This window comes from Thermobia domestica, chromosome 8 (genome assembly GCF_964235325.1).
Source record: "Thermobia domestica chromosome 8, izTheDome1.hap1.1, whole genome shotgun sequence".
In the NCBI taxonomy this organism is placed as follows: Eukaryota; Metazoa; Arthropoda; class Insecta; order Zygentoma; family Lepismatidae; genus Thermobia; species Thermobia domestica.
This window is the reverse complement of record NC_137461.1, coordinates 134,040,735-134,146,255: the sequence shown is the minus strand read 5'-3', so window position 1 is coordinate 134,146,255 and position 105,521 is coordinate 134,040,735. Positions and strand designations below refer to the sequence as shown.

Genomic DNA, 105,521 nt, shown 5'->3' with positions numbered 1-105,521 from the left:
AGTACAGAATACACTTTGGTATCTGTAGACGTATCCCATATTTAAAGATCATCAAGAGTCCGATGTAATTAATCCGGCTATCCACCGACTATTGATTCAATGCATATGCTGATTAGTAACTTTATCAGGTATTTTCGTAAAGACTTCCGAAATAAACATCTTTGCAAATTAAAATACATTACAATGAAAACACGGAAGCTAAAATACGAGCAGCCGTATTACAAAATTCATTAGCATGATTATCCACATTCACTTAATGCAGGACAGGAAACTACGATAAAACCGAAGCTAGTGGAAACGAAAACGGAAAAAGATTGAAACTAAGTATGCATCGAAACTGAATTTACCATTAGTGTGTTGATCCAACTGCATTTTGGAGATGACGTACCAACAAGATATTCCACTGACGTTTATTGCACATTATTAGGGAGAAACAAAGATAAGTTTCTAAGTTTCAAGTTGGTAACTAAAATCTAAGAACTCAAGCACACCTGATATCGTTTTAGAATTTTCATTTTAATTGTTTATAAAATTTCATTCTTCGAAATTTCCTGACTTTTCCCGCTCTTCTACGTTTCTCCCTGTACATAGTCACAGGTATTTTAATTTTCAATCTAAAACACAGTAACATGGTAGAATACAAAAAGTTCTTTTATTACAATTATTCTTCTATTACAATTAACGCTTCACAATACAGAAGCTGTCAAAATATTGCTTTGACGAAAACGACTATACTAACATCAAACGACGAAAACATTACAAGATTCCTCCATTAAATTATTTGAAAATAGTGTTAGAACACTTGTTAAAACTCTTAAAACACAAGAACACAGGTAATTAAATAGTTCTGTTCGATTTGTATATTATACAATATCAGAAATAATTGCTTAAATGCAACGTTCACTTTTTTCACTAATTAAATCACTTCTTGTAAATGAAAATTCATTTAAAAATCTTTCATACACACTGACGTAAAACCTACTCTATCAGAACTTTTATGTACAACCGGAAAGAAAACTTTTGTTTTGTAGCACAAATACTTAAAAATCTTCGTGTTCAATGCTTTCACGATTATAAATTGTACTGAAGAAGACAAAACTTTTGCTTCTTTATGATTATAATTTGCTCAAACTGTACAAAAAAGGATATCTAATCCTATATTATTTTATTTATTCAAATTCTTTATTCGATTCTGTTCGTTCTAAGAGGTCACTTCTTCAGTTGCACCATCGAATTCCAACTTTACGTCACCGGCAAGTCCTTCAACATCCACTTCTGATTCTGAGGCATTCAACATATTCAACGTTACTTCCGCCGACTTCCCCATCATCGTTTGCTGAGTTGTCGCCGTGGTTGCGGCAGTGATTGCTGTCCTCACAGGAAGCCCAGCATCTTCGAAGGCCTTCTTCTTCAAAGTGGTTCTTATCTGAGATCTTAAGAAAAAACGAAGTTAGTATCACTATAGGAAAGCCAATATTTATATAAGAACTGGGTTATGATAAGAACTTTTATACTACTTTCAATACTAGTAGTTATGAAACAGAAAATGTTTTTATATTTTTCAACGTATATATATATATATATATATATAGAGAGAGAGAGAGAGAGAGAGACTCTAAAGTATTAATTCAGAGAAGTACAGAGGCAATGACTAAAATCAACTTGAGAAATTAGGTTATGGTACAATAGTTTATGTTAAAATACAACAACATTTTAATTAATTGCTATGTGATTACTTAATTTTATTCACACCCGTTTCCCCTCTAAAGCTACCTCCATCATAGATAGGTTTTATATAAATTAATTTTTACTTTGTAATATAAAAATCATCTAGCACACTTTTCTTGATATGATCAACCTTACAGTGTCAATGTATTTATTCCAGTGAAAATATTTTCGAAAGACGTTGCTACTTTCATATTCGGAAAAAGTAGTTTTACTCTTTTTTAAAAAAAATGATGGGATAAATTAAAAAAAACAAACCTATCTTGTATTTCTTTTCTTTGTGGGTTTGGGGCACAGTGACTCAGTGGTGGAGTGTTTACTTCTGGTGCGTGAAGTCCCTGGTTCGATCCCCGATCAAATAAGTTTGTGATGGGCAATATCGTGTCCGTGGGGGTTTCTTGTGGTACTCCCGTTTTCTTCCACAATCTCATTCTACCAATCCTTCTATCATCATTAATTTACCTTAATCATCCGTAACCTTTAGCCTAACCCGCATAATCGTAGGACGTTAAACTGAAAGAGTTCATTTCATTTTCATTTTCTTTATAGGTTCATTTTCCTCTATATTTCATACCTCTTGGGGACTCCTGAACACTTTTTTTTTTTTTTTTTTTTTCAATTTGGGTACAATATTTGACATCTTGTACTATTTTCTTCCTTGTCCTGTAAAAGAGAAACAGTACCAAATACTCGAAAAAAAAAAAAAAACATTTTATATTTTTAACACTTTAAAGCGGTATTGTGTAAATCCATTGGTACGAAGATTGAGGTAGTTTCAGCAGATAATATTGTTCTTGGTTAATAATATGAACACTTTTCACAAAAAAACTCTCTGAATGATTCTTTCACGGTTATTTAATATTTGTCTGTTTTAATTATATACAAATTTCTTCTTGTAATAAACTGAAAATAATATACTTTATTTCAATTTTCGTTTCAGAAACAGTCAATGAGCAATCTGAAAACATTCAAATGTGTGCAGATTATTGTTGCGAGATGTGTTTTTTGCGTAACATAAAATCACAAAAAATTAACTTGTGTGATTATGTACATTCTGGAAATAGATTGGGGACCTTTAGATCACCAATGGACAAGTATAATAAACTAAATAAAAGCCACTAAAAAAAACTTAAATTTTATTATCTCAATGTACACTCATGTCCAAAATTATTGTCGCATGTCTATAAATATGTTGTTGTAGGAACAGAACTTGATAACGAATTCGCCCGGTATTTCTTATAATGTTAGTATGTCTATAATCGGCAAAGACATGCAGGGCCGGATCCAGGATATGACCAAGGGAGGGGCTAAACCATATTTTGCCATTTTGTCCAGTGTAAAGCAGGATTTAAGCCCACTTTATCCAGTGTATACCTGAGCGTCAAGGAAAGGGGGGCTATAGCCCCCCTGGATCCGCCAGTGAAGACATGTATGTGGCAAATTTAACGTCAAAAGAGCAGTAAAACGAAAATTAAACTTTCTTGTCCATTTTGCAACATTTTATTTTACTCATTGTAATTTTCGTACTTATATTTCTTTTCCTATGAAATTTACCACAAATATACATTACTTGATTATACATATGGTATCAGTATTAAAAGTACCCTGCAAAATCATTATCAAATTATATTCTTACAAGGAGACAGTTATAGATATGCAACAATCATTTTGGACATGAATGTACATATTCACATAGGTTAAATTTTAGTTATTTTATATTACTCGAGAAGCATAGTTATCACAAACATCTGGCAACACTGATCTACACACGTATTTGAATGCCTTCAATTCCCTTATTAACAACTTCTCAGACAAAAATTCAAGAAAATATTATTTTCAGTGTATTACAAGAAGAAATTTGTACATAATTATAACAAATAAATACTGAAACGACATGAGCGACAAAGAATAATTTAGATGAAAAATATTAAAAACGAACCAAATTATCCGATGAAACAGCCTCAATATTTTTAGTGGAATGTCACAATACCAACCTTAAACTGTTAAAAATTTAAAGTGTGCTTTCGGAATACTTGGGGCCTTTTCTCTCTTAAAGGACAAGAAAAGAAGAAAGAAAAAGCACAAAATGACAAATTAGTGTGTTCCAGCTTACAAAAATATGCTGGCGTTCAAGACAGTCGAGAGGGTTTAAATACGGAAGGAAATGAACTTATAACGAAAAAAAGTATTGAGTACGAGCTTTAGTTTTTTATATTAAAATGTACCTGTAACATATAATTAAAGAGCAGAAGTTATGGCAAAATGCCATAAATGCCATATTTTGCAGTTTTTAAGAAAACTCTCTGATAAATGCCATTTCTTAAATTAATTGCCGTATTTGCCATTTCCTGACTGCTTCTTTTAAATTGTTCCTTGCAACAGGAAATGCATATCATGTTGTTAACTGATAGAGCAGAACGCATTGTCACTCAGTGAGATAGAGAATTTAAGGTTTCTAGCTGGTTCGCCCCAGGGGCTGAATCACCGTATTATTGACCAACTGAGTCCCATAAATTACTGGAAAGAATGAAAGGTGGCAGATGTTGCGATGAAAAATTATTTTTTCAGTTAAAGGAATTCAGTCTTGTTTGTTTCTTGGTGCTGTTCTGTGAGTTACTGTTTCTCTCTCATTATGCCAAAGTTTTAGATGGTCAGAGCACAGTTGATGTGGGTTTGGATCCCATTGTTGTTGCGTGCTTTTAATATGCTCTTCTCACATCGGTAATGTTAAAAGGTCGTTTTCGCGTCTCAAAGGAATCTTAACAGACAGGCGACATAATCTTACGGTGGAAAATAAAATAAATAATAATAAAAATTCTTGTTATTTCATGCAACAAGAAGTGAACTATGTGCTGTGCAGCAGGACTGCTTTCCCAAGAACCAAGGTCGGCTTAACTTTGCTCATTTTTTAGACGTTTCTTTTTCATAGACGCATACATAAGCTTATTTCTGTTAAGCTTTTCTTGCTGTAGTGTTGTGTTACAAAAACTATTAATATTTATATACTATGTACTTTAAAAAAAAAAAAAAATAATGCGTCCTATTTTCCCATAATTCCAAGATCATGAATGAAATTAGTGATAATTATTTTATTCACCTTTATTTTGCTATTAATTTTAATAATTTGCGTAGTTACTAGAGATCAACTTAAAAAATAAAAGTCTTAAAAGTAAAACGAATATGCTCATTTCTGCGGCATAAAGTGTCATTTTTTAGAGCAATTTAGAGGAATTTATTTGGCCATTTTGCCTGCCACTTTTGGTGTTTTATTTTGCCATAACTTCCAGTCTTTATTAATAATTAAACAGAGAAAACTTGTTTTTCTTGGGGCAGCAGCCACTTTGAAAAATATTTCCGATAAATACATACATTGACACTGTAAAGTTAGTTATATATTTTGAGTTTAACGTCCCGCTCAGCAGTAAGGCTATATGAGACGCAGAACTACTGATTAACGTGAAATCCGAACCACATGAGCTCCCGCCGGGAATCAAACCCAGATCTCCAACGCCAAAGGCGTATACGCTAACCGCTTAGCCACGAAGGAGCTCAATTTATATATTTTACTTTCCCTGGCATATACATTATGATCCATAACTACGTTCTTTTTATTTCATTGTAAGTTATATCGGTATTTATTAAAAATCGAATGTTAAACGAAAATTCTATTCTCAATGCTAAAGACGTGATAACAATGAGCGCGCATAAGTTCATTTGAGGAGCCTTTGATTCAATTTCAGCAAAATTTATTCTTACTTTACATTGTCTATTCTATCTTAAATGCGTAATATTGCCTATTCTTTGTATCTCCTTCAAAGTCAGTACTTCACGGGCAAACTACATAGATTTCTTCTTGGGAGAAACGTTTCTCAGTTCTAAGAAATTTTAAAATTCAGAAAGTAACTTACGTTCATGTTAAGGTGAAACTCTACCCCGATACACTGTAACAATGTTACCGCGGGAAATGTTAGCAACTTGCTAAAACTATCAAGAACAGACTAAAGACGAACTAAGCTGCTTAAAAATGAAAATATACCAAGTGAATTTGATCTGTATACTCTTTCCTAGTTTAAATATGCCCCAATTACATCCTTGATCGAAGAATATTGTTCTAGCTCTTTTCCCTTTCTTTCTAAAAGTGCTATACAATCAATAAATAACTTGGAAATTTAGGAACATACTTCGTAACGAAAAAATACCATGTGACATGCAATCGCAATTCCTTGTGGCAGACAACCAAAAGATATTAAATTAAAATATATTTAATAATTTATATATTAATATTAGCTACAATTTTTTTTCCTTGGCTGTTGTCAGTGAAGTGCTGAAAACTTTGGACTGTTCAATCAACTTACTTACTTAGAAGTACGTGAAAATAATTTCGTTCTTCTTTCTGTAAAATGTGTTCTCTAAAAACATGGATCAAATATTTCTAGATTATTCGAATACTATTTATCATTTTTAAGTTCAGTTACTGCATATCACCGAATTTTCACGATCATTATTTCGAATTAGATTCTAGTGCCTATTTTTTGAATTATTTTACTATATTGCATGAACATCCGATCTCATTAGTAATCGTATATCAGAATATTTTAAGTTCACCAAGGAAAGGATAATTAAAGTCCGCGGTCACCCGAATTGGCGTGTGATATCAGCCAATAAACTCGCAGTGTCCTGTTATTAAATCTTCAGGGAGGAATCTAATCATTCACAATTGTCCACAAATACGAACAAAATTAATTATCAGTTATTCGTAATTGATTTTGTTCGTATTTGTGGACAATTATGAACGATTAGATTCCTCCCTGAAGATTTTGCAACAGCACACTGCGAGCTTATTGGTTGATGTCACACGCCGATTCGGGTGACGTGTACTATAAATAGTTTGCTGATAGATGCTATCAAATGCATAATTCAAATAAGAATAGTCCTACCCTGTCCTTCAATTCTTTGTGTTCATTCATACCGGTTTAGTGTTCTCAAATATTCTAAATTTAGAAATTTTTAAACGCATCGAAGAAAGTGTCAGAGAACATTGAAACCGTATGAGTAGATCACAAAAAATCGATATTAATGGTGAAACTGTTTTTAGATAATTAAATAGGTTTAAAAAAACAAATCAATAAAATCGAACCATTAGAGCTCCATTTCAGAGAAAAGAAAATAATTCTCCATTTAAACCAATGGTCTAAAAACTAAAAGATGACGTAAGTATCCAATATCCTTAATAATTTTCTTTCAGTATACAGTCTAACAGAAAAATTACAAATAGTTCAAGGCAAACTGATTCGCACAACGAAACGCTATAATGAATGAAAGATATGTCCTGCACATTCAAACATCACGGCACAAGAAAGAGTTTGATGCTAATTCGAATAGTCTTTGTTACCTGTAATCTATAAACAAGGAAAATTTTCATCCGACCCTCTTTATGCCACACTTTTTTTTTTTTTTTTTTTTTTTTTTTTAATGTTAAGAGTTCCATGCATTATAATCAAGATGGCGTACCATCTTTACAGAAAGTCTACGAGATATCTTAACATGGGCCACTTACACAGTCCTCCCTTTGATGTGTTCACTTATTTTATTAAGATCATCTCCAAATCTTTTCACTGCTTGACGAAGCATCTCAATTTCTTCATCCGTCCATTTACCCCTAACAAAGAAATAAGAGTGTGAAATCCATTCTATAACTGATGATTGTTTAGAAGGAAAACACATATCAACTAAACTTACTAGTATCTGCTTAATAAAATAAATAAAAAAATATATAAAAAAAACTAATATCGATACGAGCATGCACCGAAGTTACTCATCTTCTAACAAATAAAAATAAAAAAAAAATAAACATTCAAGCTATACGAAACTGCAAAATCATATTTGGCAAAGAAAATGAATAATGTCAGAACCTTGTTGACTAAATTTGACTTTTGTTTGAATGAGGAAATCATATTCATGAAATCCAGAATGAATAAATTCCAAATATGAAATATCGGATTCCAGTTTTAAAATGTTTTTAACATTATTATTTGTACCATATATAGAGAAAATAATGCATTTTTAAATTACAATTCCTTAAATTCAGTTTCTTAAATGCCATACACTAAAATTCATTTGATTTAAAATGAAGCACGCTGTTTTGTATAATTTATATCAATTTCACAAGATTTAACGCAGTTTATCTGGTCCAAGCAACTAACAGAAGTTCTGCTCCAGTATTTGTGCTGTTTCTTTAGGCGAAATCAAGGTTAGGAAGCTCAAATTTAACAGTGATTTATGACTGTTATACCTTCTAATTCTAATCCTCATTTGAAGTATTACTGATGGAATGAAAAAGAAGTGATACACAGGTATAATAGATTAAAGCGCGACGTCACATAAACTAACCTCTTTCTTATGCCGGAGATTAGAATGCTCAAGAGTTACATCACGCATAATTAACCTAATTATTTCTATTTTAGCGATTTATCCTGAATTTTGCTCTTTCATGATTTTTCGAATGCAATTATATACATTAACTGTAACAAAAGCAACTCTCTCTCCCTCGACAAGGATACCATCTTGGAATGCAGTCACATGGTACTGAAATAAAATGAAATGAAGTTTTACGTCCCACGATATGCTGGCTACGCTTAAGGAGACGGTGATGATGAGAAATGAAGAAAATAGTGGAATGAAGAAAGTGGGAGGAAACGGGAAAACCCACGCACTACATGGTAGTGTTAGAAGATGGGAAGTAGAAAATTTTAAATGGAAGAAGGTAAAACTAATGGGACAGGCTGTTCAGAAAAAGTACGAAGACGGATAAAGAGTAATAAAGGAATAAAGAAATATCATTTTCTAATTAAGGAAAAAATAATTTTAGCCAATCTTTATTGTAAGTATATACACTATTTACAGCATAACTGATCAAATCTCAACATTTACTCCCTTATGCCTCAAAATAGCGTTTAATAGCAATTTTTGTTTTTAGCAATTGTTTTCTCTCCTTTTTCTCCTTCTCCCAGAAAATTTGACTAAGTTCAAAGCTCAACATTGATGGGTCATTACTCAGGATTCAAAGATCTGTACACCATAATATTCCATGTGTAGGCTAGGATGGTATTGAGTAAAGAAGTTTGGAGCCATGGATTTTACTTTTTTTTACACTTAAATTGTTTGTGATCAAGACTGGGGAGTGAGTAGCCCCAAGTTTGATTGTTCTAGCGACAAAATTGGTAGGTGTTGTGAAACGATGCGACAGCATGTGTATCCCAAATACCTAAGACAAACAGTACGAGAAAGTTTGACATGTTAAGGGTGGGAGCTCTTGAAATGGGGGTATTATATAGTGCTAGTAGGCTTGATGTGTACGTCAGGCACGAGAAGTTCATTCTCAGTTCCGACACTCAACTCAAGAAAGATTACTATATGAAAATAGAGAAAGATCAGATAGTTCGGCCGAGCAATTATCGTTTAGGGACTGTGGAGTATATCCCGTGCTCGTTGGCTGTCAAGTCAAGAAAATATCGCAAACGAATCGAAGCCAGAAGAAATGCTGAAGTGATCAGGGAGCCTCCTGAACAGGTTGGAGTATATATATATATATAAGGCCATTTGTGTGCCCATTGCAATATTCTTGATTTAAAGATAGTGGTAATTTGAAATATGAAGTTGTTTATGGTTAGGATAAACTGAGATAATCAGATTATGAATTTAATCCTCGGATTTTGAGATTCGGAGCATGTAATTATGAATTCTTCAAGGGTAAATTAAATATTGGTATGTAAAATGAAGTTACATTTACGGAAACTGGGATGGCATACGCTAGTAAAAAATTTTGTGCTCAAGCACATGATGAATAGGGAGTGTATTTTCTTTAAGGTGCAAAGAGAGAGACTTCCCTGCATTGCTGGATTTGCTTATTTTCGGGAGAAGGTATAATTTAGGAGTTTTGTGTATTTTTGGTGTAAGACGCAATACTGTGGTTTGGAAATTACCTCGAGGACCACGGTTGGCTAGGTACAACTGGATTTTAGTACGGAAATCATGGTTATGGTACATCTCATATGGTCTTATTATTTGCAGTTAGGAACTCGCTGTGGAACCTCGAACTAATAATTCATTACCATTGTGATGTAGCCCTTGTCTATAGTGCGGATGATATTGAAAGGGGCACAGTGTAGTAGTGCCGAGATTGATCTGCATTCGATAAACAACGTTATGGTGCATTTCAAGAGTATTTGGAGAATGGAGGTCAGTAATTCGTTTGGATATAAAGAATATACATATATTTCTAGGAATATATATATTTCCTCGAATGTTAGGAAGAGGATATAAAGGAAAGTGAGAGGAATTTCAAGGTAGTGGATTGGACTCTCCATGTGAAGAAAATCATTAGATTTACCTCGTTGGTTAAACTAGTAGTATCCAGCATAGATTGCGGGAAAAGGAAAGGAAATTAAATATCTACGGACTACGACATAATTGGTGGAATGAGAATGTCACGATCTTGTCCACCATAAACTGACAGCTCGGGATTGAACTAAAGACTCGTTGCGCCAGGGATGAGCGAACTACCACTACGCCACGGTGCACCAGGCAAAGAAAAGGAGTTAGTGAAAATTTAATTAGATTGATTGTGCAAAAGGCGGAGAAGGTTAAGCCGTAAGATAACTTTCTTTCCGATTGAGGTAAGAGAGCTACAAGAGGGACCAAGAATGGATTAAGGTTGTTTGTTTCATTTTTGTAAAGTAGTGTCATCGCGAACGGTGAGCCTTTCTTCTTTCTTTCTCTCTGTTTTCTTAAACTTATATTTTTATTTTATCGTTTATTATAGGTTAGATGCAATGCTGTAAGCAGACGAAATGAAACGAAGAGAGGTAAACTACTACTTATCAGTGGTCGACTTCCAGGATAGTGGAGACAAAGTCGGGAAGTTTGGATAGGTGTTTATTGCGGAGTTCTAATAAGAGATGAGAAGCTTCCAAATACAAGCGATGTAAGCTGACAATAAAGAATGGTGGGAACGGAGAGTTTTCAGAAGGAAATGGACTTTGTTAAAATGAGATAGGTGGGTATGTAGAGTTAATGCTGTAAACTGACCGGCAGTGAATCTGCATAGTGGGTAGACGGCAGCAGGACTACTACTGAGGGAAAACCGGAAAGTCAAGCCTAATCGGTTTTGTATGAATACAGAAGGCTGTACGAAACGTACCCTGCTGGTGAATCAGCCGTTGGATGAAGTTGCATAGTTAGCTCCCCGAGTTTGTTGAAAGCTGCTCCCGCTGCTGTAAAAATCTCCCCGACCTGAAAAAAAAAAAAAAAAAAAAAAAAAAAAAGCAATATTTAAATTCAAAAACTAAGAAATTTAATCAACTACTGAACTTGGTATCTGAACAATGTTTCCACTCAAATCATATTTTTGCAACCCACCTATACAAGCAAAATTACTAGCAATTAATTATGTTTTGAGAACAGAAAAAGAAATTTTAATATAAGTGCAAGTCTCTTACTTAATCTATTAGAGGTATTTGGTGAGTACTTCAAATTATATGCCTGTAGCCTAACTCCCTCCATAAAAATTGTTGCAAGAGTACTGCAGGATTCTGAAACATGAATTTTTGGATACCGCACACACTAGTTCCTACATAAAGTCTTGACTCGACTACGGCAGGACCCATAGTTTTGGAGCTATGGACCTTCAAATTTCATTTTTTCATGTTTTCGGCAGCCTATAACTCCGAAAGGAAGCATTTGTGAACCCAGGATGGTCTATACTTTTTGTCTTATCTTGGTGTCAGGAATCACCTCCCAAACGTTGTCGGTGGTTTTGAAACACCCTGTATATATATATATATATATATACAGGGTGTTTCAAAACCACCGACAACGTTTGGGAGGTGATTCCTGACACCAAGATAAGACAAAAAGTATAGACCATCCTGGGTTCACAAATGCTTCCTTTCGGAGTTATAGGCTGCCGAAAACATGAAAATATATATATATATATATAGTCCTATCTCCATCGTTGCATTGCTTTCATCCAACTTTTACAATGTTATCAAATTATAAAAATCTTATGACATGCTCAAAATTATAAAAGCCGCTAGTGATAAAAGCAACAGCTAGAAACTTCTACTTGAAATGTTAATTTTTGTTAATAAAGCTGTATAATTGTTTGTTCATATTTGTTTTATTTGTATCAAGATCTGAATCTTTAATGCGTGAAAAAGAACGGTTTAAATATGTTCTTTATAATTTAAGATACTGATTTATACTATACGTGTAATTTATATCGTTTCTTTGATTAAGTAAGTATGTGGATAAAGCTGACTGCTGAATTTTCTTCCTTATAATTGCTCATATACTCTCTAATTCTAGTTTTTATATTGCGTTTTATAACGCCTATATACGTGCTTTACATTCACATCTGACTTTATAAACACCAGAGTAAGTTTCTCGGTCATTAAGATAAAAAAAACACCAAAGTTAAGTTTCTTGGTCACTAAGATATTGCAATTATTTTCGTCGTTAATCGTAGGTTTTAAACCAATGTAAAGCTATATCTGATTTTTTTTTTTTTTTTTTTTTTTTTTTTTTTTTTTTTTTTTTTAGGTGTGTACGAAAGAATTGGAAACTGAGGAATTGCGGCGATCCGCTTCTGACATGAGTGACATTTCAATCTATTGGTGTCATGTCCACCTACTTTACCCAATTTTAGCATATGCAAAGTATCATCATACGTCAGGATCTCAGCTTTCAAATCATCATCTGCAAGTTTAAATTTGCACGCTCTAATAAAGAAATAAATCCATACGTTGGATTTTGTGTGATAAGAATGCGTTGATTTTCTTTTTGTGAATGTACGAACTGCTGAATTTGGTTTCTCATAGAACATAGACACAAACTTATTTACCTCAATGTTGTTTAATTCTTCCAAGAGAAATTGTAATTAATTATAACCCTTATGTAACAAGATTCAGTCACTAGCGTAACGAAAATATCTTAGTGTATTTTAGTTCTTCCTTGAGAGACTTATTAGTTTTCGCTTTCCAAAAACGATTGAATTACAGATAGTTCATTATTTGGAAACGACGTGAAATGTGTGTGTACATTTGAAAACTGGATAAGAATCGTAAGGTAACGGTACAAGAATCTGCACATAAGTTAAGTCATGTTTTCAGTTAAGAATGCATTATCCAAGAAATTCTGAAATACTTTACAAAGGTCACATATTCGAAACTATGTTAAGTTATTATACTTCAAGAGTTCAAGTTCGAAGTTGTTATTTGCTGCTGCTGTTTTAAGACAGTTTTAGAAAATTTAAGTCCGCCACTGCCGATGCCAAGTCAGGTGACAGAGAAGGATCGAGATTTAATAACTGGACAGGAAAGTACAAGATATTCGAAGCAAATATTCGTTACAATGACTTGAAAGCAGGAGAACTCACTTCAGTTTATCTTTCTTACATAACATAATTCATAGCGAAATAGATTCGGAAGATTCGTTATCAGAAATCAAACTTCACATCCCACATGGTGGCACAGACCCCATAATGGCATATTCCATCTCTCAGGGCATAGCAAAAGACTAATGCATTGGATATATATAGCATATCAAAAAAATGTGTTTATTGTATAACAAAATGTAACTAGAGCTCCAGAGACAAACATTTTTAGTTATAAACAAAATTTTATTCTAAATAAATGAGCTGTATATCGTGCTATATGTATTTTAAAGTATAAAACATGTATTTTGCTAACGTATTATTTTACAGTGTATTATCATACTACGATGGAAATCTGTAATTGGGCATTTGCCTGTTGTTTTCCGAAATAAATAAGCTTGAAGCATGCTTTTTTTCAGCTTTGGTAAGGAAAATAAAACTGGAGAGGGTTTAGCTGAAATGTAGCTCCTCAAAGATACCCAACAATTTGCATCTATGAGATTTTCATCAACTTGATAACTACGTATCTATGGATCTAGCTAAAAACACTGACAACTGAATTTAATCCACACATAGACATCATAGGCATGAATCATGTCTCCAAGTTATGACTGAATTGGTGCATTCACAACGTAATTACGGTCTGTTTAAAGTAGGATCCATCAGGGTTGGCTGGTTTAAACCAGCTGGTTTTTAAAAAAAACTGGTTTAAACCAAAAAACGAAACATGTTCGTAAAAGTATAAGTGTTCGTAAAATCTTGATGAACACACATTTGTGGGTTATCACATATATTATTCGTATTATATTCAGATCTAAATTCCGCATTCATTACTCGAAGAGATTATACTACAAAAACACCTTTTTTTATAAGTTTATGAAAGTTTTTTTTGTGATTTTTATAGTTTATTATTATTGTTATGCAATTGCAATCAAAGAAAAACTCTAAACATTATTTCATTTTAATAATGTTTACTGTTGATAAAATACATCGAAATGCCGTACTTCTGGGGGAGGGTCGTACAAACCCCACGAGAGGTATTTATTAAAATCGGAAGTATCTTTGGTACCGGTATCTATGTGTATAAATGGGTTAGAGCCAAAGTGGACAAACAATTCTTATCTTTATTCACTTTTCTTAATGATATGCAAATTAAGTCGTCGTATTTCTTTAACTTGTACTAATAAAAGTCGTAGTGAACTAATTGGACTGAAATAGTTCTGTACTCTGCACTATTTTGAAATTGTCCATATAATTCTGTATAATGATTTCACTTGTGCAACTGTTTATCTTTTTGTCCTTTTGAAATGACTCTTGACAGTTATGTTAACAAGTATGTAAAGATTGGTAGAACGAATTTTTTATCAGGAGTCCTCCGTGAGTGAGTCGGCAGACATATCTCATTTATGGCCAATTGGTTCCTGTTTCGAGTTCCAATGGAGAACAATTTCTCTCGGATGTAAGCCGAGAAGCGGTTTGGATTCCGCTTTACGCTTATGTGACCCTTTCCTGCATAATCCGATTGTTGCATAATAACACCAAGGCAAAACAAACTTATTTCTGTCCATATGTGATACAAATACATAGAGCAAATTATTTAAACCCAAAAAACCATGTTTAAACCAATTTTTTTTTTTTTTTTTTTTTTTTTTTTTTTAGTAAAAACCATGGCTTTTGCCAACCCTGGGATCCATGAGTAACTCAATGATTTTTTTTTCGAACTTTTAAAAGTTTATATATACCGAAGTACGCTTAAACGGATAATTAGTAATATTCTGAATCAACATCAAAAGCTGTTCAAGTGGGCAAAAAAGAAACGATTTTCATGTTTACTACAGCTCTCAAAAGCTATGGGTAAATTTAGCGTTTTCGCATATTCATTTGAAATTTTGCACATAACCATCAGAGACAACACAGAGCTTCATAAATATTGAAAATGGTCAAATTGAGGCCCCTGATACTTCGAAATGGAATGAGAGGAATGTATAAATAATCAAAATATATAGGGATCTTACTTGTGACACCTGTATTAGTGTTCAAAAACATAGCCAAACTATATGAGTTTCTCGACTTAATAGTCTGTAAGGAAGCCATATTCAACTGAAATCTTTGAGTTTTACGTCCCACGATAATACCGATTAGGCTAAAGGAGACGGTGATGATGAGTAATAAATGAAATGGTGGAATGAAGTGAGAGGAAACGGGAGAACCCCGAGGAAACCCACGCACACGCTGTTTGCCCACCACAAAGTTCACTTGGCGGGGGCTGGGATCGAACCCTGAACCTCAAGCAACAGAGTTAAACGCTCTACCACTGAGCCACCGCGGACCCCTTGTTCAACTGAATCCCTTTGCAAATGTAGTGTGTTAAATCATGATCCCACTCTCCAAAAATTGTTCGACAATAAGGCACGTGAACGCAATATTTCCACTACGTTCGTTTACAAGCATACCATCGGTGCTGGTTTACTTTTGACGTACCACATTTTGGAAGATGTACAGAAAAAATCAATACTTGCATGAAAAGACAAATTCATAAAGCACGAAGTGATACACATGTGGAGCGTACTAGAATGAAATCATCCAAGTGTTATGCAACTCGTATCATTGCCAATACCCACTTGCTTTCACCATCCTCACTTACCCGTCTACCTACCGTCGCTGACGCGCCTGCTCCCTTCCAACGCACCCGCGCAAGTTCCCAAGCTTCACCCTGCCCTCACTCGGTTACTTGACGTTCGTTTTTTTTTTTTTTTTTAAGTGGCTACCTAGCACATATTGATTTGTGCATTTTGCACGGTAGTTTTTATACCATACATCAGGACTTCATATATATAAGTATAGTAAGAGACCTGTAATTTTTCGACAATTCTGATGGCCCCCTTGAATTTTATTTATTCTAATTAAGTTATTTTCATGTCACCTAAAGCAAATCATTTAGAAGAAAATATGAAACAAATTATGGAAATAATAACAATTTTTCAACAGTTCTTTCTAGTAGTGAGCGAAATTTTGATGGTTACCTAGTTTAGGAAGATCATACATGAATTCATAAGTTATGCCTCTTTCATCATGAAATAGACTCCTAGTGTCTTATAAACTGTTTCTTATGGGAATAATTGCATTTGTGGGTTAACATTTACTTTAGGAGAGCTTAACCGTTACGGATGTAAATAAAGCGTACGAATATATGCATGAAAACATGCGCAAAAAGTAAACCAGCACCAAAATTTGTTCTTTATAAATGTCTTTCCATGCAAAGTATTACATTTTATCTGTAAATTTTTAAAATGTGGTGCCAAAAGTAAACCAACATCATACCATCTTAACGTGGAATCTGAAGGCAAGGTCATAGGAGACAAGTCCCCCTATTTATCTAGTTGTAATCAAGAGAGAAAACAACGTGCCCTGAGAGGCCTAACCCGCCTTCACTCGCTCAGCAATACTAAATGAATTAAATATTAAACTTTGGTACCCGTACAGCAAAGGAATCAACCTACCTACTAACCTATATTGGGGGACCTGTGTTCTACAATCTTCCCGAATCGGCTCTTAGCGGGAATAAAACCCACTCACTAGCATCGAAGGTTCCTACGCTAACGAAACTTACCTGTACAAGGGAAAAGTGTTCTGGGGATATGAAGTTGATCGGCTCCTGCCATTATATCATTAAATGTTGCTCTGGCAAATAAAAATAATTGTATATTACGGAAACCTCTTAAGAAATTTTGGTGCAGTTTTTCTATACGGATCCACAGATTGTAAAATCTACGGGAATTTTTTAATATACCAATTTTATATCGAGAACAGAATCTAACGAACCCCTGCGGGGCTTCTAACCCATTACTACTTCTACTACCCCTACCCATACTCCTATTACTACTTATACTAGGGATCCGTATAGTAAAACTGCACGAAATTTTCTAACAGTGTATTATTCTAAAAATAAAAATATACTAACCTTACTAGCCGAATTCATTTTTTTGGTTAATTTCTCTCTCTTTAAGAACCAATGATCTCTGACACACTCTGCTTCTCATAAATTTTCAAAGCATATCGTGGCATAACTAATTTCCACTAATAAATTAAAGTACATTTGTTTCGAACGCCGCTTCGAAAACAGCTTATCTTCTTTCTTTTTTAAAAACTTTGTAGTGTAAAATTTTTTTTTACATTCTTCTTCTTCTATTACTATGCTTAAACAAATGTAGCCATATGTAGGTAAAAGAAGGAAAGTTAGCTTAGAAATCACTACATATAGTTTGCTTATAATTTGCGAATAGCAACGTAGTAGATTAACCTTTACACGACGAAGTTGGTCGTTTTCGACCAATAGCGATTTTGGCTGAAAATACGGTTTGGTCCTTTTCGACCAAAAGAATTATTCAGACCAATAACTAATGTAGCACTGGCTATCCTGCATCAAACCTTCCGCTGCTAGCATCTGTGTGTTCTAAAACGATCAAAGAAACACGTGACTGAAATATGGTTCACCAGTTGTAACCCAAACAAACCATAAAATTGGTTACTTTTCCTCCCTTTTTTTTTTTTTTTTTTCATTTCTTCACGTTGACTTTTGTGACCGCTTGTTTATCAATTATTTCTGCTGACACGAGGAGATTGTTTCTCTTGTGAGGAACTCAGCTTACACTTCGAGGTGTTTATTACCAATGATGTTGATGAGATAAGGGAAAATGTGTGTGCGTGAATGCGTTTGTGTGTGTGTGAGAGTGTTTCTGTCCAGACAGTCCACCACTCTATCCCTTTGTGTGTTTCATGGTATCATACATTGCGTTATAACTCTCCTATTTGAGCTTTTTCGTCCGGTTTTTTTTTTTGTTTTTCAAGTCAAGAGGCATTGTAGAAGACCTTACGTATGGTTTCACACCTTCCTGCGTCGAGACATAGGAGGTGATGACGTCATAATTCTCAAATATATATATATTTTCTTTTATTAAGCCTATGTTCATTATTTTTTGGCGGGCTTATTTTTGCACGTAGAAGATTGAAATTTTGCACAAACATTCACTCCACCGAGTAGTATTTAACAGATTTTTTTTTAGATTTCTGCGTTAAAACAGGGGGGGATCCAGAGAGGGAAAAAGTTGAAAAAAGGGATATTTTTATCAAAAAATCCTTTTCTTCGGGATTTTTCCGTCTTAGATACATGGTGGAGACATGTGAATGGTACTGCCTGAAAGGCAGTTCTATTCTGAAGAAAACGATGTGCAAACCATGATTCTAGGGTAATTAGGGATGTCTCAGGGAATTTTCAAAAATATCCCTCTGTATACGGGAATATGGTACATTGTCAGTATATATATATTTTTGGCAGGCTTACTTTTGCACCTAGAAGATTGAAATTGTGTATAAACATTCAGTCCACCTAGTAGTATTTATCAGATTTTTTTTCAGATCTCTGCGTTAAAACAGGGGGGTCCAGAGGGGCTAAAAGTTGAAAAAAGGGATATTTAGACCAAAAAAATCCCTTTCTTCGGGATTTTCCCGCCTTAGGTACATGATGGAGACACGTGAGTCGTACCGTCTGAAAGGCAGTTCTATTCTGAAGAGAATGATGGGCGAAACATGACCCTAGGGTAATTAGGGATGTGTCAGGGAATTTTTATCAAAATATACTTCTGTATAGGGGAATATGGGACGTTGTCGGTATATATAATTTTTTGCGGGCCTATTTTTGCACCTAGAAGATTGAAATTGTGCACAAACATTCAGTCCACCGAGTAGTATTTAACAGAATTTTTTTCAGATTTCTGCGTTAAAACAGGGGGGAGCCAGAGGGGCTAAAATTTGAAAAAAGGGATATTTACACCAAAAAATTCCTTTTATCGGGATTTTCCCGCCTTAGATACATGATGGAGACATGTGAATGGTACCGCCTGAAAGGCAGTTCTATTCTGAAGAGAATGATTGGCAGATTGTAGTTCTAGGGTAAATAGAGATGTCTCAGGAAATTTTTTACCTGAGATCATGGTGTTTTGCGGTAATTTGGGGCATTGTGGGAATTCTTGATAAAATTTCTCCCGCCCTTAGTATTCAAGATATAAATTTGAAATTTAGCACACACATTCAGTATACCAAGTACTATTTACCAGATTTTTTTTGAGATCTCTACGTTCACACAGGGCCGTTCCAGAGGGGCCCAAAGTGTGGAAAAAAATTCCCCCCCTACGAAATTTTATATTTAAAATCATTTTCCCCTCTCCTGGTATATGATACGAGCATGCAAGTGGTACCATTTGAAAGCCAGCTCCATTCTGAAGAGAATGAGGTATGAACCATGATCCTAGGATAAATAGGGGTGAAGATATGGATTTGTTTGTAAACTCTTACGAAAACGCTTTAAATGGCGCCGTATAAAAGGGGCTGCGGCATTTAAATCCCTCCGTCGTTTAAAGGTTAAAGAGGCAATTATACCGTCTGTAATGATTAAAACACAAATTTCATATTGCGTTGAAGCAAACTGTTATGGAAAGAGATCTATAGTGATAAATATCCTGTATATTCTGCACAAGATCACTCTTAATAGTTCTTTTAGACATTTCCGTTGTATTATTATTATTATTGTTTAAGATATACTTGCACCAAGATATAAGTTTAGAAACTTGCTTCGGAGAGGGAGATTAGGGAGGCTTACAGCATACATGTACGATTTATTTCAGTAAAATTGGTTTAACGCAAATTCACAAAACTTATTCGAGAATGTATACTATGTGCAATGATAAACAAACATTTTATTTCTCCCCGGTGCTTTGTCAAATACGATCTACAGAGGGAAATTATTTGCATCACTGTAAACACATTTGATACTCGTCTTACACTTCTTGATCTTACTTAATAGTTCCGTGCGTTCGATAATGAAAAAAACTTGGATTCATGGAATCTATGTGCATTAAAACAAGAACAATTGAATGAAGGTGTGCAGTTCTCAGACTGTAAAATAATAATTGAAATTATAATCTATCGAAAAAATTCCTGCATGTCACTGTCACATTTTTTAAATTAAAAATGTGTATGTTACAAGAGTCGTACACAATTAGCCTACTATTTTGATTTTCATGTTCCGAGAATGTATTGTTATTAGCATGGTAGTGTATTATAATAAGATTAGTTAGGCACATCTTTTCCCCACTAATGTGAAATCATCAGTGTATATTGTTCCATTGTTATCACTCAATATAATGCATCATAACTTTATTCATATTTATCCAAAAATTTTTAAATATTTGTTTCCCTCATGTTACATGAGAATATACAGGGTGTTTCAAAAAACACCCACAACGTTTGAGAAGTGACTATTGACACCAAGATAATATAAGAAGTATAGAACAACCTGGGTGCAAAGATGCTTCCTTGCGGAGTTATGGGATACCGAAAACATAAAAAAATGAATTTTGAAGGTCCATGGCTCCAAAACTATGGGACCCACCACAATCTGGTCAATATTTCACTTAAGAACTAGTATGTAGCCTAATCAAATATACAAGTTTCAGAATACTGTGGTAATTCCGCTTCAATTTTTATAGACGTAGTTGGTGAGTACTTCAAGTTCAAACCTCCCTTTATAAAAATTGTTAACTGAGTATGTTGGGGTTCTAAAACATGGATTTTCGGATAGGGCACGTACTAGTTCCTAAGTGAAGTCTTGACCTAACTACGGTAGGTCCCATAGTTTTGGAGCTACGGACCTTCAGAGTTATTTTTTTTTTTATGTTTTTAGCAGTCTATAACTCCGAAAGGAAGTATTTGTGCACCCAGGTTGGTCTGTACTTTTTTGTCTTATCTTGGTATCAGGAATCACCTCCCAAACGTTGTCGGTGTTGTTTTGAAACACCCTGTATATTCAAAATATCCTTCTAAGGACACTAAAGAATCTCCATGCAGTACAAAACATAAAACATTGTCTCATCCGCCATATTCTCCAAATATCTCTCACTTTAGCTATTATCGGTTTCTCTACCTGCACCATTTATTTCTAAGGAAAATCTTTCTTTTTGATTAGGTGCTACATTGTGTAATTTACGACTTCATCACAACATATACTACAAACTTTCTTCATGCGTTCCATTTTTGTCTCAACGACACTAAAGTATATGTCTAATTGCAGCTAAATTATACTTCATCTACAAAGGTTTAATATAAAGTATAACTGAAAGGATATAATTATACAATAAGAATAAACCAAATGTATATATATATATATATATATATATATATATATATATATATATATATATATATATATATATATATATAATGACCTTCAGAATGGACACAACGTCGCACTTTTTGGACAAACTGTGTATTTTCTCAACTTTAATAATCATGCAAAATAATTATTTTATTCACGGAAAAGGAGAAGTTACTTTTCTTGCTTCGCTCTGAACGCTTCCGAGCTGGTGAGAAACTCTGTTCTTTTTTTGCCTGCAGGTGTTCCTCAGACTTATTGTCACCGTCAATAATACAAAGGAATCATTCTTTCTGAACCAAACGCTTATCTCATTAGCAAAGTGCTTCGGAACAGCAAACTTTTTTCTTTTCTTGAGTGAAATTACCAACTCATGATTTTCAATACTGAGACTATTTTGTATATATTCTTCATATCAATAATTATTACCGCTTGGAAATCTTTTTAGAGACGAAATTGTTACATTGCAAGCAGGTGCACGTTGAACGTTGCATTCCCACGCACTAACGTTTTGTTAATGCTGTATGAATTGCAGACAGAATCGTTAATCTCCACAATTGCCAATGTGCATTCGTGTTTACTAAAACATATCGAACTATGATATGAAAAATCCATCAATTATGGACTGAATTCTTAAAGTTAATCTGCAACACTTATTTAATTGCAATCTCCAGTTTTTTGCTCCCACGAAACGAAAACACTTTTGTCAGAACTATTAAATAAACCACAACTATGTTTGTATCATGTATGGATATAAACTTTTGTATTTCCCTTATTAAATTTTAAAATACACTGCCAACCAGAGATATGCCAACTGGGATTTTCCCAGGAGTTGGCAGAAGCGAGGTGTCGGCGCTGGGTATTGATAGAATCAGGAAGGAAAAGTACACGACAGACAAACTTACTTATGTGCTAGTATGTGATGGTTATGAAGAAGTATTAAGTATTTTGTGGAATCATAATTACAGCATCAACTGGAAAAGTGAACGAAGTGTTGTTCAAGTAATTACGGCATTTTATAAAGTGCATCGGTTTTGGAGTTGCAGAGCCTCGTCGGAAATAAGCGTTCTCTCCAACTCCCACACTCATTGCCCCTATTTTGCAATGAAAGCCCAACTTCAACGTGAATAGTGATTTAGTAAATTGTTTTGTGTGTTATATCCTTTCGGTTCCTACATATATATACGTCCTTTCGGTTCCTACATTCCACAAAATACGTCTATTCAATAAATAGGAATTCGCCCAAGGTAATATTCTCTTTTTTTATTTATGTGTGTGCGAATGCTTATTGATCGTCAGCTTGCCAGTCGTATATACGCAAGTTTGTGTACAAAAGTGAGTATGATTAAACCTGAGTTTCCGAACCAGTGAGGCTACATATGTCATATCGCTTATTTTATTTTATTACTGTCAATTTGCGCTTGGACAGGACAAGAGTTCTGACCCAGGCTGTTATCAACTGTTTCTTCAGGGAATATTCTGGAAGCCAGTGCGCAAGGGAGTCGGTAGGTAGCAATATATATATATATATATATATATATATATATATATATATATATATATATATATATATATATATATATATACAGGGTGGTAGGTAACTTCACCGAAAAACTTTCGGAGGCGATTCCTTATATGAAATGGAAGAAAAAAGCTCTTATAAAGATGGGTTGAAAAACGTCTCCTTTCAGAGTTATGAAACGCCGAAAATTCTAAAAATTCACGTTTCAAAACACCCTGATTTAGAAACTATAGGACCTATCCCAAGCGGTTTAAGGAGTTACACAGGAACTAGTATGCGCTCTATCTAAATATCTATGTTTTACCATCCTCCGTTATCCGCGAAATGAACTGTAAAAAGGAAGTTGAAGTGTAGGAGCAAGGTCCGTCGACCCTACTGTTCCTTCCCTCTTTTAAGGTCGCGTCATAACGGTGACGTGCATTTTCTCACGGTGCAATCTCGCACGGTGCTCATTATCAAGCAATTTCACACGGTCCTGTTTATCGCATTAATCAGTCAGCAGGTGTGGTGCATTTTCACACGGTCCATCTGCAATCACGTGATTCACCCTGAAACTTCTTTCACTACAAGGGGAGGGGGGACAGAACAACTATGAACTAAGTAAGAACAGAGAAAGAGCAAATACAAGTTAAATACGAACAATTGCAATTAATATTAGAGAAGGAGAGCTTAGAAAATGTTTCACTTTCACAAAAAGAATAATGAAGAAAGTAAGCAGAAATTAAAATAAAGAACAAGATAGAACAAAGAAATCAGCAAATAAAAACAATAGTAAAGAAGAAGAGAAAAATAGCATATACAATAAGAAATTGAAATAAATGAAAAAATAACAGAAACTATCGGAAATTGATATTAATACATAAAGAACAGCAAATGAAAATAAGAACAAATAAAGAATAATCAAAAATTAAAATAATTAGGGACAGAAGAGAATAATCACATATTAAAATAAATAAAGAATAAAATAAGCAGCACATCAGAGAATTCAGACAGGTAGTTCAACAATCGAAGAAAAATGTGCCCGCCCTAGAGCATAGAAAAACGTTGTGATTTGTAAAACACACAATATTAGCTCCATACTCCAAGGCGGTTCTAAGAAGAACCTTGTCATCTTGTTATTTTCCGAGCGAACAGCACGTCGTTAAGATGGAACCTTCTACTTTTGTACGTCGTCAACCCATTTTTACAGTTCATAGCCCATTATCTTAGCTTTTGGAGATAGCTCAAGCTTCTCAAGCAATTTTTAAGGTCTGCGCCATTTTCTAGCTTCTCCAGGACTAATTGCAATCGTTCGTCAAGACGGATGTAAGTGAATTTTCTACGCTTCTCCGAATTGCAGTCTAAGCCCTGTCTCGCGAAAGCATGAAAACTACCTGTCGCATCTGCTTTTAATACACTCACAAGCTCAAAGATATGTGGTGTACTCTTAGATATGGTGCGATTTAACTTACTGTGCCAACCCTCCACTGGGTTGTTTGTTCTGTGCCTTTGACCGTTGCAGTTCCATATTTCTCTTGGAACATTTGGATTATCCATCCATTGTTCAATGAAATAATCGTTGAACATTTCGATTTTCTGGCCAGATGGACAGTCCTCCATGGCGGTGAGCCAACCTTCATCGATCCTGCTTGTTGGTATTAATGCCAATGCGAACATGATGGCGTACATCTTCATTGTAGAGGTATTCTTCGACGAGACCTATACTCTGAATCTTCCGCCAGATACTCTGGTTGAAATGGTAATGGCAGCCGGAAACCTGTGAATTGGGAAACACTGCACGCAACGCATTGATTGCAGCAAGTTCAAAATCTATTTTTAACACTCGAGGTTCGTTCTGGCCAGACCACGTTTTAAGAAATGTAAACAGTTGTTCGTATGTTCGTTCTGTTTTATCTGGCAACAATGCATACAAGACCGGTAAAACCAGTGTCTTATCATGTGTGCTTCCTATGTCTGCATGTATGGTGTATAACTGGGAAAAATACTTACAGGAACTCTTGAACATTCCGTCAAAAAACCATTGTTCGCTTTCCTTCAGTGCTGGTTTCAAACCCTCGTAACCAAAACACAGAATTCGTCCGTCTCCTTCCAGTGCGTCGTACTGTAAAAACGAGGTACCATCTTCAAACCGAATCATATAATCGGGAAAGCAGATATTTCTAGGAGTCGGTGCACCTTGATGTATGCCGAGTGATTTCCTTCTAACACCATTTAAACCCCCTTTCTTCTGATCATACGATGGTATGGAGGTTACTAGGTCCAGACCTTGATTAATTGGAACAGCCATTTCTTCTTTGAAGATAACAGACACTGGTGTAAGGATCTCGTCTCTTGCTCTCTTCTTGCAATTTGAAAGTCGCTTTCGTATCTCGCAAACTGCAACATCAGGTACACACTGATGATCTCTTTCCACAACTGCTATTTTATCTTCTGTCTTGGGCAGATTGAGCCTGCCATGGCAATTTACCTTCTGTCTGTTGATGCATAGCTAAAATAATAATAATAAAAAAACATCAGCTTCTGAAATAAACAATTGAAATGTGTTTTCGCATATACGTACACACACATAAAAAAGCGTTTGCTCGGTTACAAATGTACAAAATAAATTATTATTTATAAGTATCTTTTGTTTAAAAAATGAAACATAAAAACATGCGAATTTGTGTTATTACTTCCTTTTACGCAATTATATATGTGTAGATATTTGTTTAGGCAAAATATCACATGAAAGAAAGTTAATTTTTAAACACAGTAAAGCTCCGATTATCCGCGAGTACTTTTTTTAAGCCCTGCTGCAGCCGCCTACTATTATTTTTCATAAGTACTCGAGTCGCTGCGGGATGACAATCCGTACGCAGATATGTATTGTATGTTCTAATACATAAAAATAAATTGCATTGTAAAAATCAATATTTCCAATTTTCTGCTGTATTGTACATATTTTAAAAGTTTTATTATGTCTTGTTCGTACAATAAAACAGTGTTTATGCTGAAATATTTTTGGGTTATCGGAGATTTTCGCCATCTCTGGTGCCCTTGCTACCAAATTCCGCGGATAATTGGGGCTTTACTATATTAGAAGTACTAAAACAACGTGAAAAAATATTTATGCTTTAGAGAAGCAAGTATACTGTCCTCAGATAAAGATTAAAAGTAATACAGGTACTGTTCTTGTAATTCTGATAAAGATTAAAAGTTACGAAATTTTCAAAATACCATCATACATGTAAGATATCATAAAGTAAGATATCATACATTATTGCATATTTGCGAGTGCCTTAGACGATCGGTGCCCAGTTTATGAAAACAACCACTAAGAAAACTAAGAATGTATTAAATCCACAATATAAGCCAACCTACTTCATTAAAAGAAACTAACATGTATTACGAGAACATGTCATGTCTAGACATCGGATTTTTATGCACTTAAAATTTATGAAATATGCATACAACTTCAGGGACTTCTTTTTAGAATTTACTTTTATAATAGTTATAGGTTACATACTCTTAACGTTTTAAAACACACACAAATAATGGAATTAAGTTATGTGAGAACACGATCTCTGGTTTTCTTGACATTTGTATTTTACAGTGGATTCAATTAACACGAAATAATACGAGTTGAGTTGATTTTGAGTTTAACGTTCCGTTCAGCATCGAGTCTATATGAGACGTGGGCCTACTTATTAACGTGGAATCCGAACCACATGAGCTCCCGCCGGGACGAAATAATACGAGTCTACACGTTTCCATTGTACAAATAATAATAATAATAATAATAATAATAATAATAATAATAATAATAATAATAATAATAATAATAATAATAATAATAATAATAATAATAATAATAATAATCGTTTTCAAGGGTTTACTCTTCCCGCAATTAGCCTTACAGTGTATCACAAGATGCTTCTCTTCATTTTTTGGTATCCGTTTATGACATTTGTAGCCAGAAAATGAACTATTAACATCAATAGATGTTACTATACAATATTTACGCAGAGGAGCAAGTGTAGTATATATATATTCTGGCAAATTGAAATTTAACCCTCGGAGATATTTTCCCATGGCTTCAATTATTTTTAGTTGGAGTTTCTCCCAATAAGATCCGTCATTTTTTTCAAGGAGTGCCCGAATTTACCAGAAAATGACCGGAGCTCGTGTCGAACTTCACCAACTAGAGCTAAGCATTCACTGAGTAGCAATACTCGTATCTCTTGTTTCTGAATTGATGTCGACACGATATTACAATGTCATTATTATTATCAGATTTCTCTTAACGTTTTGGTAATTGTGGGCATTTCTGCTCTGGTGATCGGTTTCTAACATTATTGGTCGTCTATAAATTAGGAATTCTTCCATCTTCTCATGCAAAAAGCCCTTCCGTTGCATAGGCATGTAAATGTATTGAAAATATAAACTAAAACTGGATTTATTCCATGTTGTAAGCATACATCTGAAATAAAAACTTATAAAATGTGCTGAATATGCTCTTGAGTACTAATATATGCTCTAACCTTTGAAATATGCATTTATATGCACTACAAAGCTTCAAATTCGGACTATATTATTATTTCTAGAAACCCCTACCAAATTTAACAGAGATGCATACGAGCAAACAATGCATTTGCATAAAAATCCGATGTCTAGTCATATTATATGAAGCCTTCGCGCCCCCCCCCCAAAAAAAAGAAAAGAAATTAAGAACATAAAAAAAGGAAACATGAATTTCTACAGAAAATCTTAATTCTATTAATACGATACTTGCCCATACTCTATGATCCCTGTTTTCTCTCTGCATGTAGTACTGGAAACCTGCATGAACTAAGAGACGATTACCTCTGCTAGTTGTTATAAACTCCATTTCTACGTTGAATCACTATGTTCACCCAACAACGAAAACACTAAAATTAAGGAATTAGACATCAAGGGCGATTCTTTTATACCCTATGTATCCCCCACCCTCCAATGACATGATTCACAGGTGTACTATGGCCATACGCACCTGCAGAGATAACTAAGCAGTAACAGGAAAAGAATAATCACAAAATAAAAGTTTATTTAACTCATCTTTCTATTTTTAAACAATGGGTTCTGACTTCATTAACAAAGTGCTTATTTTATTCTCTGCTGTGGAGAATAGAAACCAGTAACACATTTTAGTCTGTTTTCGCAAGATTATTTGTTTTTCTGAATTTTTATTTTCATGTACTTTAATTTGCTATTATTTTCGTTATTAGTTTTATTTTATTTTTGTAATTATTTTCCTCTTCTTTATTATAACGTATGTTTGTTATTTTTTCTTTTTTCTAGCTTCTCTAGTATTAATTGCAATTGTTCATATTTAACTTGTATTTGCTCTTTCTCTGTTCTTACTTAGTTCATACTTGTTCTGTCCTCCCTCCCCTTGTAGTGAAAGGAGTTTCAGGGTGAATCACGTGATTGCAGATGGACCGTGTGAAAATGCACCACACCTGCTGACTGATTAATGCGATAACCAGGACCGTGTGAAATTGCTCGATAATGAGCACCGTGCGAGATTGCACCGAGTGAAAATGCACGGAATCGTCATAACTACCCTTCTTTGAAAACCGGAGATGTAGTAAAATCGTGACGTCACCGCGGGAGCAGAAACAGCTTTCGCCCCAGGTCCTTCTCATTCACCCATGATTGTTAGTTTGATTTTTGCAGGAGAGCGAATGATTCTTGTACTGAGAAAAATTAATTACTGTAGTGTTCATGTTAGCTTATAAGCATGTCGAATTATACGATAAGTACTTGTTGCAATCATAGAAGAAATATTAAGGATTCCGAAGTTATTTATCAGGTGTTTCCCTCGGATCCTCTGTGGAAAGTTTGGCAAGACAAATGTTATCGGAAAGACACCCACGCCAGCGTCTATTCCGATCATTTTATTCCCGAAGCTTATAAACGTGATTTAAAACGTGAGTTTCTAAATGTTTCACTTAAGAATAAGTTTAAACCGATGTTGTGCCTTCACTGAACTTATCAGTGTCATACGGAACCGTGTTCCTGTAAATAATGAAAGAAATAAGTGTACGAAAGCTAGGTGTTTAGAGTAAAAACAAATCAGGCATTTGGGTACAGTCAGATGAAATAGCTATTATGACCGGAACAAAAAATAACTCTTTGTGTTCCGTTTGTTGTGTGGAGAGGTGAGAGGCATGAACTAAAGGAATAGCTTTCCTTTTTGCGTGAAGAGAACGAGAAACTAAAATTAAATCTTTAAGTCTTACGTCGCACGGTTATGCCGGCTGGTCTAGAGGATACGGTGATGATGAGAAATGAATGAAATAGTGGAATAAAGAAAGTGGGTGGAAACAGGAGAACCCCGAGAAAACCCACGCACACGGTGTTTGCCCACTACAAAGTTCACTTGGCGCGCAGGGATCGAACCAAGGACGCATGCACCAGAGGTGAACGCTCTACCATTGAGCCACCGCGGCCCAACGAAAAACTAAACTCTGTCAGTATGTACAAAGCCAAAATAATAGTCTATATTTACAAGCGAAGTTAAAAGAATTGGAAAGCAAATATAATAAAGAATTAATTTCAAAGACCGGTTCTAAAATATAATATTGTGATCGTTTCAATAGAGTGGTTAATAACCGGTGGTGGATATATTACGAAGAAGGTTTATACAGGGCCAAGTAAATATGCTAATAAATGGCAAGAAAAAACTAAGATGGACTGATTAAGATATTATTCGTGCATTAACACAACGCGCCACAGTGATAAATTATACAATCATCTGCGGTTACATGTTCTAATCCGCGTACCCAATGTGTCGACACTTCGACATTGCATGCAAAAATAACCATTTTATCCTGGTATTCTTACACCAGTTCTGAAAATTTTGACGGAGCAAGGGCGCTGCTTAAAGAGTGTGAAGAAATTTTCAGTGCTTATATTTGATGAAATGAATGTTAATGGCGCGTGTCCTACGACGAACAGGTTTACTTAATTTTGGAATGGCACAGAAATGTCCAGGTGGCAATGATTCGAGACTAGATAGATGTGTGGAAATAGTCAATGTATGAAGATTCCGATAAGACTATGAGTAAAAGCTTGAACTTCGAAATCATATCGAAAGTTGAAGTCTTAGGATTAAACATAGTTGCAATTCTTTCCAAGTTGAATGGTGGCCATGTGAGGCTATGTTGTGGTCTCATTTTACCTTCTTCCCGGTGGATGGAAGCAACAAAAAATAAGATGCATTTTGAAAATAAAAAAAGTCGAAAATAAAAGAATGTAATTGGCCGACCATTTGATGTCCTAAGAAAGACACTTCTATGTTGAAACTATTCGAAAAGGCTAGGACATTCTTCAGAATTCGGTTTTTGAATAGAAAAACACGGGAACTTTGGAAGAAGGATGCTTTTAAGATAGTGAATGCAAAGATATTCTTCAAGTGCTGCACAATCCTAAAGTAAGTACGTATTGTATCTGTATGTAGTCTATTTTTATCGCATTTTAAAATTTGTTTTCTTTTGCAAATCGCTATGGCGGAACATTGGCTTAGCCTACGATATTTGTCCCTGCTTCACCGCGGTGACGTCACACTACAGCTGGAGAAAGTGGCTTCGCAGAACAGTGAGTTATGAAGGGACCTGTAAAAGCGCGGAACAGTAGAGTCGACGGACCTTGTGTAGGAGTACACCTTTAAGTACTAACGGTACGTTGGTTTCACTGGTGCCGGTGAATTCTGAAACATGGATATTTAGACAGAACGCGTAATAGTTCCTGTGTAGTTCCTTAAACCGCTTGAGATAGACCCTAAGTTTCTAAGCTAGGCCGTTTTGATACTTGATTTTTCGAATATTCGGCGTTTTATAACTCTGAAAGGAGACGTTCTTAGACCCATGTTTATTAGAAATTTTTTCTTCCATTTCATATAAGGAATCAGCTCCCAAAGTTTTTCGGTGGAGTTAGATAACACTGGTCATTGACTATGATAATGCAAACTGTATTACAATCATAATTTAAGGTCGATAAAATTAGGATTGCAATCTTTCCGTGAATTCTGTAGAGTTTTCCACAACAATAATTAAAATTTGTAGGATTGAGATTATAGTGTAGAATTATGTACCATGTGATAATAGAACATACACTGATAAAATAAGGATAATTTGAAGTACTCTCAAAAAGGTTTAAAAGTCAACAATAAACATAGAATATCATTCCTTAGGAAACATCCTTCCTCTATTAGATATAGATTATATATTGAATTTAGGCAATTGCTATTGTTCTGAATATTGATAAGGATGTACATGAGATAAATTTTTGTTAATCATAAAAGTACTGGAAGCTCACCAGATTCGACAAAGATAAAGAGTACTTTAAGTATGTAAAATATGAAGAAATATAGAAATATAAGGTTATATCTATCGTATTATGTGAAAAATATTAGCCAATATGATTTTTTAAAGTAGATAGTTCGCATTTAACATGACATTATACAATAAAATTCAAATTTCTATTCTCTTAAGATGTTTGATTCAACAGGTATTTTCATGCTTTACTTCTAATCATCGTAATTATAGGTTAACATCTTCCATCGGGAAATTTTCAAACATTTTGAGATATCGTCATTGTTCATGTCGTCGCTTGTTGGTGTTCACACTAATCGAATACATAACAAAAGAAAATCATTGCAACTTCGGAAAAGCCTCACGGTTACATCATTGTGCTGTAACTAATGTATGTGGTGAAAAAGAATTGAGTCATCAATATCAGCAGTAAAGGCTGTATCAACACCTTATGCGTAGAAGAAATTAAATGTGGCGTCTCTTTCGGACAAAGTTTAACTGTTTAAGCTGCTAGTACTGTGTCATATTCGCCATTGGGATCAGATATTTATTTCAGTGAGAAGTCGATTGCTAGACATTTTTGCTCGAAACTTATAAGCCAGTTAACAGAAGCCTCCTACATTTCTTCAAATGAGCCAAAACGTTATCCACGGCAGTGTTTGTTCATGAGTCTAAAAATATAGGACCTTATGCAGAGTCGTTCTGACGCGTGATTAGTGTCATATTAGAGTTCGATTAACATATGTTTCCTGCCTTAATCTGGCCTTCAGTATGATGGCAATCATATATCAAAACGACTCTGCATAAGACCTAAAATAGTCAAGAGGGGTAAAGCACTACTGTACAGAGCATTTGGAGGGTGTACTTCACTACTCAATTCTCCTCCCGGAGAACGCATTACACTACACGTACACTTGTTTTCGTCTCATCACATTTCCTCCATAAACCTCTACCAGTTCTTGATGAATTTCTACCTGCTTCTTTCCCTTGGCACACAAAAATTGAATGACATACGCACCTCCACTTTTACGTAATGTTCCAGTACTTGTTCCACATTTCGACTGGCCTAGTCACAGGAAGAAGCACGTCATGTAGTGATAGCTGTCAGGCTTTTTGAACATCGATATATACTACTTACAAAAATTATAAATACACACATGCAGAACTCTGGATAGTACAGCTAAATTCACCTTTATTCTTAGTTCTTCTTTGTAATATTTCACTTCATAATATTTTACATCATGTAAAAACATATTACAAGACTAGTCGCTTTGAGAAAAAGACCCTACGGGAGAAAAATATCCCAAAAGAGGTTTCTTTTGAAGAAATTTATCGAATTATCGCCAACTTTCCTTTCAACGTGTATGAAGCTCGCATGGGTATTGTGTCTGTGTCATTTTATACTTTGGGTCTCTTTCAATGACCATTTACGACAACACAACGCAAAATTAGTGTTTTAGTTTGAGATAATATGCATTCCTTTTTATATATTTTGTGTTGCGCTGCGCCCTGCAAATTTAACATTAACATTATTCCTTTAGGACATCAAGAACCAGCTAATCCTGTTTCTTTGAAAAATATTATTTTTAAAAAATTAATAAATTTCCTATCCAACCATTATAGCCAGTGACGGAACTGTACACCCAGTAGGGAAATTGCACTCTCGGATCTTGGCAACTCTGTCGCTCACATGTCAGATGTCACTTGTCTTGTCAGGGTATGTCACATTTGTTTCGCGATGGAGGAGGCGGGCGAAAGTGCACAAATGATCAGAGAAGTTTCTCCAGAAGAGGAAAGTATTCAACGTGAAAGAAGAGGTGGTGGATTAGCTATTTGTGACCCAACACACACTGTCCATCGATTTATTGCGCTAATTTTTATGTGCCTTCTTGGATTTGGTGAGTGCAAAGTTGATTAAGTGAGTCATAGATGACTTCATCAATTTGTTTTGATACGCCTCATAGGGTTTACTTTTCTATAAACAAACACGCACGTGACAAAGATAATGGTAGCTTTAAAAATACATCAAGTTCTGAGTGAGAAACAATGTATATACAGTACATAAATTATGATGCTTTAATGCAATATTGAGTAATTGTGGTATAAACTGATAATCGTCATCATTTAAAGTAATTGATTATATATAATCGTAAGTGCACAGCAAATACTGTGCAGTTCTCAAATCCGTTTCGTCAGAGGAGATTATGCATATTTAGGCGGTATTAGGCTACAACGTTAAGATTTTATAGGTAATAAATTGAAATTTGTATAAAAAGAAAAAGTGTGTGAATTTAAAGGACTTCCTGTTTTTTTTTTTTTCCCTACAAACAAATATGTAGATACAAAAGATGGTAGTATAGGCTAATGGAAAAAATAGTATGTAAACAGCTGTAGTCGAATAACTGCAAATTAATTATTGGCAAGCAATAACCTATCAAAGGTGCTAAAGTAATTGTAATTGGCGCGGTTCTGGAATACCGGCCAGCATCCCCACCAATTCGTCATGAAGAAGGTAATTAATCTGGCTACTAACCCGCCACTTCACTCGCTATCGCTCGCTTGGCATTACTATGTGAATTGAGTATTGAGCTTTCATAAAGAAAGAAACCAGCTCATTGTAATAACAAGTAGAGGTCGTGTCTGTGCCTTTGGCACAACCTGCACTCTCTCATGGATCACGAAATAAGGCTCTTTTGCAAGCATACCTTGTACAATAATAAAGTTGTTGATAGAATTAAGAGTTTTTAGAGCAGAAGGGGGGGGGGGGAATGAACTAATAAGCAATAAATAATGATGAGGTGAACACGTTTACAGGTTGTCAATGTGTAAGGTTAGAAGTAAGGATATATAATGAGTTTGAATTATGGAAAACGCCTTTATACTATTACGCTTCTCTCCGCTCGGGAAAGACAAAGGATATAGTATACATGAAGCTGCATCTGTTCCCGAAGGAGCAGGACGCTCATACTTTTAGGGATTATTCATTGAGTATGTACTAGGGTGGATTGATTTAAATCAGTCTGATTTAAATCACTTGATTTTTTAAATAAAAATCGTTGATTTAAATCGAATTCCGAAATAAATTAATTTAAAGTGAAAATAAGTAAAATCCCGTTTCTGTTCTGTTATTTCGATTATGAAAGGTAATAATCATAATACAATGAGACTCAAATGTACAGTATAGTATGAAAACAAGTGTCATGCAGAGGATTAGGGAAAATCCCGTCTTGAACAGGTAATGGAGCAATCCTGCTTTCTTCTTTTCGTAACATTGGGTTTGGGTTTTAAAATCGTTAACTATTCCAACGGGGAAATCACCATCGTTATTTAAGACGAAAATTATTTTTTGTGCGTGTCTGTTTGTTTGTTCCCAGATAATAGGGTGTATTTAGAGGGGCCCTATTCCCCTCCATTTTTTTTTTTTTTTTTTTTTTTGTTAGTTTTATAACTTTGGGCGAAATTTATGTATTTCATGCCGCAAGCTAGTTCTGAGTTTTTAAAAATAGGCCCCTGCCAAATATCGGTAACGTTTGTGAAAAAAAAAAGTGTTATTTTGATAAACGTTGCTGTACTTTTTCCTTAATGCTTAACCTTTTAAATTATATCACCTATTTTTAGGTGATAGGGTAGCATCTTCATTATTCGATTAAAAAAGTACCAGTAAGGCTTTTTGCTTCGTTTTCTACAAGACTGGAGGCATTTTAGAACACGTTACATATGCTTTCACACCTTTCTGCGTTAAGGCATAGTGTGTGATGACTTCATAAATTTAAAAAGATATTTTTTGTTATGCGTATTATTATTACTTTTTGGCGGGTTACATTTTGCATTCAGAAGACTGAAATTTTGCACTCTCGTGCAGTGCACCCCTTAATAATTTTCAGATGTTTTCAGATCTCTGCGTGGAAACAGCGGGGTCCAGAGAGGCAAAAATGTTTTAAAAAAGGATATTGTTAACAAAAAATTGCTTTTTTCGTGATTTTCACGTCTCAGATGGAGATATATGAATGGTACCGTTTGAAAGGCTGTTCTATTCTGAAGAAAATGATGTACGTACTATGCTTCTTGGCTAAATAGGGGTGTCTCAGGAAACTGCTACCTGAGATCTTGTTTTATACGGGAATCTGAGGTATTTGGGGAATATTTTTCGCGGGCTTACTTTTGCATAACAAGATTGAAATTTTGCACATTTATTCAGTGCACCCCTCAGTATTTTTCTGATTTGTTTCAGATCTCTGCCTTAAAACAGGGGGAGGGGTCCACAGAGGTAAAAATTTTTAAAAAAAAAAGAAGATATTCTTAACAGAAAATCCTTTTTTCCGTTATTTACCCACCCCAGATACACGATGGAGACATTTAGAGGGTATCGTTTGAAAATTTGTTTTATTCTGAAGAGAATCAGGTACAAATCATGATCCTAGGATAAATAGGGATGTCTGAGGAAATTTTTATATTACATCTGGGGCATTGTGGGAATGTTCTTAGCTCATTGTTAAATAGTTTCCTCACCCTTACTACTCAAGATAGAAGCTTGAAATTTTGTACACACATTTAGTACACCCCTTAGTATTTCCCAGTTGATTTTGAGATCTGTGCGTTAACACAGGGGAATCCAGAGGGGATCAAAATTTTTTAAAAGAAAAGTAAAAAAATAACGATTATTCTCAAAATTTCTCGCTTCAGGGACATGATAGGGAAATGTGAATGTTAGCGTTTCAAAAGCTATTCTATTCTAAAGAGAGTGATGTATATAACATGATCCTAGGATAAATAGGGATGATGCTGTAGCTGCTTGACTGGAAGTCTATAATTTACCTTTAAAAAGAGCCATAATTTAAAAAGTTTAAGAAACATTGTTTGAGGATGATATAGATTAACGATTGGGAATAATTCAAAATTCAACGCCAATATTTTCACTTCAATTGCATAATTAGCATTTAATACTAATTCCTGATTCTTTTTCTTCAGTTCGCAACTTGTATTACACGAGGAGAAAGATTTGATTTAAATCAAAAAAATCGATTTAAATAAAAAAAAAATCATTTTTTTCCACCCTGGTATGTACGAACTTACAAAGGGGGTAACAAAGTGACTTTTATTTACTTATCGACTGATACGAAAATGAAAAAAGAACGTACCCGTAATTTGTATCTGCATGTGTAGTGCCCTTGTACTTTATCTATGACTATGTGTGTGTGTGTGGAGGGGGGGGGGGAACTTAACGCATATCGCATGTCTTGTGCACATGGATACTTATTACTATTGCACTACGTAAAAAATTCTACATGGTATTTCATGTAGAAGTGGTAGTAAAACACAGAAGAAACGCAGTTCAGGGGGTTCTCATGTATATTATTACCATGACAAAATTTCAAGAACTACGTACTTAACGAGCAACCATCGATTGCGACCAATATGTAGAGGGTCTAGTAACATTGATGGTAATCTATCCAGTTGATCCCAGGATATGGACAATCAAAAGTTCTCTACGTCATTACAGATATTAGAATAAGTAGTTTCTATGGGAGTGATGATGGATATCATCCTTTTTTAATAAAATAGCCTCAGTGCTGTTGAGATAAGCGGATTAATATAATGACGAGGATGCAAACTAGTGATCTGTTCGTCAAATACAACGCTAACATGAAGCTAAATGACTTCCTGCTCGAGAATGGTCCCTGGTTCGATCTCCGGCCAAGTATTTGTAAGTTTGTGGTGGACATTCATTTCATCATTAATAATCCGTCTCCCTTAACCAAGAGGCCATAAATGTGGGACATTAAACTGAAAGATTTCATTGCAAAGATTGTTAAATTTACATCATTTAATTTGAGGTAAAGTTCTTATTTATGCCTAGGTTTTGTAAAAGTCGTCTTATTAAGGAGTTTGATTTGCCATGTACTCTGTGATGCTGCTATTTCTTTTTCACTTCCTTAATTGATTGATACGTGCTCTAAGCAATAACAGATTTTTATCAACTAGACTTTGTTAAGTCTGTTCCACCAACTATTACAGAATTTGAGTTTGATTACGAATGGCACATAAATCCTGCATGTTGTTTAATTAGAGTATATTTAGAAAATTCATAGCATTTATAGAAGAACCACCAAGAGTGAGTCTATTTCAGCTCGCAGCGGCAAGGCTTAGGCACCGAGTGAAAAAGACATCTAAAATGATCACACTCACCTACCTACATAAACAGACGGGAGCACATAACCTTGGCCAGTGATAGGCAAACTGCGGGCCAGACGCGTCCCCTCTGAAAGTTCTACCTGACTCACGACATGATTCCTAATCTGACGCATGAAAGCACTGGCTCCCACTGTAGTTTGAAGTAAATAATATTGAACAGAGTAAATTGTTATTTCTTTTTTAGTTCCCCCCCCTGAAAAAGTTTACCTAGCACTATTGCATTGTTTTTATTTCAAAAGAAAAAGCATTTCAACATCTTTCGTCGATTTTATCTTGGAAGAAAATTATTTAACAAAAAAAAAAAAAAAAAATCATAGTTGGCTGCTAATGCTTATAAGCGCGAAAAGTACAGACAAGAAGGAGGAAAGATATGACCACGGTCTTTTATCAGTAGATACCATCCCGGGATTTGGTTGATGGAACAGGGAAAACTATTGAAAAAGCCCAGACGCGATGTCGGGCCTAATTTTCGAACCCAGGATCTTCCGAATGCTAAATCAATGCTCTACCACTGAGCCAAGCCTCTCAGTGTAACTCAATTCTTTCTTTAAATGCAAATAAAAAGTTTTTGCTATTTACTTACCTGATTGACTGATTAAAGTAGCATCTAGTTGATATCTTTATTAGTAATAGAGACCATTCCGAAATGGATGAACGAAAGCAAAACTGACGCGGAACACGATAAGGCACTGAAAATTCGAAATAAGACACACACCAAGGGCGAAAGAATAATTAATCACATAAAACACGAGCAGATAATCAGTCACACGCCCACGCAAATAATAGTAATATTCTGATGCCAACGTATAAATGTGTCTTTATGAAATTTGTGAACAAGACGGAATAGACAGCTCTTTCTCAGCTCATTTGTCAGATCTAATTGTAACGTGAGAGACAGCGAGCTTGGAATTGTGCGAGAAATCCACCTCTTTTCAATACTGTTGCCAGCAACACTATAAACATACTAATCCTAGAATCAAAAAGCATACGATATTGTACTAAACTAAAAATGAGTGTGTTTCATTGTATTGAAATCCATTCAAATAAATTCTAGCAGTTCTCCAAATTATCCAGTAGTAAAGCTAATTTTATTTAAAATGTATGTTCATAAGTTTCACATAATTTCCATGTAGTGATGTCTTGTAAAGGGGCGAAATGAAATGGAACGAAGAATGCGGCGGGACGACCACTTCAACCAAAATATAGTTCAAGGGATTGAGGAATGGTTAGCGGACTCAGTATTGTTTCCAAAGGTCCGCTGCTTCATAATTGTTCTTACGTCTTCATCTTCTCCTCTTCCAAAGGGAGTTCGTTTCCAAGCAAATGATAACGGATGACAGCTAAGCGAGCAATCGTGTGCTGTGACTCTTAATTGTTGGAAGCTGTGGAATAGTCGACGTACATATCGTTTAAAAAAAATAAATCGGTTAACGCGTGGCGCAGCTTTCGATTGGAAAGGCTTAGTGCTGGGATTTGAGTGTTAGAATCCCAGTTGGAGCCGCTATTATGGCTAATGTTGTCTATAGTTTCACTGCGCGAATGCAGGTATGATTACTTGTCCATATGCTAAAGTAACCAATTGACGGACCAGCGTTCTGGGAGGCCACTTCGTGCATGTTCAAATCAATATGCAAAATGTGATGTGCAGAATCAGGGTTTTTATTGAAGAGAGAAAAACAAGGTTTTTTTGGTTTAAATGATTTACTCTATGTATTTATATTAGATATGGACAGAAATTAGTTTGTTTCGCCTTGGTGTTACTATGCAACAAGGTTATGCTGGAAGGTGTCACATAAGCTTAAAGCGGAATCCAAACCGCTTCTCGACTTACACCCAAGAGAAATTGTCCATTTGGACACGAAACCGGGACTAATTGGTCACAGGTGCGATTGCCAACTCACGAAGGACTCCTGATAAAAATACGTTGTACTGATCTTTACATAGGCCTACTTGTTAATATAATTGTCAAGAGTTATTTCAGAAGGTCAAAAATATAAACAGTTACACAAGTAAAAACATTATACCAGAATTAAATATAAATCCGGAAGCTCCCGCCTTAGCCATTGGGAAAATCCTGTTATTACTTTAAATGTATTTGTATGTAAAATGTTGAGGTCAACGTATCATAATCACTACACTAAAACTGAGGTATTAAATTACAAATTTGGTATGTAGATATCATTCAGTAAATTTAAAACAAAGTCAAATCCAAGTTGATATTGGAAGCTACGTAGGCAGTTTGATAAATTTAGCCAATTTCTATCAATATGTTTAAGCAACCTTGGCTTCTTTCTAAAACAACAGACATTCATTCAAGTAGAAACATACAATTTGGTTTCATTTCGTATGTTTAGGCTTAACAACCTTATAAAATACCAAGGTTATCACGGAAAAGACTTTCGCTTAAAGGGATTCCTCGAATCGCTACTTGGTTTACACTTGAAAGATGGGTTGTGGTTCGACCGAGAATTGAACACGGGGCCGCTTGATTAAAAGGTGAAAAGTAGATAAACGTAATGGGGATGGTTTGATATGTGGAAACGTCAGCATGAAGTTCACACGATTTAAAGCATTTTTCGTTTTTTTTTACCAGGTTTTTTTGCTAGCCAAGCCTGTGCAGAATCTACAGATCTTAACCTCTTCGGCAATATCTCACACGGTCAAAGGACGATTTCCCTTTATCAGATTCACCACCCTAACAACAACTGCATTCCGATCAAATTGTGGCCTTCGAGAACGCTGGTCACTTTTCACTGATGTCCTATAATTTTTGAATCGGTTGAACCACTTTTTAATTTGTGTTATCGCTATAGCATCGTCTGCAAACGCCTGCTGAATCTTACGAATCGACTTACTTTGATAATCACCAAGCTTTTGACAAAATTTGATTCAGTATCTTTGCTCAATTCGTTCATTCATTGTGGGAGAAATAAAAAAAAAGAAAAAAAAGATTCGACGAATACGTATAACAGAATATTACTCGACGCCCAGCAGCCAGTGCCTACCACACTCGAACGCGGAAAAAAAAAATCAAACATGCGAATTAAACTGTCTCCTTCCACTGGGCACAGTAGTACGACCCTAGCATCACTGCTATACGCGGGAAAATTCAAGGTCGGATACTTTTTGACAGGGCTGGTAGACCACTACTCATTAAAATGAAGAAAAAAAATTAAGAGTTCTTTTCAAACATTTTTCCAGAAGTGGTCCCTTTGCCCTTGAAATGGCATCTAAATTATGACGAGAATAGTTCTGTTATAGGATTAATAGTAGTAAGTTGTTATATATATATATATATATATATATATATATATCAGAAGTCATGAAAACTTGGTTGAAACCAAAATTTGTTACTTCCTTGCATCTATTTCAAATCTAGGAAAAGATCATCACGGTTAGGAAAATTCACCTTCGGTTGAGAATGGACCACTTTGGTCAGTTGCGAAGTTGACCGACTACAGAAACATTCAGAGTTTAGTTATGTAGGTCAATCACATAATATCTTAACTAACGAGGAAGCTTAAACACTTACATTTAAGTTCTTTACTACAAATAATTCCTTAATCAAAGAAATGAGTCTCGATACGTCATATTTTGTTGAGTTGTATTTGGTCTAGGAATTAATTCGTGCGGTTGGTACGCACACATTGAAGCTGTAGTACAAACACAAAATACATAAATACCTTAAGAAAAATATTGTCCATCGCTAGCCACCACTTTCACCCATCTGTCAGGCAATGTACGGATTCCGTGGCGAAAGAAGTCCTCATCCTTGGAAGCGATCCAGCCAGAGACCCATGTTTCGATATCTTCTGAAGAAGTAAACCGCTGTCCAATCAAATCGTTGTTCATGCAATCGAACAAGTAGTAGTCCGAAGGAGCAACGTCTGGTGAATACGGCGGGTGGGGTAAAACTTCCCATCCGACATTTTCTAAATAGGTTTTGACCGGTTTTGCGACATGTGGGCGAACGTTATCATGTTGAACAATAAGTTTATCATGTCTGTTCTCCCATTCTGGTCGTGTTCTGGCCAGAGCTTGCTTCAAACGCATTAATTGTCGTCGATAACGTTCTCCATTCATAGTTTCACCCGGTTGCAGCAGCTCATAGTACACCACACCTTTCATATCCCACCATATGCACAGCATAACCTTTGCACAGTGAATATCTCGTTTTGGTTGTGATGGACCATCGCCACCATGATAGACCATCGCATCACCTGGTTTCACCTAGGCCTTTTTTCGTTTAGGGTTCTCGTAATGGATCCACTTCTCATCAACCGTAATAATTCGATGCAGAAACCCCTTTCTGCTCTGTCGTTGAAGCAGCAATTCGCAAATGGTTTTTCGTCTTTCAACGTCTCTGTCTTTCAATTCATGTGGAACCCAATGTGACATCTTTTGAATCATTCCCATGGCTTTCAAGCGTTTGGAGACTGTTGTTTGATCAACGCCTAATGCTGCTGCAAGTTGTTCCTGCGTTTGACACGAATCCTGCTCGAGCAATGCTGTCAATTCTTCGTCTTGAAATTTTTTTGGCTGTCCAGCTCGCTCTTGGTCTGCCAAGCCGATATCACCACTTCTAAACCGTGCAAACCACTTCTGACACATTCGCTCAGCTAGAGCATGGTCACCATACACTTCCACCAAAATACGATGACTTTCAGTCGCACTTTTCTGCATGTTAAAGTAATGCAGCAGGACACCCCGCAAAAACACTTTATCAGGCACAAATTGCGCCATGTTCACTTAACTACAAACTGGTGTTGTTGACGCTTTAATCCACTGCCCTATACTACGAACGATACGCGATGACAGGGGTTTGCAACACATGTGTGGATACACGGAACTGTGGGACGCTCCGTTCGTTGCGCCATCTCTTGTCCACCCGCACGAATTAATTCCTAGACCAAATAAAATTAAGTCGTCGTCTTGTATTAACATAGCAAAGAAAATAACCTTTCCCAGTGATGAGTACAAAACATCAAATTTGACTAGCACCATGGCTGTAACAATTTTAAGTTCAGAACGCCGAGAGACCTGAGCGAGCACCAGTTTGGATTGTAATCTAATGTTAATATCGCTTATTGTAATTATGTTTTCTCGTTTTTATTTCCAAACATTTTTAATGGTTTTAGATTCAGTAATTTCATATTCAAAGCAAATATACCCTATCTACCCCATATTATAAATAATTACTACACATTATGTGAGCTACGAATGGGTATATAGCATTAATCGTAGCAATCAAAAAGAAAAATCATAGCCTTTGAGCTTTTGAGCCTCATATGTATTTAAATTGATTTGACTTAATAATTACAAACATATTTCCTTGAGTTTGTTACCATATTAATACATGTCCATCGTTAGTGATCTTTCAGCCAGCACCATACACAAGTAAAGGTACTATATACCAAATCAAAACCTCGTTAAAATGGAAGTGAATCCGCGAATGATGTGACTCGAGTACAAATGCTCAGGTGGGCTAAGCGCTAATTTCATTTCATGAACTTTGAGACTACTTTCTATGAAATTACAAGTTGGTACTAACCACTAATAAGATAATATTTAAAAAAAAAATACTCAGTGTAAGTAATTTTTTTAATGAATATTGAATATGCATCGTATAGCAATTTCAATTATAAGTTAACTTATGACAAAACCATGGTCCGCAGAAAGTTAAAGGATTGGTTTTGTTTACTAGATATTTAATATGATTTCATTGTTACTGTAAAGACTTGCACGCAGTTGATAATAGATTGATCTAAACACGGTTGTTATTTTTGTGTGCATTTGAAATTAACTAAGTGTATTTCGTATTTTTACAATTTCTTAAAGTGTTGTAATGTATGATTTTTTTTTTTTCAAGGTTCCTATTTCTGTTATGACAATCCAGGAGCGCTACAGGACAATTTTAAAAATGATATGGATATTACGACCGCCCAATTTGCAAATTTGTATTCATATTATTCGTGGCCAAATGTCGTAGTGTGTTTTATCGGGGGATTTTTAATTGACAGGTAAGAATGTCTTCTCTCTAGATGAGGGTAAATGTTTGACTTATCGCATTGTTCAATAGGTGAATGGGTGTTCAATAGCAAAACATAAACTTTTCTTTTTTAAATTTTCAAACAACCTGCTTTTCACCGAAACCGTTTTCGGTTTTTCCAAAACCGGTTCTTTTTCCCCCAAAGTTGGTTCTATTTCTGACCAGAATAATGTTTCGTTGTTCTCCGGAAATCATATTCCGTTTCGACAGAAATAACTTTATGTGTTTTCCAATTTTCACCGAAACCATTTTCGGTGAAAAACCGAACCGGTTTTTGCAGAAAACCGAAATGTCAGTTTTTCTAGAAACCGGTTTCCGGTTTTTATAAAAACTGGTTTTGCCCATTATTATTATTATTATTATTATTATTATTATTATTATTATTATTATTATTATTATTATTATTATTATTATTAATATTATTATTATTATTATTATTATTATTATTATTATTATTATTATTATTATTATTATTATTATATCCTGCGTCATCGGATTCTTTCCTGTAAATTTCTAATCATTGTTTTAGTTTTCGTATAAAATACAGTTTTACACTTAATATTGAGCAGCTAAATTTCAGTTGTTAATCTATTGATTGTCGCTGTAATTTTAACAGTCCACTGAGTATTTTATAAAAGAACTATTTGTTCGGATTAATCTTTTGTGCGGAATTCCGCAGTTGTCTTTTAATTTTAGTGCAGAAATGCTAAAATCACAATTGGAGATGTAAAGGAAAGAATCTGGCGACGCAGGTTAAATAAATAATAAAAAAAAAGTGCCGAACATGATCCCCGTTCTTGTGCAAATAACAGGCACAAGGCAAGTCACGTTTCTTATGGATATGTGTCTTTAGCTTCAATCAGTAGATAATTAACTGTATTTTCTGTAGTCACGTTCAGCATGGTTGCAATTGGTTAAGTATCGAGTAAACACTAAGATACATAGTTTAAGCAGAATTACAAATTTGAAAATTGTGCTTATAATAAATTTGATATATGCCTTTAGAGTCATGCTCATTTACGCACACACACAGTAGAAACTTCACTTATTATTTATTATGTTACTTTTGTTTCTTACCTACAGTATAGTAGTAGTCATTCGTAGTTGTATTTCCTAATAGCTGATTAGTTCGTCTATTGTTTTGTGATGTTTCTATACAGTGGATGCCTGCGGTTTCCTTAAAAACGTTAAATATAATGGATTGTCCGAAATACAGGGGAAGAATTTTCTAACATTGTACTTCCTTTGTTATTTTATTATTGTCCATATGCAACATTATATTGGTAGATCAGTACATATTGTTCTATACTGTATAAAATAATGTATACTTACTGGATTGTGCCTGGAAACAGGATGATGTTGGAAACCATACCAGAAAAGAATGTTCGTTTATTATGCAATAATAAACAATAGCAGTTCAGTTTACATTTGAAGTGTTTATATATGTATACACAATTACGAATATACACTCAAATTAAATTATAGCATGATAAAACGTATGGAATACATGCTTCAATATAACTAAAGTGTTCACTTATTTGTTCCGTAATACAGAGTAAACTTCCCAGTATTTCGCTACATACATAATCTTTAACGAGGATTAATGAGGCCTAATGAATGTTGTATATTGAAATCTTCACATGCTTATTGTTTCAATATCAGTGAACATTTCAAATATATATGCAAAGTAACGTATTTTTAGAGTAAACAATTTCCCTTTCTATGTAAAGGATAATCCAGACGATTGACTCTTTCATAATGAATGATGTTTGTACAGAGCATCCCCACAGTCTTTAGCTATTGTGAAACTGTTATCTCTGTTTTTCAGGCCTATGTAGATGAGTGTTATTTCCTCCACTGATCTTGATGTAACTTTCCTTCTTAAATCATCCAATATGGATTCTGACTGCAGTTCATTGTTTCCAAATCGGTAGTGATTCGTGATTATGGAGTTATATATAATTATACAAAACCTGTAGAAAGAAATTTCGTTTAAAAAAGAAAAGTCACTGTGCACTGAAATTACGATGTGATATAGCTATTTGAATGGTGTTCATTCTAGCTTTGGAACTGTGCTCCTCCCTTAAATAAAAGTAAAGTCTAATCAAAGCAAATTGCTTTTTAATATTTAAAAAAAAAATAAATAAATAAAAAATTCAGTTTCGACAATACACATTATCTGATGCAAATTTTTTTTTCCTGTCTTTTCTTCCTCTACTTCAAACTTACATCCTAAACTTAGGCACTTTCTTCTTCTTTTTGTACTACACTTCTAATCGTCACTTACACGAAAGAGGAAATACATATTTTAAAGATTTTGTCCATTCTTTAGGATAAATATTGTAATGAGATCGGTAAAATACGTGGTTTTGATTTTTTTAATGAATATATTTCATTTTTTTGCAGAGTATTTGGAATAAGACTCGGAACCACAATTTTTGCAGCCATTGTAGTAGTAGGACAAATTGTGTTTGCTCTTGGAGGAATTTTTAATGCATTTTGGCTAATGGAGGCTGGACGATTTATATTTGGGTAAGTTTGAGTTGAACTTGGTGGTGCATATAATTGAAATGCTATATTGCTATTTTACGTATGAGCGGCTCCTTGTAATCAAATAATTATCCTCACATCACTACTCCTGGTATCTGCGTAGGAAAAAAAAAAAAAAAGGTTTCAACATAACAGGATTCGTGTTTAGATTTTCGAATGAGTATTGCAGAAAAAGGGATTAAAATTAAAACAAGGAATTCGTCCCATGTATAGAGAATTCCACTGAAGTAGATTCCTCTGTGTATTTCATATTTATATTTTATGATATCGTAATGTTACCAGGCTTCAGTTTTCTCATGCTTACTGTTGACAGCATATCCCTTATATTTCGAAAATAAATCCAGAATTACGATCCAACCCTAGGCTAATTTACCTCACTTGAAGTCAAATCCTCAATTCCTGGTTTGTATAGAAGCTAATTTCGTAAGTAACATCTCTGTATTGTTAATTTTTGTTTCGTAAATGTCATGTGAATTACTGTATTTTAAATTTTGCCGTAATGCAGAAATCGGATGATCTTTTTCCTTTACATATGTTGTTTTAATCTTATTGGTGCATTTCATTTTGTGATATCTGTGTATGTTTTCTTACAGGCGCACGAAACTTGATTGCATTGATTTGCAAACTCTCGGTGAAATAACACAGAATTCTTAAGTGATGTGACGGCCGTATTTAACCCTTAACGCACCAAGCCTAAATCGTCAACGTTGTTTACCAAGCTGGGGTCTTCTAGGGACCCCAAGTATTATTTTAATTTCTCAACTTATTTTTTTGCACTTTTTTAACGAACGAATGCAAAAGGATGCAGGACACTCGTGCACTTTTGCACATTGATCGAATTATGTAGCAGATATTCCAAAAGGATGCAGGACACACATAAAAATCGAGAATAATTTGGTTCTTATAGTTTGAGCAGTATCACCAAATATCACCCTCTGGGGTCCATAGAGGATCCCGCTTGGTGTGTTAAGGGTTAAACTGCATATTCTGAACGCATTTAGGTTTATTTTATTAGAATATATTTTTCATTTTTATGTAGTATGTTGTGTTAGCCTTGCGAGCGTTTTTTCCCCAACCATTTCTTAAGTTACTTCATATGGTGACAATTTTTCTTTAATTTTAAAAGAATATTTCTCTTTCCCGGAAAACAATGAAAAAGCCCTTCGTATATATATATATATATATATATATATATATATATATATATATATATATATATATATATTGTAACGTATAGGAACCACCATAAAAATGTAACGGTTATTAACCTATTATTCTTACACGTTACATTTAGCCCACAGTTCGTGTAGATTTTAAAATATGTCAACACGATTAAATTACTCTAAATCAGACACGCCACATATATCTCTTATTACCTTTATATTATTATTTTCACAACTCCATTAATAATAATCTTTTTTGGTCATCATAGCAACCTTTTAAACAACTATTTACTGTTACGGTAACTAGGAGCACAGTTTATACATTTAAAACCAACATAGTTTTCAGCTACTACGATTAAATCTTATTTCTTTATATTTTAGAATCAACAACACATTATCTCTTTTATTCTTCTACTCAACAGATTGTGTACTTTTACGCACCGTTGCCCAAAATCAAGATAAGAAAATGGAAGTACTTTATCGCATAGATATATAATATTGTTTTATATATGGCTTCCGACGATAACTTCTTGAATTGGTTACAGTTTAAGAAAGAATCCTGGACCGTTACATAATTTACATACGTGCTTACATTACTTTTCGAATAGCCCTTGTATATATAAAAATTACAATACATATATATTAATTGCATTTTATCTCATTCTTATATTTATTTAACAATTAATTCCATTTTAATTGTATAAAATTATCGACGAAGAGGACTAATTCAAAAAAATATGATCAATTTATTAATTGTTTAGGTCCTAAAATAGATTCTTTAAATCAATATTATGGGAGCTCATTGACAAATTTAATTAAAGTATATTGAAATACTACATAACTTATTTCTTCCATTTGGGCATACTTAAGATGATTATAAAAGATTATGAAAGCACAATACAGATAAGTGAAGCGAATTACAAAGAAATCACAACAATACTCAAAATGAAACAAAACAAAACTTGATTAGTATAACGGAATAATACAAATAAAGAAATTATCATATTATGAATCATCGAAGTTGGTGTAGATTAGAATATGATATAATATATTTTATTTATTCAGGCATAATTAGCATAACTTTGATAGGCAATATTCGTATTCATGCCACAACGATTTTATATATATATGTATAAATCATGATTCGTGTTGATGTGGATTAGTTAATTTCTGTGTAGAATTCAACAAAGTACAAATAACAAATGAAATCATTACGATATTTAAAGTGAAATAAAACAAAAATCAATTGAATATGTTTTCTCGGACGCCACAATATTAGCTTAAGTTACATTGCTAAAGGGTTCGGTTAAGTTACATTGCACGCCACAATCTTGTATATAGTTATGCCTATTATGTACTTCAACGGTATTCCTATTTCTATTTTGAGAATTTCTGCCACCTATGAATCTATTACGTGTAAAATTAAACTTATTATTCGCTTGGTTCCTAAATGTATTACGATTATTGTTCCTGTTTCTCCTAAAATTAGATTCGGTTCTATTACCGGTAACATTGGGTTCAGTTCTATTCTCATTACAATAGAATCTAATATTATTTCTCGCATTAAGAACACCTTCTTCTCTGACATTGATGTTGCGAACAGGTACATAACTAACTTGATTACGATTAGCATAGGCTTGATTTCGATTACTATTAGCTTGCAACATAGATTGACTTTCAAAATTTTGCACTATCATAATAAGGTGATTGAAATTAACGCATTGTGCAGAAATCAACATTTGTTGCAACTTAAAAGGTAACAAGATTCGGATTGATGCTACTAATCTTGATTCCTGTTGGTATGGATTAATTAACTTCAATTCATTATATACGGATATTACAAAATCAGTGAGACTCTTATCCAATTTTGGGTTATAATGTCTATTTCGAACTAAGGCGTCTCTATTGGCCAACATGAAATCATTTTCAAAATTGGAAAGTAAGGCATTTTTAAAATCTAAATAATGTAAATTACTTCTGATTGCTTTAAACCATACGGAACACGGTGGTAATGAAACATGAGGCAGAATTTTCAAAAATTTGGATCGGTCTACTCCAATTAATTCACATTCTTCCTCGAACTTTTCTAGGAATGTGCTGGCCGGGATGTCATCTGTCTTTCCACTAAATTTTGTTACAGATCTAATTTCACTGAATCGAAAATGATTACCTGTACTATAATGCTTACAATGCTTGGGATTTACGGAAATGTGTTTCCGGCGCTGAGATGGATACTTCTTCAATTTCTCTTTAGTATTTTTACTATCGTCTTGTTCTTGATATCCTTCCGATGAATTATTATCTTCCGCTACTGCTAGGTGGAATAGGTTCATATGGAATAGGTTCACCGTTGATAGCCGGAACTCGATCACTATTTGGAGTATTAAATTTCTCTTTGATCGCATTTACTTCTTGCAATTCCCGGATCTGATTGGTATGCTCATTAACTGCAGTTTCCACAACTTCCACCGAACTTTGTACATCAGCAAATCGATGTAAAATCTGTTTCATCTTATGATCTGTTTGTCCTAATTTAGAATGTATTTGTTGATTTATTTGCTCAAATTTAGCATCCACCTGTTGTGTTAGTTAGTGTGTTATGGATTGAGTTATTTGGTGGGACATTTCCAGAAACACTCATTTTTAGTTTATAAATTCTTTTCCCACTTCTGAGCAAAGTATACTCCGTGTTGACTGCTATGCTGAAACTGCTTTACTATACTTCAAAACTAATCTCAAGGTCCTGGGCGGAACCACCATCTAAAATGTAACGTATAGGAACCACCATCTAAAATGTAACGATTATTAACTTATTATTCTTACACGTTACATTTAGCCCACAGTTCGTGTAGATTTTAAAATATGTCAACACGATTAAATTACTCTAAATCAGACACGCCACTTATATCTCTATTACCTTTTTATTATTCTTTTTGCAACTCCATTAATAATAATCATTTTTAGGTCGTCATAGCAACCTTTAAACAACTATTTACTGTTACGGTAACTAGGAGTACCGTTTATACATTTAAAACCAACATAGATTTTCAGCTACTACGATTAAATCTTATTTCTTTATATTTTAGAATCAACAATACATTATCTCTTTTCTTCTTCTACTCAACAGATTGTGTACTTTTACGCACGGTTGCCCAAAATCAAGATACGAAAATGGAAGTAATTCATCGCATAGATATACGATATCGATGTAATATACTAGAGAGGACCCAAAAGAAACCGGACTTTCGTTCTAAAAACATAATTTATTACATTTTTTTTTTCACAAATTTCTTTCAGTCTCCTTCAAAGTAATCTCCATTAAATGCGATTCATTTCTCCTATCTTCTTTCCCACTGTTTGAAGCAAGTCTGGAACTTTTATATCGTCCAATGCGCTCTGCGAAGTTCTTTTTACAGCCTTTACACCATCAAGACATTTTTCTTTTAGATTTTGTTTAATTATCGGAAAATGTCATGTTGGTCAAAAAGTTTGGATCATTTTCAATCTGCTTTTTCGAGTCCTGGCTCAAATTCAAACGAATGATTTGATCCTATGTGAATAGGCGAGAAACAAACTTAGCGGCAACATGTCTCATTTGCAAAACCTCAAGCTGGCACGAGTTCCAACTCACTTCTGCCTGTTTTCAAATATAATCGATCATGAAACGACGATCCTCGCTGATTTTGAGGCAGATTTTTTCGATGTTTTCGTCGTTTCGAAATGATGAAGAGCACCCAGAACGAGCATGATCTTCAACACTCATCTCTCCACACTTAAAGTGCCCAGTCCACTCAAAAAATTGTGTGCGGTTCATAATATCCTTCTTGAAAGCCTGTTGAAGCATTTAGTAAGTTTTTGTTACCGATTTTCCAAGTAGGAAGCAAACACACTCCTTGTTCCTTTGAATCTGCCATAACGATTTCGCAGGCGGCAAACGAGAACAGTTGAGAAAAACAATAATACGATCAAACGTTAACCCCCTACGCAGACGCCGCTTGGCCAACTGATCTGGGAAGGTTTCTACTAGACCCACCTAGCAGGAGAACTCTCTACTACGCCTAGGAACGGCAGCGCTCTTTCAATCCGGTTTCTTTTGGGTCCCCCATCGTATATAGATAGATTTATTTTTAAATATTTACAGTTCATATACCGCGTGTTTCCGTATCCTTAGATAAAACTTGTAGGAAAACATGAAAGTCTCGGTCAAAAAACTACTTTTGCCGGCGAAATTTTGGGCTTTCTTAAATATTTCAATTTTGATGGAGATATGACACTATATTCTACTTTTATTTCTCTACTAGAACACAAAAAAACATCCACTTGCATTCTGAAAAATAAATCCTGAAAAAATGTTCTAGTAGAGTTCTTTATGAATAACTACATTGTAATTATATGTATATAACAGTTATTGAGGCTGCTAAAATTCAAAGGGAAACGTTTAAAACGTTATTCATAAGTGTCTTATTTCAAAATTCTAGACACGATATAACAGTAAGGAAAGAAAGAGTTTTGCATATAATAGTGTTTAATTACCATTATACCCAAAATAGCCGGTTATGGTTTTGATTTTGTAAACTGAACTCTTTGAAGTTCAGGATAAAACATTTCCCGAACAGTGAACAAGATGTAGGCAAGGTTTTATACCAAAACAAAAATGATTTTGTATTTGTTTCTTGGTTTATGCACGCTTTCTCTCTTGTCCCAGATTGAGTTTAGGCAGCCAGTAAAACACATACTGACGATATCAGGTATCAGATACTGACTGATAAAATTTTGACTTTTAGCGAACACTATCTTGCGGGTTCGAAAAGCTCCTGCTTGGAATTCCTAGAGTTAATGTACTGTTGGTGTTAAATGGAACTATACCCCCTAATTTTGTATGTATATACTATTCCTATGTACTGTTATATATACAGGGTGCGGCACGCAAAACCGGCCCGTAAAGTGAACACATAAAATGAAATGTAATGTATTGAATATGACTACTCACCTTCACAGCAGGTGCTGAAAGTGTCCTCCGCCCAGTTCAACACACATGTGAGCACGATTGAGGAGATTCATATATACCCTTGTCAGTTCTTGTGTTGTAATGCTATTGGTGACATCCTGGATCCTGGTCTTGAGTTCAATTGTGTGTGGATTTGTTTCGTATACTCTTCCCTTTAACAGTCCCCATAAGTAAAAGTCACACGTGGATAAGTCTGATGACCGAGGAGGCCACAAGCCTTTGCTGATTGTCCTCTCTGGTGTAAACATCTCATGCACAAGGGACAATGATGCAGCTGATGTGTGGCATGTTGCACCGTCCTGCTGAAAGTAACATAACTGACGCTCCTCTTCGGTCAAGTGTGTATAAAACTCCTCCAGGATTCTCATATACACGTCACTGTTCACTGTCGTCTCAAAGAATATGGGCCCAATAACGCGTGTGGCGGAAATGGCACACCAAGCACCAATCTTCTCATCATGCAAGGGTACCTGGTGGATTGCGTGTGGATTTTCTGTCGACCAATACCGGTTGTTTTGGGAATTTACGTACCCAGACAGGTGGAACCACGCCTCGTCACTCATGATGAGCATTAGTGGATCCAAGAAACCACTGGCAACATTCTGCCGTATCGTGACAAAACGCTGTAACTTTGGCGAAGAAGTTTTGCGAAAATGAGCCTTAAAGTTTTCATCCGAAAATGTGATCTGTATTGTGTAGAACCAGTGTAACTAGGCAATAATGGTCAACCAATCAATTTTCACCAAATTTAATCACACAACATGCATTTACGTAACATTACATATAACCACGTGTTTCCAAAGTCAAGATACACTATTTCTACACGATACAGATCACATTTTCGGATGAAAACTTTAAGGCTCATTTTCGCAAAACTTCTTCGCCAAAGTTACAGCGTTTTGTCACGACACGGCAGCATTGCTCAACAGCCATGAACAGAAATGAACCTTCTTCTGCAGGTCAGGCTCCTTCAGTTCTTGCACAACACTTATCCGGTACGGTTTTAACTTCAGTCCCCTTAAAATACGTCTGCAACTTCTCTCACTCGCATGAACCTGTTGACTCAATCTCCTGGTTGACTTTCGAGGACTTCTTGTCATTATCTCCTCCACCTGCATCTTTAATTCAGGTGTGCAGACAGATGGTCGTCTGTTCCTGGGAGCATTTTGAACCGATCCTGTACGCCGCCATTTTTCAATCAATTCCTGAATGGTGCTTTTTGCTGGCACAGAACGTCCTGGAAATTTCTCCCGAAACAAATCCTTTGTTTTCACAAAAGATCCAGTGAGAATGAACCCTTCAACAATGGCATCACGCTCGGGTATCGAATACGGCATTATCACACACTGACACTCACCCGGCTTAACACAACGAGGCCTTTTTCTCAACTGGTTTCGACAAGTTTCACTGGCTGCGGCTGCACGTGACTGCTGCAGGTCACGTAAGTCGACCCGACCTCGACACGCCATCTCTTGGTAGGAAGGTAGATTATTTAAGTGTTGCCAAAAACACAATATACCAGAATATTACGACGGGCCGGTTTTACGTGCCACACCCTGTATATATATATATATATATATATATATATATATATATATATATATATATACAGGGTGTGGCAGGGTGTGTATATATATATACATACATATATATATATATATATATGTATGTGTGTGTGTGTGTGGATTATGTATGTATTGTCTTTGCAATGTGATAATGTATCTTGTATGTGTGCTAATTTTATTATTTATTTATTTCTAGCATTGGGGGAGAGTCATTAGCAGTGGCGCAAAATAACTATGCTGTTCTTTGGTTCAAAGGGAAAGAATTGAACATGGTATTTGGTTTGCAATTAAGTTTTGCTCGAGTGGGATCCACTGTCAATTTTAATGTGATGGAACCTTTGTACAATCTGGTCAGCCGTTATTACACTGGCCATATGTGCACAGGAATAGTTTTAATGATTGGTAAGTATTTGTAGTCGTCCACTGAAACATATAAAGTATATTTATATTGAGGGGACCGCGCTAGCTCAGTGGTAAAGCGCTCATATCTGATGCAAGGAATCTCTGGTTCTATCCCAGGCCATGTAAGTTTGTGAGCCCACCGTGATAGTCTAGTTGCTAGTGCATATGCCTTTGATGCATGGGTCTCGGGTTCGATTGCCGGTTGGAGAGCACAAAAATTTAACTTCACTTTCGTTAATCATCCGTCTCTTTTAGCTTAAAGGCTGTAACCATAGAACATTAAACTAAAATTTCATTTCATTTCATGTAAGTTTGTAATGAGGAATATTGTGTCTGTGCTAATAGTGATTACAGAGTACGTATTGGATAACTTAAGCAATATATAGAGCTTAACTTGTATCCAGGAAAAACGAAAAGTTTTGTAGACACTTTCGATTGATATTTAGTATTCTTATCAATAGGTATACTGCGCTGCTAAATTGGAAACAAATAGCAGTTTCTTTGTAGTCTTTATAAGAGAAATAAGTACATTTAATCCTCGCTTTAAAAATAGTGCAAAGTGTGTTAAACAATATGTTACAGTTGCGTTTCACTTTCTTGATGTTGAGTTGTAATTTTTCATGTGTTCGCAAAATAGAGCCTTTTCTTTCTTTTTTTTTCTTTTTTAATTAATTAGTGAATACATAATGAATACTGTGTTTAACATTAAAGTTATAAGTTGTAGTTGCGTTTCACTTTTTTGATAAGTTGTAGAATCAATGTCAGTTTCAAATGTTCTCGTATATTGTTAAACACAGTTTTCACCATTTATGTCGTAACTGGAAGAAAAGTGCTCTTACATTTAGGGAGGAAAATTTAAGAATCTTAAAAGAAGAAATGAAACAAAAATAATTTAGATTTGGTAAGAGTTTGTGAAGTTGGATGGGAAGATAATAGGTGATTGCGAAGCAAAGGGTATGAAATGTTTTACTAGGTAATAAGAACAGCTCCTTCGTGGTTAAGCGATTAGCGTACGCGCCTTTGGCGTGGAAGACCCGGGTTCGATTCCCGGTAGGAGCTCATGTGGTTCGGATTCCACGTTAATCAGTAGGTCCCGTCTTATATAGCTTCGATGTTGAAAGGGACGTTAAACTTAAATCAGCTCAGGTAATAAGAAGAGCAGTCGTAATTCTGGAGAGATGGAATAATTCTGGGTAAAAGCCTAAAAGAAGTAGTAGTGAAAATAGAATTTTTGATAACAGAGTTATGTTAAGACTTAACGCACCAACTACTTCACAGACAACTCAAGAAGTAGAGGAAAGTTGAATGAGCAAATAGAAGAAATTATAGACAAAGAGAAAAGGGATGCATGGTAAATATAATGGGAGACTTCATTACAGTTGTAGGAGGACAGAGGTAATATCATAGACAATTGAAGCAATGAAAGGGAGAGGGACTGGTCATTTCTGTAGACAGAATTAACTACCAATTAGAAACACTTGGTTCAGTCAGCACAAAGGAAGAAGATGTACATGTGGAATCCCTCAATAGATGGTCGAATATTTAAAATAGACTGTTATGATTCAGGACAAGTTTCGAGTATCGGAATAGCTTGAAAATCGCGAAGACCCTTCCCGAAGTATGCTAAGATCAATATTCAACTGAAAAATATAGCAGAAGAGAAGTAGGCAACAGGAAGTTGAATGCTGGAAAGTTGAAAAATGCGGAAATAAGAAATTATTTCGTACAAAACTTCGAAGAGAAGTACTGAAGCTAGGAAAGGCTAAGGTACTGACAGACAGTGGGAACATATTAAACTTTGCATACAGCATGCTGCAGAAGATGTAGTAAGTATACTGCAAACAGAAAACAGCTTAAAAGCCATGGGATGGAAAAGAAGAGATGTTGCAAAAATAAGGGCGTGGAAGCAGCTTATGCAGAAGAGAACAGGAAGATGTATAGGAAGTTAAACAGTGAGCCACGATTTCTCGATTCCCTCTCATTTCCTTCTGTGTTCTCATTCCACCAATTATTTCATACTATTTATTTTCATTAACAGGGTGTCTATCGGTCACAAAAGTCATTAAATCAGAAAACGGTCATGAAAGTCAAGAAATTTAGCTTTTGGGTCACGATTTTTTTAAAAAAAAATCTGTACAAATATAAGTACAGACTGAAAAATTTTGTTGTGTAAAACGTCAAAATTCACCACCAAAAATGTCTGTGGTTGGCTTTTGACGCTACCAAATTGCAAACAAAGCACGCTTCTATTGCGCGCATGAAGATTCGGCCTAATTCGCACCCAAATTCGCTCTTGAGAATGTTACAAAATTGTATGGTTTGGTAAAGAAAAAGTCAGGAAATTTCATTTTGGAATTTTAGTAGATACCCTGATTAATCATTTTGTCTTCTTTAACCGAAAGGGCATATCCATAGGACTTTAAATTGAAGATTTTATTTCTGTACTGAGTGACAAATGTTGAACTTAATGTCCATAAACTCTAAGGTACAGTTTATTACGAATTCAAATCTTTAGTATAGCATTGAACGAATAACGCCCTATAAGCTAAATGAGACACATGACAGTTGTAATAAGGTGGGAGTTGACGTGGTTCAGATCCCACGATAAGCTGTAGATCCACGTCCCACATAGCATCGCTGCTTAAAAGGGTGTTATACTGATCAACGAGCCAATCAATGACAGTTGTAGATTAATGATGGAAGAATTGATTAAATGAGGTATTATTCACACTGAATTTCCATTGCTTGAGATCTGATCAGGAACTTCCGCACTAAAGAGGAGCTGTTTACTACAGAAATACTGTTATTACAATTCATTAAAACGTCACATGTAAATTAGATCATTATTGAAAGAAACTATAATTTTTTGCGTGAAGTATAATGTTCCTTCGCATGGATGGTCAGCGTCGTAATTAGTGCCACAGTTATTGATAAGATAATTGAATGTGCGAGATACTTGCAGTAAGAAAACGAAAACATGCTTCATGTTCAGATCTGTAAGAACTCTGTTTCCTAAATTCACGATAAAGTTTGTCTTTTTTAATTGCATTTTGTTCGGGATTACCGATCTGTTTCAGCTCTGAGGCAACGTTAAGATATGATCCTACAGTTTAGTATGAAATACGCGTTTCACATCATGAACTACGGCCCAGAATCGAACCCTTCTCGGGGAAAAAAAAAATGTATAATGTGTTGTTTGCAAAGTGGACACAATTGTCGGCAAGCAAATATGAGTATTGTTCTATAGTCATTTTTAAAACTAATAAACAGAATAATTAATGATTCTAACTAAAGCTTTAGATAACTCAAACAAAACTACAATATTAAGAAGAACTTACTTGTTAGACCATATCATAAGAACATGGAAACAACTGGGTAGGCCCTACCATGTAAAAATAAAGTAGATTTGCTGGAAGGACATCATATACAATTCTGTGTACACCATATCATTATTGCTATTTTATGATGATAGAAATCTTTTATTTCAGCTGCCTCTACGTGTGTGATGTCTTTGATATGTGCCCTTATTTTAGCCTATATGGATAAAAGAGCAGAAAGAATACTGAACAGAAAAGATCCAAATAGTGGAGAAGTAATACGAATAACAGATGTTAAAGATTTTCCACTGACATTTTGGCTAATGTCAGTTATCTGTGTTGCGTACTACGTATCCATCTTCCCATTTATTGGTCTTGGAAAGTAAGTACCAGCGAAAAATAATTAGATGACAGATATAGTTTTATTGAGTAAATCAAGATAAAACCGTTTTTATAGTAGGATTGAGAATGCCTGAATCGTCTATGTTTAATGCTTTCAAGTATGTTTACGTGTTAAATTATCATGTAAATATTATTTTGATTTTCACATGTTATGACTTTGTGTGTTCTACTTTTTTGTTTATACAACACAAATACAGTAGTGTTTTTTTGTTTCTTGTTCTTTACCAACGTACAATAACATTGAAAAGTAGCCAAGAATTATAGATGCTTTAAACATGATTGTACTAGTTTACGGTTAGTGGAATGCGTAAGAAATTAGTTTTGCAGTACATTATTTGTATGCTTTTCGTGCCATGTGGAAAAATGCTTTTAAAATTTTTGTTAATTTTATATTTGTACCAATGTTAATGTACGAGATTTGGTTAAAAGGAAGTGAGACTTGACAACATTGACCACCAACCAGTAGCACTTTTGTTTCTTCTTTTCACATGTTAACGCTTTAATTGGCAAGCATTGATAAATTACCGTTAAAATATTTAATTTGTTTTTATGTTTCACCTTGTCTTCCTGATCATGATTTCGTAATTTTTAAAGTATTTTCGTAGGATACAAAATACAGGATGTTTATTTCCAAGCAACATTGCTATAAAATAGGTCTTATGTGTTGTTATGAGCAGCATTGCCCTAATATGATCCGCTATCATAAGAATATTCTCAGTAATTAGCAACTGTTTCGTTGAAATATCTTCCTACAGAGGGGGACCGCGGTGGCTCAGTGGTAGAGCGTTCACCTCTGGTGCTAGGGGTCCCGGGTTCGATCCCAGACCTCGCCAAGTGAACCTTATGGTGGAAAAAAACCGTGTGCGTGGGTTTTCTCGGGATTCTCCCGTTTTCTCACACTTTCTTCATTCCACCATTTCATTCATTACATCACCACCGTCTCCTTTGGCCTAATCGGCATAAGCGTGGGACGTAAAACTCAAAGATTTCATTTCATTTTTTTTCTTCATACAGAGTGAAAAACCACAAACAAAACAACTTTCGCGGAACGTAAGAGATAAAGCTTCTATAAGGAGCGATCAACTAAAACCCGTTCGTTCCATGTATTATTGGTATAGTGTGCAGGAGGATATTGTTTGTTTAATAGTGTGTATTGGCTAATGTCTTTGTGTGTTGATACGTGTTTCCGGTTTGAAGGTATAACGAGTGAAAGATGGCGTTCAAGATTCCCAATACCTCCAAACAGGACCAGCGTGCCGTCATCAAGTTTCTGAGTGCCGAAGATTGTCAACCAGCTGAAGTGTTCCGGCGTGTGAAAGACGTGTATGGTGATGCATGCGTCTCCAAAACAACAGTGGTGGACTGGGCCAGAATGTTTCGGAAGGGGCGTGAACAAACCGCTGATTATCCCCGTCCTGGTCAAGCCCATGTTGTTGCTACAGAAGACATGCGGGAAAAGGTGAATGCGGCTATAGCTGCACATAGACGCATTAGTATTCAATCCATAGCGAATGGATTAAACATGAGTTATGGTACTAGTCAGAAAATTGTGAAAGATCTGCGGTATCATAAAGTGTGCGCGCAGTGGATTCCTAGGATGTTGACATGGATGGCATTTGTAATTTAGTGACACAGTGGGACAAGTGTCTCAACGCTCATGGTGACTTCTGCACAATATTTTTACTGCACGCTAACCATAGACGCATCTAGATAGTGTACAAGTTTCCACTCGAAATAAAATTTATTTCATGAGTTATGACCAGTGAACGGGTTTCAGTTGATCGCCCCTTATACGATACTAAATCAAGGTGTCTATCGGTCACGAAATCAGAAGACGGTCATGAAAGTCAATAAATTTAGCTTTTGGGGCTTTTTTATCTGTACAAATATAAGCACAGACTGGAAAATTTTGTTCTATAAAATGTCAAAATTCATCACCAAAAATGTCTTTATGCTGGGCTTTAGACGCTACTGAATCGCAAGCAAAGTATTCTATCGCATGCATGAAAATTCGGCCTAATTTGCACCCGAATTCACTCTTGAGAATGTTAGGGAAATTTTATGGTTTGGTAAAGAAAAGGTCACGAAATTTCATTTTGGAAATTTAGTAGACACCCTGTAAATTTGACTGTCCCCTGTTGACGTAGATTAGAAATATCTAGACAAGCGACCCGCAAATCATGTATATGAATATTGTATGAAAGCAATAAAGCCAATTAAAAGATCACTGAAGTTATAATTCGTGCGGAAAACGCAATAGAAAGCGATGTTGCTTGTAAGCAACAGGACCAAATAAACGATTAAGTTAATAATTGCTGTAGGCTTAGTGCAAGTTTGAGCTCGTAGCAGTTGCTACTCGATTGTTAAGAGCATCAGAAGTGAAGATATGGTTGTGATATGCGTTTTAAAAATAAATGGGCAAATTTTTCACCATCGTTGTCCATTAAATATCGAGTAAAGCCTGGCGAAGCCGCTCTTATGCTTTATGGAGAGTTGTAAAGGGCTCATAGACACAATTCTGTATCCACGGAGCTTCCTCGTGGCTAAGCGGTTAGCGTACGCGCCTTTGGCGTGGGAGACCCGGGTTCGATTCCCGGCGGGAGCTCATGTGGTTCGGATTCCACGTTAATCAGTAGGTCCACGTCTCATATAGCCTCGCTGCTGAAAGGGACGCTAAACTAAAATAAACTCAACTCAACAATTCTGTATCCACATCTCAAGTTCTCAGATGGCAAAAAGATAAAATGTAGAAGACGAACCTCATGCGGTTTGACCTTCAGTCTCAAAATGGACGAAAATATGGTAAAAATGACAGATCCATAGATTGATGTTCAGAATTATCAGTGATGCATTATATTTAAATCGGTTTACCGTTCAAATTTTAACACGGGATTTTGGGAATGAGAAAAATGCACGCGAAGATAGTTTCCAAGTCTTTGGAAACTCATGATTGATCTAAAGGCCAATCGGAAGAATATGTGTCTTCTGCACCGTGTTGAGAGGGAGTCCGAATTTTTCTAGTGAGGGATCATTTGGTTATAACTTTACCTCTGCAGATGAGCAAATGATCTCTTTTTTTCAGCAGGTGCTCTGTAGGGAAAGCGCCGTCCGGTTGATAAGCAGATTTTTTTTGTTACATCATCTCAGGCTATGGTATTAGATTTTGATATTTATCAGGGAAAGTTTATATCAGTCATTGATTTAGGTTATTTTTAGGACCAGATATAACCTTCGACATCTACAAACGATTCCGAAAAGTAGTTTTGTCTGTTTTGATAGGTACTATATAACAATTTCTTAAGATATTGAAAGCATAAGATTGAGGGGACAAGTACTATCCAGTTTTATTAGGCTTAGAGGCATCTTTCTTACAGCAGGTCGACCAAGATGAAAAGGGAGTGAGATGAAGGAATTCTGTAGAGATGACGATAAACTAGTTGTAGAGTGAAGAGGCCACAAGGGTTTTCTAATACCATCAAAAATAAGCACAAGATACAATCCAGTGAGGATGGCTAAAAGTTTTTTTTTTTTTTTTTTTCCTCCCTGAGAAAAACATGTAAGAGTACCTCGTTCTTCTGTGAATATGTGTACAATCAGAAAACAGGAGCATCGATTTTGCATTCCAGATGTGAGAAAATATCGCACTTCGCTCAAAACTAAAATGCAGACTTCAAATGTTATCATTTTGCTTATGATTAATCTTGCATTAATGAAGTTTTGGATTGAATGCAGAGAGAACAGAAAAATAGAATAAAATTTCGAGTGAAAGTGATTTATTGTTTTCGGTTTTTAATCGGTGGATCATTCGATTGTAACAGGAAAGAGAAAGCGAAGGTCACATGAAGGGAAAGATAGTAGTGATAGTGAACCATTGATTACCCACTTCCACTTCCTATATAACTAATGGAAATTAATTTTTTTCCCACAATGCAACGAAAGTGATTCTGCGACACTATCGGCTAGAGTTGTAACTAACTGTATCGTTTGCTACTGGCAGTAGCTAAGTGTATCATTGGCTAATTCTATCAGACTCAGGAGCTCCCTCGTGGCTAAGCGGTTAGCGTACGCGCTTTTGGCGTGGGAAACCCGGGTTCGATTCCCGGCGGAAGCGCATGTGGTTCGGATTCCACGTTAATCAGTAGGTCCACGTCTCATATAGCCTCGCTGCTGAACGGGACGCTAAACTAAAACCACCTCACCTATCAGACTCAGGCTCTCTGAATGCTTTGATTTGTTCTTGCTTGTAATAGTTCGTGGTACCTAACTTCCTTGAGTGGTGGCGCCATGATCACAGTTTCAGCGGGAAGAGCAGCTAAAACATCTTATATTATATAATTACTCTATGTAGTGAACCCAGCGGTTTCGATCATAGCTCCTGCTCAAGCTCAGTGTCAAATTATCACTTTTGCTTGTTTCAGAATAAAAGATATGATGGATTGAAACAATAATTCTTGTTCGATGATATCAAAAGCTCATGGATTTATAGAGAAGAGCATGATGAGAACCAAAACAAAGATAGGAAATGTAACGTACACCTTTGCTTGAATAAGAATTCAAACTGTTCCAAGGAATTCCATATTAAGAAAAATATTCCAACGGAGTTCTCGGAAATGTGATGTGTTTCTTAATACATTCATACACTACGCAAGAATTTAACTCTTATAGATTAATTAAAAAATAATCTTCTCATTAAATTGTATCTGTTATTATATACTTTTGTAGCTTCCAGTATTTGGTATTTTTCGTTTGTAATGTTTCTGTAAGTTCAAAAAATCATACAATATAAAAAGCATCAAATTATGCAAAAATGCTAATAAAAATAGCATTTGCTAACGTTATTATATTCTTTGCTAAAATGTATGATACTTGTCTTTCGTTTATCTTTTTGTTGCACTCAGAGAATGTAGAGGCCCAGGTGCTCTTTTAGATAGTTTAGAGTCATTTATCCGTACCAAATGGGTCATTCGTTACTTAGGCATTTATTTGTAATTTTCACTGTTTTCATTGGAACTACTGATAAAATTGTAAACATACGAAATATAATATAGTGGATAACTTATTTCATTTAATATTAGACTTTTTTGGTTTAGTTTTAAGTGAAGAAGTATCTTAGTGGTATATTACTTCATGTAAATTTGCTACATGGTAGTGTGTATATTCACCCTTATTATTTTTCTTTTCTGTAATATGTAATTTCTTTTCTGTATATTGCAGGGTGTTCTTCGAACGTAAGTTCGAATTCTCACCTGCAAGTGCAAATGCAGTTAACAGTATTGTTTATATAATATCCGCTGTTGCCTCCCCTCTTCTGGGTCTTCTCGTGGACAAAGTGGGCAGGAATGTATTCTTTGTTTTTCTGTCCATAGTTGTTACTTTGGGATGCCACGCCTTATTGGCATTCACGTTTTTAAATCCATTTATAGCAATGGTGAGTAAAAGTTTTTTTTTTCTTCTTTCTTGCTTAATATGTTTTTCTTCAAAAAGTCTCATTATATTTGATTTTATTGTAATGAACAAATAAAATCCAGTTGTTGACTGATTACTTCCAGTCATATAAACCGCTTTGTTACTTGACACGTTGTCTTAATAGTAGAGTGCTTGTGTCTGTTGCGTGACGGCCCTTGATATGTGAGTTTATGTGGGTACTTTTTTTTCCGTTGTCATTCCACTAAACCTTCGTTTTCATTCATTTGCATTTTGCCTCCTTTGTCCGCGGAACGTTAAATTAGATTTCACTGAGTTCCCATCAAAGAACAAAACCCAACAAAATAAAGTTCGAATGTAGTTGGCACGGAATGAGCATCGTGGTTGGCCAAGAAGATATGCATTAACCATATTTCCGTTTTCATTTACTTTATTTCATTTGTCGGCTGTCAAAAATACGCAAGGTAAAGACAAAAACCTTATAAATTCATAAATATTTGATGCACTACTAATAAAAAGTCTCGTTAGTGAAAAGTCCTCGTGTCCCGTTGTTGGTGAAATATTCAAAAATCTAGTTTGATTGGCTACAAGAAGATAACTAGCATACTCTATGTGGAGTGCATATCAATTAAAGATTTTTTCGGCGGGGGAGTAATGAAAATAAGCTGTTCCGAAATAAATGTTGGTAACATTAATCAATCATTTAAGGATTGGATGTTAGATAGTCTGCTGTTGCCCAATAAAAATATTCTTCATGACTGGAGCGTTTAGCATCTCTACTGGGGAGTTCACTATTTTGAATGTATACTTCGTATAAGTAAAACATTCTGAATCAAGAGCAAGAAACGATCGTAATAAAAGTACAGGAGAGTCCCTAAAACTCGGCATTCGATAACTCGGCAGTCCGGATAATTCGGCCACACCCTGGCAGGGCGAAAAAGACACCGCGCGCAGACCCGTTCAAGGTCATTCCCCGCAAGCGTGTGTCCCTGCTTCCCGCGTCACATTCCTACTCCTCCACCACGTGTCTGGTGCCGGAGCGCGCTCAGCCATTCAGTCTACCTGCAACCTTTCCCAGGGTTAGTTTTCATTTTCATGTATAGTAAATGCTCTTTGCGTTCATGAAGTACGTACTTTTCCTTTGTTTAAGGGAATTTGGGCAGTTTATTTTCTGTTGGTTCTCAAGCAACCAATGCATACAAGTACAGTATTGTATTTTCTGAGGAAACACTCTTACTTTTTTTTTTTTTTTTAATCCCATTCCCAATAACCCGGCATTTTCACAAATTCGGCCAGCCTTCGGTCCACATTAGGCCGTATTTTCGTAACTCTCTGTAATGAACTAGTAATATGTGTTTCTAGTTTTATGTACTTCCCAATGCTTAAGAGCATCTCAAGTCCAGCAGATGAGCACACATCTAAGATACGGAAAAAAAAATGAAAGATAGACAGAGAAGTTTTTATGTACCACAATACAATTCGCGTAGTGAAACTTTTTAAATTGTTACTGTACAGTTAAAAGGTAAAACTACTCTTTCTAGTGGTATTCAGGCTTCGAGAAGCTCATTGTACTTTTCTTTTTTACGTTGAACTTAAGGCTTTCCGCTAAGGTTAGGCCTGCCTTTTTGAATTTTATTGAAGGCTTACCTCCAAGTTTAGTTCTGCCTTTTTGACTTTAATGAAAGTTTCCGGTAAGTTTAGTCCCGCCTTTTTGAATTGTAGTGAAGGTTTTCCGCTAAGTTTAGTCCTGTCATTGAATTTTAGTGAAGGCTTCACGCTGAGTTTAGCCTTGCCTTGTAAGTTTTCGTGAATAAATGTATGTGAATAAATGAAATGAATATTTATAATTGTACTAATTAGTACTTAACCTATTGCAGGAGAACAGGGGTTAAAAGAGTAATTTATGATTAAACACGGTAATTAACCTTATTTCATTTTATTGTAATAAATATTAATAATACAAAGTGGATGAGCACCTTACAGGGCTATTTTAAATCAAATATAATTATTAATAAGTATATGGGTCATCCACATCGAGAATAAGATGCTTGTGCGTCAAAGAGCTCAAATAGATTACGTAAGATGGATGAATAATAATTATTACATTGAGACATTATACTTTGACAAATTACAGTTATACATTATTTGTAAATAAACATCAAAATGCTTTACGAGATTTTTTTTTAAAGCAAATTACAAAATTAATTGTAATAATTTGTTTCGGATTTATCAAAACCTACGGTTATGAGGATGTAATTGACTTGTACTGCCCAGCCATAATTATGCATAAGAGTATAAAAAACCATGCAATATACAACTTACATTTTTTAGTCCATCGATGTTCGTCAGCAACGACGACAATATATTCGCCTTACTACCGTGGTCTGTTACAATTGCACCACCTGCCCGATAGTCTCACGAGACGAGACTTCAACCGACTGAACGCGATTGAAAAAACCGCATAAATACGACCGAATGACTGAATACCTTGGTTTAGAAACCAGAAGGTTTTATATACGCCGCATGTGTTATTTTCCTTTCTCGTGTTCTTCAGAACCAGTGCATTTTAGACTATGAAATAATAGTTATACTGATGTATGCGGGGAAACACTTGCTTTCACATTCTTTACAAAACAAAAATGTTTTGTTATATAATTGTTTTTTGGTTCCTGGTGTCCTTCTCCAAGTTGTTACTATTCCAATAATAACTTATTTGTATTACTCGGTTTTTCCAAGGTGACTGCATTTTCATACACTAAAATAATATTGAAGTTTAATTTTCGAAATTATAAACATTTCGATTAAGTCCTTTACGTTTCCGTAATATTAGCAATACACCGCAGACACGCTAGTATGCATTTTTTTTTAATAGTGTAATTATCAGATATTTAGTGTTTTTATTAGTAAAACCTGTAAAGGGCCTATCTGGTTACAATGATGTGAACAGACTTTGGGGGGATGGCTGAAATTCAGCTCAAATGTAGAATATATTATTTAGATTCTATATTTCGAAAGCAAATTGTCCTAAATTGGATGAAACATACTCAGAAAGCACGAAACATTAACATTACTTTCAATGGAAAATGAATGAGAAACAAAGAATTCTTCTACTTACCTCAATCTCAAAAACCGAAAGAGGGAGATGGCTGAAATTCAGCTTAATGATAGAACACACTATGTAGATTCTACATTCAGAAAGGAAATTGCCCAATGGAACACTGTAAAAACTACCTAGAAAACCTGGAAATCTCATGGAAATTGATTTTGGAAGTAAAAATCCTGGAAATATCAGGGAAATTGAGTTCAATATTTTTGTATATTTTGAATGCATTCAAGTATGGAACAAAAATATTTACAGTGGAGTCCCGCTAATCCGAATAGGTCAGGGAAGAATATTTCATTTTATTTTATTTATTTTTTGTGGCGAAAATAAGCAGTTTTAGGAAATTAATAACTAAAAGGATGGAAATGGGTGCATGTTTTCGTAGAAAACAAAGTAAACTTTCGTTAAATGCAGTTTTTTCTTCAATACTGTACCTCTATTCAGACCTTAAGCCTCATTACGACAATTACACAAAGTTTGAAATAGAATACAGTGTACGTACTGTAGAATATTGAAGCTTACAGATTTAGTAGGAGTGAAATACAATAATGTAATACAGTATTGTCGTCTTTCAACTACACAAAGATAATATACTCTTAATGAAAAGATTTGTAACTTACTGTACGTGGGAAAATAAAGGTATCAAGTTTTTTCCAACATTTTTGAGCATTTTTCCAGTACAATACATATACTGTAGTCAGAAAACGTGTTTTGAAATACTGTATGCTACGTATTACAATACAATAGAGCCGTTCACCCGCTTCAAACCGCGATTTTACTGTTATTCCGGTTAATCTGAACAATCACGTAATCCGAACAGGGTTTGGTCCCAATTAGTTAGTATTAGCGGGACTCCACTGTACTTGATAATTCCCTTAGTAGGCTTCTCAGCTTAATATTGTTTCCCTTTAACCGATCCGGTACAACATTCATAAATGAACCTTATAATGGGCGCACTAGTAACCCTTCCATTTTTTCTGAAAGCGATACTGTCCTACAGAAGCAGTTCTTTAGAATTTCATCCTTGCAATCTCAGAATTTATTCTAAGACAATAAAGTATGTCGTAGATGTTTCCAAATTCTTGCTATTACCTTTTCTTCAAAAATTTCCTTTTTAACTTTTGTGGTACAGTGAAACCTGTCAACTTGGCCACCTCTCTAAGTTGGCCACCTGCTTATCTTGGCCTAGTTCGTCTTGAACCTGCATTTTCCCATAAGACATTCGTTACTACTCTATAAGTTGGCCACCTGTCTATCTTGGAAGTTGGCCACACTGAAGCAATGTTCACCCTATGATGATAATGATAAATTTACCTGCGTATCTTGGCCACGAAAAATACAGTTTTGTTATTTTTCTTAACTCTTTTGAATTCCCATATGAGAGGCAGATGTTCTGTATTTGTGACTGGACCCAAAGAAGCATAGATTCACATGATTTGTTCTTGGAGGTCAATGGCCAGAACACTACCCTCATAAAAGGGTGGTGAAGGAAGATGTGAATAAGAAAAAGCACGTACAGGAATTCAAGAAATGGTTGTACGTATTTGTTTACCCTGTCTGTTTTGGTAAAACCATTAGCTATATCGGCTCCTTTCATCAGTGGGAAGCTTTAGTAATTCCGGAAAATTCTCAAGGTTAAATCTCAATTGTCATTTATTGGCACCTGACTGCATGTCAAAAGGTAGCGGAGGTTTTGAGGTATGAATTCCCTCAAAATTTTCTCAAAACATATTTTGCTCCGGGGGAAACACTTCTAGCTCATTAGAATAACAAGAGATAGTTAACTTCAATATTAGAATGTGTATATCTGCCAAAAAGAATAAAGCAAATACATCTAGAATGAACCACCATTCAGTAACAACTGAAAAGAAGTCATATAAATTGCATATGAATTTATCAATTTATAACTTAGCTTTTCTTGTTTTCAATCTGAATAACTCAGTGTGCTATAATATCAATTTCAATAAACTGTGTACATACACTTCTATTTCATGGTTGTTTGTGTTATTGTGTTTTCAATCCGAATAATCCAATGTACCAGACTAGTTTTCAGGAAGAGAAAGGTATGCATATATATTAAACATACTATCAAGAGCGCCGATCCTGGGGGGACTGAGGGGGCCCGGGCCCCCCAAAGCTCATGTTGCACGTATTTTATTTATGAGTATACAATATTTGGTATAATTTCAGTGCAATTTGTCTTAAAGTCTTCATATATATATAGTAATATTTTCTAGTACTGTATATTTTTACGATTACTCTTTATACATTATTTATAAGTAGTTGTCGTGCCACTGCTTATTAAAATTTTACAATCAAGTAATACTAGGAATCCATTCTAAAAATACACAAATCACACTTATTTTCTGTAAGTTGGCCACCTGTCCAAGTTGGCCATTTTTCGATGGAACCGATGGTGGCCAACATAGACAGGTTTCACTGTATATTCGATGTATTAGCATTTTGTGCAGGTTCATAAAATCCTATTATTTTTCCTATATTGAGAAATGACTTGTGAAAATTAAGCAGCGAACTTAAGTAGCTAGACGATCCTGTCTTCCAAAGCTAAAAAGCCGTATCTATAGTTTTTTTTCAGAATTGAGTTAGTGACATGAGCTAGGTCATATCAACGTAATACCTCATCTGAAAAAGAGAGAACTTTGAATCTGCAAAATAGCAGAGCTATATGAATAAATTTTTTTTATCTGATACGGACGTTGTACCATAAAATGCTGGCTTATTAGTAAACAGTAAATAACGATTTATTCAAAAGCAGATTTTCTGTGGCACGACTTTTGGCTTTGGAGGGCAGAATCGTCTAGCTGTTTTAAGTTTGCTGCTTAATTTTCATCTATTTGCAGGTATATTAACTTTGAATTATAGAGATGTCTGGCTAAAGATCAAGTGTTTAATAGTCAGTGATTAGCCAGCATTACATCCTGCGTGGACGCCTTGGTTGAAGGTGGTTTAAAGTGGATGTGCGTAGTGCATTTTGCGAGGTATGCTCTAAAAGTTTTTCATTGAGTAATATGGGAGTACAGACAAAAGCCATGCAAAAGGACCAACACACAGGCAAAGACTGGAGAGTTACAGTACAGTAAAAAAATCAAAGTGTTGTGGATATGTTTAAGCTAGTTCAAAAACAAAAGGAACAATCATCACAGAAGAATTAAAACAACCATCTATAAAAGGCTTCGTTGAAAAAGATGAAGTGTCATCTGCAGAAATATTGTGGGCAGTGAGACTTCTAGTGAACAGAAAATCTTAAAATTCCTCTAAAAATGATCATATACTGTTTAAACATATGTTCCAAGATAGTGTAATTGCACAGAATTTTAGCATGGGCCTTTGAAGTGTAGTTATGTTATTTGTTACGGCCTCGCACCATACTTTAGAGTCAGTGCTGTGGATCAGTAAACGGGTGTCAGGACATTGTAGTGTGCTTTGATGAAGTGTTAAATAAGGTAGCCCGAAAGGGGCAGATGGACATTCATGTGAGATTTTGGAACGATACAAAGGAGGAGATTTCTACGAGATATCTTACATCAGTTTTTTTTAACCATGCTACAGCTGAAGATCTCTTATCTAAGTTTAAGGAAGGACTCTCAAAAGTGCCTCTGAAGAAGATGCTGCAAGGCAATATGGATGAACCTTCCGTGAATTGGAAATTTCTGTCAAATCTAAAAGAAGAAATTGACTGATTCTACAGATCCACAGTTATTAGATTTAAGATCATGTAGTCTTCATGTGGTTCATGGGGCATTCCAAACAGGTCATGGAGCTGCAAAATGGAAAGTTAATATTTTTTTAAAGGGCTTTTGCTGTTTGTTTAAAGATAGTCCAGCACGACGAGGAGGCTACGTTGCATCCTCTGGGACTTCCACATTTCCCCAAACATTTTTTCAGGTGCGCTCAGTAGAAAATGCGCAGTGCGCAGAAAGGGCATTGGAAGTATTTCCCCATGTAAAGAAGTACTTGAATTGAGCTAACATTCCCAGCAGTGTATCAGTGAAACATGTCAAGGAAGGAGTTGACGATTTGTTAATGTCAGCAAAATTGGCGTTCTTCAAGATCTTGGCAACAGAACTAGAGGAATCTTTAAGAGCATTTCAGTCTTCCAAACCTATGGTGCCATTCTTGTACAACACACGTGCCAACCTTGTTAAAAGCTGGATGAGGCGAGGTGTTAAAGCTGATGTTATTGAAAAGTGTGAATCAATCAAGAAATTGATTTCATTGGATTTGGAAAATAAAGACATTTTTTGGGGCAAGAAAAGCGGTAGCCAAATGTGGAGCTTCTGATCGGCAGAAAGCGGAATTTTCTTTGAAATGTCAACGGTTTCTAGTGGCAACAGGCAAAAAGAACTTTGCGCGCAGCCCCTTAAAGTATCCCCTTGTTCGTACCGTGTCATCTCTTGATCCGGAAGTTATTTTGAAAACGCCATCTTTGGCTCAGGAGCGAATGAAAACATGTAGCCAGATCCTTCAGTTCAGCAATCGGTTGTCAGAAAATTTTGCAGAGAGAGTAGTTGCTCAGTGTATGACTTTGTGTAGGTTGACAAAAGAGAAATACCGGGGAGTCTTTGAAAATTTTTGTGAAACTAAAGATGATCTGGACAAATTCTGGGCATGTCTTCTTAAGAAAGACAAGAAATTTACTGACTTGTGGGCTGTATTCAAAATTGTTCTTATATTATCACATGGGAACGCAACAGTTGAATCCGGTTTTTCAACCAAGAGCCTCTTGGTTGAAAATTTGTTGGAGGATTCAATTGTAGCACTGAGACAAGTACATGGTGGCATTCAATATGCGGGTGGTATTAGCAATATTCAGATTTCACAGGAATTAGTTAAAACAGTTAAAAGATCTCGGACAAGATATGAAATGGCATTGGAAAGAAAACACTATGCAGTAAAGGAAAACGATCAGAAAATTCAAATGAAAAAGCGGAAGCTAAAAGAATTAAATGACTTGAGGGGAAAAAAAGAAACGCTTGGAGAAAGCTCACAGTGTGGAAGTTGAAGAAATAGATGAAGAAATCAGTAAGGTTATGCAAAACTTGTAGAATAAAACTATTTTAGTATAAGAACATTATATATTGTGTTGTTTATTCTAAAACTAAAAATTGTTAATGACAATAAAACAGTAAAATTGTGAATTTTGTTAAAATAAAACTGCGTGGATAGGGGAATGGTATGAATGATTGCAAATATATACCGTTAGGTTTATCTATGTTCTAAAGTTTTGGATATTTTAAATTTTATTTATTTTAATTATTTATTTTCTTGTGATTCAATATTTAATTGCAAACGTTCATTAGGGAGAAGGGTGGCCATTGTTAAATATATAAATATATTATTCTTAAAATTTATGTATTCTCTTACTGATAGTTTCTTCCACTAGACCTGGAAAACCTGGACAATTCAAGGAAATTAAGTTCAATATTTTTGTACGAACCCTGAAAAAGGCACGAAACATGAACATTAAAGTCAATGGAAAATTAGTGAAAAAATTAATTCGACCATATATCTCGAAAACTATAACGAGATTGCTAATTGATTGCGAAGATATTAGAGCTTAGAAACTATGTATAGCACGTAAGGTAAATAGTAAAGAACGTTGTCAAAAGTTAAGTTGTTTAAGTAAAATTAATAATAATAAGAAAGTATATGCATCTTCTTCGAATCTCCCAGGGCGACCCACGCTGAGGTTGCGCGCTTGAAACATTTCACATCTGGATTTGGAGTTTCGAGACTCGATTTAGCACGGAACGTGATTGTTGACCAATCACTTGACACAGTCTGATCCTTGTAACAAACCGGATAGTCCCTTACCTAATGCACTTGATTGGTATTAATGTTTATATAAAGTTGTTATATTAATTTTTCACCTTTTTTCAGAGCATCATGGGTGTATCATATTCATTATTGGCAAGTGCTTTGTGGCCAATGGTGGCATTAGTTATACCCGAATATCAGTTAGGAACTGCATATGGAATGTAAGTTAAATTATTTGTTTTAACAAGTTCTTGTTAGTCATATAGTTCATGAAAAAAGTAATGACATAATTGTTAAATCATAGAAACAATATAAATAATGCCATGAATTGTAGAAAATAATTCGAGTCAAGACACATGAAGGAATGTGAAAAACAAATTATGAATGATTTATTAATTGAATGGCTGATTGGAAAACCAGAAACATTTAAAAAAAAAGAATGAAAATGGGGTAAGATAGCCATTGTATTAACTGTCAGCTCACTGTTATTTTCACTTTGAAACTCTCAAGCTTGATTATGTTTAGATGCACATGTGTATTTCTACATTTTCCTAAGATTTTGTGTATATATATATATATATATATATATATATATATATATATATGTAAATAGTTTTAAATCGCTATACATGTATGTTTAAAATATGACACACAAATTCATAAACAATATACTCGAAACAATAAATAATTAGAAATAATTCAATTGGACAGAAATAAATATATAAAAGTAGAATGAGCAACATGAAATTAATAACGAATTTTTGAAATAGAAATAACATAATGAAATATCTATAAATATAAATAAAATTGAGCACTTTCAAACTTACATTACAGAAAATTACCTCCTCCAGTTCCTTACCAGAGGGTAGCGTTCCCAAAACTGATGCAACATTCCCTTTTTGTACTGCCATGTACTGTACTGATGCGTTGCAGTAGAAAAGAGGTTGCTCTAGCGTCTCCTGACGATAAATAAATGCGGTGTCCGACTTCTTTTATAAAGTTAAGACCTGATTTGATAGCTATAGTGACAAAATTGATATTTGTCAAGTAAATTGCTGTACTTGCATTTTTCTGTTTCACGGCGAGCAGCCACGTTGCCAGCTTGTAATAAAGAAGAATGTAGATTTGATGGGGCGATGGTATGGAACAAGTAAAATCCCATAGAAATGCTTTTCCTTTCTTCCACGGTATTAGGGTCATACCATCTGGCCTCTTACCGTCTGCACGACTGCATCCCAACGGTTCGCGTATAGAAGGAACGCCTGCTGAAATTAGTGCCCTCATGATAATGTCGTTGACGCTGGAGTGGGTGGCGTGAATGTCTGCCCGCACTATTGGCACAGAGTCCGTGAAGGCTCTTTTTGTTTACGACACTTTTACAGGCAGGACATCTGTATTGCTCGCAAACGTCTGCTCCCAAACGCAGTGTACTGGCAGTTCGAAAACTATCATTGGGAATATGCAATCCTAAAGGTGATGGGATAGCATGGAGCCAAGCGCCTGCTTCAGGAGATGATGTAGCTAGGAGTCTGGCCTTGTCTTCTGGGTTATCGGATGACTGAAGTAGAGAAGAAAAGTGATGATTTATAAGGGGATCGTCCCAAGAGGATTGTAATCATCTCTTATCAAGATCAGGGGGATCTGATCCCACGATAAATGACCACTTAGAAATGCTGTCGTTGACATCCGAATCCGTTACAAGACTAAGATCTTGTTGGAGAATGGTCTCGATCAATGGCTTAGCGCCATAAAATGAAGACAGAAAGGATGAAATAGCCAGGTCCATGGCGCTGCGAATGCCGAGACCTCCGTGGTTAACAGAGAGGGACGCCTGCAACCAATGCACTATGTAGGCCTACTTTCGAGGTAATCAAAATGGTGGATAATATGAAATTGTAATTACTTACATTAGGAAATTCTGATTACTCTAAATTTTTATTTAAATTATATATGTAAATCGGTCTACACGTTACGGAATTATACGTGGTTAACATACACGGTACTAACTCTATCAACAGTTGAGAAGTTTCATGGTCTAGCTCCGAAGACTACAACTAGATCTTAATGAAATCTATACGGAATCACCGGTAAAGTAATTTTATATATATATATATATATATATATATATATATATATATATATATATATATATATATATAATATCCAAATCGGTGCATCTATTTCGAAGTTATGCGTGAACATAGAAGCAACATATCTATATCCGAACGGGAGAGTCGCATTGAGAATTTCCTCCTATTTTTGAAGTTGGTTAAAATTAAGGTAGATATATTAAAGTTTACGTTTTATATGAACTTATCAACGTTTACAAATACAGTTACGGCAATAGGTATTGATGACAATCAATTTCTAGTGTACATATGAACATTCATTATTAGGGAGTTGAGGAAATTGAGGAAAAATCCTCTTTTTTACGAATGCCCGAAGACGAGGCTTAACATATGTTCATTTTGGGTCATTATAGACGAGTAAATGGTGGATTTTATTTGTCTTTTTTTTTCCTTTTTCGGCAGTTTTTTTATTTGGCCTTTTTAAAACTTTTCATAGGCTTTAACGTCTTTTTTTTTTTTTTTTTTCACTTCATCTTTCAACAATAAATTTACTGGCCATTAACTGGAATCACCACTACCGCTTAAACATTTTTTCTTTAGTAAAGAAAATCCAAAAATAAGACATTCTTTAACGACTGGACTGATAAGATAAGATCTACAACAATCACAAATTAAATAAGGAGGCGTGACAATGTCCTCCAGCCAGGGCGGGTATGGGTTTGGAAGTTTCCTTATTTTAGTTTGTATCCTAATAGATTGTATCCTGTCCTTTGGTATGAGTAACTGAATATCATTCATATATTGTTCAGAAATTAGTGGTGTTATAAAAAGTAACACAAACCTGAATATTCAAGAAATGTTTAGTGTGTTTAATATACAAAGTCATGGTCAGCATTTTATAAGAAAGGAACGAAACTGCCAAAAATTGAAGACTCTAGCCTAGCACAAGTAGGTTTTTTCGTTAGTCTTCGACGTAAGTTCCACTGACTTGAACACATTTTTGCTTAAGTTATGCTAGTTCGTACTCTTAACTCATTTCCTGTAAAAGTCCATTGTGACACTTCGCGGAATGCTTCGAATCGCAGATTTTCTTGATGTTATGTCACATGTCAGTGCTTCACCGCGCGAGCCTAATGGAAGTCTGGTCCAGATTGGTCGTAAAATAACACATTCTCTTAGAATCATTTGTTTTCCTCCCATATAAATTCATTTGGTTAAATATCTTTCATTATTCCAGATGTAAGTAACTTCCGTAGCTTGATTTGTTTTGTGCATAAAATTTCTTTAACCCTTTACTGTGATTTTTTTTAAACCCCAACGGACCTTCAACACCTGCGCATTTTTCTAATTGTTAATAGATGTCATTGTTGCTTGCAGTATTTTCTTGTCTCAATGTGGTCGAGGTCATAGTGGTATGAAGTCACTTTTGTCTCTTTTGCGAAAGAATAGTACAGGAAGTAGGGTATTTTGTTGCATCACGATCATGTATGTGTAACTATTTTTTTGGTCTAAAATACTGTAATATTCCGTCATTTACATGCTGCATTTTTATCTCAAAGGTGACGGTTTGTTGTCATTTTGAATGCAGTTACGGCGAATCCACCAGAACGTATTAAGCGTCTGAAGAAATTGATGTTGCTTTGCAAGAAGTAAAATTGGATGCAGAAAGTGACGTTGATAGTGATTACCATTTGGAAAGTTCGCATTCTTCGATATCAGAACAGAGCTGTTTGCGAGTCTTCTGATGAAAGTGAAAATGAATCTTCAAAGCAGTTCTTTTATGGTAAAAACAAGTGCTTTAAATGGAAAGAAGCAGCACCAGTGCAGAAAAGAACATGTTCAACAGATATTGTAATTTATCTGACTGGAGTAAAAGGGAATGCTAAAAGTGTTCCATCTGATAATCTGGTCATGAACTGGCAGCTGTTGATGTCGGATAATATCATTCCGTACATTTTACAAAATATAAATAACAATACAAATTCTGGAGATGCGATCAAATTACAAGAATCCAAAATCGTACACTAAAGATTTGGACGTTGAAGAATTGTTTGCATTTATTGTATCTCTCAAGTGATGAAATCGGGCCATGAAGATGTGTGTAGTCAGTTTGCTGCAGAGGACAGGCAGAAATATATTTCGTGGACAATGACCCCTCACTCGGTTTATGTTGTATCTTATCAGCTCTCAAATTCGACTCTGCTATAATAAGGCCACAAAGGAAAGAGAACGACAGACTTAGAGCTATACGTGATATCTGGGACATGATCCGAAACTGCATCAAGTATTACATCCCTAGTGATTATGTTACAGTAGACGAAATGTTAGTTCAACTTGGAGGTTGCTCTTCTTTTAAAATATATATGCCAAAAAAGCCTGCTAAGTATAGAATAAAAATTTTAGCCCTCTGTGATTCAAAAACGTGCTACTTCTGTAATGCATTTGTATATGCAGAAAGAGAGGAAAGGACCGATCCAATTGCCAGCATTCCAACAGAAATGTTACTGTAGTCAACTGGTTTTGTTCTGTGGAACTTCCCGGTAAACTACTGGTACACGAGAGAAGCCTTACAATGATTTGAAGCTAAAGAAACGACAAATTCTAGATGAATTGAGACCAGAAAAGAACATTCTGTGAACTCGTCTGTTTTTCGTCACACAGAAATTCTAACCCTGTGTTCTCTTGTTCCAAGAAGGGTCGCGGTGGCTCAGTGGTAGAGCGTTCATCTCTGGTGCTTGCGGTCCCAGGTTCGGTTCCAGCCCGCGTCAAGTGAACTTTATGGTGGACAAACACCGTGTGCGTGGGTTTCCTCGGTGTTCTTCCGTTCCCTCCCTTTTTCTTCATTCCACCATTTCACTAATTTCTCATTATTACCGTCTCCTTTAGCCTAACCGGCATAACCATGGGACGTAAAAGTAAAAAGAATTTATTTCTTGTTCCAAGAAAAGGCTGTGGTGTTACTTTCCAGCGTGCATCATGATCAGAAGATGGACAGCGAGAGTCATAAGCTTAACATTTTACTGGATAACAATCGCTCAAAGGGGTGTGTGGATACTGTTATCGGATGTGTGTGAATTATTCCACTTCGAACAAGACGCTGACCCATGGTAATCTTTCATGCAATGTTGAATATAGCAGGAGTAAACAGCTATGTAATCATGAAAACAAATAATCTGCACCACTTACCAGATGCTGCAACGCCATTAGAAGGAAGAGAGTTTTTGAAACAGTTATGCCTAGGACTTACAGAAGAACATCTGCAAAGAAACGAAATCCGATATTTACCTCAAGATCTTCAAGAAGTTGCTAAAAAGGTTCGTGGAGACAAAGTGGAATATGTAGAACCAACAGCTGAAGCAAGCTCTTCAAAGAAGTTGCAGCATTGTCGTTTTTGTCCAAGATCAGGAGACCGCAAAAACTAAAATGGTTTGTGTAAAGTGCAAGAAGAATATATGCAAAGTGCACCAGAAGGTTCTTTGCCCAGACTGTATATAAGTTAGTCTGTTTTCACTGTAATAGTTGAAAAAGAAATAAACTCATTTGACCACAGTATTAATGGATGTTTTCACTTGGGGTATTTCATTACCTCACCATTATAGTTATGTAAAAAAAAAAAAAATTTCACGATCATAGTGAAGGCTTAAAGTTGATGTGTATGTATCATTGTATTTATTTATTGTTCCAACTGAAGATAAGGGTGACGATATAAAAGATAGTTTTTACGAAGAAGTGGAACGGATATTTGACCAACTCCCGCGATACCATATGAAGATTCTATTAGGGGATTTCAATGCGAAGGTAGGACGAGAGGATATTTTCAAACCGATTATAGGGAACGAAAGTCTGCATAAGGAAAGTAATGACAACGGTGTTAGACTCGTGAACTTTGCAACATCCAAAAACCTAATCGTGAAGAGTACAAAATTCCCACATCGCGACGTTCATAAATACACTTGGACATCACCAGACGGAAAAACACATAACCAAATTGATCACGTTTTAGTAGATAGAAGAAGACAATCTAGCATAATTGACGTCCGGTCGCTTAGAGGGGCTGATTGTGACACTGATCACTACCTGGTAGTAGCGATAATACGGGAGAGATTATCGTTGAATAAAGGTAATATTCAATGTCCGAAAACGAAGAGATTTAATTTAAAGAAATTAGAAGAGAGCCAGGTAAGAGAGGAATACCAGATTGAAGTTTCGAATAGATTCGCGGTTTTAGAAGACTCGGAGTGCACCAATGTTGAGGATACTTGGATTGAAATTAGAGATAGCATTAAAAGTTCAGCAATAGAAAAATTGGGACACGCGGAAATACGTAGGAACAAACCATGGTTCGACCAAGAATGCATTAAACTAGCAGAGAAGAGAAAACAGGCAAAATTACGGTGGCTACAAAATCCGAATGAAACAACTACACAAAATTTCGCAGATATCAGGCGGGAAACTTCCAAAACTTTTAGAACAAAGAAACGGGATTTTTTGAAAGCTAAAATTAAGGAACTTGAAGATAATAGTAAAAATAAAAATATTCGGGACATGTATAAGGGATCAGCGAATTTAAGAAAGGCTATCAACCTCGTGCTTATATATTAAAGAAATCTGACGGAACAGTTCTCACCGATACGGATAACCTCTTAAATAGATGGAAAGATTTCTTTGACGATTTGCTGAACACGCAGCCAAAAACTAATGTGCGTGGAGAAAAGGAGATACACACCGCAGAACCGTATATTCCAGAACCCAATCGAATAGAAGTGGAAGCCGCTATAAAGAAATTGAAGAAACACAAATCTCCGGGTGTAGATGAAATTCCGGCTGAGTTAATTTTAGCTGGAGGCGAAAAATTGTGGAACAAGATACACAAACTCATTCTCCTTATCTAGAACAAGGAAGAATTGCCCCAAGAGTGGAAAGAATCAATCATTGTTCCAATTCACAAGAAAGGCGACAAAACTGACTGTAATAATTATCGAGGCAGACCAAATATTTACCATTCGCCAAATACTCGAAAAGAAGTGGGAATACAATACCCCGGTACATCAACTATTTATTGATTTTAGAAAGGCTTACGACTCGGTTAGGAGAGAAACATTATACAACGTTCTTACAGAACTTGGAATACCGAGAAAGCTAATTAGATTAATTAAGATATGTTTAAGTGAATCCCAAAGTAAAGTCCGGGTAGGAAAATTTTTGTCCACGAGCTTCCACGTCGAAAATGGCCTGAAACAAGGAGATGCGTTGTCGCCATTATTATTTAACTGTGCTGGAATACGCCATAAGGAAAATCAAAGATAGCAACCAGGGCCTAGAGTTGAACGGCATTCACCAGGTTATGGCATATGCTGATGATGTAAATTTAATAGGGGATGATAGGAGAACAGTAGAAATAAATGCAGAGATCTTATTAAACGCTTGCAGGGACATGGGTTTAGAAGTAAATGCAGAGAAAACTAAATACATGGAAGTGCGTCGGGACCGTAATACGGCAAATTGTGGAGGCGTTAAAATATTAAATAATGCTTTTGATAAAGTGGATACTTTCAAATATTTAGGATCAATATTAACAGACGAAAATCATATTCACGAAGAAATTAAATGTCGACTAAAAGCAGGAAATTCGTGTTACTATTCGGTTCAAAATCTCTTGTCGTCGCGAATTCTGTCGAGGAATTTGAAGCTTAAAATATATAAAACGATAATCATGCCTGTTGTTCTGTATGGTTGCGAAACATGGTCGCTTACTCTGAGGGAAGAACATAGACTGAAAGTATTTGAGAACAGGATCCTGAGAAGAATATTCGGACCCAAGAGGAACGAGAATGGGGAATGGCGGAAGCTTCATAACGAGGAACTACATAGTTTATACGGTTTACCCAACATTGTTAGGGTCGTCAAGTCTAGGAGGCTTAGGTGGGCAGGTCATGTAGCTAGAATGGAAGAAAGTAGAAACGCTTTCAAAGTCTTGACTGGTAGACCCATAGGAAAACGACCATTAGGAAGACCTAGGCGCAGATGGGACGACAATATTAAGATGGATCTCGCAGAGATAGGAATACAAAGTAGAAACTGGATGCAATTAGCTAAGGGTAGAAGTCAGTGGAGAGCTTTTGTGAACGCGGCACTGAACCTCCGGGTTCCATAGGCCATAGAGTTAGTTAGTTAGTTATTTTTGTAGATATTCTCTAGAGGTGTTGCAAATGTGCAACATTACTGTGTTGGTATTAGTTTTTCAGTTGCTATCTATAAAATTATATTATTCTTAATGTGTTAAATCTTCAAGCAAAACTCTTTAAGCTTGACGCTTTCTTTACATCCTCCCATACTGTAACGTAATATCGTTGTTTTTCAGTATGCAGTCTGTTCAAAACTTAGGATTGGCTGTGATAACCATGTTAGCAGGAATTATTGCTGATTCCGGAGGGTATTTGTTATTAGAAGTTTTCTTCTTAGCATGGCTGTGCGGTAAGCAATAATATTGTTTATTTATTTACTAATATGATGTATTATTAAATGAAAGTCACGAGTACGTCTAAATTTTTATTAATGCCGAACTTTTCAATGGAAACCCCTGCCTTCTTCAACAGCTTATTTATTTACGTTAAGACTGCTGTTTTAATTACTTTTAATGGTTTCCATTATATAGGTGTTTCAAAACAACATCGACAACGTTTTGGGGGGTGATTCCTGATACCAAGATAAGACAAAAAGTATAGATCAACCTGAGTGCACAAATGCTTCTTTCCGAAAACATGAAAGAAAAAAAAAATGAACTTTAGAGGTCCATAGTCCCAAAACTATGGGACCTACAGTAGTCGGGTCAAGACTTCACTTAGGAACTAATATGTGCCCTATCCAAAAATACATGTTTCAAAATCTTAAGGTACTCACGCAACATTTTTTATAGAGGGAGTTTAGCTACAAGTATATAAGTTGAATCACTCACCAACTACTTCTATAAAAATTGTTGCGGTAGTACCGCAGGATTCTGAAACATTGATGTTTGGATAGGGCACATAAAAGTTCCTAAGTGAAGTCTTGACCCGATTACGCTAGGTCCCATAGTATGGGAGCTATGACCTTTAATTTTTTTTTTTTTTTTTTTTTTTTTCATGTTTTCCGCAGCCTATAACTCCGAAAGGAAGCATTTGTATACCCAGGATGGTCTATACTTTTTGTCTTATCTTGGTGTCAGGAATCACCTCCCAAACGTTGTTGTTGTTGTTGTTGTTTTGAAACACCCTATATAATGATTTTTTAAAAAAATATTATTATATAATGGAAGCCAGGAGCTATAATTGAAACAGCAGTGTGTAAGCCGTTGAATGATTGGAGTTTCCATTAAAAATTTCCACATTTATAAATAGACACATTTATGAATTTAATTTAACGGTTTAATTCATGGGTCAGTTTAATTCCTTCAATAGTTACTATAATTTATGTTTTAATTATTTTCTCCCCCACTTACCACTTATTGCTGAGTTGTTTAATTTTTCGTATTAGTCCTAGAGCAAATTTTAGCATGTAGTAGTTTATTGTTGAGTGCTGTCCATTTTCATCCCCCAAAATGTATCTAACATTCATAAGTCTTCCATAGCGTGAAGGAGGAAAAAATAAATACCCACGGATTTTACGAATTTCATACGTCATGAATTAGGATGTAACGTGCACTACAAAACTAAATTGGGAATTATAAAGCAAGGAAATTCGTTTTACGAATTGCATATCGTATTTTTGATAACTCTCTTTGTAAAAACAAACTATATTCTGTTTCCGCTCTAAAAGCAAAATATAGTGGTGTGTTCCGCTCTTTATGGCAGTGATGTTCTGTATATCTAAAATATAGTGTTGTAAGTTAGTTCAAAGAGTTTTGTTGGGATGCAAATTGTGAAATACTTGTGAGTCAGTATTCTAGAACTGGTCAGTGTTTGGATGACTTTTAGGTAAAGAAATTGGATACTTCAAAGTAAAATGATTTAAAGATGATGTTAAAATGGTATTAATATATTCCCTCAAAAATTCAAATTTAGAATGAGAATTTTCAACCAATGCACAATGTGTAGCAGACAATTTAAAAGAATAAACTTCAGTAGCACTCAGGTTTCTGTATGATTCAGTAGAGCTTCTTGGAGTGGTCTTGAGAAATTATCCAGAAGGAATTCCAGGATTCATTATGCACGAGATACTCTTACTTGTGCAGAAGCAAGAAATATCGACGAGAGGAAGAAAGGAAAAAAAGCCGAAAACAGGAAAATAAAGATCATTCTGAACGAGTTTGAAGCTAAGAAAACTTAAAAAATGGAAGATATACGCAGTATTGATAAGAAAACAAAGCGATTGGAGAAATAAAATGAATTACAAAGTACTATTGATTTTTTCCTAAAGATATGTTGCAAATATACCGCAAACAGTTTTATGTACATACATCTACGCTTTTCCTCTGTGTGTTTCACTGTGGCTTTTTGTTTTCATATATGACGAAATTTTCGTGATTTGAGTAAAGTTACAGGTTCAGATTTCAAGGAAGATGCTTAATTTCTTGCATTGTGCAAGAATTTTTATTAGATAAGTCTTTTTGTAATTTCATAATAAAATGCGTTGTATTTGTTTTGTATATTATTCATTATCCTAGGTGATTAAGGAAAACGTGTTCTTTACTTATCATCGTTGTCATGTTTTCTTGGTGTTACTTTTCCATCAACATGAGAAAATGTGTGTGGCTAATTACATATCAAGGGTAAATTTCTTAAAAATGTACAGGAAAGCCGGGAAAAGTTAGAAATTCTTTCCCATAATTTTTGTCGCCACCTGTTATCACTGTTATTAACCAAGCCTTGAGTTAGTTATTACAGGCATTCTTCATTAATGAACCTTTATCATATTAAATGCCATGGGTCAGGGAAAATAATTAGTCTGACACATGGAAATCTGGGGAAAAGATAAACATTACTTTGTAAGAACCCTGTAGATAGTATTTTACTTATCATTGTTTTCATCTATTCATTTTGTATCTGAATTCCTTTTGCATTATTCTTACATACAAACAGTGGCGTGATCTTGTAATAGAGCTTTCTGGGAGGTAATATAGTGTGCTGGGAAATGGTCTCCACTGTGAGGGTTAACCTTGCATGATGGTCTTTGCACCCATCAGCTGCATCAGATTCAAGCCCCAGTCGTAGTTGGATGCCCATATTAATAAATAGGTCCTGTCCTTCATAACCCGAGTATTGCATAAGGACGTAAGAACACACAGAACATTTACGTTACCTATGACGACCCCAGTAGAATTCAGATAATTCAATAGGGCGCCCAAGTGGACCCTTCCCATGTGAACTTCTCTGTTGTTATTTAGTTTTTTGTGTCAGCTTTGTGCAGTTACTTTAACGCTTTACTGTACAGATAGCTTATTTTATATATTTTATTTTATTTTGTATGAATTGTGTTTTACTATATATACCTATTGTATTCATGCTTATATTATCAGTATGTCCTTCTTTGTTTACAGTTGCATTGGCAGGAACTGTATTAACATGGATTCGTGATTCAGGCACATCAGGAATTCTTAATATGACCACAACAGAAAGAGAGATTTACGAGAGAAAGAGGTTGTAAGTACTTTAGTTGCATATTAAACAGAATTGTAATGTTTTTAAGGTATAAATTTAATATATTGAGGTAGTGAAATAACACAAAGTGATAAAGTTTATCAAATGATCAAACTGAATAAATAAACCAACTAAAAAAAAAAAAAAAAAAAAACTATGTACATGAAATGAGAAGTGTTTGATGGATCGAATTCATTCATCTCAAATCATCACACAGAATGTAAGCTGTGTAAGCAGTTTGTGAAAGACGATGGAGTTTTCTCTCTCTCTCTCTCTCTCTCTCTCTCTCTCTCTCTCTCTCTTAAAGTGCTGTAGTAGTTCATTTAGTGAACTCTTATCATATATATTAATTTCAAGTGATATGATTTCCTCGTTGATATTTAATTTTGTTGTACAAATAATTCATTCTAAAGTAACAAAATTTCTTGTAGCTCTAGAACCTAAGAATTATCAATTAAGGACAAACTGGTATATGCGCATTATTAATTTTATTCGTCTGTTACAAATTAGGCTCGCGAGGAGACTTTTTCTGGTGTCACACGAAATGGGGAACGAGACCATGGTCAATCGATTTGTGTTAGTGAACACGGAACTCCACACGCGGGAAAAACCCTCAATCGCAACCGATCCGTACTTATGGGGGAAGAGTAGGGGCACTGCAAACACAACACGTTGTGGATAATGCGACGAAATATGGCGGGAGTTTGATGAAAATATTCATAGAAGCGCAGTTAAACATATACTACAATGTGGCATTACATTCGACAATACTCTGACAAGTGAGGAGGACAGAGGTTTAGCACGTAACGACAGAGGAGGAGGTAGTGTGGAGTATACCATAGGGGAAACGTTCCATAGAAGGTATGAACACATACGAGCCGGACTTGAGGAGAATAGCATAGTAATATGTCATGGACATGGTCAAGTACATGGGTGGAGAGAAGAAAGGCAAGGAAGCAACAACCCCCACCTTCCTGAACTGATCTTTCAATGTATAGTGATGTATTGGACTTTGCAGCGCATTCACACAGGAGCATATATTGTTGTTTTACTTTTGTTATCATTATCATCATCAACAACATATGAGAATGAATGCCTACATGTATACAACAGTCTATACACATTGAACGTTACGAGGGGAGGAGGTCCAGACCCTGCGGACAATCCCCTCCATAGATCTCATTCTTCCACATCTGCTTCACGGTGTTGTCTACAGGATGTGTATAGTTTGTGATTGATCACTTGACCATGTATTATTACTGTACTATTGTCCTGACGTCTTGCTTCTCGGTTTTTCTCAATTATATGACCATTTTCACTTGCGTTACCCGCCCTCTCCTCTGTCGGTATGTGCTACGCCTCTGCCCTCACTCCTCAGAGTACTGTTGAATATAACGTCACACTGTAGTATATGTTCTGCTTCTACGCATATTTTCATCGAACTCGCGTCAGTTTTCGTCTCATTATCCACAACGTGTTGTGTTGCCAATGCCCCCTTCCCTCCATAAGTATGGAACGGTTGCGACCGAATGTTTTTCCCGCTGATGGATTTTTGTGTTCACTAACACAAATCGATTGACCATAGTCTCGTGCCACATTTCGTGTGACACCAGAAAAAGTTCCCTCGTCAGTATACTGACAGTCAAATTATGTTGTAACACTGTTTTATTCAGTGCACTCACCAGTGTAATGAATATGATGGAGTTTGTTAGGGTTGCTATCTTAAAATATTATTTTGTATTAATTACGAAAAAAAAAAAAAAACTCTTTCTTACCTAAAACATCCGGTGAAATGTGTTCCTGCGTTTTGTTTCGGAGCACCAACTCACTCCTTCTTATGCGTACCTTAAGAAAACTCTCGCTGCTCATGTAGTGGCTTGGCAGCGTGCGTACTTTTAGTGCACGGGTCCAGGTTCGATTCGTGGTGGAAAAGCCTTGAAATTGGAGCGTATTAGGGTGGTTTGGATTCCACCTTTAGCTGTAAATTCACATCTCATAGCTTCGGTGCCGAAAAGGGAAGCTAAACTTAAACCATCCAAAGTACCATCGTCCGGTGGTTATATTTAACGTAGCGACCTTACCGACGTAAGTTACAGTGTAAGAAGCATTATAGTTGGATAAAAAATAAAAAGATCCGTCAAAATTTAACATATTACCATTGACCGAGTGTTAAGAAGACTCGCTGCTAAAGCTATACATGAAATGCAGTGTTTAAGGTACTCATATGTACTGTTTGCATGAACAACTCTATAAACTAAAATCTAAAAACTCAACAAAACCTAACAAACACTAAAATTTAAGTTTTTCACTTATAAATACACAACTGGTTATAATTTACATCTGCATAAGGAAAACTTGTTCTTAAGTTTACTGAATGCTTTAGGTAGGAAAAAATTTGTTACATAATATATATATATATATATATATATATATATATATATATATATATATATATATATATATATATATATATATATATATATATATAATCAAATGGTGCATCCTATTGTATCATTAAGCAATTAATTTTATGTCTATTACCAGAGTTAGTTAACACATTTGGAATTTCACAGTCTATTCTCGTCACCGAACATCATGCGGATGCTAAGATCAAAACATCTAAAATTGGCGGAGCGTGTTGCCCGTATGATAAACATGCACACGGTGCGTAAAAGTTGAGGAACTGATTGGATAGACACTTTTGTGTAGACAGAACCTTAAAATACTTCTTGACGTTAAATTATCTGAATTTTCGATAGTAACTTCTATCTTCACTGGCGGCATTATTTAAAACATCAACTACTGATCTAACACCTTATCGTTTCAACGTTAGTCCAATAACTTTATTGGTATGTGCAAATGTAGCACTCGGTTACCTCCTTAATTCATGAAAATAGTATACAATGTGTTAAAAAGATATACTGTCAAGAATTATCTGAGTGACCAGTATATCACAGTAAACTCTATCTTGATCTTCCTGCAGTAAGAATCAGATGATCCTTCATATGAGAGAAATCCTGTTTCATGGCAGACAAGAGGCCACAATTGTTCTTTCATTCCGGCATATAGGGAATACTATAAGCATGAAACTATCTTGGCGATATTGAGGGAAAGCAAATGTTTCCTCTCAAGAGTTACATTGAACTACTGAAATAGTGTGAGGTCCAATGTCACGATATGTTTACAATTACTGTCCTGTCCACTTAATTTATTTTACTTAAGTAATGTTCTGAGCAGGTACAGTACCTATTTTATTTAGGTTACAGAAAACAGAAATCGCTAACATATATGGGATAAAAATTCGCTAACACACATGGAATATGGGTTACAAATAGCAACCGTTAAAATCACCGTTATCCGTTAAGATGTTAATGGAGTCAATTCATTAAGAAACTCGGCCGAGATAATTGCTGTAGCTATCTATTACAAAAAACAGAATTCAAAATTCCGCTTCCATGTATGAGATATTGGCTATAGATTACTATTGTCAAGTCGTCGTTATCTGTTAAAGGATTAACTCAATTCACGAACTTGTCCGAGGTAATCGCTCTAGCTATGTACTGCAAAAACAGAATTAAAAATATCACATGCATTCAAGATTTATCGTGAGAAGTAACGGACGGACGGACATAGTAACAAATAATGTTATACGTCTCACTACGTGGTTCTAGTACAGAAACAAAGTTAATATGCTATTTGCAGTCACACAAACGTAGTTAAATTTCAGCTTTCAAATAGTCGCAATATTTGATATGTTTCATACAGTACGACTACAAACTCAACATTCCAAGATAAACATGTTACAAACACTCAGGACTTTCCGATCAAGTTAATTAGTTCATAGTGTATTTGTTGTTGAAGGTTCTTCGGCAAGTTTATCCAATTTGACTTTTAAGAAACATTGCAATTGTTAGAGTACTTTTCTCTTTCTCTCTCTCTCTCTGTCTCTCTTCATCATTGTCAGGAAGGTAAAATTTGAAATGTAGCAAATATTGACTTTACACTTCATTACATAGGGCTGCCGAAGTTCTGGAGAGGGAAAAACTGCTGGCGTCTGGTTCGATGTCTGATGTAACACCACATGATCTGCTTCAGGCAAACTCAGATTTTCATATTCGAAATAGATATTTATCTAGGATTGGAGCTAATGTAAGTTTGCATGCACCGTTTTAAATACATTTTTTTTTTTCCAAAGGATAGATTGATATTTGTGGTAATGTCAGTGATATGTATGAATAGTGTCAGTAAACAGGGTTCTTTGTTGAATATACGTGTATTTTAGATTTGAGGTTATGATTGTATTTTGCACTTATGAGTACGAGAGTATTATAACTAAACTTACAAGCATGAGTGTTAAAAAGTATTATAAACAATATCCTCAGTCAAGTGTTACAAATATCTGCTTGCATTTAAAGGCAAAGTTTACATTCCATGAAATACATTGTATCTCGTAACTCTTTTTATTATATGAAATTACGTAAAGACTAGTACATTATTTATTGCTGTAATATTTTCCATAAGTAGAAGCTTTGCTTTGTATATACTGAAACACAAACTATTTGCTGAGCAAAACAATATATTCACATAAAAAAACTACATGCGTGTTACAGTTTCGCCAACTAACATTTTGGCTTCATCAGACACTATCAGACAGATAGTGTCTGATGAAGCCAAAATGTTAGTTGGCGAAACTGTAACACGCATGTAGTTTTTTATGTGAATATATTGTTTTGCTCAGCAAATAGTTTGTTTGTGTTTCATTATTTATTGCTGGTTTTCTTGTTCTCTTTGATTTTGTGTTTGTGTATATTTGGCGTGTTGTAATCTTAAAACATTTATTTTATTTTGTTTCTTACGAATGTTGTGGTTTTAATTGTTACGATTGATGATGAGTATAACCTTGACATTTAAACTAGCTGTATTTGTATTATTAAGTGCAATGGCGGGTATTGTTAGATGCATGAAAATGCAAGTTTATCTTACTAACAGTGTCACAGGGTTGGCAAGATGGCGTAGAATGTTCTACACAATGGAGTGTCATGCTCTTCAACTATTTCAATTTAATTTTAACAACAATTTCCATTTTGGACATATTTTAGTGTATTACAATTTTGATAGTGTTTTACATAATTTTTTGTATGTTCTACGCTTCTGCCTTCCTCTTTAATTAACAAACTAGTGTGGAAACAGAATTATTTGGAACAGGCTAATTCGTCCATTTTGGAACGGGCCATCTTATACAATTATAATAATAACAAAACGATTTATAACAATTCTAGTGAAGCAGTCAACTTGGCCTTAGTGCTGTGACTTTTTAATTATAAAATCTCCTGCGAGGGAGATGAATAGAATAGAATAACAGTGTCACACGTTGTTTGTTTCTAAACGTAAATCTAAACCAGTGAGTATAACCAATGAGTATAAGTGGAGGTTAATAATTTGTTGTTTCTTTTAAATATGTAAAATTGATATGCATTATACAATTGATGATTTGTTAGATTAGCAGTACAAGTATGTGATAATATTTGGTGTATTTGTGTACATATGATGCGATCAACTGAAACCCGTTTCTGAAATTGCTAATGGTATTTCAATACATTGTATACACAATGTAAAGATATCCATGATGAATGTCCCACAGCATTTGAGCTTGAGAAATAGTCGCCATAAGCCTTCAAACATTTGACCCATTTGTATTAACAGTCCACGAATGTCAGCAATGTAAGATTTGAAAGGTTGGCGTTCGAACAATTGACACACGACGGCCTTTATCTTGTCATCCGAGTGAAACTTTTAGCCATTCAACGCCTTCTGTAAATAACCAAAGATGTGAAAGTAATAAAGTGAAAGGTGAGTGCTGTATAGAAGGCGATGCGACATTTCGCAGTTGATCTTCGGAGCAAGTCCTGAACGTCGCGTGCTATATGGGAACGGGCATTATCGTGCGACAGAATTACTCTAGAAGACAGTAAATCATATTTTGTTTTTAATGGATATGTGAAGAGGTGAAAATAGCACTAGCATTGTTTTCTCATGGTTCCTTGAAGACAAAAATAGCTGGTCCGTGGCAATCAGAACAAAGATGGTAACCAAGAATTTTCCTGGAGACGTTTGTGCTTGAATTTCTTGTAGCGTGAGGATGAGATCGCGTTTCCATTACATACTGAACTTGGTTTACAACGTGACACTACTGAACTTCGTTCAAAATTAAAATTCTGCAGCAACAATATGCAACAAGAAGCCAAATAGCTCCAGCTGGTAGCGCGACAGATGTTTAAGGAAACACGCCAAACGCTCCAACTTTCGTTCCTCCGTCAACATCTTTGGAATCCACTGTGCACACACTTTGTGATATTCCAGATGTTTCATAATCTTCTGTTCAGTACTACCACAACTCATTGAATTACTCTGCTATGGATCGAATGGTAGGCGTATTTTCGGATGAATAACTTTAGACGCCTTTGTAAAATTTCTTCAGTGGCAACAATATAGACTTGACCAGGACTTGTTCCTTTACGTCCTTCCTGAAATATTCTTGACCAATTAACCAATGTTGTTTTCGATGTGCATGGGTCACCGTACACCTCTTTCACCCGACAAAACATTTCAACTTGTTGACATCCTTCAGCAGTAAGGAACTGCATGACAGCACGTTGATCTAGTTCAGACGGATTGTGGATACGGAATGCTTTCTCCCAAAGGTTAGTCCTACAATGACAAAAATCATGGAACCAGTATTTCTACTATACATGAACGAGGACATATGCCGTGATGTATCACTACAATGCACATTCCTTTCACCACACCAAATTGTATTTATGGTCAACGAAGGGATTTCAGTTGATCAACTCTCATATATATATATGTTACGTCAGTTTTTTTTAAATACAGTACTATTATTACTGATACATTCAAGTACATGACAATTGAATAACATAGCTTTAAATAATCTGAAGGGAGACAAAATTAGAATATGATCTCATAATTAATTATATATATCAGCAAATGCTTCAAGTGATGAAATTTAAGTTGGGGGTTGGCTATCGAACTGCGTCTCCGAATTAACGTGCCTATAACTATACTTCACTCAGTCTATTCCCTAAAACAATCATGTACGTTTCCAATCTTGAAGTACAGTTAAGTAAGGTCACATGAACTGTAACGTAAAGTACTCTGTTGTGTTTGAATAAGTAGGCATAAACTTATTTCGAGATATTAATGAAAATATAAAACTAGGAGAAACGGGATTTCGAGAATAAAAAGTATGACATAGTGACTGACAAAAGTGGCCGGCTCTTTTCTTTTGTCAAGAATTTGTTTATAATTGAGGTACAATTTATAAATTAAACAATTGAGATACAGTTTTTAGTACTGCATGGTGAATTACGTCCCCTCTACCTAAAAGTAGAAAAAAACTATAAAATTGATCGACTAGAGCCGAAGTTAATGACAAAGAACATGTACGATTTGTAGACCCAGTTTTCGGAATGATTGTACATAAAATTTTAAGTTTTTCGCGATATATTTTTCTCCCACTAAAAACTCAAAAGGCCTAGACTGTGAGAGCGATGTAAACGCGACGTTAACAACAACTGATTGAACATTGACTATACCATTCTATCGACTATACGAACGCAAAACGAAGACACGCTAACTGAGCGTACTCAATGTGGCGTTGATGGTGGGGAGCTCGATTATATGAGCGCTGTCAAGCGACGCGTTGTGTCTTCACATTTGTATCCTTCTTAACGAGTCTTTCACCAACCGGCCCCAATAATTCATCAAAGGATTTCACTGAAATCCAGTAGTTTTGGATGAGTTTACTGCGTACTTCCGGTGCTTTGCAAACTTTGAATGAAACTGGCCAGTTGAAAGCCAGGCAAAAGATGAATTACCCATTTCTTAATTTCCTGTCACTTTCACTTTCTAAGCACTCGGTTACTAGAACAAGACCACCCATACATCCCATTTGCACCGTATTCATATCAATGACTGAATTTTTTTTCTTCGCAAAAATTCAACGTCAACGCACTTCGCTGTGTATTCTGGTTACGTCACGTTACCAACGCTGCGTTTACAGAATTAGTGTATGTTCTGTTGTAACAAATAATAGGAGTTCAAAATGCCGTAAGCACCGTTATAAGTGTGCGAAGCCAGAGGTCACTGCTGTCAAGCATATTCGCACTAATTCACAAGGCCATCGTCATATCTTACTCGGCATGAGTTGTAGAGCGTTGTCAGTAGCGTGGTGACAATGATACCGTGAAACTTGCATGAACTATATGTTGGATCTCTTGTCCCGCTTTTCTCGTTAAGATGAAACGGTTATTGACTGTTTTCATATCTACTACATTTTATCTGTATCACTGTCTGAATCGGACTTCCGAAAAATGATTGATTTTGACCTTTGAGAATTCATTGCTTTGTAGTGGGATGTCGTAAACACTTAAAATCAGAAATAAAACATTAAAATGCTACATATTTTTCTCCTATTTTAAGCCATAGCATAGTATTTCTTCTGGACACAATCTCGCAATACAGTGTTTTCTTCTTAATAATCAATAGAAAACAAGGTGATTCTGTAGTACATTGACCTACAGAATCACCAATGAGACTGCAAATAAACTTTATTTACTGGTAATAGGAACTCACGTTTTCTGTTTGTGTTCTTGATTTACATAATAATCAGATATAATGACTTGCAGATTTTAAAAAATAAATAAAATTAATGCCCCATTCTGGCGTAATGTTCCATATGTAAAGAAGATGGACCATAAATGCAAATGAAATACAATAGAAAATTGATTAAATTAGAAAGTGAAGGGAACGAGAGAACCCAAGAAAAGCCACTTACGTGGTGTTGTCCATTTATCACAAACCGTTAAAAATAAATAGATTAAACTACGGTCACTTCGTCCCAGAAGCGAGCACTCTAGTACTTAGTCACCGTGTATTGAAAAGTGTAGTATTTCCATTTTACTGTGTTTCTTTTTATTTAAATTCCCTTTAGATTTTCCCGGCACACACAAATCTTTAGGGCATACCTTTGGTAAAGTTTAACTTTGTATAGTGTGATGTTAGGTGCTGATTATTATTTTGCTTTATTTTTTCTACCTGTCACATATTATTATTTACGATATCTTTTAATAATAATCGTTGAAGTTCATAATTAGATGCAATAGTTAGTCTTGTGAGGGAGTAAAAACTCCATTATTTATCCTCATTAAACTCCATTATTTTGTCCATAATAAACAAAATATGTATTATTTTATTTCAAGTATTAAATTGTGAAAATCAGATCTCTTAAATAGAATATAAAGCTTCGTTTTGATTGATTATATATTTTGAGAACCTGCGTAATGTTTTGTTTCATGGTTTGATATTTTTCAGATTGGTAGGTAATACATTCAGTTTGCCAGTGTTATTGTTCATCTTGTATTTGAAAACTAATTCCGGTCAGAAGCCTTTCTTTTCCCATACAGTAAACAAAATTTTATTCATTTTCCAGCTACCGTCGCATTACAATGTTAACTTGAAGGCCTTGGCGTACAGAGCGCTCAGATGAAATGAAATGTTCACTCATGCTGCTGTGTTAGTGAATATGGATTTGCCGGATTCATATCAGTCAGTGTTCTCAAAATATATGTGATACATTTGTTCAGAAGATGAATATTTATATAAAATACGTGTGATTTCCTTGAATAAATGTGGCATCACAGGAATCCTAGATTAAACGTATGTCGTGATTAAGTCCACAATGTGATATATATATACATATTAATTTATAAGTCATTTGATAGTAATAAAAAGAATTCATTATATGTAAAGTTAGGTATACAGATTACCTAACTAATTTTTTAAAACGGAAATGATATGTTTTCGTAATGTCCGTAACCTTTTGTATACAGGGTGTTTCAAAACAACACTGACAACGTTTGGAAGGTCATTCCTGACACTAAGATAAGACAAAAAGTATAGACCATAAAGGTGGTTAGGGCAAATATTAGTTCCTTAGTGAAGTCTGGACCCGACTGCGGTAGGTCACATAGTTTTGGAGCTATGGACATTCAAACTTCATTTTTTCGTGTTTTCGATAGCCTATAACTCCGAAAGGAAGCATTTGTTCACCCACTCAGGTTGGTCTTTATTTTTTGTCTTATCTTGGTGTTAGGAATCACTTCCCAAACGTTGTCGATGTTGTTTTGAAACACCGTGTGTAATAAGGATTGGTCGAGTGATTTTTAGAAATCCTAGAATTAGAGAAGTTTCATTGGAAATTATTGTTTCATTACTCAGTGCCCTATGATACAGATATTTTAATATCACTCAAACAAATATTTTCCAAAAAAATAAAATAAGTGGAGCGCAAACTAGCAATTGGACAAAGCTGTAATAGTTATTCGCTCTGCTAAATAATTGTAAATGTTGATAATGCAAGGTCTAGAATCTTTGTCAACTGAAGTGTTCTTCAGTTGTACTGTTGCCAAAATTATCTCTGTATAAAATCGCTACAGCGCACTTTCTAAACTGTGCACGAAGAAAGTGAATAATATTAGAAGTGGATCACCAGGACATACTTTTGATAATTTTCTCTGTATCACAGGGCGAATTACTTGATTTTGCAAAATGCAGAAGAAACAGTGGATAATACAGATCTGAAGATAATCAGTCTTTTGTATTAGTGAAGACATAACCTTTACTCAAGCCCAGTATTTTACATCTATTTATTATTTTCTCAAAATTGTTACTGTGATGATTTGCCACTAATTCATTATTTCTGTTTCATAAATACAGCTCTAGCATCTATTTTTATGTTTGAAAGTTATTTATTTTTATAACGAAAATAATTACTACATTTATTGGTGACAGTAATAATTATAATAATATGCTAATTGAGTAAGAAAATTAAACTTTCTTAAGAATTTATTTTTGTGTACGGCGGTACTGGAATCTTTGGAGTGCTGTATGTCATCAACAAATTGTATTTTAAATCTTATCACATTTATTTTGTTTACCTTTTTAATAGCAGACAACATGTGTTTTCTGCTTAAATAAATAAAGTAAATGGTTTATATAGAAGTTTTGGTTAAGCAGTAAAGTGGCTTTCAATTTTAAAAGTTTATTCATACTATAACTGTGGCAAATGAAAAATTTAATAAATTATTGAATGATATTTGTGAGTTCAGAGCGACGTAGTATTTAGAACTATAAATTATTTTAAAGACTGAAGTTTTTTTCAATGCTGTACAAAAGTGCAAGACGAATCAAAATATATAGAGTCTGGAGGATACAAATTCTTGACGATATTTGATATTAATATTTGCGAAAGTGTATTTTAAGATAGAGTGTAACGATCTTAGATTCTATATATATGAAACAAATTATTAATGTGTCTTATAATTTTAATTGAATGGGAGGAAGGATAATTTTTCTTATCATTTTATGATTTGTTGCTTTTATTCAAACGAAGGGAAAGCATAGAGATTGAAAGTTGATACAATCTGAGCAGTTTCAATTTTTCCTTTTACGTTGCAATATTTTTGTGCAGTAATAACTTCATTGGTTTATGTTGATATATGCCTCAGATTTCTAGTTAATCATATAAAATATATAACGAATATATTTTTCGGATTTATGTTTCTATATATATATATATGTTATTTGAAACATTATTATAGAAGTAATATATATCGTAAATTATGTAAATATACATGAAGATAGGCATGTTATTTTTATTATTTGTATGTAATGTGTGTGTATGTATATACAGTATGTAGTCTGTTTGTCTTCCATATTATTGAAAAGAATATTATTTAGTGTAATATTACAGTTAATTACATTCTTAAATGTAATTACAATTGTTTTGTCAGTCAAATATCTAATCTGAACCACAGAGGGCTCATTTCCTCCGTATTACGTCATAAGATTGTATTGTATGTATATGTATGAATATATATATTAAAAGATTATTGTTGTTAGAAAGAAGCTCACATAATCAACAGAAAAAGAAGAAACGAAATAGACTATAATCTTTGGTCATGAATTTCTTCGTGAACCCAAAAAAAGAAGGAAAATGGAAAGACCTAAGAAAAAATTAGCAATGTCAGTTTCCTAAAAATGTTCTTAATAAAGCATGTTCGTTTTCTGATAAAGTACGAATGGAGAAATATTCATATTTGTTCAAATAACAGTGAATATTCATTCAGTATTTCAACAGCCTAAACTGTTGTTTTCGGTTACGTCCAGAATACACCATAAAATCAATTTTCTAAAGTGTCTAAAATGTAACGGGAAATACATTGCTTTGACTAAAGTAACATGAAAACTGGAATCCAAGAGGAATTTTGCAACGAAAAAAAAAAAAAATTGCGTTCCCGTGCATGTGTTTCGAAAACATCTACGTGGAAGCAAAACAGCTTACAAGAAAAATCACAGTTTTAAGTTGTATGATGATGTTTTAAATATTTCATTGCCTGCTATAAAAATACAACTCTTGCCTTTTATTTTAACGTTTAAAACCTCATTCTTAATTTACCTTGACATGTGGATAACACTTTACGTTGTCTATATATTGAGTAAATCTCCATTGTGGCAATATATTAACCATTCTTCTCTTTCTTCCTCTTGACGACCAAACACTCAATCCATTTTATTTGTCTAAATTTTGTTCCTTTTTCTTATGTTAAGCCACGTAGGTGTTATAGGATTTACTTTTTATACAGTTACATTACAGTTTCTTGTTAAAGATGTATGGTAACTTTTATTACCATAGCGCAGTGTTGTCTTTGACCGCTTATAATTTTAAGATTATTCATTACATCATAGAAATAATCATAACGTTTTAGCAGTTTACATGAACTCTCAGTAACAGAAAGTCGCTTACTAATAATATTTGACAGTAAGAGTGAACTTATTTTACGTATGACTAAAGGTAATAGTTTTTTATCATTATTTTCTGGTTAATATATTGCAAGTTCGTAAATTGAAACCTGTATAAAGGAGTGATAATATGAATATTATTTTTAAAAAAGATGCCTTAAAATCTTGTCAGACTGTCTTTTACTTTTTCTGTGCAATTATTTTGTATTGTGAAAAGTACATAGCAAGATCTCACATTATTAACATTTGACTTCGAAATTTTGTTTATCGTGACCATTGACCCTATAGAAGTTGGTGTGGAGGACGTATGCTGCGGCTAGCGGCTGTATTATAAATTTATATGAAAAAATTGTTGGAGATTTGTTCTACCTTTAGCATTAATGGATCTTTGTAAAAATTATATATATATATATATATATATATATATATATATATATATATGTGTGTGTGTGTGTGTGTGTGTGTATCTACAGTTGTTCAGTAATTATTATGTGCATTAATATATTTTTCGGGTGAACTATTTATAATTGAATGTAGAATAATAATAGTTGACAGAACTTTTTCATTTCAGAGACTCTGTATGCATTGTAAAAGTTTAAGTAGTACAATGCTGGGACAAGCAAATGAAAAACTAATTAAAAAAATATATATATATTCAGTAAACACCGAGAAAAAAGGTATTGAACGTATTTTAGTTTACATTTTGACGCAATACGATATCTATTGGATTTTATGGGCTTATATTTAGATCAGAATATTTACTCACTCACACAATTATTTCTTCTGAGAAACTACTGGATCTCTGTTATTTGGAGCTATATAAAATAAGTAAATAAACCTTTGCATTTGTGCAAAATCGATGTTTTTGTGTATGAAAAGTCAGTTTCAAATTTAATCAAAATTTACCTTGTACCAACTCCCAATAGGTTGAACAATATCTGGGCTACAAACTTTCACTGGGAATTGCCTAGCGTTAGGAAGAACCAAAAGTAAACACGAAGTTAAAGTGGATTTTGTTCATGGGATCTGGGATTATTAGTGTAAAGTCTCACATATGTTCTCCGTAGGATAATGAGACGGGTAGTAATTGAGATTAAATATAATGGAAGAATTGGAGGAATTGAACTGTTCAAAGAACACACGGGGAAGCCTAGGGCATGATGGTAATCACCACAAATTTACGTGACTTAGGATCGAATCAGAAGCTCCTTGTACCAGATTTAAGTGTTAACGGCTGAACTAGTTTGCCATCCACATGAGATGTAGATTTATTAGCATAGTAAGTTGATTGCACTTCATTGCATTGTAAGCTTATAGCCCATCCTAAAAAAGAGGTGCGTTGCTATTTACAAGAGAGGGAAAAGCGTAGAGTTATGTGAATATAACTTGAACTTTATATGAATAATACTAATTTTGCTTTATATATCTTTTACCCCGTTGACTTATTTACTTCCAATGGAACTTATTGTGCGTCTTGTAAATAGTGGAATCAAGAAAGATATGCTGTTTTTTTTCTCATACATATTCATAACTTTAAATCTTAGGATAAATAGAGCTCTGGTGCTAAGCGGTTAGCGTACGCGCCTTTTGCAGAGAAATCCGGGTTCGATTCCCGGTGGGAGCTCATGTGGTTTGGGTCCCACGTTAAGCTGTAGGTCCACGTCTCATAAGCCTCACTGCCGAAAGGAACACTAACTCAAAATTAAATCTAATCTAATAAAGATCACAATTAAGAGTCTTCCTGGACTAAGTGGTAGAGCGTTCATCTCTGGTGCATAGGGTCCCTGGTTCGATCCGAGCTCGCTCCAAGTGAATTTTGTGGTGGACAAACACCGTGTGCGTGGGTTTTCTCGGAGTTCTTCCGTTTCCTCTCACTTTATTCATTCCATTCATTTCTCATCATCGCTGGTATAACCATGAGACGTAAAACAAAGATTTCATTTCATTTTCTTCCTGGAATGAAAATAGTGTATCATGTGTCCAACAAACTTATTGTTAAGATGGGCTCTCAACTATCATCATCAATTTATGCACAATGTACTGTATACACTCCCAAGGTATTGAAAACAACTATTTTGTTTACTGAAAATCAAGTTTTTAAATCTTATGTGCAGAAGTGAGGAAAACAATTGAATTTCTACCTGAGAAGACAAAACACGATTAGTTCACATGCCACACGCAGCCCCATGAACGATGATATTATGTGATATTGGAACTCTTGTATAATCTCTTTATTAATTTGTTTTATGCTGACAGTACTGTACCCAATGTATATTTCTGTTTACCTTTTTATTAGGATATGAAACCTAAATATTGTTAAGCCTATTTGAAGTTAGAGGACATACCAAATAAGTGCAGATTACAGTGTTCGATCATACTCTTGTGCGATCTCAAGATAATTTCTAGAAACTCTTTTCCCTTCTTGGTTAGTTAAGGTATTCATATCTTGTAAAAGGAGTAAGAGAAAAGCATTTGTAATCTTTAATACTCAGGGAACTATCTTAATATAATAATCCAGCAGTTAGTCTTGTGAAGAAATAGGTGCGCTAGGAACATTCCGATGTCAAAAGTTTTCATGTACAGGTTGCACTGACGAATTATATTTCTATTAGGCACATGTACTACTTCTATAAATATATTTGTAAAAGCTAACTGTTCTCTGTTTTTCTAACATTGATCTTGTGTAGTTATGTACAAAGACTAATAATAATTTGTTATAAATTTACAGTTTGGAATTCGTTTATTGCTATTTTTCGTATTTAAAAGGTAAAAGATAATTTTAAAAAAGGAAGAAGAAGGAAAACAAGTACTCTGTAAGAGCTTGATTGCATGCTATATACAAAGATCGATCAAAAAATAACATATAATTCACTGTAGCCCGGTAATGATAAGCAGTAGAGAAGTTAATTTTTTGTAGTTAGAAGCATTGATACGTTGGAGATCTCACTCAACGTATGATCCATTTGCTTTACTGCACTGCAGCCATCTTTGTTTACCATGACACGAATGCACGTTCGTAAAACTCTTTGAGACCACTTTTTCACACACGTAATAAGCTTGTCATATCGAAAACCTACACAAATGAGCTTTCAGTCGTCCAGATAGAAATCTGATAGCCCTAGATCGGAACTGTATGGAGGTTGTGACATTACTGTCCATCTCTGATTGCGTCATGTCGCTTGACAAGACCCGTGGAACCTATCAGGCACATCTTTTCTGTATCCCAGTCGCTGGATTAGCATTAACATAGATCCTTTTTGCCATACATGTGTGCTCCATGACCAGTCTCGTGGCGATGCTTCTCTTAGTTTGAAAATAAGTTCCTCAATGACTCATGCATTTTTATTGGTTGTGACAATTGACGATCTGGTAACCATGATCATAAGTAGTCCTGGATGCTGCGTCACCACGCCGAAATCTCAATCTATCGGTACACGTTACTTCGATGCATTGTGTTGTCCCCATAGACTGACAGCAGCTTACTGTAAATCGATGTTGCTGAGTTATCGAATTTGTAGAGGAATTCGATTACTGCACGTCGGCATTGTAGGGTGCCACGTCAATCATCCATGGTGGCTTACTTGCAACAACAGGAAATACAAATTAGGTATGGGTTAGGTAGTAAAGTATACCAACGCTTCTACCTAGAAAATAATCGTTTCTCTAGCGCTTACCGTTACCGAGTTATGGTCGACTATGCGTTACATTTTGACCGACCTTTGTGTAGTTACAAGAAATAAATATCAGTATAGGGGATAAAAATGAAATTAAAAAGTATATGCTTGTAATGAATAAACGTGTTTTGTACCTTTTGAGTTTAATTGCTTAAATTGGGGTTTCTTCCTAATCATTATATGTACACCACAGTATAGTTTCAAACTCTAACACACGCATGTACACAAACGAGATACTTAATCAGACTGGGAGGGAAGGAAGTAGAAGTAAAGTAAATATTAGAAACATAAAAATTTCCTGACTTCGCCAGATCACCTCGTTGTTGATGAACTTTATATATATTTGACTACTGCTTCTTCCCCTCCCAGTTTGCGGAAGCGTTATCGAAGGTTTGTACCATTTTTTTTTATATTATTATTATTTGAGTATGCTAGAGCTTTGCAATAAATTCGGGCTATTTGTTTCCCTGATACCCACTCGCAAGATTTTTTGTTCCAATATGTTGAATTAAAACAATCAAAATAACATCATAATCATTTACTATATTGTAAGGTATTAATGTTCCTTAACATTTTAACTAATCGCATATGAAAATAAATGTTAGAAAGACAAAAACCATGGTGATTGGAACGAAGAGGTCTGTCAAATATAAAAGTGGGAGGGGAGCAAATAGAACAAGTGAATAGTTTTCGATATCTGGGTAGTATTCTTAGTAATGACATGAAGTGCGAACGAAAAATAAAAGCAAGGATAGGAATGGCGAAAGAAGCCTTTAGGAGGAAGAAAAGTTTGTTTTGTGGGACCTTGAATAGAGAGTTGAGAAAAAGACTCATAAAATGCTTCGTGTGGAGTGTTGTACTGTATGGGGCGGAAACGTGGACATTACGTAAAAGTGATGAAAAACGACTGGAAGCCTTCGAAATGTGGATGTGGAGAAGAATGGAAAGAATTAGTTGGGTCGAGCGGAAAACGAATGAGTGGGTGTTAGAAATGGTGGGGGAGAAAATAACACTTTTAGATATTGTTAAGAAGAGGAAGAGAAACTGGTTGGGACATTGCCTAAGAAGAAATTGTATCATGAGGGACGTCCTAGAGGGTATGGTGGCGGCAAAGAGAGGGAGGGGGCGAAGGAGAATACAATTAATGGATGATATAAAAACAGAAAGATCATACGCGAAGACGAAAAGGTTAGCGAAGGACCGTGGAGCATGGAAGCTTCTCAGCTGCTACAAATGACCTGCCAGTAAGGGCAGAATACCTATGGTGATGATAATATATATAATGAAATGGATAGTTTTTTTTTTAGTAACAACAATTACCACTGGTCTGGAAGATCATAAAGAAACGCGGCCAAATAATATAATAATAATTATAATCAGGACTGCCCGTAGGAGAGGAAAGGAGGAGAGGGATGAAAAATTTAACTTGTTTTAAGTTTTATCCATTCAATTGTGATTTTTTAAGGTTTGAAATTCCCGACAAAGAGAAAAGAATTATGACTTTTCTAGATATCAAATAAATTTAGATTTTAAAAATGTGGATTAAACGACTTTCTAAACACCCTTTGGTGACAAGAATAAAGTTTACTCCATTGATAATGCAGGAATTTAGCGCTTTCAATTTTTTTGCTCGACTGTTTTCATAAGAATGAAGTTAGCAGCAGTGGCTACTACTGTTAGCGGTATTAAGGGTTCACAGAAAATTGTCTGGATCCCATGAAATGTATGGTCACCCCTAGTTGTAATAATAATAATAATAATAATAATAAAAAATCTTTAAAAATAAAATGAAATCTTTAAGTTTTACGTCCCTCGATTATGCCGGTTAGGCTGAAGGAGACGGTGATGATGAGAAATGAATGAAATGGTGAAATGAACAAAGTGGGAGGAAACGGGAGAACCCCGAGAAAACCCTCGAGGTCATTGTCCACCACAAAGTTACACGGCGCGAGCTGGGATCGAACCAGGGACCCCCAGCACCGAAGGTGAACGCTCTACCACTGAGCTGATCTCTATACTGACCATTCTGTCTTTATAACTTTATCGACCACGGACTTCATCGACCCTGTGTCTACTAGAACCTTATTGTCTTCCTTGTCTACCACCTGCCGACCTCCCTTTCCTTTCTGTCGAACTTTGTCACATTCAGGCGTAGGTACGAATCACTTTCGCTACTGACAGTCGTAACTTAAAAATAAATAAAAAAAAATGTGACCAACTATATTTAAACTATTTTATTAACTTCAGAAACTTCCAATAATTCATTTACGTTCTCAAAATATACAGAGCAATATAATTAGTTTTCCGCGTAATCGCCATGATGATCAACACATTTTCGCCAACATGTGACCAGTTCCATAATATCGTCATTGCAAAATTGTTTTGACGATGGAACTAGAACCTGACATCCTGCTTCACTGCATCGACACAATCAAGAGGAAGTTCTCTTATGTGTTCCTTAAGTTGAGGGGAAAAATGAAAATCTGAGAAACCAGATTTGGGCTGTATGTAGGATGAGGTGACAGTGAAACCAAGGCACTGAATCTCAGTTATTGCGATATTGTGAGGGCGAACATTGTCATCCTGAATGAGACTCTCCATTTGTGAACAGTTTCATTAAGTCTGTGTTGTCAGTTTGTGAGAGTGTTCCAGTTCTGATCAGAATTGATGGTATTCCATATGCTCTATTCCGTGAAGTTCCAGAAGACTGTCAACATGACTTTGCCTCCCGATGACACAGCCTTGAATTATTCTGGTGCAGGTGATGTTCTATGGAGGAGCTCTTATTTTCAGAATCTAAATAATTACGTTTCATCGCGTGTGACTATGTTGTTCAAGAACTCATCACCTTTACGTTCATGTTGCTGAAGCAATAGTTATCGAAGTGCCCATTCTGTTTTGTTTCATACCAAGAGTCAGCTTCGCGGCATCCATCGTGCACCAACTTTCCGATATCCCAGATCTGCGATTATCGCTTGCACTCCTTCCTGTGATATGCCATATTTCGTAACAAGCTCTGCCTGCGTGTTGCGCCGGTTCTCTCGAGTCAGTTCAACCAGACGATTACGATGTGGTTCAACCGTTGCAGTGTGTGGCTTTCCATTTCATTGTTAAGCAAGGCAAGATTCACTCCTATGAGGTTTTGTGTATGAGCATGAAGAGCCCAGCGTCTTATCGTCCTAATGTTCACACACCCCACCCTATACACAACCGTTATTCTTCGATGCATGTTAAGGGAGAGGGAGACACACACACACCTACTGTGAGAAATTCGACCACCGCACGTGGGCTGCGCAGCCGTCCTCGCTGGTCTAATATCTAGCGCACGTGCCTTTGGTACATGTGATTCCGTGTTCGATTCCCGGTAGAAAAGGGCAAAAAATTAATTTCAAAATCATTCACTTTCACTAGTCATCCGTCTCCTTTAGCCTAGAGAGCATAGCCCTGATACGTTAAATTAAACAAATTTATATAATCTCATTTACGCTAGGCCACGGTGGCCCAGTGGTAAAGCGCTCAGATCTGTTACGTGGGGTTTCTAGTTCGTTCCAATCTTGGGCCAAGTGCATTTTGTGCAAGACAAACATCGTATACGTGGTTTTTTCCGAGGTTCCTCCTTTTCTCCCTTTTTCTTAATTCTCCATTTTGTTCATTTTCATCATCTTCGGCCCATAATCGCGAAACGTTAAACTAAAAAAAAAAAAAAAAAATCCACAGGCTCTTCAGCCGCACCAACAGTTTTGTTTCATGTTTCTTACTATACTTCTCTTGAACTCCAGTGGTGATTAGTTTGAAATCTGCAGCATATCAAAAGAATACAACGCGATGGTACTCACAACTAAATATTTGTTTACATTAAGATGCATTACTTTTCATCACTGCCTCGTAATTTTAAATTTTTGTGCAAAATAAAATTATAAGCAAAGAACCTAAATTATGGTCAACTTTCGACTCAACCAATATTGGATTATATTTGAAATGTCTAAAAACACTAGTTTGCAACACTATATTGTAAAACTTTGTGTAAATTCGTCTCATATAAGGAAGAGGTAGAGCAGATAATAAAAAGAGTGTCCGGAATCGACTCCCACTACCAGTTTTATTATAAAAAATATGAGTATTTGTACAAAATACTATACAATTTGGTCTCTATTTAAAAGGGTGAGTAAAAGGTAGTCTTTGACCGAGTGGTCGCAGACAGGATCTCCAACAGAGCCCCGTAGCAGGCTAAGAGGAGTGGAGTTAAGGAACCAATGCTCCGTAGCAAGCAGAGGCAGGTTAAGTTGCCAACAGAGCCCCGTAGCAGGCTAAGCGGCTGAGGTTGGGATTCCCAGACAGAGCCCCGTAGCAGGCTAAGCCAGGAGATAGGATAGGCGTAGTCCCGTAGCAGACTAGAGGCCTGAGGTTAGGTTACTCCAAGAGTCCCGTAGCAGACTAGTGGAGGGTCACCAGAAAACTGGTATCGAGTTGCCTTCGTCCATCCAATTTATAGGGTCCTTTTGGGTGGCGGTGGCGCTGCTGCTCCGATGTCGTCTTCTGCTCCGTGGGAGGGGCCAGAAGCCGTCGTCTGCATGTGATTACAGGTCCCTCTGGTGGAAGATCCTCTTGCCGAACCATGTGGTGGTGTTTGTAAACATTGAAGCGTGGAACTGCTTGTTTACGACATCACATAGGATATTACACCCCCCTGGCTTGTTTAAAAATAAGCCGAAGGGTTATTTTTCTTTATATGAGGGTTGGCAACACTGAGGTATCACACACAAAAAAAAGCACTAAAACATTAATATCACTTGCAACATACAAAAAAATCACTTTCGGAGCAGTACTAAGGTAGCGGAAGAAAGCACTAAACAGTTAGTCCCTAATCACAGGCAGGATCGGTGCATCTTAATATGTCACTTCATTTCCCTCGAGGTAGGGCTGTTTTAAGCTTTGGCTTAATACACATATATTAGTTCACTTATAGTGAATGGTGTTGAAGCCTGTAATGTCAGTTGCTCCATAGTTAAAATATTGGCATTAAATGTGTCCATCGGAATTGGAGGAGATATTTCTAAGCGAGGCGTTTTGGATATTTTTGGTAACGAGCGAAGACGGATATATAATCTATGTATA

At 35.3% G+C, this 105,521-nt stretch overlaps 2 protein-coding genes across 2 annotated transcripts; one reads left to right on the top strand and one right to left on the bottom strand.

Moving 5' to 3' along the window:
- Nucleotides 1-628: 628 nt before the first annotated feature.
- LOC145693220 (BPTF-associated chromatin complex component 1) lies at nucleotides 629-17,316 on the bottom strand. The gene is made up of 4 exons (XM_081769011.1): nucleotides 17,118-17,316; nucleotides 10,925-11,016; nucleotides 7,283-7,384; nucleotides 629-1,433 (listed from the first exon to the last, which is right to left on the bottom strand). Exons 1-4 carry the CDS (start codon nucleotides 17,133-17,135, stop codon nucleotides 1,202-1,204), a joined length of 444 nt encoding a protein of 147 aa, XP_081625137.1. The 5' UTR covers nucleotides 17,136-17,316; the 3' UTR covers nucleotides 629-1,201.
- A 15,601-nt stretch (nucleotides 17,317-32,917) lies between these two features.
- On the top strand, nucleotides 32,918-99,457 carry LOC145693219 (lysosomal dipeptide transporter MFSD1-like). Its single transcript, XM_081769010.1, has 11 exons — nucleotides 32,918-33,115; nucleotides 43,279-43,429; nucleotides 45,865-45,990; nucleotides 53,941-54,146; nucleotides 57,635-57,845; nucleotides 63,080-63,293; nucleotides 72,294-72,391; nucleotides 80,601-80,713; nucleotides 83,754-83,856; nucleotides 87,870-88,002; nucleotides 93,362-99,457. The coding sequence occupies exons 1-11, from the start codon at nucleotides 32,956-32,958 to the stop codon at nucleotides 93,416-93,418; spliced, it is 1,572 nt and encodes a 523-aa protein (XP_081625136.1). The 5' UTR covers nucleotides 32,918-32,955; the 3' UTR covers nucleotides 93,419-99,457.
- The last annotated feature ends 6,064 nt before the right edge of the window (nucleotides 99,458-105,521 follow it).

Excerpts from the sequence above, each read along its gene's own strand:
- LOC145693220 (XM_081769011.1), bottom strand. Across the intron at positions 7,385-10,924 it reads ACGGCTGATTCACCAGCAGG|GGGTAAATGGACGGATGAAG; the intron begins GTACGTTTCGTA and ends TTTCTTTGTTAG. Across the intron at positions 1,434-7,282 it reads CACATCAAAGGGAGGACTGT|ATCTCAGATAAGAACCACTT; the intron begins GTAAGTGGCCCA and ends TTTTTTCTTAAG.
- LOC145693219 (XM_081769010.1), top strand. The coding sequence starts at position 32,956 with ATGGAGGAGGCGGGCGAAAGTGCACAAATGATCAGAGAAGTTTCTCCA. Across the intron at positions 45,991-53,940 it reads GCTGGACGATTTATATTTGG|CATTGGGGGAGAGTCATTAG; the intron begins GTAAGTTTGAGT and ends ATTTATTTCTAG. Across the intron at positions 63,294-72,293 it reads TAAATCCATTTATAGCAATG|AGCATCATGGGTGTATCATA; the intron begins GTGAGTAAAAGT and ends ACCTTTTTTCAG.